Raw genomic sequence first — 123,533 nt, forward strand, 5'->3', positions numbered from 1 at the left:
TTGATACGAATAATATTCAAATGTCAGATACGTTCTCTATATAACCTCTGCGAGACAAAAGAGGCTTTTGAGAAAATCAACAAAAGAACTTCTTCTTTCTCTGTAAGAAATTCATCCAATAATTCAAAACCTAATCTTTAAAAAAAAGAACATACAATACTCCCGGTATGAGCAATATTTCTTCGGAGCCACCTGTAAGGGCGCACCCTCACTTACTCAGTGCATGTGATGTGCAGGCGCTGCACGTGCCCAGGGGAGGGACCCATATGCCTTAGCTCTTACCTTGGCTCTTCTGGGGCCCCTAGTTTGATGTAAGTTCCGACACCCCGTCATAAAAAAAGAAAAAATCAAGGTGAAGAGTAAAAGTATTAAGAGAATTCATCAATTCACTGAATTAATCGTCTAATCTCTAATTACGATAATTTTACAGTTCTTTTTTGAAAAATTAGGAGAATTTTGTAACTATACTCATAAGCAATCAAACACTGGCATTATAATTAGTTCTCAATATCAACTTTAAAAAGTTGAATTTCAGAAATCCAACTCGAAGTCTTAAAGGGATCCAACTTCCCGAACCAAATGAAACCTTAATCGTCGTATAAAGATCAAAATTACTCTCAATTTATTGGGAATTACAAGATGTTTCTGATCACAATTGTCAATCAAATTAATGGCTAAGATCCAAGGATCTACATTATGGTCAAACATTTGAGACTAACTCATCATCAATTAAACGGTTCAGAATCAGGGCAATGAGTCAATCATGGATCCTGGTCCCTTCTTTACTTGCATGATCTCTCAACCTATAGTTTCTGATTATAAGGCGATGCAGATTATATTTTTAGCTTCCCGTAACACAGAATAATAACAGAAGATAATGATACAGATAGATTACAACTTGCACCACCATGATATTCCCGCTTCAATGGGAGCGCCCATTGCAAATGCCACGTGGCACGTTATTCTGTTTTATATAGGTAGAGCTGGCAACGGGTCGGATGATATATATCTGTATCCATATCCTACTTTGTATCTGGATATCCATACTTGATTTTGTTATAGAAATCCGTATCGGACTATTTATTCATTTTTTGGAGGATAGGGGAACATTAAAATAATTTAGATAAAATAATTATAATTATCGATTTTTTAATTGGATAAAAAAATGTACCCATGCCCTAATAACTCGATTCGGATGAATTATGTAAGTGGATATTATCTGACCCATCGCCGGTCCTATTTGTAGGGTTGTAAATGGATGGATCAAATCCGAAATCTAATCCGTTTCGATTAGACAACTTTGGACTTACATCGAGGATTTGGATTTCAATAAGGTTCCAGTATGATTCCGATATAATATCTTATAAGATCGATTCTGGATCAATTATGTCTCGAAGTATATAAATATATTAAATAAATATATAAAGCTTGTTTAGATTTTGTATGTTAAGTAGGGTTTGGCCCGGTATGGACAAACTCTAATTAAAATTAGATTGGGTTTGAATCTTAATATTGAGATCTGGTAAAAACCCAGATCACATTATTTCTCGATCCAATTAATCCTTATCGAATTGGTACCAAATCAACCCGATCCATTCCGGACCTTATCTATTGAAGTAGTAGATCCCATCTCGAAAATCTAGGAGTATTAACAATTTCAGTTCAAGGTTTGTTACAAGCCCATAATAAACCACGAATCAACCCAATTTTCTCTATCTAACCTTCAAAGCTTCAATTGCATCAGAAATAAAATGACACGTGGCATTTTCCAATTGGCCTTCATCAAACTTAGATTTTCCTTATTTATGGATTCTGTTAGATATCTCTTATAGATAAAGTCAAATTATCTACAAAATTGCTAAACTAACAAAACCATTTGTTTACTAATATTTTCCCTATAAATGCTGTCTCACCTTCGTTTGATTTCAAAAAAAAAATATTCTGATTTTGCGCCATTGTTACACCAGCAAATTTGGTGCAACAATGGAGAGACATAACAACTTATGTTTCCTTCTTGTTGTTGGATTCTCACTTGCTTCTTTCTTCTCTGATTCGATTGCAACGAATTATACATCCGCGATTGGTGACCCAGGAATGAAGAGAGATGGGCTTAGAGTAGCAATAGAGTCATGGAATCAGTGCAACGAGGTTGGCGAAGAAACTCCTAAGATGGGTAGCCCAAGGGCCGCCGATTGCTTCGATGTCCAACAACCTTCGTCGACGTCGGAGGGTGAGTTTCAATCCAATCATTTTATTTATTTTTTTGAAGTTTGAAAGAATGGGTAAGTCTAGAGATTCGAGTTTGAAACAATGTGATTATTTTGTCTCAAATTCGAATCAATTTCTAGACCTACACATTGCTTTTTTTATTTTTATTTTTATGAATAATGACATTGTTTATTTGATTAAATTTTTTTTTTTTTTTTGGCACAACAGAGGAGAAATATGTGCTACATCACAAGGTCACAGAGGAAGACAACAAGCTAGGCCTAGGGGACCCTTTCCTTGGGGGAGACCCAAAGGCCCTAACCAACGTAGACCTTTACGCGGTTGAGAAAGAACTATATTTGGGATCTAAATGTCAAGTCGATGACACCCCGAATCCATGGCAGTTTTGGATGATCATGCTCAAGAGCGGCAACATGGACACATACGCCGCTAAGTGCCCCAAGAATGGCGTGAAGGTTGGACCCTATGGACCAGACAATAGGTTCCCATGCTTTGGGAAAGGGTGCATGAACCAACCTTTGATCTACCACAATTACACCACCTTATATGGGCCTAAGAAGAACATATTAAAGGGGAGTTTTTTTGGGTCTTGGGATTTAGAGGCTAATGTGACCAACACCTCTTACTACTCGGTAACTTGGCAGAAAGAAATAGGGAAAGGAAGTTGGGTGTTTCACCATGTCTTAAGGACATCAGAGAAGTACCCATGGTTGATGCTCTACCTAAGATCCGACGCCATAACAGGGTTTTCCGGCGGGTACCATTATCCGACAAGGGGGATGTCGAAGATTGTAAGTAGTAATTTTCGTTGAAAACTTATATTACCACACCAATTTTTTTTTTACTATAACACACCAATTAGTGGACTTTTATGTATATAGGTCCCAATCAGACTTTTTCCCTCCACTTTCTTTCTCTCAATCTACCTCCACCAGCTTGAAATCTGTTTACTTCTAAGATTGGTGTGTTGTAATAAAAGTTGGTGTGGCCATATAAGAAATATTTTCTTTTGATTTTATTAAATAAATAAAGCATGGATTCTAACAAAGTACTAAAAACATGAGCATTGTTTTCAGATTCCAGAGTCACCAAATTTTAAGGTGAAATTCACATTGAATGTGATAAAGGGAGGAGGTTCTAGTAGCCAATTCTACCTAATGGACATGGGTAGTTGTTGGAAGAACAATGGTAAACCTTGTGATGGCGACGTGACGACCGACGTTACTCGATATAGTGAGATGATCATCAACCCAAATGTGACTGCTTGGTGCCATTCAGACAACCTAAATGTTTGCCCCCCTTACCATACCTTCCCCAATGGAACTCGAGTCCATCGTAACGACACAAAAAACTACCCTTACGAGGCATACCACATGTACTGCTCTCCCGGGAATGGCAAGCATCTTGAGGAACCAAACAACCTATGCGACCCGTTTAGTAATCCTCAACCTCAAGAGATACTACAAATTCTACCCCACCCGGTGTGGGGTGATTATGGGTACCCTACGAAACAAGGTGAGGGGTGGATTGGAGATTCGAAGACTTGGGAGCTCGACGTGGGTCGCTTGTCTCAATCACTCTATTTCTACCAGGTTTGCTATTTTGTGTCCATTACCCATAGCATACATTTTGTCGAACATTTATGTAAAAATTCGTTACTAATGTAAATTTTATATTTCAGGACCCGGGAACGCAACCAGCGAGAAGACAGTGGATGTCGATCGACATAGGAACTGAGATTTATAGAAGTGCCAATGATGAAGCTGAATGGACTCTTAGTGATTTCGATATCATTGTGCCTAACCAATCAAGTTAAGGATTTGTTTAACCTAAATTGTCAATCACACGGGATTCCACGTGCCCCGTGCTACTCGGGTCAGGGTGTAAGCTAGTGATGATTTTTGGATTCCAAGATTTAAATATTTGAACATATTTGGTGATGGATTTGATTTCTTATTGCACCTCAATAACTTTGTCTCTCCTGTTCAATTGTTCAATGGTTCCTCATATCGATCTATTTTAATCTAATTGAGAGTGTCAATAAAGTTGTTAACCCGCTTTAGACAACGGATTAAGGTGAGGTTGAGTACAATGAATTTGACGGTCAGGTTGAATTGAATAAGAATAATTTACCATAAGATTGAAGAATTTGAAGTTAATAGATTTTTTTTTTTTGTGGGTTTTTGTTCCAAATGTTGATGTTGAGGGTATTTAGGTCATATTTTATTAGCCCATAAGTGAAGACCAAGGTCAAGGAATGTGTAATCATTTTAAAAACATATGGGTATCTCAAATATTCACTCAAAATGGAAGGGGTATAGTCTAAAACACCTAACAAAGTACTTACAAACTACAAGGGTTAAAATAAAGAAAAAGGAAAAATTACTTAAAAGGACTTGGTAGAGCGATTTTTTTCTAAATAATCTCTAAGTTTTGCGTGGTCTCTTAATAGTCCATTTAGTAGACTTTTCTTTTCTTAATGGTCCCTTGACCTCATCTTTGGTTGTGATGTTTTTGAAAAACCCTTAGAATTTAAACTTCTTTGATCCTTATTTTTTTTATAAATCATAAAAAAATAAAAAATCTAAATGTTTAAAAATGAGAATTTATCATGCCTCATGCCATTCACGATAAAAAATAGTCCGTTAAAAAACCAAGCTTTGTACAAAAGATGAGAAAAATAGTAGTTTGGATATTTTAAAAATATTACATGAGATGAGATCTAGGGACTATTAAGAAAAGACAAGTTTAGCAAATGGATTGTAAAAAAAATCATCCAAAACTTAGGGACAATTTAAAAAAAAATCCCTTCATCAGGGTCCTTTGAGTAATTTTCCCCCCAAAAAAAAAAAAGGATTTCGATTTGGCCATGGGCACAAGCTATTTACACCCACTGTATTGTGGGTGTATGCAACAAAAATTTGTCTGCCACTTTCACCCACCAATTTATTTTAAAACTTAATAGTAACCTATTGAACATTTCACTAATTTTCAGTATATGCATACTGTACATTGCCAAAAAAAATTGATAATAACATACTGAACATTTTTCACATGGAATCCCGTGAAAGGAATTGTTTGATATCTAATACTGAACATTTTTCACATGGAATCCCGTGAAAGGAAGTGTTTGATATGTAATTACTGATCTAAAATGATAAATTTGGTAGAAACATATCAAGAAAATACGTTATCATATAGTAGGTACATACTGAACAATTCTTTACATGGGATTCCCATATGAAAAAAATTGTTTGGTATGTACTTGCCGAAATAATGTTGATGAGTTTGGTCTTGACTTATCAAATGTACTAGTCATTTTTTTATTATACAAACGATCAAAATAAAACCGATTTTTAACATAATTCACATGCGAACACAGTTTAAAAGAAAAGATGATGAAAATAAACGATAAAAACTCACCTTCATCTATCAAAATACTTAATTATACTAAATAATGATAAAAATTAGATTGTAGTGAATAATGTCCCCGACGAATGGATCAAAACGCAATCTTTAGATGAATCTTTAAAGAAAAAGCATTCAATTACATGGATTTGATTAGATTTTGATAGGATTTTTCAATAAGAATCGTTTAATGGGGTTTAATATGTAGTCAATAGGAGGGAAACATTATGTTTGCTCAATGAGTATTAGGTGGGTGTATACAGTTAAACGTGATAAAACAAAAAAAAAATATTTACGTACTTTCACATTATTGACATTTAATGTTTAAGTGGGTGTAGTAGCAAGCAAAAAAGTGGGTGTGGATGATCCGCTCATTAGACATACCTTACGTTGTGAATATTTGAGATACTTGTTATGTTGTTAAACTAAGGACATGTCCCCATTGACCTCGGATTACTCTAACCTACTCATGAAAACATGACTTAAATGCCCTCACTTAAACATGTAATTAAAAAATCTTGATTTCACTTCTCAAAACTAGTCTACTTTAAGATTTTATCTACTTTAACCTTCAAACCTCACGAATAAATTAGGATTTTTGTTAAAATAAAATATAATATAATTTTGGGTATTTTAAAAGGGACTAAGGTAAACCTAAAAATGATGGATTGAAGATAAGGTTGAAGAACTTGAAGATGATAGATTTTTAGGTGAAACATCAAGGGCTTTTGACTTGAGGTTGAAGATGAGGGCAAACAATTATTTTTGATTAGTCTATTAAGATAATATCGAAGTCAAAAGGCAATCAGTTTTAAAATAGTGGATTATCTCAAATATATTTACTATTATAACGAGAGAAGGCAGAGTATAAGTGGGTTGACACTAAAATTTATATCTCACAATCTTTTCATCTAAACTTAATATAATCAGGGTCATTTTTTTTTTTTTTAAACTAAGAAATTGCACTCTCACCACAATATAATCACATTTTTTAAAAAACCAAAACTAAAGAAGGGAAAATTATTAGGGAATTTTATATTTAAAAAAAATAAAATAAAAATAAAATATAGTAGGGGATTGTTTTAAATGCACCACCAACTTTGGAATTGCATTTTAGCAATCTAGTTAGCAAAATCCATCTTTCTTAATGTACTCTCAACTTGATAAAATGTTGAACTCAAATTGTGGACCATGACAATTTGAATTGTTGATGTCAATGATTCATGTTCAATTGTCGAGTTGGATCAGATGTAAAATGTTGATCTCAACAATTGGAATAAAGTTTAATCTTATTGATTTGAATTGTCGATCTTGACAATTTAAATCATCGATTTCAACAATTGAAGAGGAGGAGTGGGGGGAGGGGGTATTAAGAGATAAAAAGTTCACTAATGAATTATCAAGTTATCGCCAAAAAAATTATGGGGTTGTTGAACTTCACAAGTAATTCCCCCCACACCCAAAACCCAAAACCCAAAACCGAAAAATAAAATAAAATTCGCACGTGTCACAAGAACACTAGCGTGCGGAATCCGCCCACTATAAAATAACCCAAAACGCGCAGAGAAAGGCGGGAACCCTTAAAAGTGAACCCTCTGGTTTTCGCGGGAAAATCCTCTCCTTGGATTTCTGGTATCTCTGCTGGTTCTTGCAGATAAACATGGAGGAAGTTGGAACCCTAGATATTCTTGGAGAGATCCAATCTCTCGCTTCTGATAAACTTCAAGTGGTAACAAATATTCACCTATTTTCCTCCAATTTTAATTCGATACTTAGGGTTCCCTTTTTTTTGGTGCAAATTTTGTAATTTTGGTGATCTTAGTCACTTGAATTGAATCTATTTTGTGATTTTTTTTTATTTTTATTACGAAGTATGTATGTGTAGAAATTTGGGGTTTGAGACCCAAAATTTTGATAAATTGGCATTGATGATCTCCTATGTGGATGGGATTAATTAAATCACTGTGTATGAGCTTCGCTTGCTAGTACGCGGACAAGTGATGTCTGTTTGGATCTAGTCGTTCTGAAATGGAGATGGGTTTTGTATTTTTGTTTATGAATTTAATCATTTATTAACCTATGTAAATGTATTAATGTAATTAAGGACCAAAGAATGGTAGTCAAGTTCTATTATGGTTTTGTTCTCATTTACTAGTTCTAAGAAATGGATTTTGGGATCGAATTGGTACCCACTAAGTTCGATTTGAATTGGTCGGTCTGACGGACTCAATACTCTCAAATTGATAAATATTTTTAGAGTTAAAAAATAATAAATTTTTTTTTTTGTTGTATACAGACTATTAGATGCTACAATTGTTAGTCTCATTTTATATCAACCACAAGCATTTAAATCTTAAAAAAATATTTATATCGATGAAAAAAGAACAAAAACAATCCAAATTGAAGGAAAAATGGGGTTGTGATCATACTAAAACAATAAAAAACAAAATTTTTTTTTTTTTTTTTTTGTTTTAAACGGGGTTTTTACATTTTAATCATGTTTTCTTTTTTCAAAAACAAAAGAAAAGAACACTTTTTTTTTTGTGTGGCCTTATAGTTGTTTGTGATTTGGTTCATGAATGTTGTTTAACGTAGGATTTATATGATTCGGTGATTCATTAATGTAGAATTATGGGATTTGATGATAATATCTTGAAGTTTTGATTTTGATTTTTTCCAATTGTGTTGCTTTGAACAAAAGATATGTTGATTACATTTTTTTAGCATCAGAGATGTATAATTATGTATGAAAACATGTTTTGTTTTTTTGATGGGTAAGTTGGACTTGAACCCATGACCTCAAAGCTGCTTTGCAATGTGTCAAATCAACTGAGTTATGGGTCGAAGCCTGTGTGAAAAGATGTTATCATGCATATATATTCAATAGAGTGTTTTCTTTCTCAAATATATATATATATATTTTGATAGATAAAATATCATTTCAAAATATCATCTCAAAAATATATTGTAGACTTATAATAAATGTCTAGCTAGGGTATTATATATACACACATTTTTCATAATTTTTGGTATATTTTTATTTTTTATCATATTTCTATGGTTGTGGTTGTGATTCACTTAGGAAAATTCAACCAATGATTCTAAGTCTGTTTTGACTTAACCCAAGTCAAATCAAACTCAGTTGAATTTTCAATCATGGTTGTGCTGGATTCTTTGTCTCAAACTGTTACTGACTGTTAAAGGTTTTCCATGTTTTTCCTAGTCATCTGGTACATTTGTTTGCTGTATGGCCTGTGGTTATGCATGTCGACTTCTTTGAACCTTGTAGGATCATTCGGTCTTTATGGACCCTTCCACCATTGTTCTAATAATCATTTTAATTGATAAAATCTGGGGAAATGTAAATCCAATATCTGAAGTTTCACTGGAATATTGAGATTACAAATGTTTTTCTATTAATGAACCCAATGAAACTGCTTAATTTGGTAATAATTCAAGATTCCAACACTTCTTCAAGGATTTTAATGTAAAAGAAATCAAAATCCAGTCACGCTATAAGATAGTGAAGGTGCAGGACATCTCACGCTTATCTTTTATGTAGTCTGTGTATCTTTGATTGTTGATCATTAAGAACAATCTATTTGAGATTCTTGCTAGTTGAAATTTTGATTAATGTTTGAATATTTTTTTTTGCGATTTTTTAAAGTAAAGTGACTTTACTGATCAGGTCTCTTACAAGTGGCTTAGTCGCAACTTTTCAGTGTCATCGAATGATGCGAAGAGGTAGCAATTCCCGAATTAATTGTGGTGATTTAGTTTACATTTTGGTTTAATTATACCGCAGTGTGACTTTTGTCATCATTTTTAGGCTACTTCAGGAGTTTGTTGACCAACATGGAAGTGAGTTGGAAGTGATATATACCTTGTCTGGTTGGTTAAAGAACAACACTTCAATCTACCATATACAGCTTGTTTCCAAACTTATGCTTGAAGGTCAGATTATGTGGCTAAACGAAACACAATGCTTCTAGTAGTGTTTATTCTAATTCTTTTGTGTAGAAAGGAGTAATATTTTGCATCTTATAATTTTAATGACTATTGAGCATTTCTTTGTAGAAATAAGGTTTAAAGCATTATTAATAGAATTTTCATGATACTCTTGCTTTGTTTTATTTTGGAATTCCCTAGTTATCCTTCTAATACAATTTTTACATCTTTTTTAGATATAAATGTAAAAAACTTTTCAATTTTTTTTTGGTGGCAATGTCTTTAGTTTTACTGCAGATACTGATGTTATTCTTTTACAATACATCTAGTTGCATGATAATGAGTACCTACAAATCATTTCTGAACTTTTTTTTTCTTTGTATGTGTGTGTGTGTGTGTGTGTGGTGGTGGGGGAGGGGGGGGGGGTCTTCTGATGTAGCTCCCCAATGAATGTTACCTGTCCACTAGTTCTTTTGATAACTAATATGGATTCGGGTGGAGTCACTTGTTGTTTCAAGCTATCTTGTGTTTAGTAGTCTTAAAGTCTAATCCATATTTCATGTAGTCAAGAATCTGTGTTAAAGCTCATCAAGTAGATTGTGTGTAACATCTGTTTTGTCTTTCCACCTAAAGGCCTATGTTACTTGCTTTCTTCTCCAATAGAAACTGGTTCCTAACTTCTAATCCATTTTACATGTCCAAGAACTCAAATAATTGAAAAAACTTGAAGTGTGTCCTTCTTGGTATGGCTCCTGGGACCTCTGCTTAACTTTTCATGTGCTTGTTGATGCTATTGTGACATTAACTAATGAATGAGTGGAACTTTTTTGTCAGTACATTGCCAATTTGAAGTGAGACTAACTCAGGTGTAGTTCTTATCCCTTGTGTGCAGAAGTCAAAAAAGAATTTGAAGATAATTGTTCAATTCAGGTCTATAGTGTGCAAGCATGCATCCCAAAGGATCCCGCAGTGCTGTGGAATGCTGAATTTGTACAGGCAGAAGAGCTTTTTAATCAACCCTCTGCGGTTGATAATTGCTTGAGAGACAACAGGTCTGATGTTTATTCTATTTTTTATTTGTTTCTTACTACCTTTTGGCATTGCTAAGCATACCATTCTGATGAGGATAAGTGAGAAATTGATATGTTTGCGGCATTATCATGAGGTCTTCAAGACAAGGCAAAACTTAAGTTGTTTAGGTGTCATTTTCTTGCAAAAATATCACACAAATATTAAAATTTTCTTTTGAAAAGTAAAACATAGGGATATTTTTAACTATATTTTAATTTCTGATTTTACTTAATAAACATATACAAGATATCTTATTATTGCCTTTTAGTGTTCTTATTATTTTGATTTTCCTGTGATATTCACAAAAACAAAATCTTAGGAAAAAGTTAGTGCACCCCTTGATTTTTTTTTTGGATAGGTAAAGGAAATTTTTATTAAAGAGTAGAAAAGAAGGGCGGGGGTGATGCAGGACAAAATCTAGACCTAAATGAGTGGAAATCTAAATAATTACAAAATTTTTGTTGGACTGTTGACTTGATTTGCATTCTGCATAAGGAGGCCAAGGCATCCCTTGACTTTTTGTTTAGTGGTAATGCCTAGAAGCGCAGTTTTTGTGACTATGATATGTCCTTGTGCATGCATACAAGCATTGATAATCCTTACATTGAACTATACAATGGATACTTATTTTTTTTACATCAACCTCTCTCTATTGGCTTCTCCTCTGTGGTGCTTACCGTATTATCTTCAGGTTCTGTGGTGTTTCGAATTCCTTTGTCAAGCGCAATGCCAATGGAACATCTGTTGGTATTGCTTCTCCACGCCCCAAGATTGCTGGAGTCACCCTATCATCCAAAAGTAACGTGGCACTTCAAACTCCAACTGACCCACAACAAAAGCAAGGAAAAGTACAACAGGCGAGCCTGAAAGTTGCAGTGTCTCCAACTGTGATATCACCGGTTGTCAAAAGTGAAAGTAATATATCAGACATTAATGCTTTGGTTGGTAAACCTCATACTGGTAAAGAAAAAGGCAATAAAAAGACTGTCAAGAATGAGAAAAGCTCTTCAGTAACTGGAGGATCACTAGCCAATTTTTGGGGCCGTGCATCTGCGAAGTCAAAACCCATCTCCCCAGCAGAAGAAGCTAATAATGTTGTTCTAAACCCTATTGGTAGGTGCAGTGATTGAAAATAATTTATGAATTTCTTGAACATAAATGCATAGTGACAAAAATCTGTGATTAGATCACATTTTTTCAAAAAATAATGAAGTTTTTGAAAAAATCACGATTAATCGTGATTTAATCGACGATATTTTTCCTAATATTTTTTCATTTAATATATCAATATATATATATTTACATTTTTAATATTTAAAACAATTATTTTTATACTTTTTTAATTTATCCTATGTTTTTCGACTTTACTGACTTTTGCCGACTTTTTCCGAAGCTTTCTCATGCCTTCCCCAACCCTGAATTTGTCACGATGTGTACGTGATCTTTTTTTTCCTTGCTCAACCAACTAAATAGGAGCAGTCGCTTATGTTTCATTGGTCTGCTTGATTAAAACCAATTACAAGTTCATGTTAGGGCCTAGGAATGTTCTTTTTTAAACTTTCCAGTTCTTGTTACTGATTTTTTCCCTTGAAAATTGAAATTTAGTTACTGCAGAAGCTCAAATATGTGCTCGTGAAGCAATAGATACTGTAAGTAGTGACGACGATGGGCAAGATGTCAACCATAAGAGATCCTCTATTGGTGAAGGTAATAGAAAGAGGAGGGTTGTTTTTGATTTTTCAGATGAAGAGGATGATGATGAAAATGCAATCAATCTGGCCTCACCAGATCCTCCAAAAAGGAAATTAAATCATGATTCCGAACACAATAGTAAAATTATGGTTGTTGAGAAAAATAAGTTAAATTTTGAAGAGCATAAAGGAGACCAATTGAAGATCAAGCAAGAGAAATCAAATGAGAAAAAGTCCACCCTGACACCCAAGGGAGACACAGTAGTTGCCAACAAGAGCAATACCATTGGGATTTCTTTGCCAGAGAAGACCCAAAGCTGTATTCCTGAAGATGATGTAAATCAGAAGGATAAAGCAACTGATGGCACTACCGGTTTACCCAAAAGGAGAAAAGTGCTCAAGACACGAATTGACGAGCGTGGTAGGGAAGGTACGAGCTGCACTTACTGTTTCTTTTGACTCGAGACTTACACTTGGCCAATGGGTCTGCTTCTATTGCTTGGCTTATCTTGTCAAACATTTTACTATAATTGAGTGAACTATTTGGTATCTAAGACTCAATGCTTGGTTCATGTTAAATTGAACGTAAAATGTAACCTCAAGAGGATACTGGGATGAACCTTCAAGGATTTTGACTTATTTTTTTCTTGTTAAATATTTTCACGATGTCGTTAGCTTAAGAATTATTCACCAAGTTTTTGAAAGCTTGTATAGAAATGTTTTGACTACTTTCTGACAGTGGCACGTGAAATGTAACGAAAATATTCAATGTTTTTGTTCCAGTGACTGAGGTTGTTTGGGAAGGAGAGGAGACAAAGAGCGAAAACACTGACAAGAAGGATACAATTACTGATACCTTCGATAATAGGTAAAACAATCCTGTTCATATTTCATTTGCAGTTCAATTTTATTTATAAGCCAAAGTTATCTGGTGTTGGAAAAAAAAAAATAAATGCATCTTCTCATATGATGTATAAATGCTAACCTAAAGTTTATGCAGAATTTTCTGGATGTCAATTTTTATTATTAATTTTTTTAGTGTTTGATAATTATAGATAAATGTAGTCAAAGGTACTAGGTAACAGGTGAGGTTTTGGGATCCCTAGACTATTCAGCACCTAGTCTACTAGATAACAGAATTTAAATTTCATTGAGGGCATTCATAATAATTCAAGAAAGTTGAATGAACTATAATTTTACTATTTTTACGTCACATAATTAAGATAGTTTTAAGTATTCTTATATAAACTGAACATGCAACATCAACAGAGATATTTGTTATACACGTTCACACATGGACCTTTGATGCGTTGTGCATGTGCGTGTGCGAGTGTATGATCTCATTAATTATCTTGGTCGGTAAAGATTGAAACCACCTCCATTGTTTAGGTTCCATTATAGATAAATATAGAGAAATTGATGAGGTATGACCAATAGAATTAGTGTTGGGTGGATGAAATGGATACACACTTCCTGAGTGTTACGTACACCAATCAAACTAAAGGAGAATATTACAAGACAACAATAAGAACATACATGCTTTATGATGCTAAGTATTGGTCTGCCAAGATACATCTTCAATAGAAAGAGTATATTATAGATGAGATTGTTGAGATGGATGAGTGGTAAGATTGAGAAAAAACAAAATCCGAAATGATAATATTCAAGGAAATTTAGGAATAGCTCCAATGCTTGATAAAAAGGGGGGAAGGTCATTTGAGATGGTTTGGGTATCCACAAAACAGATTAATAACACTAGTGAGGGAGTATTTTGGTGCAAGTCAAGGGCTTCCAAAGGGCAAGAGGAAGACCAAAACTAATTTTGATGTAGGCAGTAAGAAATGGTATGAAGGAGCATTTGTTGGTTGAAGATCTGGTTTATGATGGAGTAAATATGAAATAGGATTTATATTGCTGATCATAGTAGTTGAGATAAGATGAGATAATGATGGTAACGAGTGTTGGATGGTAAGACTAGAGATGGAGTGAATATAAACCTAGAGAGGGAATAATATAAAACTAGAACTAAAGGTGGATGTTGTGATTGAGAAGGGTGTTGCCCATGAAATTAAAGCTGGAATTCTATAGATGTGCTTTTAGAGAGCTATGTGGACAACATGTAGTATAGTAATCAAATTAGAGGGAATTTTTTTATGTTTCATGGAGCAGAATGCTATGAAATTTACCATACAAATTTCTCTCAAACTTTGTTCAGATATTCTGACATCCAAGATAAACTCAACGTATTCATTGAATGTAGAATTGAAGATGAGATGAAGATGTTGAGCTATGGTGGAGAAGACAAGGAAAGCCGATAAAAATGGTTCTAAAGAATATACAAGTAACTCCAATGGGTTTTAAAATGAAGGAGAATCAATTGAGAGGATTTGGTCACGTACTATGAGACCAATGACAACCACAATGAGAAGGAACATTGAAGTTGAAGGCTTTAAATCGGTGAGAGGAAATATGAAAGAATCGTTAATTGAGGTGGTGAGAAAAGATTTGAAGACATTTTCTTTACGTAAAGACATGGCTTTGGATATAATTGGATGGAGGAATATGATTCATGTTGCCAGCCCCGTATAATCGAATTATGGCTTATGACATGTGTTTTAGGGGTGCTAACGCGTACCGGATTAATCAAAACTCATTGGGAAACAAAACCAATTATCCCTTTTCTCTGTTAAAAAATCTTCAATGCAATAATCTGTAGGCTAGACATCCAAATCTGTCGATTTCAACGTTGGAACTGGAACTATTGTCTATAGTGGTTTCAGTTTTTGGTAAATTGATATGCAAACTTAATTATTAAATTGAGTATTTCTTACTTTTCTTGATACTAAGATATACTAAGAGTAGCTAAAACCTTTTTTTGGATAAGTAAATGCAATATATTAATAAAGGGCGAGGCGACCAAAAAAATAAATACAAGGGGCCAGACTTGAATTACATAGGACCTATACAGACCCACTCCCATCTTTCCACGAAATCCTCAAAAAATACTCTCTTGAATTCTCTTAGGACTTTTCAGCTTACACCACAAAACCAAAAACCCAAAATAGACACTAGGGATATCCTACGAGTAAAGCTCTTTATTCTCAAAATTTCTATGATTCCTTTCCTTCCAAATGACCCAACATACTGCAAATTGCAAAAGGAATAAGGGACCAAAACGTCCTCTTTGTTAATCTAAAGGAAGCATCCAAGGCCATCCAGGACTCAAAAAGATGGTAGACTGACTCAGGAAAACACGTTGAAATTGTTTTAACAACCATAAAAGAAAAAATAGGAAGGTCCTTTTTCATAAGGAGACCAAAGAGAAACAAAAATTGTTCCATCAAAGGACGTTCCCCGCACCAGTGATCCTCCCAGAACTGAACTGTCATCCTTCCCAACCCTGAAGAGGATTCTGGCATGAAATAAGGGAAGGAATTTATGAATTCCCCTCCAAACACCACACCCATTAAATCCACATTTCATGCCACTCCCATGCATTTTGATTAATCCCAAACTTAGTTGTTACCACCTTCCTCCACAAGTTGGAGCTAGAAGTACTTAGAACAGAAGTATTGTTTGAAGTATTTTCTGAACCCTCCAAACACCACACCCATTAAATCCACATTTCATGCCACTCTCCCACCCATGTTGATTCATACCAAACTTAGTTGTTACCACCTTCCTCCACAAGTTGTTAGGGCCCGTTTGGATGCAGGAGCCAGAAATACTTAGAACAGAAGTACTGTTTGAAGTACTCTTTGAAGGAGCTGGATAAGTATTGTGTGTTTGGGAACTAGCTCTGAGAAGTACTTTTGACCGAATTTTGTCTTTGGGAACTATCCTGAATTCTGGTAAAATGACCAAAATGTACTTATAGGTACTAGTTATTATTTTACTATGCCCTAAAATATGTTGTATGAGTTATCAATCATAAAAACATTATAAATTCATTCTTAAACTCATTATAATTAATTTTTTACGAAATTTTGGCTGAACCTTCCACATTTTACATACATATTGATAAGAGCATTGCACACAATGAGTTTTCCATCAAGGTCACGTATCACTAAATATGAATGTATCCGTCTAGCATGGTTCAGTTCTCCAGAATTCCAATAAGCCGATATTAACCCCAACATTTTTTCTTCTTTGGGTTCAATTTTTCCAATTGAATCAGATCAAACAACTTCAAATCAAGAATTTTGACCAAAAAAAAAAAAAAAACATTGATTAAAAGAATTTGCACATAGTCTCTAAACCAAATCTCCATAACCACTTTCCCAACAAAGCCAAGTTCATCACCCCAATTTCCTAACACCTAGCCCCCTTTTGGATTGAGGGGAGTTAGCTAGAACTTGTTTGAGTCATGTTTTAGGTTAAGAGTTATTGTCTTGGTGAGACAGTGACCAAAGCACTGGCTAAGCCTATCTTTCACTCCACCATTGTAGATGAGTGATGATTGTAAGCAAAATTAGGAGGGACATCCAAGAGTTGAAACCCACCATTCAATGGATCCTGTCTAGGACAGATTGAAGGTCCAAATTTATATGATCAGATGATCACAAGTTCTTATTGTGTCAGAGTTAAAGAAGTCTCAGTAGGACACAGCCAATTCCAATAGACTCATTGAACGTTCCATTAGCATGCATCCAGCAGGATTAGAAACTACGAATGTGCCAATTATGAGTTGGGCTCTTAAACCTTTCAGCCATGGATGGGGATCATTGACATTGTTTGATTTTTGACCTGGAAGGTATCCTACGTGGGATCCATTGAGTGACAAATTGACACGTGCAAAAAAGATATCCTATATATCAGGTGTATAATGAGTCATCAGTGTCTATGACATGTAGGCCTTACACAACTCAATACTCTTTTGGGTGCAAATGATCCATATTTTTTGAGATTCATTCTCTTTTCTTACTCTGTAGCAGTTATTGCATGGTTAAAATTATTTTGAAAATTACAGAACGCATTTGTTGGGGCCATTTGCAAAGAACTAACAAGTGCCTTTAGCATCTGCCTGTATATTTGTGCAAGGGACTTGCATTCAATGTTATTGGCGAAACAAATGGATGCTGAAGTTCAAGTTCCTGGTTACTTATGTTGACTCACTTTTTTTTCTTCTTCCGGATGTTGGGATTGTAATACAGGCCTCCAGTAGCAAAGAAATCATCGCCATCGCTGGGGACTTACGCTCCATCTAATGCAGTTGGCAAAGCTGGAGCTAAGAAAACAGGAAAGGGTGGTGGCGGTGTTAAGGATGCTAAGCAAGGAAACATTTTGTCGTTCTTCAAGAGAGTTTGAAAACTTTCAGAATACGATGGGAGCACTCATGAGGGATAACTGTATGTGCATCTTATTGAATCATATAGCTGTTCTATATAATATTCAGTACTTATATTTTTATTTTTATTTTTCTAATTTTTATTTTTCTTTCAGAGGAAAGACAGAAGAGTTTTGGTTCTTTTCCATTAAATTATAGAATCTTATGTTTTTGTAGATCCACTAAGCTAACAAAGGAAAAATAATGGGTTATGGAAATTAGGTTAGGTTTCATATTTTTTGTTTCATGCTTGCAAATATAATTCATCTTCACTGTGAGCACCATGGACACAAAGGGGGGCTTGAATCCATAGGAGGGACACATCATGCCACCTAAGCTAGGGTCTTGGTGTAGCAAAATCGAGTAAAGAAATCAAGATGCAAGTGCATACATAAACACACGGATTTACATGGTTTCCTCAAGATTGAGGTATGTTCACGGATCCACTCCAATTCCACTATGAAGAGTAAACTCTTACCGAATAGAGAGAAATATATACCTCCAAGAAAACATAACTAAGATTCTACATAATATTGGCCAAATTATGAAAAACTGTGGAATGTTGAATGGTACTTTTGCCGACAAGTAGCATCGGATTACACAAACCAACCATAAAATAGAAGGATTCCATGGTGGTACAAGGTAGTCAAAGAATGGCTAATGCATGTGACTTTGGAAATCCATTGAATTCTCTATCCAATCTTACTTGGTCCACTTTCTTGGTTTGAATTCAGTTTCGTGGTTGGTTTGTTATATGGTGAGGAAGAGATGTTAGTTTTGACTATCTTACATATATATTATTCGAAGTAAACAAGTTATACATGTACAATAACATTTCTAAAAATCCTAGTCATGGAGAAACAAAATACATATTATCCATATTCAAATATAAAATATATAAATAATTAAGAACTGCTATTGGTACCCCAAATTTTACTTATTACATCCCCCATTTCTTAAATCATTTCTCATCCCCTAATTATAGATTAAAACTCACCATTCAATAATAACAAAGGTTTGGAGTTTAGAATCCATTATAACACTCGTTTAAACAATTTCAGTAGTTGTTTACAAATACGATTAGACTCATGAAATCTTAAAATAAATAAAAAAAAAAATCTAGCAAAAAAAAAAAAAATGAAATAGAGTTCTATGGGCACTCTAATTTTTACTTATTTTCAACCATATACTTATTTTTAATCGGGGTAATAAGTAAAAGTTGGGATGCCAATAGCAGCTCTCATAATTAACCATCAACTCATGTTCTAAAAAGTATTTTGAAAAAAAAAAGAAGACACAGGAACCAAATACAGTGTCCCTTTACTAGAAAATATGATACGTGTCCACGTTGTTGTGCCACCACGTAGACACTGTTCCTATCTATAGAAATGAGACACTATGGGGATCTCGACTCTTATAAAAAAATTGAATATTGATATTCATTTAACGGTGATGATAATATGATGGAAAGCGTAAGTAGACTGTTTGTGGACTTTGCCTCTTGATGTTACGATAAGGTAAAATTTATGGAGAGAATAATTGAAAAGAATTCAATTTTTCTCCACAACCCTCTGGGGATCATGGTTTTTTTTATAAAAAATTCTCTTTTTAAAATGCTTTGAAAAGGGATAGATAGTCACTAAAATATCCCTAAAGCAAATAATATTGTTCTAAGTAACTTTTTTTTAAAGGTTTTGTGAGATTTAAATTATTATTATTTTGAATTGGTGAAATTCACAAAAATATAAAGTTAAAATCCCTTGCCTTACACTATTAAAAGATAAAATAAGAATTTTTTTTATAAAGATATTCTGTAAAAAATAAATTCGAAAGTTGCTAATCTTATGCTTGGCTTGGACGTTAGCTTTCATAAATTTCAACTTTAGGGAGATCTGAAAATTCATGATAAATTTTGTTTTTTGAGTTTTGAATTTATCTTGATAATTGAATTTCTCAAGCAAATACATTCTATTTCACATTTTGATTCGCCTTAATTCTTGTTAACATTGTGATTTTTCAAACCCAACGAAAAAAATTAAGCGAATCATATTGATTTGATTTGCAAATCTATTGGTACATGGTTCACTTCACTCCACAAACCCTAGCCCAGACCACACCACACCGCGAACGTTTCATATAGGAGCCAATTTGATTTCTTCGGAACTCATCAATCCAAACACTCCAATCAGTGGTTGGTCGACATCCAGGAAAAAACTATTGCCAAATTTTGGGATTCTTCTTCAGCTCATGGTGCCCTAACTGCCTAGTTCAATGGAGTTGAATTTTGATACTTGATAGCATCTCTCATGACTTTGGAAATTTTTTCAAAAATTGAAAAAAGAATCATTGAGAGTGAAGTTCACGAGCAATCACCATATTGTAATTCCATTGAGTTTAGTCAGAAAGCGTGACTGATGTGAGAGAACAAAAACACTTAAACGAACGAATTGGATTTTTTTAGTTGAATTTTCTTGTAACATTCCTTGGTTATTTTGTTTCAATATCAATCGTTCAATAAAAAGCATTTCGAACAACACACTTTTAGAGAAAAAAAAAAAAAACAGAGAATATTTTAAAGTGAATGATACTTGTATCCTCACTTGAAAGGAATAAAAGATGAAAGCATGATAAAAAGGCGAATGCACACCCTTGCTTTCATGTCAGAGTGGCTTGAAACTTCGGTGGTGGTTATCAGATAGGGAGACATGAGCCGTGGTGCTAACAACCACTCGTTGGTTCCCAGAAACTTGAGATCGGGCAGTCACTCCGAAGCCTACGTTCAAATCAATGTTTGGAACGGGTCATCTGCAGCACCTCGACCCCTGCTTCCTCCTTACAGACCATCGGTGAGTATTGCCTCTATTGTCTTGCTGAAGGGCCAAAATCCAACCAATACACACAACATATCTAGGTGTTGGTGATGCAGAAAGTTAAGCCCATATCCCTTTGGGGTCGTAACATAACATATCACCATGTTATGCTGCTAACATCCATGGCACTATGATGGCTTTCACTCGGCTGGCTTTGATACTAAATGATACAAATCCCAAAAATACTAACGTATTAGTGGTGCGGAGAGTTAAGCCCATATCTCTTTGGGATTGTAACACAAAATCACCATGAATGAGAAACACAAAATCTCGGAACCCAAGTACAATGTTTCCACTTGGGCAGGCATGACAAAGAAAAATGCATGAACTTCGATAAACTGATCCAACAGTATAAAACTTTTTTGCATCCAAAATCCTACATACATGATACAGGCATAAATACATGACAGAAATCCGGTCATATATATTTGATAAATTTTGTTGACAATGCTTTGATGGGATATTAAGTTCTAGACAGACTTGCCTTGCTATCCAATATTCTAATATTTGGGATAGACTTATAATTATAAAGATGTAAGAACAAAAGTATAGTTTTATTCGATGTGTTGTTTCTGATCATGATAAGACATAATTTAATAATGTGGCTATTTTCAGGAAGGGAGCGGACGTGGACAGAATCATTGGAGTTTTTTTGAAGACCCTTACAGTTTAGATAGGTAAATTATTGAGCTTTCCTTTAAACATTATACTTGTTTAGGCCAATAGATTGAGGTCCAATGGATCGAAGTGACGATAAACTGAACAAGCTATAATTGTTAATCATGTTATCATTCTAACGTAAAACAATTAACCGAACTCGATTCATTAATGTTTTATCTGTATGGCTTTCATGTATCCATTTCATAGAATAACCTTTACTACAATTTATTCCTTCGGGGCTGAACTGTCATTAAACATGGAGTGACATTGCAGTTTCCCGCGGCCTCCTACTCCAATTCAAATTATCGTTCTGGATGATGAGACGGTACAAGAGGGAAACCCAAGGCATAGGCAGTTCATTCGAGAGTCCCATCCAAGGATCCAGGACGAAGAGGAATCGGCGTTGAAGAAGTTGAAGAAACAAGTCTACAACCCAAACCCTAAGAGTAAAATCAAGAAATGGAGTCTATACTATAGAGACAACGCCAGTAAAAGCTCAAACACAAAGGAAGAAGAGAAAGATGAAGATGGCAAAGAATGTGCGATTTGCTTAGAAGACTTTGTTCCCAAACAAGAAGTTCTCGTCACTCCTTGTAACCACATGTTTCATGAAGATTGCATTGTCCCATGGGTTAAGAGCCATGACCAATGCCCAGTCTGTAGATTTGTAATTGGCGAACGGAGGAGAGAAAGAAGAGAGAACCCACCCAATGACGCTTATGATTTGATTGATGATCTTCTCACACTATCAAGAGCTATGACACAAGCAAATCCATGGCTTAGTATAATTCCTAATGAAAGGAGAGGAAGTCAATGATAGAAATCGTTACCACTCCACTGATATTGTACTGATACAAAGTGGCAACTTTCAAGTCTCAGAAATTTTCTCTTAAGTTTGAATCCAATGCCTTGTTGTCGTCTTACAAAATTTTCCTTTTATTGTATGATTGGTGTAGTTTACCTATTAAAGAGAAAAAAGAAAGATTGGTGTATGTTACTCATCTATCCTTCCCAGTTTGTCCCTCCTTATGGATAATATAACAGTTAATATAATCTGTTGGGGTCTGAATAAATATTAACGTTCTTGTGGACTCTAAAGTCAAAACAGCCTTCCAATTTCCTGAATCCAGACTACTACTTTTGCACATAATACCCGTTCTAGGCTCATCAAAGAATACTGACATGATTGTCATCTGCAAATGACAAACTAAAGGACATCCTCTGCAATTTGAGAAATTACTATGATACAAAAATTAATATAGAACCACCTAGGGTTTGATTGAAGCAGGGTTTAATATGGATATAGGATTTGATGGGCTCATTCTAGGATTTTTAAGTGCTGGAATTTAAGGTTTAATGGGCTGAAAAATAGGGTTCTGGTTTATGTGGTGGGATAATTTTTAACCAAGTAGGGATTATAGGACTTAACTTAAAGGGCTGTTTTAGGTGCTGAAATGGGTAACACGTCAAAAGGTTTTAGTCGCTGGAATTTGTAGAGAAGAAAGAAAAGTAAAGAAGATAGGTGTGTAGATGATTAATTGGAGACAATATTCTGCGCCACAACCATGTTGAGAACACCTGGTTTTGATACCAAAGTAGGACGGAAGCCTGTGATGCGTGGGCTAGTTACAATGGGACCTATGGTAATCACTAAAACTGTTTTAGACCAGGCAGAGTTACTTATACTGGTAACACCAGATAGTTGATGGGTTAGGCTTTATACTAAATCATTTGAATTTTCATGTAGGGACAGGATAATGTAACAAAGGTTCTTTTATACAAATCGGGTTGTCAATTAAATCCCTTTTCACTCATTCAATAGGGTAACACGCCTTTCCACCAATGTTAGAACATAATGGTTCTCACTCGTCATTTTGGGCAATTCCAGCTCTTCACTGTCTCTGCTACATATTTTCCTTTTGTGTGCTTTGTTAAGATTGTTGTCCCAACCTTTTAGTCAGTTTGAAATCTTGTAAGCCCAAGCACTTGGTCATTTTGTAAACTCATAGTTCTACACCATTGTTTTTCCATTATCACTATTGATGACGTTTTTCATGTGTAACTTCCGTTCTTCTCTACTATTTATCTTATACATCCTGAGTCTTCCATTGTTACTGTTTATCTTATCCATCTTTAATGTTTTAACCTTTATTTTTTCACGTGCCCATACACCCAACCCTGGTTTACCTACCTTCATATATGTACACTGTATTCAACTTGTGCAATCCGCCCAACACTTACTGACACTTAAGGCTTGATTGTTGAATCATGGTATGAGATTTAAACTGCCAACCCTTAGAATTTTGGTGGCAACCAATTCGTCAACTTCCACTATGCCATAAGTGAATACAGTTTTACTTTAGCATCAGTGGAAAAGTGTGTTACCCGACTGAGTGAGTGAAAAAAGATTTAGCTAACAACCCGATTTTCATAAAAGAAACTATGGGGCATTACCCTGTCTCTACATGAAAATTAGAAGGATCTAGTGTGAAGCATTGCCCACCAACTATTTAGGGTTACCACTATAAGTAACTTAGCTTGGTGTAAATCAGTTTTAGTTCAAGGTTTAGTTTAGATTTAGTGATTACTACGAGTCCCAATCTTCCATTGTCCACTAGCCCACACTTTCCTTCCACGCAGAAGGGAGACATAAAGAGGAAGATGAATTCACTGAAGAGAGGAGGAGGAGACAAATTTTTATATACTGCTTGCCTTATTATAAGGTCTGTCCACGTATACAGAGTGGTCCAGCACAACTACTATAATAGTCCCATTTATCTCTAAAACGTAATTAGACTTCTACTAAATTCCTAAAAACTAAGAGATAGATACTTTCTAAAACTAGAATGTTTGAATAAGAAAACTACTAGAATTAGGAAACTAAAATAACAAGTCCTAACAAACCATGTCACAGCTTCAATTCCATCTTGGCTGACCAAAGAAAAGAGATATGGAGAAAGTAAATGGCATATTTTTTCTTGCTATAAAATAGTTTTTCCTTGTGGTGTTTCAATAATATATAACAATTTTCCTTCTCATCGGTTGTTTTTATCTTATTGAGTATTTCTTCTAATTCATTTTTCCCATCTGATTTCAGTAATCATTAATTTTGCGAGAAAGTTCATTGATGGAATTGTTATCTTTGGATCATTACTCTTAACTCCAGTTCAGACACAATACAAATAAGTTTTTATAACCTCAAATTGGTTTTTTTGTTATAACCTTCCGAAACTATTGATCAAGTAATAAACCAGTAACCTACTTACATTGCGACACTCATGAATCATGACTCTAGCAACATTTTTTCCATATAAACAGAAATGCAAAAGCCACCAAGCACTGCATCTCATAAATAATTTCCTTTTTAACTAATTTAGTTTAGCTGATTCATAGATTCAACAAGAGAAAGCTAGATTATATAATATGTTTCAAATTAGCTGAACACAAACTTATGCGATAAGGATTCAATTATAATGAGAATATTCTCAAATTACAGGATCCCTACATTATTTTTATCACAATCGATAGAGACGCCAATTGCTAAACACACATTTTTTACAAGTATGGATTCCATTAAAACAAAATCATTGATCATTCTTTGCGAAACAGAGTGTATATTGTAAATTCCTAATTTTTTCTCTCTCCTTAACATACCAATGAAAGAATTTGTGAATTAATAAGAGAAGGCTGAGGTGTTACCGCTACAAAACAGGCACAGAAATGGACACTTGTACGGATACATCACTCGAAAAACTTGAATCATGATTTTCCGAGGAGTTCCCAGTGAATGCCATTGCCGAAGGGTTGAGTGTGTATCCTACGCCCCATCCCTCCGTAGGCAATGCCGCAGCCTCACACCGTTGGCAAACTCTAGCCAGTGATGCTGCCTTCCGCCTTGCCCGCTTCGTGCCCGTAAACAACAGTGCTTGAAGCAACCCTGCCAATGATGGAGCCCTAACCACTCTCTCAACTATGGATACCCCACCGTTTCTGCACAATTCAAGCAGCGTTGCAACAGCATTCTCTTTCCCTCTTGGGGTACCCCTCCGCATCACGCCAATCAATCCTGCCACTGCCATATCTTGCTTCCCAACCGCTTCAGACCCAATTTGTTGTCTAACAAGCAAGCCCAATGAGCCCGCCGCCTCTTCTGCAACCCCTTCACTTCCCAATGCACTCACCAAGGCTGTCACTGCCCCTGACTCGATCATCCTCTTACAATTATCCACATGAGTAGACAGATTAAATAGTGCCGTTACTGCATCTTTCTTTCCTCTTGGACTTCCATCTCTCAAAAGGTCTGCCAAAGCCTCGACCCCTCCTTCCTCATCCATGATTCTCTTTTTGTAGTCGTGAACCGCAGAGAGACTAAAAAGTGCCGCTGCAGCATTTTCCCTTGCTTCCTCCGTGTGCCCAAATCTCAGAACCTTTACAATCGATTCCAAGCAACCTTCTTCGTCCATAATTAGACTCTTGTTCTTATCATGGATTGATAGATTGAGTATGGCGGTTACAGAATTCTCTTGTGCAATCGGGTTAGGCGACGAAAGTAGCTTCCGAAGAAGGGGGATTGCCCCCGCTTCTGCAATGCAAGCACGGTTCTCCTTTCCAGTTTTTGCTAGCAAACGTAGCTCGCGAGCGGCAACTGTTTTTTCTCTTTGTGAACCATTTGATAGCTGTTGAATAAGGATCTCAGCTGTGGCTCTATTAGCTTCAATTGCAGCCTTTGTAGATGCGGCCATAGAAACAGTTTCTATGGATGGATCCATAGAGCTCTCCAATGGATCAAAGGGAATTCCATGAGCGACACACCAGAGCGAAATCAGGTTTCGGAGAGCACGATTTGGAGCAAGTCGTTTATGGGAGAGCATTTGACCGGTTTTCGGGCAGCTAAAGTGCCCTTCTTCCATCCAACGAGATATTGAAGCTCGATCGTAGGTCTGGCCAGTTGAGATTGTTACAGGATCTTGCATCAAATCCAAAGAGATCGAGCAACAGAAATCCTTCGGAACAGAACGAAATGTTTCCCCAATTTCTTGAGAGATCAAACCCTTCCTCGGTTTCTTACGAAACCCAGAATCCATTGCTTCTTCCTCAAATCCAAAGAGCAAGAATCTGCAGTACCGAGTAAGTGCAACAAATCCATTGAGAACGGAAACGGTTGGCTCAACATCCCCACTGTGATTAAAAATCTGTTCTTCAAGAAATTCGATCTCAAACCTACAAGTTTTCCCATCTCGAATACCTAATCTTTCCATAAAAACAGAGCGTAACTCCATTGGATCTGGAATCTTTCCTTGCTCAAATTCATCAAGAAATGAGAAAAGCCGGAGCCTTAGCGTCTCATCACGATGATCGATGAACAATTTGGATCTTCTTGTCTGCTTTTGTAAAAGCTCAATCTGTTCTCTAATATCCTGAGTTAGATCAATTTCTCTAAATGGAAAAACATCGAGCAGAGTAGAGATCTCTTGGTTCAAATCATGAAAATGGCAAGAAAGTGAAGAATTCTGGAGAACGAGCCATAATTGGCTAGATCGTGAACAGTAATCTAGAAGGATCTTTGATCTGTAGATGAGAAGATAAAGCTCCTTAAAGCAGAGAATCACTGTTGAAGGGAGATTCGAACCAGAATCTCGGAGAAATTCGAAGAGCACAACGAAGATCTCGATTTTGCGAATTAGGGATCTGGAATTTCTTCTCTGGAAAGGGAACAAATGATCTGAAAAAGACGTGATCAGTTGGGCGGAAACTGCTGCTAGCGATTGAACAAGTACGAGTTCGCTGAGATGGATTGGAACCAAAAAGGCTTCCAACGAAGGTGATCTTCTTCTACGCAAAGATGAAACAATTGCAGCCGAAGCCATAGAATTAAAATTCGATAAAGTTAGGGATTTCAAACACTCCAAAATGCTTCGATTCAGCTTCTTCTTCTTCCGAGAATCCAACAGATCTGAAAACTTGAAGTAAGAAAGAAAAAAAGAACAAATTCAACGATTAGAGATTTCAAATACTCCGAAATTACGTCGATTCGGCTTCTTCTTCCGTCTTTCTTCTGCAAAACTATGTTCAATCTTGCTTACTGATAATTCAATAGATCTTTCTGGATCAGAGACTTCAACGGATCCAACACCAGATCTGGAAAATTTGAGGTAAGAAACAGGGGAAAAAACGCAAATTTCCTGCTAAATCAAGATCTCTGCAACTTTAACCTCAATCGAAAGAAAAGAAATTTAGATCGATCGATTTCGTATAGATCTACTAGATTTGTAAGCTTTTTCGAGAGATTAGATTTGTAAAATTTGTGTTAAATCGTCTTATGTAATCGAAATTCGAGATTCAAAGCTCGTAAAAATTCCACGTAAGAGAAGTTTGACGGTCTAATCGCTCTACCTCCTCTTCTTCTCTCTACTTCCAGAGAACACAGTTTAATGTGTTTGGTGTACCGACAATAACCCAACTTTCTTTGAAATTACCAGTATTGTCCTCAAGCCAATGTCTTTTGGCTACACTACAAGATTTTCATGTTAGATGAGGATTACAAAACTTAAAAAATGAATTTAGGTTTATTTATTTATTATTTTTATGCCATAAAAAATGATTTTGATGATCTCGAGATGAGAATTTGGGTTTAAGTCAAAGAAACCTATAAATCAAATTTGACTCGACTATGTATCAATCACAAAAATCCATTTAAACTACGATATGCGATCGTAGGTTGAATTGGTTCAAAGATGGATAAGTGAAAAAAAATAGAAATGAACCCATTTGTAAAAAAAAACAAAAAATGAAATTTGAATTTAAAGACTCTAAAAGAGCAAGAAGAAGATTAAAGAGAATGTGAACTGAGGTAATTAAGACATATATGATAGGTAGAATTAAACAAAATAACCTGTCTTTGTAAATGTGTTGCTCAATCATCTTACGATAAAATAGAGGTATACACTTTGATAGTCCTGTCCAGGAAAGAGAAATGGACACATGATAATAAATTTTTGGATCAAAAGTCTCGTCATAGAAGATCATCAATGCAGTTAAGTAGGCATGTTAGTGCGCTAGGTTAAGCCACCGTGCCTTGCATCCAAATCTAATAACCCACTATATCGTAATGTAAATCAACTCTTAGAGACGACAAATTAGAGCTTATTCAACAATTCAATCTCTTTAACTCATTCTGTAAACTTCCTGAGTTGCTCTATAGTTAAGTTCCGTTCAAAAATATGTTCTCATAATCAACAATATGTTTTGTCGAGTTCATAAACATGAGACTCAAACTAATGTTTGGTTCCATAGAGGTTGTTAGTCATTACATAATCAATTCATTGTTAACGCTCCATTTATTATATCAAGTATTTGTTAGCGATGGTTGTGAAAGAGCACACCTGAATATTTAACAAAATATGTGATTTTGAAAAACATGGATGAAAGAATGAGACTTCTTCAATTAACCCCAAATGAAAAGTCTAGGTTGAATTTGGATCTGATTACACTAATCCAATCCAACCAAAGATTTTTGTAGGAAAATTTAAATGGACTAAATAATTAGAAGATCTAAACATGAATTTTAATCATGGACACGAACCAACTATATCGTAATAATATTCCCATTTGAAATTAGTGATATTAACTTTACCTTTCTGGAAAATTCAAGATTAGTTTGTGCCTCTTGATCAAAAGACAATGTCCTTTTTTGTTATTTTATTCAAAATAGATTTCAAAAACTTAAAATTATTTACTCAGAATTTATTAAAAATACCCTTTTTGTTAGTTTCACCATTTTCACAAGGTGTATTTATTAAAATTTTCTTCATAGCCTGCAACCCAGTTCAAGCCAATTAGCCAAGCCAAGGGTGGGTAAAAAACACTTTTTATCATTAAAAAAAAAAAAAAAAAAAGAATAAAAATAAAGGGTAGTTTAGTCATTAAGTAGATATATGGGTAAGACTTAAGAGAAAGAGAGTTTGCTTAAAGCAACAATGGGATCCACCAATAAAGAATGGTAGCCGTTATAATGATGGTTAAAGTCAACGGATGACGTCTGCAATAATCGAAGGTGGGGTTGGTGAGGGAAAAAACTTTGAAGAAAATTTTGATGTATTTCTCTCCATTGGATTACACGTGGCAATTCCAAGGTATTTCAAATTTTGCAGAATGTGAAATTAATTCAAAACGCCACATGTCTAGTAATGAAGAGGGTTTCTTCAAATTTTGAAGAAGGCTGGCTGCTTCAAAGTAGAACTCGGTTGATGAGCTGTTCTCAACTGCTACTGTGAAACGTCTCAAGTCAATCTGACAAGCCGACAAGCCGTGGCTCATACTCAGAGATTATGTCGCAGAATCTTATCCGCTCTAAGAATTAAGAAAGTTGGATCGAATTAAACCACAACCCGCTTCACCATAGTTTTTAACCCGGTATTTTGTTTCGTCTCAGCGCCCCCACCGATTCCGAGTTCACTCGCCCGATTCGTCTCGTCTATGGACGAGAGAATCCATTTAACTCGATTTATAATGAGTGATTTACACATATTTAAATTAAAATAATTATAATTTTTGATAAAATAAGATAGATTAGAAAAATGTTTAGTCATAATATCATACTTCAGTTATAATATATAGTTTTAAATCAATTGTTTTAATCAAAATCCATAAAATCCCGATTGACTTAACCAAGTTTTGTTGATTTGACCGAGATTTTCAAAATATTGTCTGAGACATCTCGTTTATCTCGTGAGAAAATATGAATGTTGAGACACAATGTATATCCGTATCGTTGTTGAATGAGATTTGAACCATGGGTTGAGTAGACGATCAATCATAAAATCTTATTTCAACATAAATCAGACAAAAATTTATATATATTTATAGGGTGGCTAAATCAAGTTGACTATAGCGTGATAATCGTAACCTCAGTCGCATTCTAAGTTTTGAACAAGTTAGTTGGACTCTTGAGCAAGTCAATGTGATGGATGATTCACATTTTGACTATCTTGCTTGATTGCCTTCGAAATCAAGATGACTCTTGGGCAAGTTAGGTTAACGGACCAACTTGAACCCAATTGATAGTCCTAATTACGATGTTTAATTTTGATGATTTTTTCGATAAATTTAGAGAGTTACTAACGCCACACCACTGTGTGCAATTATTTGGTGATTTACATCAGAATTAGTGTTGCATTAGTAAGGGTAAGTTTGGAAATAGAAACTCTCTAAATTTGTTTTGAGGTAGTTTTTTTTTTTTTTTTGGACAATGTGTTGCTTAACTGCTTAGAATTCATAAAGAAGATGCTCAAGTAGTGTGGTGAGCCAAAAAAATACTCAAATTGGATTAGAGAGAGAAAATTTATATATAAAAAAGATTAATTTAAAATAATATTTCGTAAAAATATAATAATTTTTAAAAAATTGTCAAAACGAATCAAAGTCGATTCTTCAACAGTTGATTTTTTTTTAAATAAAAAATTCGGCCTTTAAAATATCGAAATTTTGATTTTTCTGACTTCAAAACAGCCTGCTTCAAAATATGAACGAACCCTCTTTGTTACAAGACACATGATTTTTTAAATTTATTTCATGCTCTTATATTTCAGTCAAAATTTGAAATACCTCCTTTGAAATGCCACATGCAATCCAATGAAGAGGGTTCCTTCATAATTTTGAAGTGGGCTGCCTGCTTCAAAGTATTTTCCTTTCGAATTAAATAAAAGATGACCAAACATTCAAATTCAATGATTTCTACTAAAAATTTGATGGATTTTGATTTTTCGTTCTTGAGTAGATTTAGAAAATCACACATCAAACTTTAATTATATGCGATATTGACTTTCATTGTTACTACATTATGTTTGATTCACTATAGTGTTAGATGTACTATAAGTAAAGAAAAAAAAGTCCTTTATAGTAAATAATTATAATTAATCGGAACATTTAAATCCAATATATACATTTTTTTTTTTTTTGGATTTTCATTTTGACTTTTAACCCATTTTTAACTTTTGCCTTTTTTGACAATCTAAAATTACCAAACAAGATTTACATTTACATTTTACGTTTCTTCCTTAAAGTTAGGTTAATTTAGAATATTTTCAACAATGGTTTTTAAAATAAAGAGTGTATTTTGTCAAAAAGTGATAAATATTATTTTAACTAGTAAAATATTTATTGACTGTTCCAAGAAACAAAAAATCTTTCTCTACTCTTAATATTTAATATTATTTTACTTTACAAATAAATATTTTCTATAACCTATTTAAATCTTAACATGATTCAATGCCACAAGTTTTTAGAGAATGAGATTCTAAAAGCTTTAATTTTCTTTTTTTTAAATAATTTTCACCATTGAATTCTAATGTTAGGTTTTGGGAGTCCAGTAGCCTTCCATTTTCAACACCTTGATCAGTTCAATATTTTTAAATTTTTTTTTGATAATCCATGTGAGCCCAACAACCCTTAGAAAAATTTTAAATTTTACTAAGGTAGTAAAGAAAGTGTTTTTTTAATGATTATCTCTCTCCTCTCTCTCTCTCTCTCTATGTATATATATATATATATATATGGGTCCCGTTCGGCACCCTAAGTTTTACCACACACTTTAACAAACGCGTTTTGTCTACATGGGTTAGAAGTTTTGGAATGAGCTGATTTTTGGTGAGGATGATCTCTATGGTGAGGAGATCATCCTCACCAAAATCAGCTCATTCCAAAACTTCTAACCCCATCAAAATTGATTTACAAAAAATGGACGGTCCACGATTTTTCAACGTGTAAACATGGGGCTAAACATTTCGGAATGGGCTGATTTTTGGGGAGGATGATCTTCTAATCATAGAGATCATCCTCACCAAAATCAGCTCATTCCAAAACTTCTAACCCATGTAGGACAAAAAATGTTTGTTAAAAGTTGTGGTAAAACTTAGGGTGCTGAACATTTCCCTATATATATATATATATATATATATATCTATATATATATATATATTTCACTCTTTATAATTAAAAACATCTTGGTTTAAAGAGTTTGTTGGAGTTAATCTTTTCATTTTGTGTGAGTCCCATAATAACATTTATTCTTAAATGATCAAAATTTCCTTACTTGCAGCCTATTGCATGAACAGAACATTCGCAGGTGTAAATGACTAAAATAACCTTATTCGTGGCCAATTGATAATGATTATAATTGATAAATAAAAATGTATAAAAATATCTAAAAGTGATCATTATTGTGTCTATAAGACCATTGGAAACAAGATAGGCAGCACGATAAATGATCAAGTTTTCTTGATTGGTGTTCAACGATCTTTAAACATGTATCTTCTCATTCTCTCTTTTTTATTTTAACATACCCTAGACTCAGTCATTTTCACCTTTTCATTGAGATACGAGTGAAAAAGCATCTATGGTTCCTATCCACTTTCACGTCAAGAAGTGCGAGGTTCGAGCTTGAGGTGACTTCAACATTATTCTTATCTTTTTGAAGTAGTTTTCGACGAGGATGCTTTTGTTGGAAGTTTGTGTCCAACACCACAAAGATATTATAATTATCCTTTTGAAATATTTATGATGAATGTATTTATGTTTAATAGTGGTTGATGTTAAACATATAATTATGTTTTAAAAATGTTTTATAGTCTCATGTACATTATAATGATCTTTCTAATTTTTTTTTCATGTTGAACACCAGTAATTAAGGTAGAGAAAACATTTTTTTTTTCAATCAATTTCAAATAGGGGTGTGACAATCATTTAAACCAATCTAATAGAAAAAGCTATTAATTTCACTCAACAAGCATGGTTTTAAATCTCGTTTGATATGTCTCGGTATCGTCCACCAATGAGATTTATGAACAAGTTAAACGTATTTGATGAGATTTAAAACCACAATTCATTTTTCTCATTGTTGAACGAGACAACTCAAACATATAGGAAAACTCGTCTGAGACGTCAAATCGAGTTTTAAAACCATGTCAACAAGTTACAAAATGTGGTATTTTGGTTATTTAAGAATTGGTAATTTATGGGGCTAATACCAAATGAGAATATTTAACTTTTGTTACAAAATTGTAATGTTTTTAAAGAGCAACTCTAGGGGAGAAAATACAAATGATATCTTAGATGGGGAATGCCCATTAAAAACCTCAATTTTTTTTTTTGGCTTCTTATAGTCTTTAATGACCAAATCCAAAGTCGAAGTGCCATTATTTACATTTTCTCCCCAAAAGTTGAGCTAACTCCCCCGATTTTCTCTTCAATGAAAACTAAAATTCATGAAAAAAATTATATGCGTCGATTGTAAGGATATTACCTCTATATCTTTTGCTTGGATTTGTTTTTAAAATAACTGGATATCCTTATAGACAGCGGACCGGGTCTGTATATGGGCTTTGCTCAATCTGTAGACCATGGTCTTGTCCAAGGACTAGTCCCGGGGAACGTGCAATGCACGCATATTACACGTACTAGATAAGTGAGGATGCAGCCTCCCAAGTGGCCCCTAAGAAGTAAATGCTCATATTAGGTATCGAACTCACAACTTACGAGCTATTGCTTAAAATGGTACGGATTTTATGTAAAATCCAAGTGATCTGAATCCGAATTTAGCTGGTTTGATTTCATCAAGTATATCCAAATTAAAATATGGTTTGGATGTGAGTAGATGTCCCTTGACTTGAGTCAGATCCTGGTTGGATACGGTTCCATCCTTATATCCATCAAAATCCAAATGATATGTTGCTTTGCAAATTGTATTGTTATATTTTGAGTCATCTTTCATCAATCAACAATGGTTGTGTGTAATGATCAAGACCTCTCTCCAAAATGAAAAAGGTCTTGAGTCCAAGTCATATTTAACAATTTTATTTGAAATAATCTTAAACGGTTTGATAATATCTGATCTGAATCAATTATTTCGGTCAAATTGAATTCAGATATGATTTTAATAAAAGTAACATGGTTCAAATATGGTCTTAGCTAGTATGATCCGAGTCAGATTTGGATCTGGATAAAAAAAATCGGATATGAATATGAATACACTCATATCTGACCTGTATCTAACCTGTTTTAAGCCCTATTATGAGCATTAACTGCTTATCGATCCAAAATTGCCATTGAGCCAACCCTTTGGGATTTTTTGCTTGATGTTGATCGTCAAATATATGGACTTCCAATTCAGTTAGCATTAAAATAATAGATAAGGTGAAAAGACTACAACAAAAACATGTGTCGACCATAATTAATATACAATACCATTAACATGACTAAGACTCCATTTATCAATTTGGTAGTTTTCAATGGTGGGATTATGCATGTACCACAACACATTGTTCAAAGAGAAAAGTAGATATGGTCATGTGAGAATTAGCTCTACTTTTGGGGAGAAAATGTGAATGATTCTTTGGTTTTGGTCTGCCCACTTAAAGACTCAAAATGAAAATGGCTTTAGTCTTCAAGTACATGCATGTTGTGTCAATGGATCACACCATACATAAAATCTGATCCAAACTTTCATCTTGATTAAAGATTTCTGATCCAATGAGGGTCTGATTTCTTATCGCATCAATTTTGGATCAGTCATGTTCCAACCTCATAGCGAATAACCAATAATGTATGGATTTTGAATCCAATACGGTGTCCCGTTCCTATAAAATAGGATAGATGTTTATGTGACATGCTTTAGTTGGTGTTTAAAACACTTAGGGCTCCTAATCAAGCCGTTCATGTAGACCAACATGTTTATTTCCTAATCTAATTGTGTCACATAGACACTTATCCTATCTTTAGAAATGGGACACCGTATGGGATCTCAACTCTAATGTATGCTCTTTAGGAGTTTGATACCCAATATGAGCATTAATTCCGCGTGGCCACTTGTGAGGGCACACACTCACTCACCTGGTCTGTGTGATGTGCGGGCGTGGCATGTGCCCGGAGGAAGGGACCCACACACCTTGGCCCAGTCTCTAGCTCTTCCGATCCCACTAGTTGGATACTCCCGTCATCAAAAGGAAAATGCATGCTCTTTTTTTACAAAAAAAAAAATAAATATAATTCAAGATGTTCTTAAATGCTAACTTCACTTGCATTACGTCAAGTTATGGTTGGATAAGGGTCATGGTAACTGCATATATGAATACAAACCATGCCTAATGCCCACATGTAGGTTTTGTCTAGTGAAATTAGTTTTTGAGTCGTAATGTTGAAATTGACATCGTTTGGGACATTGGTGTGCATAGAATCATAGATGCTTCTCACTTGTATCTCGATGAAAAATCATTTATGATTCTATAGACACATTCATGTTGGCAATGTCTGAAACGATGTCAATTTCAATGTTATTTCAGCATTTTCCTTAGTTTTTATTATTATTAAGAGTCGTGATAATTTGACTTAGCCACATGGCATACTCAATCGACACCCTTGATGTGACAGGTTGAGGAACTGTACATCTGCTTTCCTCGGGATACAAAACTACACTTTTTTATAGGGAACTGTAGTTATGTATCTTGAAGAGAACAGATCTACGATTCTCAAGCCTGTCACGTCAGGGTGTCGGTAGAGTATGCTATGTGGCTAAATCAGAATCGAGTCTAAAATATTAAATTGATTGAGAGCTTGAATCGCCATGTACTATGGATTGTGAAAATTTAAAGGAGTTGTGATAATCTAACGCCCCCATCACAAAATTGTAGATCATTTGCCTTGGGATACAGTCCATGTATCTCGAGGAAAATAATCTATGGTTCTGTGATGGGGGTGTAGGTCGGGAGGGGGGCGTCAGAAAATCATTATTCAAATTAAAGAGAATTTTGATTTTGATTCCATTAATTTTAGAATTGAAGTTAGCAGAGACCGGAATCAAGAAAATTTAATGATTCCAATTTTGGATCATTTAGGAATGGAACTGAAACCAACCCATGGATACCCTACCCCTACCCTAATTTGATCATGATAAATATTAGAGTATTAGGATATGATGTATTGTATTATAGTGTACATTGATGAACTGATAAAAACATTATTGATCGATAGTGAGGTAGAAGTTGGAATCAAATCCAATAAGGATCATACCAGATCCAAAACCAATCTCATTAGGATTGGATTGTACCTTTATTGGTTCAGAGTTTTATCAAATAAAAAAATTGGGAATCTTATCTGATCTGATAATAAAGGGTCAGGATCGAATCAAATAAAATCCAACTTAAAAAATATATAAACAAACTTCATATATTTAAACAAAACAAAACCTAGTTTCTCACATTGTATCAAATCAGGGTCTTGACATGGTTTTAAATCTCGTCCGAGACAGCCAACGAGATGGATTGACAAGTCATCTCAAACCTAACGTGTTTTTGAACGAAACGAAATGAGACGAGACATTAAAACGAGTTTTAAAATCATGGGTCTTAGTGGTCGATCCAGAATTGATTCGTAAGTTATAAAATTGGATCCTTATCGAAACCCAAATCCCTTGTCCATATCTGAAGTTATTGAGTCAAAATGGATCGGTTTTGGTGTCTGATCCGATTAATTGACAGCCCTAATTTCTGTCCTGAATCAAACAAAAGATCATGACTGGAATTTAAGATTGTCAAACAAATACTCATTCACATTCCAACAACCTGTCCCAATCTCCTTTGAAATCTTCACTCATTTTTATTAATGTAAGATGTAAAATATTACCTGTTTTTGACTACAAAACAGTCCCACCAACTCTGCAGAACTTAATTGGTGGGCCATCTCTACAATGATCAAATAAGTATAAATATTGGGCCCACAAATTAAAGAGTTAATTATAAAAAATGAGCTTGATTGGTGATTTTTATTTGATTATTTTAGTAACACCCCCTGTAAAATTGGTGGTATTAGATTTACCCCCCTTGACAATAATATATATTTTTTATTTAATAATTTAAGTATTTAAAAAGCATTTTGAAAAAAATCAAAATTTCAACCTCGACTGATGGTCAAGATAAGGGTAACAAAGTCTTGAATTTTGCAAGGGGGTAAACTTAATATCACCAAATTTTACAGGGGGTGTTTATAAAATACCTTTTTTTTTATTTTTCAGCCTTGAAAGCATTGGGTTTCAAGGCCAATGAAACAAATTGCTCAAATCCATGACTTAGAAATCACCAATCTGGCTGATTTCTAATGTGTGGATCTGTGGGCCCAATTTAAGTATGCCACGTGGCAATTTTGGGGTTTAGGAGCTTTGAATGTAATAATAGTCCTAGACCATGACATCAGTTTCCCAAAGAATTGAAGTAATAATAGTTGTTCCACAATGAATCTCTCTATCAATCTGATCTGTCCTCCATTGAAAAAAAATGTTGAATTTTGTACATCAACTCAATGTGGCCTTCGAAGATGATGCATGGTGGGTCACCATCTTCTTCTTATAATTTCATTTCTGTGGTTGGAAACAAAGAAAGAGACCTCCACGTTTTAATCATTATTTGAGACACTCCCCAAGCCAAAACCTAGGTTTTCCCTGAGAGATGATGTAAAATGACCTAAATGCACTCTCTTCCAAGTCAAAACCTCTTGATTGTCATTTTCAAACTCTTATCTATAGGGTAAATAAATTTTAAATCCATCATTTTCAATTTTTTTTAGAAAAAAAAATTCCTATATTGTTCTTAAAGATTGAAGATGACTAATTTTGAAAAGAAAATCAAAATTTTTTTTTTTGACTAAATGTTGAAGATGAATAAATAAATAAACTAGCATTTTATTTTTCGACCCTCAACAGATGACTTCTAATCGATCTTCATTTTTTTTTTTTTTTTTTTGAATTTTTTTGTGACGATTTATTAATGAGAAATGCATCAACATTATTTTGACCATAAGGACCATGGGAACAACAGTACACTAGCGTAGAATGAACGCTAATGCCCTTTGCTAATCTCGATCTTCCCCATGACTGATCACAAGTTCACCTTACCCATAATAATAATAATAAATGGTAACATTAATAAATTGGTTTGATTGATTATGAACTTCATTTATTTATTTAGAATGGTATTTGTATAACGAGAATAGCTCATTTAGTATTATTTATATTTGGCAAACAATGAATATCCTGCATAGAGAATGAATATAACACAGATTCTTTTGTTTTTTTTTTAAATATTTTACCCTTATCTTCAACCTTTAGATTATATTTTCTTTAACTTTTATACCTCAAGGAAAGATAAGATCTTTAAAAGTAAGAGATTGAAATTTTGAATATAAATTTACCGTTGAGATTGAAGGTGACTGATATGAAGTAGGGAGATTGAAGAATTTGAAAATGGCTTTTTTTTTTTTTTGTTGAGAAAAATGTTTTTCTCTTTTAAAGTAGGGGATAATTGGTCTTTAAAATTGTAATTTTTTAATGACAATAAATTTGATATATAATTAATTTTATTTTTGATAATTAAAAACAAAAAGAGGTCGAGAGACCTACCCACATACAAGGGGGAAAGGAAAAAAAATCCTAGTTAAAAACAATAAACCAAATCCCATCTAAGTAAAAGATCTTCCTAAAAACACCCTTAAATTCTATAACCAACTAATGAATTTAATTTTTAAAATTAATCACTTATTCTTTAGATTATACTAGAGAAGGTGGTGCACACATATAAAAAGGGTTATCTGTAATTTAAAATATTTATTAAAGGCTCTTAGAATAGTAAAAAATTATATGTTCGCAATTTTGAAAACTAACAACTGTTATTCAAAGAAAATAGGCTGCAATTTTCTTGATTTTGACAAAAATTATCTTTTGATTATATTAAGTTTAAATGTAAAGGTGGGAGTATTTGTGAGTTCCAAAATTTGGTGTAGAACCACCTCTACTCCGCTTTTTTAATTTTTTTTTTTAACGGAAAAGCAAGAAGTGAAGAAAAACAAAATAAAAACAAACAACACTGCCATCCCACCCATCACAAAGAGAATCCCATCTAAACACAAAATTCTCAAAAGATAATCCCAAGAAACTCTTGTTAACCTTCGATTAAAGGTAAAAGCAGACTCAAAATATCCAATAACACATTTTGAAACATAGTTTCCTTCACATGGAAGACCCTGTTATTTCTCTTTTTCTAAAGACCCCAAACAATAATTGAAAGAAGAGCCTAAAGATGTTATTTTTCAAGAGAGAAGATATTGAAACACACCTTCCTTCCAAAAATGAAAAGAACGTATGAGGTAAAATCCAATCAACCTGGAAATGTGTTAGAAAATGCATCCAAATGCCCCAAGAGAAAGGATAATGAATAAAAGTATAATTAACAGATTCCCCATATATGTCATACATACGGGACAAAAATTTTGGAATAATCCAACTACGTAGAATCAAATTATCCGACGTAAGAATCCCCCCAAAGGAGGCTTCACCTTCTCTCATTATGTTATTTAAGAAAGAAAAAAAGAACTCCATTATTTTTCAATAACAACTATGGTATCACTACTTGAGCATCAGATGCATCACTCATGCCACTGCCAATATGTAATGATTTTAGAAAAGCTGCCTGGGCATTTTGTGTGAGATTTCCCAATGGTATTTGAAGGGCTCAAAATTATTTGAGATCCCTCAATTTCATACCAGATTTCTTCCCTTTAAATTTTGTGTAATAGAGCATAAAATCGGTCAAATTGTAAACTTGACCAAAGAAATGTTTTCAGGTGGAGCTGTACGGGTATCTGAAATGGGGAAATCTGACATGAAATTGAGGAAGCCGAATAATTTTGAGCCCTCAAGTATTGAAAACGATACACAAACATTTCTCAGATTTTCCTTTAGCATTGGAGGCTCCATGTCAAATAGAGAATATAGCTTTTAAGACTAGTAACCTCTAATACCCGACCAACGTGAGTTCATCGATGGACAGATCAATTTTTCCAATTCTTTCACACGGTTTTTATTCTACATGACACCAATAACAGTATCCAAGTCAGATATTTCAGAAAAACCAAACAGATGTTTTGATCAAATGCTTGAGAAGTCAAAGTGAATCCAAATGTTAAGAGTGCTAAGTAAAAGATGTAGAAACAGAATGGGAGTACTTTACATGATTTACATTTTACTCTTACTGAAGTAAGATCTTCAATTTTTCTCTCTGTAGTCATCAACTGTCTCGAATCAAATTGACCGGCTCACTCAAAACATACTTAGGAATTTCATACTTGGCACCTGCGGTAGAGGTTCTGTTAGAGATCAAATAATTTTTTCAAGAGTTTTGGATGCATACAGGACAATGGAGAATAAAGTAAAGGAATGGTGTATGATAGATAATATACCTCTTTCATCATAGCAAGTTGTCAAGTCAGCACTTGAAACGATGACACCAGCACTGTCAACTATTGCTTGTGCAAGTGTTAAATCAGCTTCAGCTGCCGCTCGCAGTGCATCCCATATCTCTGAAAATAATATGGTTCTTGATGTTAGTAATCATGTCTCACTATGTTTCGACCTGCATTGGAAATGCCGCTGAACTCTTTTTTTTTTGGAGCTGCAATTGGCGCCCCAAAATTTACTTATTATTTATCACCCCAATTAAAGATTAAAACACACTAGTTCAAAAATTACTAAGGCTTCGCTAAAATTATAATCTCAACATTACAAAACATTATAAAACTCGTTCAAACAATTTCAGTAGTTGTTTACAATTATGATTAGGCTCATAAAATAGAAATCTAGAAAAGAAAACAAGAGTTTCTATTGGCACCCCAACTTCAACTTATTCTCAACTATTCACTTACTTTCTTTATTTTTTATTGGGGTGTAATAAGTAAAGTTGGGGTGCCAATAGCAGCCCTCTCTCTCTTTTTTTTTTTTTTTTTTATCAGTAAAATTTGTTGAATTTGGCTTATTGAAAAATGAAAACTCGATACTTCGCTCAAGTTCTTTATTTAAAATATTAGTTTTACAATGAGGCTACTCTTTAACATTCTTTCATCAGTTGAATACATTTTGGGTAGAGAAGATAGATACACTTGTCGAAAAATAACTACAGCATAATACTATTACTACAAGGATGTTTATCTAAGGTAACCTCCAACCATCCCCTCTGACACAGACGTTTACACATTAAACTGAGGGTGTGCTTGGAAGCGGTAGTTAGTTGGATTTGGAGTTGGAGTTGGAGTGAGTGATTTTGAAGTATAGAAAGCTTGTTACATAAGAATTGACCCTAATAAGTTTCAGCAATCTCACAGTTGGATGCACAGTCGGAATTTTTTCTTCAACCTACCTTTTATGAAAGAATAGTCCATTGAAATCAAAGTTCTCGTCCTACTTCCCAGTTAAACTTCTCATGACAGTTAGAGTAGAAGACATGGTAGATTCCACTTGAAGATTATCACCATTGAAATCGAAGTTCTTGCACATGTCAATTGAGGAAAAAAAATATCCAAAAGTTTAAACAAGATCCTAGAACAAATATAACTATTATGGAGATATAAGGATATCTAGGGATGCCCACAACAAAAACAGTTCACCTTAGCTCCCATTGAACCCAGTCATCATGGTCATGTCCATGTTGTGTCTAGGTCCTAGGAGTGTAGTGGAATTTTTTGGAAACATGGGTCAATATGATTGGGCTGATGGGCTCAAATTTGGATGCTTTCATTCTTTATGCACGAAAAGATTTAGCATCCTTTTTGAGGAAACATGAATGGTTACAGGCCAAAGAGTCATGGGAGTATCTAAAACCTTGCAAGTTGCAATCCATTTCTGTAACCAAAGCTACTTTTGAGTATTTTCTCCGCTATTTTTCCTTTCAAAATCAATATTGCTTGCTTGTGTCGCATCGTATGCATGGCCTTTCTTTGGCTTAGTTGCAGGTCAAGATAGCAAGCACAGCACACCTAGCATTACAAAGATCATGCCTATGAGAATTGGTACTAGAGTGAACTTCCAGATCCTATAATTCATCTGGAACTACAACTAGAAAGTGACTATTGCTGACAAGCCACAAGCACCAAAGATGAATAGAGAGAGCCTGGATATCCTTGAAGCTCAAATGGCCAATCATGACGGAACCGTGAATGGAGTGGCCCAACTAGGTGAACACCTTGACAATGTCATGAAAATCAAGAAAGTGTTGGCACCACGATGCAGCAATATTGATAGGGTCATTGGCGCATTGTTGATGTGGGAGACAGCTCAGGACAATAAGATGTTGGGTTGCCGAGTGCAAATCCAAGGGAGCTAGGAGCAATACAACAATAGTGTCCTAGGGGCACCTAAAGCAAAGGGTAGAGGTGTCGTCAATCATCGAACAGAGGGTGGTGATGCTTAGGTTTGTCAAACATAAGCAAGTTACTAAGCCAAATATATTGGCATCATGGGATTGACGCTGGTTGGTGCAACAAGCTGCAAAAGCTTTTTGAGAATGGGTGCATGGGTAGCCAAGGGCATCTTGGCGAGAATAGTATAAGTAGGCAAGGCAAATTGAGCAATGGCGCATTGGGTCATGGAAGCGAGAAATTTTTGTTTCTCCAAGCGCTGTGGGGTATTCGTTAAGCTTGAATGAGAACGCAACAAGGTTGAGCACGTTTGTTGGGCTTGACAATAACGTGTGCACATAGAGCCAAACAAAGTTGAATGAGGGCAATGGGCTTCGGTTCACTTGGACAATGATGGTGTAAGGTAACAAGTTTTTTGGGCTGCCATAACGCAAGAAATAAGGCCCATGGCACTAGATTAATGCAAACCAGGTTATCGAGTGCCAAGGTGGAGAATTGTTGGGAGAGAACGCAAGGGACTAAGATGGGAGCATAGGCATTGGGTGAGCAATGTCTTCCAACACTCAAATGCAAGTGTAGACACTTGGTGAGATAGCTAGCAAAGAGCAAGCATAGGACACCAAAAGGAGGCAACTTTTGATACTACAATGTCAATTGGTGTAGAACATAATGTAAGCATTATTGGCATAACAAAGTCATGGGTGTTGAGAGGAGCAAGCAAATTTACGATAAAAACTTCAGGGATGCCAAGAGACAGGCAACTTTGGCATGGAAAGAGGTGTTGGTGGCACTGGAGAGCGTATTGGGGCCAAAAGTCAAAAGGGTATAATTAAATGCCGATAGTTTCCTGTTGGACTAAGGCTAACAGCATCTAAGGATTGACATAGATGCATCAATGCCAACAGAGTATCAATCCCAAGCAACAAAGAATGTCAAAAGAGTTGACGTTGTAACATAGTGTCAAGGGGTAGTTCCCAACAATATGAAGTTAAGCAAGTAGTTTTTTGGTAATTTGCAAGACCTGATAGTGAAAATAGAGGAGCACCATGAAAGTATTTTTGGTAAATCACTGGCCCAAGGCCATTGAAGTTAAAAGACAAGGTTTAAAATCTCGTTTCAAGACAATATAAAGATCAAGAGAAAAACTGGAGTGATTTCAACTGAACATTCCAAGACATTCAAAACATTCAATGTTTCACATTAATTTTTGGCTCAAACCAAAATGTGCTGCCAAAACATTTTAAACCAACACGAAATTTTGAACATGGATAAAGGAACACCTGAGAGGCGATTTTTTATATTTATAACTTGTTGGACACAGATCAACTAAGCCAAAACAATGATGAGAGGGGATTTTTTTCAAGTAGTTTGATAAACCTGAGGCAACAGAGTTATAAGAACATGATGAGAAGCAGTTTTGCAACCTATTCGACCCAGGATTTTTATTATTATTATAGGAATGCAGTGAAACATTATTTTGCAACTGGATGGGCCCGGGCCACTGAACTTAGAAAACGCCTTGAGAGAAAATTTGTCAGCAAGTTACTGACTCAGGGAAATGAAGCTAGAGGAATTCCCTACGAGGTGGTTTTGGTGACTTAATGGACCCAGGCCAACAAAGTTGGAGGAACAACATCAAATGCAGTTTTACAACTTGTTGAACCTGGGCAAGGGTAGTCAGGGGAACACCATGAGGGGCGATTTGGCAACTTATTAGATGTCGTCATCCAAGTTAAAGGACTGTAGGAGAAAGACTAGTGCACGTCTTAGGTGCACTAGTGATGATGCTTGGGTTGTACTAATATTAGACAGAAGCAAGCAAGGAACCAAATGGTCAATAAAGTGCAATGCACAAAGGCGGAGAAATTGCTGGTGTTGGATGCCAAGATGGAAAAGGAAAACCACTTTTGGAGTGATGACATAGTGCACAAAAGTGTAATAGGCAGCATGTGTCAATGTGACTTTGAGCAAAGGTTGCCTTGGTGGTATGGGTGTCGAGCACTGGGTTGGTTGTAAGCGAGTTATCAAAGTTAGAGCGGAGTATATTTTCCCAAGGAGGTGTTACATGGTATCAAAAAGATGGTCCCTCTCTTTAAGAGCCTTGGGTCCCTTGTGTGTGTGTGTGTGTGGTGGGGGGTGGTTAGGTTTAAATAATTCAAGACAGGGTTTTGATCCTAGGTCTATTGTATTACCACTCACAGACTTTCCCACCTCACCAAGGTGGCACCTTCACCCATGGGATCCTATACATATAAGTGTGGGATATAAAAGGATGATGATGTCAACAACTTTTTATGGCTAATGTCATAAGCACTAACACATGTCGGACAAAGTTATCACATGAAAAATATAGCGACCTAGTCAATCAAGCTCCACATGCCATCAACTCCTCCATGAGAGATCTCGCTTGGGCATCCTAGTCCATAAAAAATGGCCCCTGAACAAAGTGGGGGGAACATGTCTCCTCCCCAAACCACCAAACCTTACTCTTTTTTTTTGTGGATAATTGTACCCGTAGCGCTTGGGTATATCTGATGGAACCTAAGAGCGGAGTATATTTTCCCGACTTTTCATAAAATGATATGCACCCAATTTGATGAACCTTTAAAAAACTTAAGATACGACAATGGAGGGAATAGTTTTTCTGGTTTAAAGTTATACCTTGCTGAGCATGAAATTGAACATCACAATATATGTGCAGAAGCGCCACAACATAATATTGCCAAATAGACATCTCCTTAAGCTTGTGTGCACTCTTGTTTGCTATGCAAATTTTAGGAAAAAAATTGGTTTGAAGTTGTTTTTTTATATAAGTAAAAGTTTTATTAATGAGAGTACAAGAAGTCCTCGAAGGAAAGGAGCAAACAAGCCACAAACAAAAACAACAAACAAAGACACTATCACTCCTTGATTACATTATCCTATCTAAATATAAAATCTTCCAAAAGGAAGCCCCTAAATTCCTTAAATTGCTTGCTCCAAAAGAAGAGCAAACCAAAAATGTTATAGAGAAGCTCTTGCATGTTACTCTCAGTCCTATCAAAAGTGCGCATATTCCTTTCTTTCCACAAACCCCAACAAATAACAAAAGGCGTTAGCTTCCAAAGAATCTTCAACCTACCAGAGAAGGATGGGGACTTCCAACCAAATAGAAAAGAGACAAGTGAGCCAGGAAGACACCAAAGAGACCTTAAATAATAAGAGAAAGTATGACTAGACAAGAAAAACCATCTCACAGTGAATGAGAACGTGGTCCACAGACTCACCATTAACTCTACACATGCAACATGGGGAGTCTATTAAAAGTCGCCAACCACATGACAAAAGAAACCTTTGAAGGAATCTTAGAAGCCCAAATAGCGGAATAAGAGAAACACACTTCTTGGCGGCCTTCAAGAAGCAAGTAGAAAGAACTAATAGGGAAGCGACTACCAGCACAAGGTTTCCACACTCGACGACCTGTCCTATCCAACGAAGGACCCGTCAAGGTTAGTAATTCAATGATAAAGATTGCATCATCAATTTCCTAATCATTCAATCTTCTTCCAAGACCGAGATCCTATGACTCACCCCTCTCATTAGGAATCAGAAACGCAGAGACATACATTCTTTTCCTCACGGATAAGGAATAAAGACGAAGGAACAAGAACTTTAAGAAGGTATCACTGCACCAACGATCTTCCCACAAACGAATACGATCTCATATACCCACTTCAAACCGAATGTGCTCACCCAAAGAAAGTCCCATCTCAGAGATACCTCTCCACACTCCACACCCAAAAGAAAGTCTACTCGGCTTAGTCTCCCAACCAAAAGGATCCTCCCTGAACTTAGCTGCTATTAGTTTCCTCCAAAATTCCTCCTTCTCAACTCCAAAATGCCAAACCCACTTCCCCAACAATGCACTATTAACGGATCTAAACCTCCAAATCCCAAGGCCACCCAACTTTCTAGGCAGACATCTTAACTTCCAATTCACCATATGGAACTTACAATTACCACGACTATCATTCCAAAGGAAATCCCTCACCAATTTTTGCAATTGATCTTTAATTTTGCTAGGCAGAGTGAAAAGTGAAAAAAAAGTGGATTGGAATGCTAGAAGGGTGCTCCTAGTTAGAATCAATTTCCCCCCTTTTGAGAGATGCTTTGATTTCCACGAACCTAGTCACCTCCTAACCCTGTCCACAATCATCTCCCAAGGCGTAGAAGATTTGTAGCAGCACCCAGGTGAAGACCCAAATAAGAGCAAGGCAATGAATCAACATGACAACCCAAAAAATATGCCCAAGCCTCGATATCAGGGACACCACCAATAGCATAGATTTGGCTCTTCCTCAAATTGATTGGGAGACCAAACACTACCTCAAACTAGTAAATCAAACCTCGAAGAAAGCACACTTGGCTAGGAGAAGCATCCAAAAAAACTAGCATGTCGTCAACAAACTGCAGGTGGGTAACTTTAGGCCCGAGTTTTGTAGTACAAAACACCTTATGAACTTCTTTGTCCAATTTGACCATTATTTCCTTTACCTCCAAAAGTATTTTGGTGTTTTGTTATTATGTCCATGTCCATCGTCCTAACTGCACAAAGTTCAATCTCAAGGCACTCAAATATATTTTTCTTGATAAGGATTACAAGTGATACCATCCCAAGTTACGAAAAGATTGTGTCCTTTTATGATTCTGTTTGTTTTTTCTCTTTGATATATCTCTCTTCATGGGAAAATATTTATGGTGAAGAGGAGTACCTATTCCATTATTTGGTCCTATTCATCCTTCTACATTTGATAACAACACTTTAAAAATATTGACTTGAAAGTATAAAGAGAACAAGGGAACCACAACTACAACCACCACCACAATCGGTCAGCCACACCAGTCACATTCTTCTAATCCTGGCAATTTCTCTTCACTTGCTCTCATTGATGATTATCATCTTCCCATCACTGTTGAAAGGGCAAGCACACATCATCCTATCTCCAATTGTAGTATCTCCAGCACTTCACTAGTTTGTTGTTTCCACCTCTTTCAATTATTATGCCTACTATTTTCATAGAAAGCTTTGCCCGAACATGAATTGAAGGATTCGATGTATGAGGAAATGAATGCTCCAGAGAAGAATGGTAAGTGAGAATTGATTGATCCTCCTAGGCAAAACAGTTGATTGGATGCAAATGGGTGTTCACCATGAAGTACACCGACGTAAGTTCCATTAACAGATATAACAAGATGCTTGTGGCTAAGGGGACCCCTATAAAATAGAATATCAAGAAACCTTTGCACTAGTAACAAAGATGAACATCATCAAAGTGATATTGTCCCTTGAAGCTAATTTCTCATGACCATTGCACCAAACAGACATGAAGAATGCAGTTTTTCATGGTACAAGAGGTGTACATGAGAACACTAATAAGTTCCAACCTCCATGGGGCAAAGAAATAATATCTATAAGCTCAAGAAGCTTTGTATGGGTGAAACAATCACCAAAAGCATGATTTGACAGATTCAGAGGAGCATTGAAGAAATTGGGTTACAGTCAGAGTTGGACTGAGCATACACTTTGCTGAGCATACACAAGACAATATAACTACCTTGATCATCTATGCTGATGACATTGTGGTTACAAGGAACTCTCCTGAAAAGATTAAATTCCTCAATGAATACTTAGGGAATGAGTCTGCGATAAGAGATTTTAAGGCCATTGAAGAACTCCTCAGTATTGAGGTCGCCATGTCTAAAAGAGGGATTTTTATCTTAGAGGAAGTACATCCAGACCAGTTAACATACCAATTAAGCAAAATCACAAGTTGAAGGATCAAGAAAATTATTCTCTGATGTAGGTAGCTTCCAATGATTGGTGGGTCTTTCAATTAATATATCTCTTAATCGATTGGATATAGCCCTATGTTGCAACCATTGTTAGTTTCATGCATGCTTCAAAAATCACTCATCTTGACAGGGGAGGATTTACAGTGGGGGCACTTGCCCCCACAAGAATTTTCAAAGTCTATGGATCAGTAAGCTATTGCAACAGATTTTAGTGGTGGATTAAAAAATCTGCCACTATTGCCCCCACAAAAAAAAAAAAAAAAATCCTTTTAGTTGCCCCCACGACTATTTTTTTAAGAAGCAACTTGTTGCCATTCAAGCTAGTGCCGAGGTAGAATACAAGACCATGGCACATGGAGTATGTAAGTTACTGTAGCTCAAGACCTTATAACCAGTAGTCCAATAACAGGACTGCAATGAGCATTGCGCATAACCTAATTCAGTATGATAGAACAAAACATATTGAGGTCGATTGATATTTTGTCAAAGAAAAGCTAAAGAGAGGCCAGACTTGTGTTCCTTATTTGAAGACAAACCAACAATTGACGGATATATTGACTAAGGGAATTAGCATGAATCATATGATAGATTTTTAAGCAAGTTAGGCATGATAGATATCTACATGTTTATGTACTCTTTGGTCTTTATACGGGCTTGTAAGAGCGTTATTGTCTAGTTACTTTCGTTAATATAAAAGGAAATGTGAGTAATGATCATGGGACATGATTCCCAATGATTCCCTCTTTTCTCTCTTTCTTTTTTTTTCTCCACCTTGAAACCCTAGATCTGCACCAAACCTTCCACTTTTTCCGGAATGTTTGGGGCCTGGAAGCTATAAAGAACTCATCTATTTTCTTTCTTTTTATGGTAAGTTCTTCCTACAGTAATCTTAGAACACTTACCTAAAGTGAGCAACATTCGATAGTCAAACTTCAAAAGTGCTCCTACATGGAACTCCCACTCAATTTCACCAGCAAATTTCTGAACTCCACTGCCCATTAAGTTACATAGGCACCAGCACTTTTAAGTACAGAAAAGCTAAGCTTCCAAATGGGGTTCATCAAGTGGTACATGCTTAATGTCAAGTGTAAGATGGTTACTCAAAAACCTAATCTGACCTATGTTCAAACTCCATACTCTATTACTAAACCCAATTCAAGGCAGTTGATTATCTTTCTTTAGCCAAGTCTCCTTCCTCAAAAGTTGGTGCTCCATTTTTAAGTTACAACATGTTGTATTAAAAAATGAAATGTAAAAGTATAAGGAAATAGAAAAGAAACATTTCCAATGAAGAAAAGAAAAATAAACCGTACAATGCATGGATAATATAACAAACGTTGGTTAAGTCTTAGAAAATGACAAATTCCCAGTTAAGGAAAAATCTTCCAAAGCAGCTATTTATTGTTTGTTTGCTGGGTAAGAGCACATAGAGACCCCTGATGAGTACATGTGAGCAGCTTATTTGCATTTTTAGACAGATGTACTGCCCAGAGTCTGTGACAATGGTTGAGGATGTCAAAAAGTTAGAAAAATTGGATTGCAATGAAAAAGGGGAGGGGGGGTTCGACCCCAGGTCTGTGGTTACATGAAGGCGAGGTGGCACCTTCATGTGTTCAAGCACTGTTTGCGTATTGAGTTTCAACAGATGTGAAGTTTAATGGCATGAAAATACATAGCGACAAACAAATATCACTAAGCCGACTTCACTTTTATGATATGGAACATTTTGTTGCTTGGTTAATTCCCACATAGTAACCAGGGTATTAAGGTTTCATTTCAAACAATGAATTTTGAGACAAGAAGAAAAAATAGGAAGAAAGAAAACAATCTGGTCTTTAGCTTTGTCTTCTCATTCACCAACTAAGGAATAGCATGTTTGTGTATTAAGCCATTTTAACAATGTTGAAAATATGAATTCTAATTACGATAATCATCTTAGTTACAGGAAAAATCTAAAGTTCTTTTCTTTTTTCTGTTTTTCTTTTGATAAGCAAGAGAGTTAGTGGTTGGTAATTAGTCGGTGAAGGCAGGTTTTGAACCCAGGATGTGGTATCAACACTCACAACTTTCAAGTTTGTACCTTCAGGGAAAATCTACAGCTCATTTTGAAATGAAGTTCTTAAAATGTATCATAGCATGTGCGCAAATGTCATCATTAACAACGAATAACCTATTGATTTATGTAACCAGAGAAAGAGTACCTTTCCGGCCACCATAGTGAGGAGCAGTGTCCCAAAACTCATCACGCATCTGATTTAGTTGTATCCTTGTTATTGGCTGAGAATGTTTCCAAGGCCTTGGCTTTCGGATCTTTTTTATGCCCTCTGAGATCATAACATAAACCAACACCAACAATTATATTAAAATAAGGCTTCTAAAAATATTTGCCTCTCGTTTGAGGGGTCAGTGCATCACAAATGGTTAGAACATCGGTTGGGCAGTTAGGTTTTCCATGACCCATGAGCGCATGGTATGCCTGAGTCCTGTATAACATCTCTTAACATATAAACGGCAATATAATTCTAGCAAAGTATCTCGATAATAACCAGACTTCAAGCTGCCAGTTTTGACAATATTAGAGTCAAAGCATAACAACACAGAATGTTTTTTTTTTTTTGCTAGGCAAGCAAGGTTGTTAGAAGTAAATGTGAAGTGTGAAGATAGGTTCAACCTGATTTGAGCCTAGGTTATGGGATCAACACTCCGCATGCCTTTACCAACTTTGCTAAGTTGGATTAAAAAATAATATATGTGACGTGTGTGTCAGGCAAGATAAGCATTTCAAGCACGTGAAGTCATAATATTTCCTTTTATAACCTCATACAATTCACAAAGACACAATATATAACCTGTGTATGTCAGGCGAGATAAGCATAACAAGCATGTGAACACAACTCAAAAAATTTCCTTTTCTAATCAGTGATAGATTTCAATATCTTCATTAATTATGCAGCTGCGAGCTCAACATAATTCCTGCCCTTAGACCACATTAGTTTGTGACACAAATGCTTCAAGGAACCAGTATCCTCAACACTGATCTATTGTGGATCCATGAATTTCCAGATTGATAGTATCTATCAAAAAAAAAAAAAAAAAACAGAAAAAATTCCAGATTCATAGTGTTAGGCTATACAAACATTCCATTAACCAATCCAATTAGACCGAGTATCAAAGTAATTGCAGCAAAACCTGACCTGTTGACCCTTGGTTTCTCCTGCGATAAAAACATACTAAGTAATTGTCTGCCTTGTCAGACCATAAATGAAAACACATCTGGAGAATTGGATTAATTTTTATTTATTTATTTTTTGGGGAGGGGGATCATTCCCGAAGAAAATGCACATCTAGATTAAGGACAAAAGAGAGGCATCTAATGGAACACATCTATCAGATATCGCTGTTTGGCAGGGCAGAATGCTTACCGAAGTTGCAAGTAACATATTTTTCAGGAATAGCTAGAATGTTATAGGAGCCCACTGCAACTGAGGTACTGATTGCAAGACAACTAAAAAATGCGGGAGAGGATGCCAGCTGGCTAAGTTTGTAAAATTCGTGTGTTCACTATCATGAACTGGATACAGAACCCGTCCTCACCCCCTAACTGGCTATCCAAACCAAAATAAATAATAGATGAATATATAGATGTTATAAATCTCATTTTTTTTGCTTCGGTAATCAAGGGTACATGCAATGTTTATCTATCTATCCACTGCCAAGAAGTGCAAAGATACCATATATGCCAAAGGTCTCAATTAAGAATGCCTGCAATTACATTTATCTATTGCATACGTAGTACATGCTCTCAGACAACAATACACAGTATGGTCAGAAAGCATGAAGAGAAAATTTGAGGCTGTAATTGAAAAAAGGAAAAATAATTTATGGCCATCAATCTGTTTAAAACTCAGCAACTGAAAATGCAATAGTACATAAGTAATTGGTATTATCATATACACTGGAACTGGAGGACCTTCGTCCAATAAAACACCTATGAACAAAACCATAACCACGACACTTTAGACACTGAAGTAATATAAATGCCAGATAACCAACTTGGTGAATATGACTGAGAAAAAAGAAACTTAAAAACCTGGGTAGTAGAGAAGAATTTCTATTGAAATACCAAATGTAACTCTGATTGTGATATTATTACGAGAACATACTAAACATATCTACATAATTTTGCAACCATAAATTATTTACCTGAGACATCAATGATTTTCATCATGACAGGTACAAACTCCATACTAGCAGCACAAGGAAGAAGAGGAAATCAAAATATCTAGACTTTCTTCTAATTTTTTTAAGCTTGCATATTTACTAAAATGATGAGTAACACACACACCAAAAAAAAACAAAAAAAAAAAAGAGTCTGGACCAAATGCGGGACAAAACACATCAATCATATGCTCCCACATCCCTACCGTAGTAAGGTCAACTACATAGCATGGCACACAGGCATCAAAAACACTCAAGGGACACTTTTCACCAAGGACCAAAGCTCACTTAGCCAATGCCTGACTAAATGTGAAAAAGAAGGCAATTCGAAAATGTACATCTAAGAAATTAGATCAATAATTGATAGGGGATATAAAAAGGGTGAAACAGACAAAACCACCACACTTGCAAGTTGTAACCTTACTTAAAAGAAATGTTAGTGAATCCGAACAATTCTCACTCGTCGGAAATTGCCCTTTGTTGGACTTCATGTTGACCCTAGGTGACTAGCTAACAATATAGATGGTGATCCCATAATTACCTATTTCACAAAGATAGGTACCTAAGGGAAGTGGAACCCAACCATGAGCAACATTTTTTTAATATGCAAGAGACATCCAATTTTATTCGCATCAATCTCTCACATCATCATCATACACCTTTGACTAGCTACTAGGATCACCAAAATGAACTCTATTTCACTGCTTAAATCTACCATGAACCAATAATTAGGAATGTTCCTCTATATCTCTTCTTACTATTTCAATCTATGCCATTTTTTTTACTTCTCTCTGACACTTTTAGATCCCACAAATTACATCAAGCACTCTTTCCATCTCCTATTGGAGTTGTTCATAAATCTCTTCGAATGATCACATTTTTGCTTTCCTTCCTATTCTTATGACTCGTCCATCTCGCCGTCCTCATTTCTATTATGCTCAACAACCGCAATCTCTCACATAAACCTTTTAAATCACATAATCTTATAAGAACTAACATCATATAATTCAACTACATTAAACATTGAAATTCGCAAAAATAGTGGGGAAAAAAAAAAAAAAAAAACAGCTTCATACTTCACCATTGGAAACAATATGTCAAAGAAACCTAAGATTTCCAAGATTCTTCAACAAAATCCAATTGCAGCGATGCAAAAGCAACATGTGGAAACTGATCTAAGCAATGAATTAAAATGCCTGTCATATAAACATAATCAACCGACTAAAATCCAAAAATCGCACAGAAATATAAAACTTATCACCGATTTAGTACAAATTATGAGAAATATAAGAACAAATATTGAAATACGGAGAAAAACTTAAAAACCTAAATTGGATACAGAGAATAAAGAATCTCACCATCTCCTTTGGTTTGAGATGATCCAGCACAACCCATCGTATCTCTATTTCACTCAACCAGTTGGAGAATAACAGAAACGAAACAGAGAATTTCAGATACTCGTCATTAACGAAGATCAAATTAAGCTCCTCTGTGAGATAAATGCATCAGATTTCAAACAAATTCCTGTAGTATTAACTTGTTCTTATTCTCCGAGAGAGAGAGAAAGAGAGAGAGAGAGATTTTTATTTATATTTGTCTTCGCTTTTTCAAGCCCTTTCTGCGCAAAATGACGGCTCAAAGACAGCTATTAGTAGAGACTTTCACTTCTTAATTTAGAAGGATTTGCCCTCTCTTTTGTTTGGGTTAGAGGTGTTCAATCGGGTAAGGGTAACCAACCATACCGAACCGGATATCTGGGTTTTGGTCTGGTTTGAGGTTAACCTGAAACCAAGATCGATAAGATCGGGTTTGGGTTCAGTTCAGACCTGTCAAAGATGGCTTAGCCCAACACCTGGTTGATTGGGTTTAAAATTGGTCCGGTATGATTCGGATCCGGATTGTGGGTAAAATTGATCAGATTGCTATAAAATGCCAAAAAAATGCTATAAAATCCAATAATAAAAAATAACTTTTAGATTTAAGATTGAATAATAATTTCAAAATAAATTTACAAGAAGTAAATAATAATTACAAAAAATAAAGAATAAATAACTTGAGATATTTTGGAGTAAGAGAAGAAAAGAGAACTCAATTTCTTTCTACCATGTTTGGATTGATAGAGAGAACTTGGGACAACTTTTGAATTTTAAATAATCTTAAAAGAGTCTAGGGGCATAGTTAGAATTATAAAATATTTTAAAAGGGTTTCTCTCCATTTTTCTCCACTTTTGGAGAGAAAGAAAAGTCAACTTTTTTTCTCTCCTCTTCTCTCCAATTATTTTCTCTTCTCTTCCCATTTAACAATCCAAACAACTGAAATTGAGAGAAACTCATTTATTTTATCTTCTCTTCTCTTCATTTCTCTTAATCCAAATACATCATTAACGAATTTTATAAATAAGTTTGGTGTTACAAATTACAAAGTACAAATTATTTAAAATGAAAAAAAAATTACAATTTAGAAGGATGATGTTTGCATTACATTACATTGAGTGTATCCCAATTAGGTTGGCACCTACTCACCTATCTATCATTTGCACTATACCCTAAAATGAAATAAAATATCTAATCAAATTTAAAGTTCTCCAATATCATCCATAAATTTTGAAATTTTTTTTTTCACTTTTAGCGAGAAACCAATCATTCAATCAAATCAAGGCTTGCACGGTCTCCGATGATAAATGACACTTATACGAAGAGAGAGTTCTTTCAACTGCATTAGAAATAAACTTAGATGCAACAGTAGAAATATGAATTGTTAGTAGATCACGTGTCATTATGGAAAGCACTCGATATTGTCCAGAATATGTCTTTCACCATTTTAGTAAACTAATCTCTTCATCATCAGGTAAACGTAATGACTCAGATTCTAAATATTGACTTAGGTGGTGTTTGTTTCCGCTTCAAAACGCGGATTTCAGTGCGTTTGCGTTGAAAATCTACCGTTACATCCGAAATCACCGTTTGTTACAAATTTGCGTCACGAATTTGCGTTTTTAAACGCAACTTTGAAAAGCTCCTTAGACCAGCTTTTTTTTCTCTGCGTTTGTGGGAGACACAATCACCGAAAAACGGTTCGAATGGAAAGACGGATATGTCCCCATCATTTTCTTCTTCTCTTCTTCTCCTCTGTCGACCGAACACACAACTCTCTCTCTCTCTCTCTCTCGCACTGTCGCACAGATCTCTCTCTCTAGTGCACAAATCTCTCTCGCATATATATAAATATATATTTCTCTCTCTCTCTCTCTCTCTCTCACTGATCTCTCTCTTGCACAGTTCTTTCTCCCACATTTTTGTCTTCTCTAGCACAGATCTCTCTCTCTCTCTCTCTCTCTCTCTGTTCTTCTCTTCTTCTCTTTACTGTCGACAAAACCTCTAACAGATCGGTCTCTCACTTCCACAGATCTTAGAACAAGCTTCTTGACACAGCTCTTAATCTTCTTCTCGACAGCACCCCACATCAACTTGTTTTTGATGTTTAACTTGGATTCGATTTTTCTTCGTTTTGGTTTGAATATTAATGAAAAATTATAAATTTTTGGGGGTTTTATTAATTTTGTTCAATCTGTTTTCCTGTTGATTTTTCGTCTCTGAGTTTTGTTTACATCAATCTATATATATAACTCATTCGCATTTAGATGATTCGAATGGTGGTGAATTAGGGAAGAAAAAGTAAATTAGGATTTTTCATAACTAATATAATCTATTATTTTTGTCATTGTTGTTAGATGGCGGAGAAGACTTGTGTCAAGTGCCTTCAGAAGGAATATGGAGCACTCTGCAAGGTATCTAACTGTCTTTTATTTATTTTTTGCTCTTAGTATTATTAGTATTTAGTGAAATTTATCTGTTAACTTCCCTATCCTTATCATTCATAAATGTTGTTACTTACTTTTGTGCAAAAACATTGGTTTGCCTATTTTATCATAATTCATAAATCAAGGAGATACTAACTTAGTTATGTTCCACTTAATAAAACTCTCAGGGTATAGCCACATTTCTGACTGTAGTTTTAGTCAAATTATAATTGGAAGCTTTTTATTTTGTTTTATTTTCTTGTGTTGTATATGCATAATGAGTTTATTTCACTTATGAACTATCATTTATTCTGGACATGAATGTAGTCATGTCTGTTCAGCAACCTTGCTACATTTTTTCCTATTTTATGGGCAGATTATTGCATAGACTATTCTGTTCTGTTCTATTTAAATCTTTATTGTTCCAACATTGTATACAATTGAATGTTTGTGCAGTTATTATCTTTCGGTTTTGTCATGCTTGACGCATTGGTGTATTAGTTGACAGGTTGTTATATCATATTCTTCTATAAATCTTCCGGTATTGATGTATGTGCTTGTGTACAAGTTGTGTAGGTGACCATGAATCAGAAGCTCAATGCCTACTGTATTGCATGCTAGCCATTGGGTAGCCATATTTCATGTTTTGGGTTTCACAACAATAATGCCAAATATTATATGTCTCTTCATGTTGATATAGTCATTTTTTCACAGTTTCCCTTGATAAATGGGGACTGTTCTGAACCTCTCCTTCTGGTCTTCTGCTTAATACCCCTAAATTTCTCATGTTGTGTTGTCAATGAGCAACCAATGTATTTTGTTGAATTTGGATTAAGCTTGAATCTATTTCCAGTGTATTCATATAAATTTCGTCTGTGACGCTGACAACCATGCGTATAGCTGAATCCTGTAAACTATTAAAGATTAATGAGTAGGAAATAACAACTTTGCATTTAAGAAGATTGATGGGAGGCTTGCTTCTTGGAGGTTATGTTACTTTTCTAAAGGTAAGGAATTAACTTGGGTAAAAATTATTTGTCTAGCCGTTCTATCCGCCTTGTCCGTTTTCCAAGCTAATATCTATTGCCAAAAAATTAGAGAGAATGATTATGGATTTTTTGTGGAATAATCAGGATGACTCTTTTGGATACCATCTTGTTTGGGGGATAAGAAATCTTGAAGTCAATGTAACACCCCGGATTTTCAACTCATATCTCGAGGAAAGTAAATGGTGAGATTTGGAGGGAAATATTGAATAAGAGATTTGGAGTAAAATACTCGAATATTGCTATGATTAATTTTAATGAAAATCGACTTCGCCATTAGATTCAAAAGGATCGAAATATATACATTAGCTTATAAGCAAGTTCGAATTCGAGTTCGGAGGAAAAAGTTATAAAATCCTCGAATTTTGTGTTAAGTGGGACCCAAAATAGTGGAATTTCGTTAGAGCGAGAATCGAAAAGATTTGATGACACCATTAGATCCGAATCGAAAAATTATTCGAAATGGTATATTCGTTTGTCGTTTTCCGAGTCCGAATAGTTAAGTTACGATCGAAACTAGAAATAAGGGGGAAATTACAAGTATGCCCCTCAGCTTTATTATAAAAAGGGATCTGATTCTTTTATTTCATTTTCCTCTTCTTCTCTAAGAAAACCCCAAACGACAGCCACTTCTCCACCCTAGGGTTTCAACCCATTCCCTTCAAGTCTAGCCCGAACGAAGCCGAGTTGAACCTCGACGAAGAAGACAAAGTTGTCGGCCACGTCGAGAGCTACAACTTCACCACCTTTGGTTGTTCATTCTTGTTCGTTTTCTCTCCATCCTCCATCAAAAACCAGCCGGGTAGCTCGAGTAAACCTCCACACATTCCATCCGAGGGCTTCATCGAGTTAGGAGCTAGGTCTATGCTTCATTATAGAGGAGAAGGAGAACGTCATTGTCGGATACCTTGCGAACCCTTGCTCATTTGGCATCCAAGTCAGCCCAACCTCGACTCTCGAGCCACCAACCTTGATCATTGTGTGAGTTATCACGTTCGACGTCCACAACCAAGTAAGGGACTTCCAATTCTTATTGGTAGCTTTAGATTTCTCAAATGTGCATTTAGGGTTTTAAAACAAAACTTATTGTTTGCATTTAAATCGTAGAAAGTTGTTGTTCGATTTCAAATTCATGGTAAGTAGGTGTTTTGCTTATGTTTGATCGAATTTTGATAACAAAATCGTGGGTGGGTAGAATGGTTCGAAGAATGAAAAAGGAAATCGAAAAAGGGATCGAAAAACCCAAAAATCGCGAGTGAGGTTCAGGCTGTAGGCGGGTAGGGTCGTTCCACTGGCACCTACCGAAGGCATTCTGTCGGTCCCACCGACAGAATGGAGCTTCTGCCACCGACCAAACCAAGAAGCCGCCGAAAATTTTGTTCTGTCGGCAGGACCGTCGGTCCCACCGACACCTGCCGATGAGTAAACTGTCGGTTCCACCGACAGAATCCTGGTTCTGCCACCGACAGCCACCGACAGACACAGTTTTATTCAGAACAATGTTCTGACTCTTGGCTTGACCTCCTCACACCTTATACACTATTTCTCACCCTTCATTTCATTAAAAACATTTAAGTAACATTTACTTTAAGTTCTTTAATGAAATTAAGGTTTTACCCCCCATTTCGGAACAATGGGAATGGTTTTAAGATCCAATATCAAAGGATCAAAATCCGAATTTTGGTTTTAAGAACAAAATGTAATTTTCGACGTTTTCGACAAGTTTTCACAAAATGAAATAACTTTCGCGTTCCTTGAATTAGATTACAAAAATTATATGGTGTCGAATCTCATGATAGAGAGTTTCATTTCGAAAAAACGTTTTCAATTTCGAGAACTTTGAAAAATTGAGTTTTTGACACTTAGCCAAATTTTCACCAGCTTTCTTTATTTTTAACAGCCTTGGTCCCGAGCATCGCTAGGACCTTGTTTTTGAATAAACTTCGGTGGTTTTCAATGGAAAGACCAAAAGAATGACTTTGAAAGATTGAAAATGAATGGTTGATTTGAAAGGATGAAAAATGAGAATGTTGAGAGAATGAGAAAAGGGAATGAACGGTAAAATGTCAGAATCACACCCGAGGGGTGATGTCTGCATTTTACATTGTATGTTGTGTGTAGGTTGGTGAAAGGATATCCAGGTTATTAATAAAAGGGTTGCATGTTTATTTCCGATTATGTTAGCGCGTGCGCTGAGTACTGTTATTTATTTTAGGCCGGGTGGCCACGGTTGCATGGTAGGAACTGGATATCCGTTCTCAACCCTGTTCTGTTAATTTCTCTTTTGTTTTAAATGAAAAATCATATATGTACGTAGCTATTTTGTGAGCTGTTAAAGGGTTTGTGAATGCCTAAAGGGATAGTGTGTCACATCATCCGGAGGGGTACACTATCCTGGGATGTACGGTAGGGACCACCAAACTCATACGTGGTATGGGACGCGTATGAGAGTGGAGTCACAACTGGAATCCGGGTCCATTCCTTTCTTATCTTTACCAGTGAACGTGTATTGTAAAGGTGGTCGTATACGAGTGGAGTGTCATTTGGGAATCACATGCACGCCTGATAGGCATAGACGAAGATGATTAGTCAGTGATCACTAACAATCTAGTAGTAGTCGAACGTTCTGACACATCGAAAAGAGACCCATTGCTTACGGTCACGTCAAACGGCCAGCCTGAGCCGGATAAATGGTTCCACAAGCGTGGTAGACACGACCAGCCACAAAATCAGGAACTACGATGTTATTGAGGAATATCATGTCCTGACTGTGAGCGATCCAGTCGTGAATTCCAACTCTTTAATTCCAATACTCCACCACTTGTATTATGTATCTGTTGTTATATTTCGAATTATAAACTGAAAAGCATGTCTATCGTTTTAATGTTGTCAACGGTATTTGCATAGAATGGAAAATGTATAATGAGTATGGATGATTGATGCCATGTGTAATCTTTAAACTGTTTAGTTGCTTATCCCTGGCTATATGTACCAGTTGATCGTATTTTATCTTGTAAAACCTTGCATGTATTAAAATGTCCAGTATGCTTTATTCGATCATGCTTAGGAAGGGTTATTAGTAGGAATTGGCTGTGGACTTGCTGGGTAACTTTCGTTACTCACCCTTTCCTTCCTATTTTTTTTAGTTTCAGCACTTGCAGCTACCGAGGCAGGCGTAGAGTCAGTAATTGAGGAGTATCTGGTCGATCAGATCGACGATCAGAGTTTATTGCCTGGTGAGCACTAGGGCCACATCCCTTAGCGTTGTCAGTTTCATCCAGGATGTGTGTAGTTTTTGGATTGAGAGTTTAGGCCTATGTTAGAGTGAGAATGTTTGGTAAGCCTGTATATTGAAAATTACGCACTCTGATCTACTTACATGTTAGATGTAATTAGTCTTCCGCTGTTCATTTCCTGTATTTACAGCTATTTATACAGGTTTTGTTATAAATGGGTTTATCAGGTTTGAGTTCCGTGAAATGCTAACATAAATAGAGGAGACCATGCCGAAATTTCGAGGTGCCACCTAGTACCTTGGGATTTGGCCTTGGGATTTGTGTTAGCGTTTGGCGGGGCGCCACAGTCATGAACTTATCCCTTTTTGGAGAAATTTTTTAAGAGGTTCAGGAGGAATTTAGTAGCCTTTGGAGGAGTGCAATTCTATAACACTTTTAGTAAGCCTCGTCTTGAGGCACGCTTTGTGGCATAAGCCACCTTTAATAGCACTGGTTAGGATGGGCACCTCCAATATTTATTTCGATCTCAACAAAATTATTTGTCTCAAAGTGGGTTTGGGCAATATTGTTAGGTTGTAGGAAGACATTTGGAAGGTTACACTCAAGAAGGTGCTTCCAACTATTTTTTGGCTTTCTAATAAGAAAGGTTCTTCAATTTAGTATTGTTTGATGGAATTTTTTTTATTATCTCTTGACTTTGACCTTTATCCATTGAACCTTGCTTTTGAAAGAAGAAAATTGTTGGATTGTGTTATATATATCCATGTTATGTGGATGTGTTATATATACACGATGTAATATGGATGTTGGATTGTGTATTATGCAGGTATTTTGTTTATCAGGAAAATTTCATATGTTCATTTTTAAGAGGAGATGCTGTGGAAATTTCTATAGAATTATAAAATTTTCTATAATTTTTTTTAGAATTATAAATATTTTAAAATTAAAGCAATTATTTTTTTAATTTTTATATAATTTTATTATATTTATATATATTTAGTGTAATTATATATTTATAGGGATATTCTGATAATTTTTTATGCATTCTGAGTGCATTATTTTGGATTGCGTATTATGCAGGTATTTTGTTTATCAGGAAAATTTCATATCTATTTTTAAGAGGAGATGCTGTCGAAATTTCTATAGAATTATAAATTTTTCTATAATTTTTTTAAAATTATAAATATTTTAAAATTAATACAATTATTTTTTTTAATGATCTTTATATAATTTTATTATATTTATATATATTTAATGTAATTATATATTTATAGGGGTATTCTAGTAATTTTTGATGCATTTTGGGTGTACTATCAACCTTAAGGGTATTCCGATCATTTTACCCTAATACAACAAATTTTAGAAGCTGTATCAAATAATAATTACCAGATTTTGATTAACAACACAACACTTTTACAAAGTTCTATCAAACAAGCTTTTCAGTATTTCAGCTTCTGACAGCAGAAGTTGATAGTAGATTCAGGCAGTTGAATCAAACGGGGCCTTAGTTTTACGGAGGGATTTTTTTTAGGTCTTCCTTTTAATAATAATTGATACATTTTAAAGAATATAATACAATATTATTATGTTCTACACTTAACATACGTTTATAATATTTATAAAGTTGAAATAAATATAGTTTATACATTATTTTCAAGCACGAGAGTTTTTTCATTATTAAAATTAAGATATATAATTATTTCTAAGAAGGTTAATTTATAACGAGGGTCCATAATTGAAACGAGGACAAGATTAATGGTGCCATCAAGTCAATATTTATCTTATTTTACCGTCATCATTTGAAAAATAGAATTTGAATAATTATTGTGGAGGGATAAATTCTTTGACCTGAGTTAACAACACGGCATCCAAAGTTATAAAGACCATCTGAAAGCAAAGTTCCAACCCAGTGGACAAATACTGCTCGGGTGCACAACCGAGGGAGTGGGTTCTGATAATAGTCGGGAAAACAAAGTTCTATAAGTAGAAAGCGCACGAATCCCTGGATCTTTAGAATTTTAGTGTCATCTTTAAGAAAGATTCTATTTGAACAATTTCACACATTCCTTATCCCAAAATAGAAGAGGATAAGGAAAGAAAACGTGTAAAATAGGAAGTCCATCTTTATAAATAAATGAGGACCCCCACACCAAAGGTATGCAATTTTTACGACACCTAAAATTTGTCAAAATTTCTCTAAGACTGACTTAGGCATTAGAGGCTCTATAGAAAAGGGAACAAGGATGATTTCGAGGAATTACAGATCAAGCAATTGGGAAAAGAAATATCTTGAGGTGATCACAAAAAACACCTCTATAATTGGTGTTGTTCATGGGAACTTTAATAAAAAAACACGACATACACATGACAAACACAACAAACAATGGTCAAAGGGGTATAATAGGAACCGAAGTAGAGGGGGTAGCATGAGTCACTATCGGAGTAACAACAATAGGAGGTGCAACAACAAGAATTGTAGCGGAAGACTTAGGCTCTTGAAGCCCAAGGAGTACAGGGGAACCAAGATCCCATGGAGGATGTCCATAGTTGTAAACACCTTATTTTTGCGACTGCCTGATGCGATAACTTGTCATTCAATTGTTGTGGATCCCTAATGATGAGTGCATGATGTATGCGAGAGTCGAAAGCTTGTGAGAGGTCACCCTCCTATTTTCTTAATCCTAGTCGAATTCCTTTTCTAGCCATCTCATAGTCTCTCTTTTCTTAAAATGCGCAACTTAGAAATTACTCACACTTAAGGTCGTCGCACATTTAAACTTAACTTAGAGAGTACAGGATTACTACACGTTTCAACAACCTAATGACTTTGCAATGCTAAGAAAATATGACCTTTAAACTTAGAAAGAATCACATTGTACAAACGGAATTATTTATCAAATTTTAGAAAAATTGACAAAATGACAAAAATACCCCTCACGGGTCTTGCACCATTGAAATGTCTCAAAAGTATTGTCATTACTCTCAAAATGTAATTTCGAGTTTAACAATACTAAAATCGATAAAAATGAAGAAGTTTATGAAGAATTATAAAAATTACCAAAGTGCCCATAAATGTTCGACTTTTACTTAGAAACCTCGATTCTTAGGGAAACATGATTAAAAATAAATTTCTAACATTATTCATGCATATCGATAAAATATATAGATCTTACATTTAGGAAGAAAAAATTTTCATATGAAACGATGAATTTTCTCACATGAAATGATAATTTTTACACGTGGAATAACAATCCCTTGATCGCATAAAATTATGAAATTTAAATCTTAAAATTTAAAAAATTAAACTTTAATAAAAATTTACAAGTCAACCAATTAATTCTTAAATTTCAAAAATATATATAATTAATCAAATCGATAAATCTATCATTTGACCAATCACAAAATTCAAACCATGAAATATAGTGCAAATTAACTTTAAATTAATCGAACCAATCATTGATCAAATAAAAAATAATAATTTTGAACATTAAGATTTAGATGGTCCCGATTAAGCCAATTTCCACAAGTTAACCAATTAAAAATTTTCCAACTCAACTAAACAATCAAACATCGATCAAACTTAGAATTAAATTGACCAATCAAAGTAAAGAGGAGTTTATTATGATGCATGTGAGATGCATGCGATCATTATCCCATGTAAATGAACACATCAGAATTCTACATGATTTGGCCAAGCTCCTCTCTTACATACATTTTAACCAAAAAAAGGAAAATCGAGAGGGAGCCTATGAGGACTCTACTTCATCCACAGGTTTCATCCAAGGAAGTAAACGAGAGAGAGAGATGGAGTCCTAATGGGACTCTACCTCTTTTCCTCATCTCTATAAAAACTCATCCATCACTCATGTTTTGAGAAGAACAAAAATTAGAAATAAAAAAAAAAAATAAAAGAAGAAAATCCTGGAGAATAAAAGAAAAGGAATCCAAAAGAAGAGATCGATTGACCTCTTTTAGTCATTTTTGGCTTGCACATCATCTCTTTCAAGCTTTCGTGCTCACGACTCACCCTGTACATCATCCCCAACAACAACAAGATCTTGTGCTCACGACATCATTCTCACCATCATTAACCTCTATTAACGCTGACATGCTCCCTAACATCCAACTTCTGCATCAAGCTATAATCCCCCATCATCTTCTTCTTCACTTATGAGAAATCGAATAATCACCTTGTACATTCTTCTCCTCCTCTGTCATCCTCATCTCTTTCACCAAACAGCCACCATATATCTTCTTCTCCTCCACCTTATACTTTTTTCTCTTCCATCATTCTCATTTCCTTCACCAAATAGCCACCTTTGTTGTAGCACCCAAAAACCTTTTTAGATTTTTGCTATTAAACCATTTCTTCATGCACCAAAATAGTAGCCCCAATTTTTTTTTTTTTCATTCTCTTTCGTTTATGCCCATCACAAATACTGCTCGAGTGCACAATCGAGGGAGTGGACTCAGATAACAGTCAGGAAAAAAAAAGTTCCATCAGTAGAAAGTACACGAATCCTTGGATCTTCGGGATTTTAATGTCATTTTTAAGAAGGATTCTATTTGAAGAGTTTCACATGTTCTTTATCTAAAAATAGGAGATAAGGAAGGAAAACATGAAAAATGATAAGTCCATCTCTATAAATAGATGAAGACCCCCACACCAAAGGTAAGTAATTTTTACGACACCTAAACTCTATCAATTTTTCTCTGAAATTGACTTAGGCATCAGTGACTCTGTGGAACAAGGAGCATGGACGATCTCGAGGATTTGTCAATCAATCAGGAAAAGGAAGACCTCGAGGTGAGTACAAAAATCACCTCCACAATTATCATTTAAATATGATCTTATTTCATCTAATTGCCTACAAAATTCACTAGAAGTTACATATTTTACTCTTGAATAGTAAAATAATATGGTTAAATTGAAAAATATTTGTGAAAAATCTCTGATACTTTTTGTATTTTCTTAATCTTTATTATTTATTATAACTTTTAAATTACACTCATCTAGAAAATGAGTAATTATGTTTTTATAATGTATAATTTGGTTTAATATTTCATATGTTGCATTCCATCGGTGTGGTACATCTAATGCATTTTTCTTGGATCTAACCATTTAATTTATATAATTATTCAAATCTTCAAAATTTAGATAATGATTATCAACTCAACTAACAAATTATCTAATATAAAAAATAATAATATTTCCATAATATTTTATTTCCTCTTGGACTATAAGATTTAGTATGTGTGTGGCATAACAAATATTAAATATTTTTGAAATGTATTAAGAGTAATTAAAGATTTCTTATCATCACATCATTATTTGTAGTATTGTCAAAAGTAATAGTAAATATTTTGTTACTAATTTCATAATTTACAACTACGCGTTGCATTACCTCGACAAGTGCAATTTTTGTTTTATCACTTGGATTTAATTAAATTAAATTATTCTTTTATTAAATTCTCAATTTGAATCTAAATAAATTATTGTAATACGTAAGCATCGTATATTTTAAACAGAATTCCATAAATCATATGTAAGATAAATTTTACCACGTGCATTTATTAATGAGCTTTTTTATTTCTTCTTTATTAGATTTATAAAATTTCATTATATCCCTTTTAGGAGTATTTCTATCAATTTTTTCATATTGTAAAGGAAAAACTTGATTAATCTACGTATTAAATTAATCATCTTTAATTAATAAAATTTTATGAATCAATTCTATCCTAATCTCAAAGTGCAATTATTTCTCATAATCTTGATCAAGAAGGAGAAATAGCCTATTCCAAATTAAAGATCCAAAGACTCATACCTTACCAAGAATGGGGTCCATCTTTCTAGACCTCAAAATATGTCAAATATCTAATTAATCAACAAATTCCCGACACTTACTAGGACTATCAAAATGCATGGGAGTATGTTGTCCTCATCTAAAATACAAAAGGATCTCACTCATAGTTCATCTAATTTTGCTAAAATTTCAACAATCAAATTCCTAATTGGTGCTATCATTGAAATTTTCCCATATGAACAAGTTTATCTTTTTGAAGAATTTGTCAACAATAATAAATTCAAAAATGAAGATTTGAATTATCAAAATATGTTGTTCTTTACCCATGCAAGTTATCCTTAGATACTTAAGTGGAACTACTCAAAAGAATTAAAGGACAATTTTTTCACTTTCTTCAAAAACACATATGTCAAATGATAGGAAAAATATGATTAGAACAAAGTGACTACTGAATCACCTCAAACGGCACAAAAAAATATGTCTTTAGAAATTTTTTTCAAAATTATCAAAAGCCACAATAAAGTCTTCTACAAATTCCTATGCTCAAATAGCTACCTCAACAATGGCTACACCAACAATCTCTCTTGTATTGGCTATCAAACAAATGCAAAAGATATCAAATAACTCGAAAGCCTCAAGGATGTAATCTCAGCTCAAGGATCTATCGCTGGAAGATCGTCCTCTTCAAATACTCATCAAAATATCTTTGATGATGAAGAAGAAGATAAATTTCTATTCTAAAATATGTAAAAGAGTCAAACGTTTATATGTATTCAAAAGTTCATATGTAAAGTTGTAAAATAGAGTCAAAAGTTGTAAATATAGTTGTTGTAAAATCAAGTCTTGAGTCAAAAAGTCAATAAGTGAATAGTAAAATACTATTCACCTACGCGTAAAAAACACTGTTCCAAAATGTGTATTAAAAAGTCAAAAAGTAAACAGTAAAATTACTGTTCAAAAGTCATTATTCATTAAATAGTGATTTGTCGTCAAAAGCCGTCAAAGTAGTCAAAAGCCTTCAAAGCCGTCAAATTTTCAAAACTTTAAATTACACTCATCTAGAAAATGAGTAATTATGTTTTTATATGGTATAATTTGGTTTAACATTTCATATGTTGCATTCCATCGGTGTGGTACATCTAATGCAATTTTCTTGGATCTAACCATTTAATTTATATAGTTTTTCAAATCTTCAAAATTTAGATAATGAATATCAACTCCAACTAACAAATTATCTAATAAAAAAATAATAAAATTTTCATAATATTTTATTTCCTCTTGGACTATAAGATTTAGTATGTGTATGGTATAACATATATACAAATTGTGAGGGAATCTTGGGTGACTGGAGTGGAAGGCTCTCCTTTGTACTGGTTCTTCTCAAAACTCAAAGATTAAAAGGTGTTATTAAAGCTTGGAATAAGGAGGTTGTGGGTTATGCCCGAATGAAGCTGAAGGAAGCAGAAACCAAAGTCCAACAATATGAAAATTTACTTGCTACTCAGGGTTGGGATCGAAACCTATATTTGGAATGCCAAAAATCTAAGATGGAGTATGCTACTTGGGCAAGCAACAAGGAGTCATTTTGGAAGTAGAAGTCTAGAGTATCTTGGCTTCAGAGAGGTGATAAGAACACAAAATTCTTTCACTTGTTTGCCAAGATACGAACAATGAGAAATTCTATTAGAAGAATTAGAAAGCCTAGTGGGAAAGTTATAGAAGATCCAGAAGATATTGGTAAGGAGACAGTCTGTGCATTTGATGAGCTTCTTAACTCTATTCAAAGATGTTCCTTTGGTAGTTTGTTGGAGGGATTAAAATGCAAAGTTACTACTCTTTAGAACAAATGCTTGAGTGCTCCTCCTATTGAGAGTAAGGTGCTTCAGGCCATTCAAGGCATGAATGCCCAAGGAGCTATAGGCTCGGATGGTTTTTTGGCGGTTTTCTACATCAAATGTCGGGACATCATCAAGTAAGACTTGTTGAAGGCAGTTACAAATTTTTTCCAAGAAGGTGTCATCCCAAAAGCCGTAAATGCCACTTCCATAGCCTTGATTCCAAAGGTTGAGGTACCCATTTCCTTTTCAGATTTTAGACCTATTAGTTTATGAAATTTCTTGTATAAAATTTTGTCTAAAATATTGGCTTCTAGACTAGGAGAGATCCTTCCATTTTTAATTTCCCCTAAACAAGGTGCTTTTGTTAAGGGGAGGAATATCTATGATAACATTGTGTTGGCTCATGAAGTGCAAGATGATTTTAACCTAAAAGCTAGAGAAAACAATTTGGCTATGAAAATAGACATGAAGAAAGCTTATGACAGGCTTGAATGACCTTTTTTGGTGGTAGTCCTTTCCAAGATGGGGTTCTCGATATAATTTTTAAAATTGATCGAAGGCTGTCTACAGAACATCTCGTACTTAGTGTTATTTAATGGGTGCTTTTATGGATTTTTCGGAGGTAGTCGTGGTCTGAGACAAGGAGATCCTTTATCTCCTAGTCTATTCATCCTTATTGAGGAGGCCCTTAGTATAGGCTTGAAAAATCTAGCGCAAAAAGGAAAAATGGAAAGATTTCCAGTTTTAAAAAAAAGGGTACCTCCAAGCCATCTTCTATTTGTAGATGATTTAATAATTTTCTTTAAGGTTACTTCTAAGTCCTTAAAGGTTGTAAAAGATTTTTTGGAATCTTATGAAAAGGCTCCGGGTCAGCAAATTAGTTTGGAGAAGAGTTGGTTCTTTGTGGCAGATCATATGGTAGGAAGGAGAATCGAGATTATCAAGACAATTATGGGTTTTCCTAAGGGTTCTCTCCCCCACCAACAACTTGGGAGTCCTGTTATTTACAGGTAAAATTATGAGAAACATGTGTAGGGGATTGGTCTCCAAGATTTCGAGGAAGATGACGGGCTAGAAATCTAATATCCTTTTTGAGGGAGGTCATTTAACCCTGTTATCTCATTTTCTTTCCTCTATTCCAGTGTACCTTATTTCAATTCTGCCTATTCCTAAGTCTATTTTAAACTCATTAGCGTCGTGCTTTGCAAAGTTCTTTTGGGGTAACACTGAGGGTAAGAGGAAAAATCATCTTGTGGCTTGACACGAAGTGTGTAAACTAAAGATAGAGGGTGGTCTGGCCATTAAAACTCTTTCTAAGGTTCATAGAACGGGCTTAATGAAGACTTGCAGGAGATTGACAAATGAGAAAGGGTTGTGGATAGACTACCTCAAGAAGAAGTATGTGAAGGATGGTAATTGGTGGAATCCTTCAAAAACGAGAGGCTCGAAGCTTTGGATAACTATTCGAAGTTTTCTTAAACCAACAATTAGTCTTACAAAAAGATTGATTGGAGATAGAACAACGACTTATCTGTTATTACATAACTGGAGAAGATCTAGTCCATTAATAGACCACTATCCAAATAAAAATAAAAACATTTTGGTGAAGGAGGTTTGGGGGTCAAGAGGGCTGGAACATTTATAGACTTAGAGACTTAATTCAAGAATAGTTCTGTTGTGGAAGAGATTCTAGCATCAAACATTTAGTAAGGAAATTTTGATGGAACAATCTAAATGGCATCAAAATCAGGATTGTTTTCATCTTGATCGGCATGGGAATCATTAAAAGATAGGAGAAATGTATCTCAAATTTGCAAAGCAATATGGAATGCAAAGGTGCCTACTAAGATGAAGACTTTGGCAAGGAAGATCTATCACAAAGCTTGCCTGGTGGACAGAGTTCAAAAAAAATGGGGTATATCCATGGCTTGTGAAGGTGAGGAAGAATCTATTGATCATCTTTTTTTATCAATGTTCTTTAACGTTAGAAGTGTGGAATTTTTTAGCTGCCACCTACTAGAGGAGTGTTGTGCCACGTGCGGCAATTTTGATGAATAATATGAAAGAGAAACAAGAAAGAAATAAAAATAAACATACAGATTTAACGTGGTTTGGTGATGTACCTACATCCACAAAAACGAGAAACTGAATTTTCACTATATGTCAAATTAGGGTTACATCATAAGAATTTATAATAAACTCTAGTCGTACAATATATATTAGAAAATTCCAATAATACCCCTGTATGATACAGTTAGGGCATTGTCCCCGCACCCCCAACCTACAAAATTCGTCCCTGGCAAAAATATATTTTTAGCAAATGTCGTCGTTCACTCCATTCCGTTCGGTACGTTATGCGTTCCTCGCTCCTCTCTCTACTTCGACTTCACGTCAGCATCTGCCTATATTCTTTATATACGTGTTCCACTTAATATGAACCACATACATCAACAAGGAGTAAACCAAATTCATGACACATGGCTCATTAGTTAAATGGGGTCTATTGAAAAAATCCCAATTCGGTACTGTTAGTGAATGGTCTCATGGGTAATCTATTGGAACATATGGATAGCTAGAAATAGATGTATTTTTTATCGCTTGAAGCCTTTAGCTAAATGAATCATTTACAATTGTCTGAAATGGGTTAAGGAACGAGAAAAACATCAAATCTTCAAACTTCCCTCTTCAGATGATGTTATTCAAACGTTAACAGACATTGGTTTATAGAGAAGGCAGATCCCGCGCCATTGTATAGTTAGAGTCTGTTGGAAAAGACCACCCCCAGGCTGGTTCAAACTAAACACTAATGGATCAACCATCTGTAACCCAGGTCAATCAAGAGGAGGTGCTATTCTTCAGAATGAGCATGGCGATCTTGTGGAAACAGGTCATTGGAATTTCAGAGTGGTGACAAACAACATGGGAAAAATCCATGCGTTGGTGGCTGCGCTAGAGAGTTTTGAGTTAATTGGAAAAAAGATTATCATCTAAATGGATCCATCAATTATAGTGAAAGGTCTCGCAAATGAAACATTTTCTTGGATACTAGATGAATGGGTGCACAAGGCAAGATCTATGATTTCGAAAATAGATGTTCGAGTTTTTCATGTTTGGAGAAAAGCAAATGCAATTGCAAACGCCCTTGTTGTTGCAGCAATCCATAACCTTAAGTCGTTGACTTTTAATCGAGTTATCGAATTACCTTTAAATGTAAGAAATGCTTATAATGGAGATAAGCCCGATCTTCCTCAATTTATATCTGTAATTTGTTAGGGCCCTCCCTATGTATATTTGTTTATAAATCTAATACAAATCTTCTTGTTTGCTTGGCAAAAAAAAATGTATGCTGCATCCGATGGTGTCTTTGGGAGTTACGTTGACATGTGGTCCATAAAGATAGATGGTTATTCGGTCCATATAATCAGATTTCTCTCTCTCTCTCTCTCGGTGGATCCCACTCCAATTATAGTAGAATGGGGTCCATAGTATCCCACTTTATTGCCTTTTCTCTTTATCCCCTCAACTTTATCATCTTTCCTCTCTTCCCCCCTTTTTCAATAATATCCTTCCAATTTTACTAAATTTTGTCTTTTACCACCTTTTTCAATAATACGCATTTAACTTTAATATCTTTTCTCTTTTACTTTATTACCTTTTCTTTTCACCCTTTTAACTTTATTATCTTTCCTTAGGATGCTGACACTTGCAATATTCAGGTGTTCCAAATTGGCCAATGTAGTCAAGAGTACTTATTATTTTCACCCTGATGATAGATTAAAGCCTAGAGGCAATTCACTATTTTCTCATTGATGATGGATTAAAACCCATATGTGCTTTTCTGTAGTTTGAGTCACTTTTTGACACAGCTGGATGCATCCGCAATGTCTAGGATGTTGGTACCTACAATGTTCTAGGGTGCTCCAAATTGGCCAGTGAGATCGAAGTAGTTGCAACTATTTTGTTAAGGAAGGATTAAAATCCTGAGGCATTATATCTAAATTCATGACACAAAAATGGTCCAACAATGTTGGAGGTGTCTTTTTAAAATAATAAAAAATACTTCAAAAAATGTTTGTTATTCCAAAAAGCGCATGAAAATCTTCAAAATAAAGTGCGTGTCTTTTAAAAATGCATGAGAATCTTCAAAACTAACAAAAAGAGTTTATTTTAGGAAAATTTTACTTTATTCAATATAATTGTGAATAGTGGTAGTGAATATAATATATATTCAAAAAAAGGGCGGAAGAATAAGAGAAAAGAAAAGTATGAAGGAGAAAGAAAAAAGAAGAGGCAATAATAGAAAAAAAGGGTTGGTGAATGTTGAAAGTGCTATGAATTTAAGTGATTGCATTTGAATAATGAGAAAGCATACCAAATTTTGTTGCCTCAAATCTCTTTTTCTTTACCAATTTTGAACTTGAGGTGTTGAAACCATGTGGAAGCTCTATGATCCTTATCTTTTTATTTGGTAAGGGGGGCTTCATGTTTCAACCCCCATCATATACAACCCTTTTTCTTCCATGAGAAGGATTTGACTCAACCTCCTTCAATGTCAATCTTAGGACATTAATGTTTCCCAGTTGACAATCCCATATTCTATAGTTGAGTAAGATCGAGGCCTGCAAAATGTGTGATTCAATAAGTCATGCTCATTTCAAATCCTTTGGTAGTGGTGGTGTAAGAAAGTGTCATTAGCCTTAACCCCTAGTCTATTTTCACTATATGAGGCTGTGGCACCCTTGAAACATTAATACAAAGTCCTATATCAAATCTCGAGGTCCATGGTGGCACTTTGAAATTTCAACATGGTTTTCTCTATTTATGTTAACATTCTAAGACACTCAAATATTTGTTTCACTTAATAAACAATTACATAAAATCACTTATTAAGATTTTCAACCTAAGTTATTGGTTTTTAATTAATAAATTTTTTAGAATAGGTTTTTAATTTATTTTAATGTTTTTTAGAATAATTAGGTCATTTTTCATATTTTAATTTAATTTTTGAAGATTTAATTTCGTATAATATGTGTTTCAGATATTTGAGGAGACCAAGTTTTTTATGGAGATCTAAGAAGCAAATGAAGTCAAGTTTTGAAGTCAATCAGGAAACACCAGAGTCAAACATGCAAAGTTGATCACGACAGGGAGCCCACTCTAAGCGGCACTGTGAAGACACAACGGAACAAGATGCAATTTCTTATACGTTTCCGATCATGTAGAGTCATGGTAGAACAAAGTCCAAATCCTATCCAGCTTTTCAATAAGAATTTGAGCTTATAAATAGAGACCTATCGCTATTATGGATCTCTCTTTCTTCATCTCTCTAAAAATCTCATTTTCTTCTCTTTTTCTATGTTTTAGATTATTTTGTGTAATTAGAAAACAATTTGTTCAAGGTTAATTATGAGATCAATAAAAGTTAAAAGTATGTCTTTATTTTTGTTGATTTCTAAAATGAGTCTTGGCTAATCTCCTAATCTATGGGGATTGATGAACTAAAAGTAAATATTTAATTTTAGTTTATTTTTCTAAGTTCTTGATGTTTTAATCGATTAAAATAGATTTATCTTTCAAAAACCTTGTTTCTTAAGTATTCCTTGAATTATTTTATCCTTATCTCTCATCTTGACATAATCTGTTACTATTAGAGAAATTCATTATTATCGGATGCTCGCTATGATGTAGGATCATTGGGTGATAAAATTATTTAAGGAAAGAAAATCTTAGCTAATTTTAGATTTCTAATTAATTGGATAATTATTGTTAAATCCTTCGAATAAAAAATCTTTACCGGTTTCGTGATTTGAGTTACAAGAAGAACTAATGAATAGATTGATTTAAAATAATAATTCTTGGTAGATTCCATTTCCTTACATGCTTTCTAGTTCAGAAGTTTTCATAATTTTCAATTTAATTTAGTTTTAATCCTATTTTCAATTCACCAACCTTTCAAAATCTATTTTTAGAAAATTAGATAGAATGGTAAGTATTTTTCCTAGGTTAGAATTTACCTACTGTGAATCTTTCTCTTTGAGGATGGACAAGCGTTATCAAGTTAAGTTATTTAATTCTACTTGTTCGGAAGACCCTGATGACCTACAAAATGACGTTGCAAGAACGTGTGAACACCACTCCCCCCACATTTTCAATAATATCTCTCCAATTTTACTAACTTTTGTCTTTTACCCATTTTTTCAACAATACACTTCTAACTTTAATGTTTTTCCTCTTTTTACCCCTTTAACCACAAAGAGGATGCACATGTCGTAAGCACTGGCTAACTTTAGTATACACTCATGCACATTATTGTATGGTGTAATTGACCCACATAATTTGGTGTCTAAAATACCCTCTTTATTTCGGGAAGGACGTAAGCACTTTTCGGATAGTTGGTTTAGGTCAAACATGATAGATTAAAACATATCCTCATATTGAAAATTGTTGAAAAAAAGAAAATCATCAAGTAAGCGGAATCGAATCATAAGGATTGGGAATTCAAAATAGGAAGACCATATAAAACTGACATTTCCATTAGGTAGAGCGTGAAAAATAATTCGAAATGGATTACCTGCATGTGAAAATCCAATTAAAATCACTCGCGATCAAAGGTCTCAAGAAATTATTGATTGGATTAACCGACCAAAGTCAAGTCAAGGTAGGGAGACCCTTAGTGAGATCGTGACTACATCCTCAAACTCAAGATTAAACCTAACCTGGTTTAGGGTTAAAGTGTTGTCCCTTGATATTGGGGGTATACTTGTAATGATGTCCATGACATCACCCCTATCAAGGGTTTCCTAATATTAACAACTCTCAATGTAGCGCCCCCCAAATTCTAACACAAATCCTCGTGACTCTATGCTAGAATCCAAGGCATTAAAATAAAACTCCCCAAAGATGATAATAACGTAAATAGATAGCACAATGATAAAGTAATAATGTAGTAGCAAAAATATAGTAAAATTAAACTAGAAATGTATCAACATATCCACGAAGTATCTGAGTGTACTAGTACTCATATAACAATTGAAACTATAACAATTGAAACTAAAATAATAAAAAATAATGACATAAATTTCACCAATATACAAAAGTCCTCTCTCCTATAAAAAAATTATATTCTCATGCTCCAAAAGAAAGACATAAGACCCTAACACCTAAATTGGTGACTGAACTAAGAGAAATAGTTTTGATGCTTATCTGGAAGTGGACTCTGATCATCTGTATGTCCTACAAGCTGGAACTCTTTTGGAGGCTCCTCTAAATGCTCCTTGACTGAGGGAGGATCTAAAATTGAATTGGTAGGGGGAGTTACCCATCAGGGAAATAATTATCTCAAACTAACATTCTCCTAAATATGAATTTGAAATCATTCTAAGGCATTAAAACATATGCAAGTTTTTTAGTGTAAATAAGAGTAAAATTGTATAATCATACTGGAAATATAAATGGAACATTATTTAAACAATTTGCAAATAATTCCAATTGAATTTAATAAAAAATATTTAATAGATCTAAATACAAACAGTGCTAGTCTAGTTGATAAGAGCGTTGAGAATCACGAATCGATACCTCACAGTCAGGATCCGAATTTATCCTAGACATCTGTAGCGCCCCGCCAAATGCTAACACAAATCCCCATGTCAAAACTCGAGGTACTAGGTGGTACATCGAAATTTTGGCATGGTCTCCTCTGTTTATGTTAGCATTTCAAGGCGTTCAACCTGCACCTGATAAACGACATACAATCCTGCATACATATACAAAATATAATACTAGCGAAAATTTATATACGTCTAATAACGTACGAAAGATCAGAGTGCGGAAGAATAACCAGAATACAGGATTATACAAAATTCCTCACCCTAACAGAAATCCTAACACTCAAGACAGAATCCATAAGACTACCTGGGGGAACTGATACCACTAGGGGATATAGCCCTAGTACTTACCAAGTGACGAACTCTGGTTGTCTATCTAACCAACCAGATGATCCTCATTCGTATTCTATACTTGCCTCGCAAAGCTTTGAATATGAAACTAAAAAAATAGAGAAGGAAAGGGTGAGTAACAATGGTTACTCAGTAAGGAAACAAACAATTTCTGCCAATAACCCCTCCTAACATGAACGAATAAGTATATTGAATTATTTTAAAATAATCAAAATTTTACAGAAGAAATTACGATTAACTGGTACATATAGCCAGGGATGAGCAACTAAACATTTTAAAACTCACATTACATCGATCAACAGTACTCACTATAACATTATCTTTTTATACAAATCTAATTGATCAAATGGAAACATTAAACATGCATTTCATTTTATATATCAAAATAAGACAATAGATACATAATACACAATGGTGGAGTATTGGAATTAGAGAGTTGGGATTCACGATTGGATTGCTCCCAGTCGGGACATAATGTTACAATTCTTCTTTGGCTTTTAGTTCTTGATTTTGTGGCTGGTCGCTGTTTACCACGCTTGGTTGATCATTTATCCTGTTCAGGCTAGCCGTTTGACGTGACCTTAAGCAATGAGTCTCTTTTCGATGTGTCAGAACGTTCGACTACTATAGATTGTTAGTGATCACTGACTATCATCTTCGTCTATGCCTATCAGGCGTGCATGTGAATCCCAAATATACAAACTATTCGTATACGACCATCTTTACATTACAAGTTCACTGGTAAAGATAGAGAGGAATATCCCGGATTCCAGTTGTGACTCCACTCTTATACGCGTCCCATACCACGTATGAGCTTGGTGGTCCCTACCGTACATCCCAGGATAGTACACCACTCCGGATGATATGATGCACTATCCCTTCAAGCATTCACAAACTCTTTAACAGTTCACAAAATGGTTACATATATATATATATTATTTTCATTTGAAAACAAAAGAGAAATTAACAATACAAGGTTGATAATAGATATCCAGTTTTTTACCATGCAAGTATGGTCACCCGGCCTAAAATAAATAACATAACGGAAACGTAAATAGCGCCTCGCGCTAACAGAAATTTAAATAAACATGTAACCAATAATATTATCCCTGGATATCTATTCACCAACCTACACATAACACAACAACGTAAAATGCAGACATCACCCCTCGGGTGTGACTTTGACATTTTACCGTTTCATACCCTTTTTTCCTTTTTTTGATTTTTACAATTTTCAATCTCTTCAATAAAATATTCATTTTCTGATATTCATCAACTCAATATGAGTTCATTGAATATTAAATCACATTTTTCAACTAAAGAATTTATTTTTATCAATAATATTGAAAAAGAAAATAAATTTTATATCAAAACGGGGTCCGAGCAGTGCACAAGACCCAATTAATGGAAATAACCCGTTAAAATATCCTACCCACGTATAATTTGTTAAAAATACAATTAAACATATAAAACATGCAATTTTTGGCATGAATTTTTGAAATAACAAAAGAATTCTATATTTCGGAAATACATCCAAATTTTTCTAATAAAATTCTAAATGTAATTTTCACAATCTACGATTACTAATAGAAATTGAGAGTTCCTTACTATCTCTAGGCAAAAGGATCGAAGCACGTGTGCGAAAATCGAAGCGATCGACGCAGAAATCGAGACGGATCGAACTTCGAAGCGGTTGATTTTTGAATCTGGCCTGGTGGTTTTGAAGATCTCGACGCCGTCATCCTTTTTCCCTTCTACGATGGAAGACGGTTTGACCCCGAAAGTGATGAAATTCGAGGTCGAAGTTTTTGAAATTCCCGTATATAAATACGGCTGATTTTTGACGATATCGGATGAAATAGAAAGTGAAACGAAAAAAAGGTTAGGTGGATTTTGTAGATGTCGAGGCTGCGAACGTTTCTCCCTTCTGCGTCGAAAGACGGTTTGACCTAAAAACGGACGAAATCCAAAGTCAAAGTTTCGAAATTTTCGTATATAAATACAACTGATTTTTTATGATATTGAATGAAAAAGAAAGTGAAATGGAAAGAGGTTGTGTGGGTTTTGTAGAGAATGTAGCTGCGGACATTTCTCCCTTCTGCGTCGGTCATCGACGGCGAGCCGTTTGTGAGAGCTCTGAGGTGGAAGATCAAAGAAAAAAAAAAAAAAATTAAAACCGTTGGCTGTTGGACGAGTTGGGAAGACGAAGTTATATAAAAAAAATATTAAAATTTTATTTATATAAAATTTGGGACAAAATCGGTATTTTGCCAATTGTTTTGATCGACGATAATTTGACCATCCGGACTCCAAAACTGACAAATGAATACTCTATTTCACTTAATTTTTCATTTCAGATCTAATGATATGGTTAATTTCTATAAATTTTGTCTTTAACAAAAATTTACATTTTTGGCCAGAGGTGACCCCTAAAGTTGATGTCGTTTTCATTTTTGACGATAATTCGACTTTCTAGTCTCTTAAAATGATAAATAAATAGTTCATCTTTAATAATTTTTTGTTACGAATCCAATGGTATAATCTAATCTTAATAATTCTTGCTCTATCAAAAATTTACTATTTTAGCCTGGTCCGACTCGGTAATCGAGGATTTTGTAACTTTTATATTCGGACTCGCATTTGAGCATGCTTACAGGCTAAAGTATGTTTTATCGATTATTTGAATCTAATGGTGAGGTCAGATTTCATTAAAAATGACTAGAATTAAATCCTCCAGTTTTACCCTAAGTCCCACTTTCAAGATTTTCTTAAAATTCCACTATTTTTTTAACTCGAGATACGAATTAAAAATTTGGGGTTTTACAACATCATTGTAGTAAAATCCCATCGTTAATTCCTAATTTTGTGGTCGGTCACTATACTTACTAGAATTTGGTGATTATTTATCTGTCTTAGGTTGACCGTTAATTGTAACAATAAGGTACAGGTCCCTTCACGAAGTATCAATACATTAAATATTCTAGAGTATTAATGATCATTGACTAGTCATCTTCATCTAAGCCCATCAGGCGAACATATGATTCCCATAAAACATCTCTACATGTCTACAAATTACCTTTACATTACATAGTTCACTAGAAAATATAGAACGAAATCTCATGGATCTCAATTGTGATCCTACTCTATTATGCATCTCATACTATAGAGAAGTTTACCATCCTAACCGTACATCCTAGGATAATATGTCATTTCAGAAATGACATGACATACTATCCTTTTAGGCATTCACAATAACTTTAATAGATCCCAAAATAACTACATATATACATAACTTTCTTTTTTAAAATAAGCTGAAAAAATAACATATAAGTGTGTGGATTGGATATTAGATTTCCTACCATGCGACCACCCAACATGGCAAACATAAACAACAATCTTATCATCATTGCTCATACATAAGATAAATAAACATGCAACATCTGCTCGCGATAATAGAAAATATTTGTTCACCCCGGGTATCTACTCGCCAACACATGCAACCAAAGAGAGTCTACACCTTCAATTATAAAATCTATGGGCATCTTACCAACAAAGCGATCCCATGAATTTTTATCACTTAAATCACTTTGCCCCTCAATTTCGATTAAAAGTTGTGTACGGTTTTGAAAGAGTTAGAAGTAAATGTTTCAATAAATTTAAAACACCCAAAAGTCATTTAATAAAATTATTTTACAGAAACTACCTAAAAAATTATAAAAAATAGAGTTTTTCTCAATGACATCGATGGTCCTATCAATAGCAAAATGCCCTTGTCCGTGGTATCGATATAACCCACCTCCAATACGAACAATTTTAAAAAAAATAACGATTTTTTTATTTCAAATTCGATTATTCTTCAACCAAAGCCCTAAAAATTATTTTTTTAAAGCACTCATTCAACCCTAAAACATCTAACAACATATTTTCAAACATGATTTTTGTAAAAATATAATATTTTTTCCTAATTTTTAACAAAATATTGAGTTTTTTTAATTGAAAACTACGATGCATGAAATCTATTACTATTAGAAAGATCTAAGAGTTCCCTACCTTAGATCCATGCTTTAGAAGCCACAAAATCTGTTATGGATCAAATTAAGTATAAAGTTGCTTTTCGAAAATTGTTGAAAACTCTACTTCTTCAATTCCCTCGAAGCTTGCGACGAGTTGATCATTTCTCTTTTCTACGTCGAATCCTAACAGAACCTCTAAGTTGGTGAAAACTAGGGGTGTAACTTGGTTCGATTTTGAACAAAATCAGACCAAACCGACTAAGATCGGATCCATTATATGAGAACCAAAATCGAACCGAATTGTTTTAGAACCGAACCAATCCAAACCGACCTTATTTTGGTTTGGTTCGGTTCAGTTCCATAGGTTGCCAAGGAAGAGCTAAAATTCGCTCATCTTTCCCATTGTTAGGCTGTTTTACAACTTGAGAGAGAGAGAGAGGGACGCACTGTCACTGACGCAGACACAGCCGCTGACGCAGATCGTACCGTCGTAGACACAGACACAGCCACAAATCTCACCGTCGCAGATGCAGAGAGAGAGAGAGATGCACCGTTGCAGACGTAGACGTTGCCATAGGTCGCATAGTCGCAGATGCAGAGAGAGAGAGAGAGAGAGAGAGAGAGAGAGAGAGAGAGAGAGAGAGAGAGAGATGAGCCGATGGCAGCCGCAGGTCGTAGAGAGAGAGAGAGAGAGAGAGGTACTTAGGTTTTGTAAAAAAGGTAAAAAATTAAATTAAAAATTAAAATATAAATATAATATTTTATTTTATATTAATATTAGTTCGGTTTTCGATTTGGTTTGGGTTTTTATATTATCTGAAATGAGAATCAAACCGAATTCATTGGCTCTTTATTTTATAAAATCCGAAATCGAACCAATACTTGTCTGAACCAAACCAAACCAATCCAAATTCTACGATTTAGTTCGATTCTCGGTTTGAACCTAATTAAGTTGCACCCCTAGTGAGAATTGAGGTAGAAGGTGAAAGGAGGCTAGAGTTTTCTCTGGAGTTTCTTTTTAGAAAAGAAAAGAACGTAAGAGAAAAAAATTGTAAATTATTTTAAGTTTGGTATTTATAGAGCCCAAAGGTCAGTTTATGATTTATTTCTTTTTTATTTTAAAAAGTCTATGTCCTGAGCTTCGTTTTTAACGAACTTGTAGTCCATTTTGGGTGATTTTTCGATACAAACGTAATGGTACCATCAAAATTATAAAATTTTGACTCCATAAAATTATCCCCCTCTAAGTAGATATGTAACATGCAAATCACAAATTTTCTACAATGGTTGAATCTAATGGTGATGTCAGATTTTCTCAAAATTTTGTAAATAAAAATTTATATTTTTAATCCATGGCATAAATTTAAATTTTTGAAAAATCATAAATTTAAACTTTCCTTGAGATACAAGTTGAATTTTCAGGTCATTCCACTTAAATTAGAATCCAATTAAGTTAAAATGTCTAAATTGTGTAGGCTGATTGGATCACCTTTAAAGTAAGTCGAACATCCTTCCCATGACCACTAGGATATTTTTTTATGATAGTAGGGATTCATTGTTATTTAATCCCCAAATCTTTCTTGGGAGTTATAACTATTCGTTATGCCTTGATGGTTGCTCTTTCTAATATAAATTTAAATTATTTCCTTGATTTATTCGTTTGTTATCTTAATTTTGCATTTTAACATTCTTTTCCCATAATTTTAGTGTGACAAGTTTAATACTATGATAGTTTGTGCAATTATTTATGTTTCTGTCACATTTGTTCTTATATGTTGACACCTTATACTTTGTTATTTATTTTGTGGACTTCAATTTACATAGTAATACTTGGTGTTATTTTCTATATTGTATATATGTACATGATGCCCAATAAGATTTTGGGGAATTGGTATTGAAAACAATGCTTTGAGGAAGTCATTTTGTAGTTACTTTCATTTAAATAAAAAAATTATTAATAATTTTTGTCTCCATTTTTCTATGTACTCGATATGACTATCTATCTTATGTATGACATTTGTATACTAGGTGAATTTTTATTGATAATGAGATGATTAAGGAATATAAGGCACAATCCAAGTGCTCAAGTGATAGTGCAGATTGTTTAAGTGATTAGTTACGAGTTAACACAATATAATTAGTTTATCTTCTTTACTATGCATGAAATGGTCACTACATGAATGAAGTTGGAAACTTTATTGAGATGAATATCTGGTATTAGTATGTTTTCATTGAATAAGAGTAACTAATTACAAAGCTATTTAGTGGGGACAAATGTCAACACATAGGTGCTTAATCGTGTACATACTGATTCTACGTGAGAAGCCTATTATAGAAATTTATTGACAATTAAAAATATTTTCATTAAAAAAGTCAATTCAACATTTTTGTAAACATAAAGAACATATTGTTATTAAGTAGTCATATAATTACTTTGATTCCACTTAAGTGGGTTCAAATAGGTAGATGCGACATAATGCACATTGGATTATTAGTGATATACTGCGTAATGATAAGTCTCCAATAAGAAATCCATACCCAGGCAATTAAGAAAAATATCCAATATTGAAAAAGAACAATTACTAATATTAAAAATACATAAGAATGGTTATTTTATTATAACATAATTAAATAACTAATTTCAAATGAAAAAAATCTATGTTGAAAATGTTTTACATAATAAAGAGTTTCTCAATTTGTAGTTGATTCTCTTAGAATTTCAATCATATTTATAAGTACATAGATTGAAATATTTAGGTAACAAAATTAATCTCTCAATGACCTGCAAGGGATACTGTGTTTTAGAATGTAATGCCCTAAAAATTCATTATGAATCTCGAAGAATACATTTTATACAATTGTCAATTATTTATCAAAGTTGTGACATGAGAATGTTTGAGCAATCAGGTATTGTCATCAGGTGTAGAATAATCGAAAAATCATAGTTTAGGTGAGCCCGATTTTAATGTTTAACTTAGTGAGCCAAAAAAATATTTTATAGAAAAATATATAAGTACATAAAAATTCAATTCATGTTCATTTTTTTCAACCTATTGTCCCAAATAAGCAGAATCTAAAACTTATTTGTCGCTTGACCTTTGTTCTAGGATTTGATCTCATTAGAATGTGAGTCAGAAATCAGAGTAATTAAAGAAAATATTCAAATCATTAAGCTCGATAAAAAAAACTTGAGTTTTAAGCCAAGCTATAAAGTCCAATCTTTGCCATAATTTAGGTATTGTCAAGTTCAGAAGCTATGAATTGAATCAAAGAAGTATAGAACTTTCAATTTTTTAATCGTAGTGGTAGATTCATTTTGAAAATATTTTTATTTAAAAATAAATGAATTATTTTAAAATTTTATATTCAATATATGTATTTTAACAAAATTCTTTCATATTAGATTGGAATTTTGGGATATCGATATTGTATTTATGTTATACAAGATTTTAGTTGATTGCACTAAGTCTTTTAATTGTCAATTTTTTCTTTAAAATTGATTTTGAATAAAAAAAGTTATTATTATCATACAAATGGACATTGGTAGACATAGCCCAATGGATATAACATGCACTCACACATCTTGGCTACACAAAAAAGTCTTGAAATGAATTTGGGCCTGAACTAAGCCCAATGGTACGTGAGATATACACGATTCAAATTCAAAAACACGAACATATATTGTAAGTCTATGAAGAGCAAGTTATTGAAAGTTTCCGATGGTTTCTTAACAAGTCTATTAATTAATGTATTTTCAGATTAATTTAACATTTTACAAACTGTACATGAAGGGTTACCAAAAAATCTGTACAAAAAAACAAATAGACAGATCAGCAGAAATGATATAGATGTTATCTTTATTTATATCTTTATTTATTTTAGAAATTTTAATAAAATATTAAATATAACATTTATGAGTTACAGTCTATACCCCACAATAAACCAGACAATACCACCTTGCCCATAGTAAACCTTACAATATCGCCCTTCCCATAATAAACATGACAATACCGCCTTTGCCATAGTAAACCTGGCAATATCGCCTTTCCCAAAATAAACCTGACAATACCGCCTTGCCCATAGTAAACTTGACAATACTGCCTTGCCCACAATAAGCCTGATAATACCGCCTTGCCACATATTATTTATTCGCACTTCTCTTCTGTCGGAACATATAAGAAATTTACAGTGTGTTTGAGGGAAAAAAATTATAACATGAGTGTTGAGAAATTTGATGGAAATGAATCATGCTATAACATTCAGAAGATAAAACTTAGTGATTCATATTTTTCTTCATTGGGAATGGAAGACTGTGACATGACAATCTCCACCATTTATTTGGTAAGGTATCTTATTTTATTAATAGGTCTTAATATCAAGACTAAGTTAAACATATTTCATCTACGAGTTTTTTTAGTTTCGTTTCTTACCATTTTCAATTTATTTCTCTTGTCTTGATTCAAATAAAAACTATGAGAATTGGGATTTTATTTTTATTTTAATTTTATAGGTAATTAGAGGACATGGATATGATCGTCAGAGAGACAAAATTAGAAATCAATCATCAAATATTTTACACAGAGTCAGGCCGAGTAAGTCTTAAGAGTATATTACTTTATTATATTAGTTGTGGTAACAACTATTTATAAAATAAATTATACATTCCAACAATTTTCATCGATTTGCAAATCATGTGAGATATTTTTAGTGTTATTTTTCAAAGTTAATCTAGATTTTAGGTTACTTGATACATAAAAGGTATTTACTTAGTCCTCACACCACTTTGTTTTGGTTTATAATATTTTTTGGTAGGTATATTACAACAAAATTTTAGTGAGAAGATTTGGGATTGGCTAAATGAAGCATGTTCCTTCATCTCGCTCTGCTTAGAGCCAAGTCTTTTGTTATTGAAAGTGAGTTAGTATCTACTTTCGCTATTTTCATTTTTTAGAAGCATATTCCTTACAAAACAAAAAGATTAAATAATTTTTTTCTCATGTAACTCATAGAAAGTTGGCAATTAATTAAAAAAAATACCAGAATTCCTTAAAAATTAATCATTTATTTTTTATTATTCTTGATCCACCTTGGGCATGTGTGCTGCACGTGATGTTCGTGTAATGAAAGTGATTTTTTTTTCGTAAATTAAAATAGAAATTTGAATTTCAAATTCCATTGTTTCAATGTTTATTTTTTGTCATAAGAAACATATACACCAAATGAGCTTTGTAAGCTTTACCTTCCTAACCAAAGTGAGGTTTTTAGACCCACACATCTTGTTGCTTCGTCTCATTTTAATGCGTTGTGTGCTTGATCTCATTTTGTTAATTTTTATTTCAGGTGATGGAAAAAATAGAAGTATTATAAACATCATAGCGAGCTTTGCAAGTTTTACCTTCCCAGCCAAAGAGAGGTGATCAGGGCTGATTTCTAGAGTCCTTATTTCATGAGTTTTATAGACAAATTGCATATTAAATCCCTTTATTAGACATAATGCATGGCTAGTTCATATTTATTATGAATTTTAATTAAATAATGTATTTTGAAATTAATTATTTTTAATTTCATGTAATAGGAACAGATCGTAAATTTCTGGAAATAATTAAGAAAAATTGAAGCATGCATCAAGGACTTGGGAACAGTTTCCAAACCAAGCCCAAGTTCACCACAACTCCCAAGTTGATTAGGACAACGTGGTCAAAGAAGAAAGTCAACCCTCAAAAATCTTACTGAAGATTGGCGACTGAAAGGCATTTGTAATGAATTAGGGTTAATGCATTTTTGTAACCACGAAAAGTTTTTGAAACCCTAATTCCCTTAGAAACCCTAATCTGGTTTCTATAGATAAAAAACCAAACCAAGAGTTAAAGATATCTAGAGAATTAGAATAATAGTAGCTTTTCTTTTCTATTTTTATTTTAATTTTCTTAGAAGAAGGAGTTGTAATTGAAGAATAGAAATTGATTCCAAAGTTCAAGAAGCAATAAAGGATTCACCTTTCTTTTATCTCACTTCTCTCTTTTACATCATGCTTATTTTACTTTATTTTATTGTTCTTGCAATGATTATCGGCTAACTTCTCCTTTAGATTGGTTAAGAAAGTTGGAGTAAGATTTTATCAATATTTTTACTATTCTCATAGTAATTTTTTAATATTTTTATTGTGATAGTTTTTAAGTAGATATTTTCGAATTTAATATTGATTGTTTATCAAAGTTTTGATGATACATTATTTGATAAGTTCAAGATTAACCATGCTTCACAGAGAATAATTAATACTTATCCCATGATCTTAGCTTAATTTATTAATCATATACTTTTAATCTCTTTTCTATTATAACTGTTTGATTTTCCGATCCAGAAACATTAGTTTTATGTAGTGGATCAAGATAAACAAATGACCAAATATCAATGATAAAACTTGTGAAGGTGGATCCGATTGATCTACACTTCTCCATCCTATCTTAAACATTTTTCTTTTAGTATTTTATTTTAGATAATTTCTCTCGAAAACTATTTTGAATCGTTTGCGTAAATTGAATTGGATTTAAAGTAAAAAGATTTCAGGATTAACGTTATCTCTATAGATTGACCCTTGCTTGCCAAGGTCTTTATTTTATTCTTTATTTTATCATAATCTACAACTTGAGCAGGAGGTTTTCAAACCCACACATCTTGTTGCTTCTTCTCATTTTAATATGTTGTGTGCTTGATCTCATTTTGTTATTTTTTATTTTAGGTGTTGAATGAAGGAAATGGAAAAATTGGAAATATTACAAACATCACAATGAGCTTTCCAAACTTTACCTTCCTAGCCAAAGAGAGGTTTTCAAACCTAGGACTATCAATGTATAGCTAAAATCTGAATTCGAATATGAAATATCGGATATTATCCAAAAATTTTGAATATCAAATTTGGATATCAATGAATTTGATTCGATAATATCTGATATGAAATCGAAAATAAATAAATATTATTTTAAAATAAATGTATTTTTTTTCTTTAGGACTAGCAACTAGCTTTTCCCATTCGAGTCTTTGAGAGACAGAGAGTCTCCTTAGCAAAACCTAACCTTCAACGACCTCAGCCCCTCACCGTCTCACCGCCTCACCATCTGGAGGCCTTTTAACTTTGTAAACAAAAATGAGTAAAAGTATGCCCATCCACATTTTTTTGCTAGGTCGACCACCTTGGAAAGCCATGTATGCCCCTTTTGTAATTTTAACTTAGTTTGCAAACTTATTTGGACCCTAGTTCAGACTTTTGCAACCACAGTTTATTTATCTACCAATTATTTAGATGCAAAATATGGCTCCTGAATGTTGGTGGGTGCTCGGTTACGTTTTTTTGTTTTTTGGTTTTAGAAGCTTCCTGATAGCTTGTCGATTGAAGGTTTTGCCATTCGCATCCTTGCAAGTTTCATATGATGTTAATTCTAAATGCAATGAATTGAAATTCGACTTAGTTTCTTTCTTATTCTAATTTAGATCCAATAACCTATAACAGGCAGAAAGCACAAAACAACTCCACAGCAGTACCATCGTGGCCAAATTAAGTATCAAGGGCTGCAATTGGAAAGATTCAGGACTACTGATCAAGTGGGATCAAAGGGTAACTCTCTTTTGGTCCCATCTGCGACTGGATCACAAATATCCAAAAACCTGAGAAAAGTTCATCGAAGAAGGAACCCTAAATTTATAACCAGCCCCTCAAAGAAAAAACAAAATAAAAGAGCTGAAGTTGCAATGCCTACCAATATAGATGAGGTAAATGGGTTTCTCTATCACTTCCTCTTTTCTTGTTTGATTGTGTTATATTATTATTATTATTATAGTCGATAGCATGGCCCACCTGTCAGATAGGCTATCCTTGTGGTCTAACCAAGTTTCAAAAATTTCATCGAGACAATCAGCCCAAACATGTTCTAAATCATCTCGAAACATTCTTGTAATATTTATTTTTCACGTTGACAAGTTGAGGTTTGTGACCTTGACATTGAGACCTTGTGTTGGGTTTTGGTGCTCAATTCTAAATATGATTTTAGTTCAACATAATGGAATTTAAGAGCCCAATGGTCTCTACTCCCTTCAAAACTTGGGCATCTCTTATTTAAAACCAATTCATTTTCATGTTAGTAAAACATCACTTACAAAAAAAAAGGGTATATCTTATGAACAGGTCAGTGTTTGGTTAAGCAAAGTGGGTTTGAAGAAGCAAATGAGCAATTTTAAAAGAAAAACTACTTCTGAGAAGAAGATGGTCAATCCCTACAATGAAATTGAAACTTTTAAGAACAAGGAGCTGCTGTACCTTGTTGAGATGGGGAGATTGTGTCATCTCGAGGACAGGCTTAACAGGCTGAAGGAAGTTTGTCTTAGCATTTGCAACACTACCGATAAGAATCATGTGTCAGATGAAACACATCTAGATGAACCACGTGTAATCTATGTTCCAGTAGCAGAGATAAGGGGAAAAGTGTGATTTCTTGTCTAATCTGTCGACAATTACACAATCCCGCTAACCCATTTTTGCTAATTTTGAAAGATAACAAATAGGAAGTATTTTCTGCATTAAATTGTTCTTTCAGGATGATTTGCATTTTCTGAAAAAAAAAAAAAAAATGTCTCTTAGTATAGTTTTCAGAAGTTACAATGGGATTATTTATTTGTACTCTCTTTAATAATAGTAGTAGTAATAACAATAGAAACAATGAGGTTTCAATTATTTGAAGATGAGAAATTAGTTTTTCATCTGAATTTTGGTGGTAGTGGTTTTGTATTTTAGAAAAATAATTTTTTTAATGATCCATTATTTTCAATTTATAAATTCAAAATATATATATATATATATATATATATATATATATATATATATATATATATATATATATATATATATATATATATATATATAAATCAAGAAAAATGACTGTCTAAGACATCGTTTTTTACAACGGTCTAAAACCATCGTTTTTTCTGACTTTTATCGGCAGTCGCATTCTAATCGCGACTTCTTTTAAAACGACTATCCATGACAGTCATTTATCCCTCATAATGATGTAGTGATGGTACACCTTCTTCACCATGGCCTTCTTGTTCTCTTTCCTTTGTCTTTTTCTCAATCCTTCCAACCAAAACAATGGGGTTGATTGGGGTTACTCTTGACTTGAACTTTCTGTTCAGCTGGGAATTTCAACTCCCAACTTTGGGGTGCAACTTCTACCAATCAGTCCAAGAGCAACCAAAACCAATGCTAAACACTTGTTACAAGGAAAGAAGAAAAAAATAAGAAGAACAAAGGAAAGAAGGAACTCAGACTTGAGTTCTTCTTCTCTTGTTCCTACCATAGGGGTGGAGGATCAAGATCCACCCTCTCAAGTAGCAAGATGTGGTTGTGATTGCATCAAGTTAAATACTAACGAAATAAATGAAGAATAAGGTAAAACAGAGTTTTAAGCCTTGAGATACATTAAATTACAAAGAAATAAGGAAGCTACAAAATGAAGAGTAAACTAGATACTTATAGAGAAAAAGAAAGCTTAGAATCCAATAAAATCCAGAAGAATGACTTTGAGTTACAGTCTCTCTCACTTTCTAGAGAAGAACCAAAATATAAAATACCTCCTTCAAAACCTTACAAGACTACCCTATTCATATAATTATGGGGGAGTTTGCTACAAAAAATCTAGCTAAAAATATAAAACTGCCCTGAATTTGGTTATGTGGCCATTCGCTATCTATCAGTACATGATATTTTTTTATCTTTGTTTAATTTCCTTAAATTCCAGATGATTTGCCTTCAGCTCTGTTCTTCCCTTGCATTGTTATTGCTTGTATTCCACTTCTAGGCCAAATTTATGTCTATTTCAAACACCAAAAGAGGTGGGACCATGGTACCAATACAACACTTCTAGTCTTCCACTAGAAAATAATGTGAGCTGACCAAGACACCCTCATCTTTGACTTTGGGTATTAGTGACATAATTTGATTAATTAATCAATTTTCTATAATATATTGTCTTATGAATCAATGAGAATAAAAATAAATAAAGATTTTACCCATATGACCTTACCAAGTAAATAAACAGTGACAACAATAAGTTTATGGGAAATAAATAATTCTTTTATGGTGACAATGCTAGTTAAATAATAACTATTATGTCCTTAAGACGTTAAAAATACTGATCCTAAGAACTTTTACATATTTTTCTCGAATTCCCACATTCTTTTCTTCTAAAATAAAACCCTAGAGAAACCTAGCCTCCTTCAACTTTCAACCTATGTTTTCATCTACATAGAGCCTCCGTTGAACTTTGGTATAGAAGAGAAAATCGTTCAACCTGTCGCAAGCTTCAAGGGGAACCAAAGAAGTAGTATTTTGTACCACATTCAATATGGAACCTTCGACCCAACTCAATTTTCTACGTTCCTCAGGGATTTCTCGGCTTAGATTTAAGGTAGGAAACTTCTAAATCTTCCTAATAGTAATAGTTTTCAATGCATTGTTATTTTCGATTCAAAACCTTATATGTCTTGCTATAAATTATGGAAAATTTTATTCTTTTTACAATTTCGTGTTTAGAATTGTTTCTTTGATGTGTTTTTATATTGGATCGATTTGAATTTTTTTTTTTTTTTTTAAGAATTGGTTGAATTTGGGGAAAAAATGTTGAAGGATACAACATATCCCTTCGGCTCATCGATTGACCTATCGCTCGAACAACTCTCGAGTTCAATTGACCAACCTACCTCAGTCATCTGACCTTGTGTTGAAAGCCCCAATTCAGCTTATTTTCAGCACAACTTTTCCCTACCAGTATGTGCACTTTCCAACACCTTACTTTCAATCATATTTAATTTGATTTTTCTATTTACTTACGTTATTTAATGAAAATTAGGGGAATACCCCCATTTGAAAATAATGAAAATAGTTTAAAAATACGAATCTCAAAGTATCGAAATATAATTTTTTGGTTCAAGAACATAACGTAGTTTTCGGCGTTTATGTCAAATATTCAATCCCCATTTTCTTCGACTTCTCCTTTAAATTAAGTTTTGAAAATTCTGTGATGTCAAATCTCATGATTACAATATTTTATTATAAAAATCCGTTTTACGTTTAAAGAACTTTGAAAAATGACATTTTTGACATAACCGAATTTTCAACAACTTTTCAAAGCTTTGACCAACCATTCATAGATTTACCTTTAGCTGAATTTTTACCAACTTTTCAAGCTTTGACCAACCGTTGATGGCTTTGCCCAAATTGCCAACATAACCTATTTTTGACCATTTATGGTCACTTTTTTTCAAATACTTTTATAAAATAAGTTTGGACATTTAAATTTTATTTAAAAAAAATAAATTACTTTTATCTCTTCAAAGATTTGGTTGAGCTTTAGAAAGAAAATGGCTTGAATTGATAAAAATTTGGAAATATTGCATTGTAGATGCAACGTCCTTGGTTTTATTTAAATGAGAGTGTGGACACTCACTACTTACGTATGGTGGTGAGTGGATATCCAGGTGTTAATAGTTACTTTCTGTTATCGCGAGACGATGGTGTATGTTTATTTATGATATTGGTATCGTGAGGCGATGTGTACTCATTTAATTTTACGGATTGGGCCGTTGTACAATAGAAAATTGGATATCCATTCCACACACTTGTAATGTTAATTTCTATCTTTACATTCATAAATAATATATCTGTGTGTGTGTGTGTGTGTAGCTATTTTGAGATATGTTAAAGAGTCTGTGAATGCCTACAGGGATAGTATGTCATATCATTTTCAGAGTGTCATATTATTTTAGGATACACAATTAGGATGGTAAACTCATATGTAGTATGAGACGCATAAGGGAGTAGCATCACAACTGAGATCCAAGAGATTTCTTTCTATCTTTATCGACTAACTATAACTATATCATGTAAAGGTAGTTCGTAAAAGTATAGGGATGTTTTCGGGATTCATATGTTCGCCTGATATGCTTAGATAAAAATGGTTAGTCAATGATAAATAACAGTTTAAAGTAGTCGAACGTATTAACATTTCATGAAAGAACTTGTACCTTATGATCACAGTTAACGACTAATTTAAGCAAGATAAATAGGTGGTAAAAATATTCAAACTCTTAAAATGAAATAAATAAATTTAGAAAATAATGATCATAACAAGATCTAACTCGAATGCTTCGAAATGTTGACTATCATGTTATTGGCTTTATCAACCTCTCCATGGAGGGAATAGCCACACATGATTGCAAGATCAACAGAAATTAAAAGTAAGAGAAAGAGATTAAAGAAAATAGGATAATTGAACTTGATTGTTAATCCTACATGTACATCAAATCCTTCCTCTGATTACAACAAATAACTCAAAAACAAAAGAGATTTAAAGAAATTTTATTTTCACAATTTATATTATGCTCTATATCTTCTCTACAACCCTATTTATAATAGGAGAGAGCCAACAACCTCATCCCAAAGATTTAATAATTACAATTTCATTTCACCTTAATTTCAACAATTTCACCTTACCAATCAATGATTCTAATTCATTTGTCAACGATTTCACATTGCGTCAACAATTTCATTTTGTGTAAGTCAATAATTCTAACTTCAACAACCATTTTCGGAAGCTTCCATGAGTTACCATGCGTAATATCCATTTTTACTGTGTTGCGGTAAATTTTCGACGTAATTTCTAGCAAAGTTTGGATCATTGATATAAAATTCTTTTGATGAGAATTTGATCATAGGCTGCAATTATCATTAAAATATTGGAGATTGGGATCAACTTCAGAGCTTTTGCTTTCGCCGCGTCGAGGTCTAGGCTTCACATGTCACTGTCAACTTGACTTAGTCAACTTTTAGTTGACTTTTAGATTTCTTTGAGATCGACTTTCTATAAAAAATACAACAAGTATTTAGGATTTTTATTTTATACATTTTTGTTATATTTAGTATAAAAATGCATATAGAGTTTCTATATGTGAAAATACATGTTTATGCATTTAAATCTTGGAAACTAAGTTGCAAAGTCTGATAAGTGCCTAAATAAATGTTGTGATTTTACACACTTTTTGGGCATTTATCAACTGTAAATGAAGCGTAACAAGAAAAACTTCATCGAGTGTAACAAGAAAATATGTACAAAAAATAAATGGTTGGATCATAAGAAATTATAACTAAGTTAATAATTTTGCAGTTAATATGTTAATTTTTTTAAAGTAAAAAAGTCTTATAATGATTTGAAATATGTTTTTTCTCGTTTGATTCTTGAGAATTGGAACCAATGGGTACTCGTGTTTTTTGGTGGTTCTAGATCTGGTTCTATTTATTTTGGAACCTAACCCAGAACTGACAAGAACCAAAATCGAAATAAATATAGTGGTTAGAACAGTTCCTTAGGAAGTGACCCATTGACACCCTAATTAATTTGCACGGACCCCTATTGAAAGGTCCATAAAAATGTATTTTTCTTCACAATCAAAGGCTTAAAGGCCTAATTTTTGAGAATCCAACATTTAACAGCCCAAGGCCTTCATTTAGCCGAGGGGCTCACAAATAATTAGCTTTCATATGAACCCATGCATTCCTATGCCCACTATTTCTAAATCATATCCTCACAAATAATTAGCTTTTGTATGAACGGATCCATTCCTATGCCCACTATTTCTAAATCATATCCTCTCTTTAAAAAATCAATCTAAATTAACTTACTAATCCCAATCCAATTCCTAAAATTACCCTAACCTAATTAATTCCAACCTAAACGAATCACTAAATCCAACCAACTAAAGCCCATTCTTTTAAAACCTAAGCCAACTCACCCATTGACCACTCCTAAAGTCATATCCAAGTCCATTCCTAAAGTCAAAATCCAACATTATCTAAACCCCTAATCAAGGTCTATTGACTCGAGTCAAGGTCCCATAAGAAATGAAATACCTACTCTCACAAAATGGATATGTGTCACCATCATATTCAACATCCCAAATCAATCAACTTAACCTAATCATCACCTCCAAAAATTACATACACCACTTCCCCATCACAGCACATGTTAACTTATCCCTATCATTTTCTCCAAAAATCTCATCACAAGTCATCTTCATGCTACACCACACTCCTTCTCCTTAATCAACTAACCTAATCAACTAAAAAACTACACATACTTACTTTTTGGAGACATGTCATCATTTCCTTCACCCTCTCAAAAAAAAAAAAAATACCTAACCCTTCACCTCTACTATTCCCCACAACAACCACCATCTCATTTTGGCTTGACCCACGCTCAACATATGTATGGGTTGAAAGATCCAATCCATATGGGTCAAAAAGATCCATCCACCCCTTAATCATTTTTACTTCCCCTAACCTAAAATCCCAACTAAAATGTCCCTACATCTCATGTCATTATCTTATATCTTCCCTCTTGGACCATCCTATGCCCTCAAAAAACCCCCCAAAACTCTATAAAAGCACACATCTTCTTCACAAACTCCTCATGCTTGAACCTCCCTTTTCAAGTTTCAAAATATTTCAAACTCCCTCTCTATATCTCTATGATATCCCTCTCTCATATCTTTCTCCATATCTCTAAGTCTCAAATCACCATCCTCTTAATCTAAAAAAGTTCTACACCATCAACTTTTAGATCTTCAACTTCTACACTTAAACTCAAGATCAAAATATAATATTTTGAAGATAAAAAAAGAAGACATCAAGAAGAAAATGAAGACAAGAACAAGGTAGGGTTAAGATCAAACAAATTGTGTACTTACTCCCCTCTTCTACCTTCCTCTTCTATTTTCTCTTTCCTTATTTTTAGTTTAGAACACCAATAATATGTATTAAACACCCTCACCTACACCTAATAAATTGGGCTTCGGCTTGATCGAAAGGGTAGAGGTTGAAGCCTATTTAAAAAAAATCCTTACACTCATTTGCACCATCCACAAAACATTTTCAAAGGCTAAAGGCATTAGGTCCCTTTCTCCATGAAAAGGGCCCATAATCACTAAGCCTATATTTTTTAAATTAAATGTTTTCAAATGGCAAGACATGAATAGGGTTTCTTTCTCAATAAGAAAGCCCTCATGATATAGGCCAAGATTAAAGTCCCTCGTACTCGAGAGTACAAAATTGAGTTTTCAATTTCCTATATTTTCTTTTATTCTTTGAAACGGCCAATTTTAAGGTTAGTACCTAAAGTGGAGAAAGTAGGATGCCTAACACCTTTCCTATTTCTAAATGGACCCCTTACCTAGGGTATAGGTAGATTAGTGATAAATCCATACGAGAGTCACTACAAAAATTGATTTTTCAAAACTATCTTTCTGATGCCCATTCACAACCTTTTCTAAAAAAGAATGATGGTGACCCCAAATCCATGTGGTGTTGATCTTCAATCTAAAAAATTTCATAACTATTAATTATAGTTTGTAGTCCACAGTAAACTTAACAATACCACCTCGTCCATATGTTATTTATTCGCACTTCTCTTCTAATTGAGCATTGAAGAAATTTATAGCAAGTTTAAGGGAAAAAGGTGTAACATGAGTGTTTAGCAATTTGATGGAAATGAATAATATCATGATGTTGAGAAGATGAAACGTAGTGATTCATGTTTTTTCTTCACAAGGCATGGAACACGATTACGTGACAATCTCCTCCATTTAGCTTGTATTGGGTCTTATTTCATTAATGGGTCATAATATCAAGACTAAGTTAAACATATTTCATTCTCCGGGTTCTTTATTTCCATTCCTTACCATTTTTTATTTATTTTCCTTGTCATGATTCAAATAAAAAGGTTGAAGGCTTCGATTTTAATTATATATTTTTTTATTTTATAGGTAATTGTAGGTCATGAATATGATCGTTAGAGAGGAAAATGAAAAATCAATCATCGGACATTTTAAGGAGATTCATGCTGAGTACGTCTTGTTAGTATATTAAAATATATACATTATTAACGTTAACAACTATAACTAAAATAAATTTAATTTTTTAATCATGTGGCCGATAATTTACATATCATATAAGATATTATTAGTTAGTTTATATAGTAAATCAAGATTTTAGGTTACATTATAGATAGCAAATATTCACTTGTCACTTACTCCACTTTGTTATGACTTTTAATATTTTTTGGTAAATGTACTACAACAAAATTTTAGCTCGAACATTTGGGATCAGCTAAATGAATCATGTTCATTCATTCATCTTGTTCTACTAAAAGCCAAGTCTTTTATGTTTGTTATTGAAAGTGAGTTAGTATATATTTTTTCTATCTTCTTTTTGTAAGTAGATGTACGAAGTAAGAAGATTAATTTTTTTTTTCTTATGCAACTCATAGAAAGTTAGGTATAAGTAAATAGAACCAATACTTGAATTCCTTAAAAAATAATCATTTATTTTTATTGTTCATGTTTTATGAGCCATACGCCATGTTAGGGCTGGCAACGGATCGGTTTGGTACCGGAACAATCCCACTCCAATATTGATCCAGATTTTTTTAAACATGTGCCTGATCCAATCTGATCTGACGGATTAATGAGTATGTGAACCGAATCTGTTCTGTTACATATCCTAACTTAGAAACCGATCCGATCCCATCCAAACACATGCCTTATTTTTAAATGATCCATGTTCAAAAAATTATAAAAAAAATATAAAATTATAAATAAACAAAAAAATCTACTTTGCAACTACAAATATAGAGGGAAACCAAAAAGACTAAAATATTTTATCTATATGTATTTACAAGAAATTAAGAATAATAATAATAATAAAAAATTAATATGTTCATATAGGATTTTTTTTTTTGAATGGATTGGGTAGATCTGAATCCGATCCAAAAATCAGATTTTTCATTTTTTTCGATTCAGACATCGAGTATATTTTGGATCATTGCCAACCCTACGCCACGTGATATTCAAGTAATGAAGGTGATTTTAAGAAATGCTAAATGGTATCTATAGAGAATTATATTAATATTCTTTGTTCTTGCTTTAGTCATAATAAATATATTAAATTGTTTATATAACTAGCGTTTGCTCATTCCTACAGCTAGGGGTGGAGATAGGATTTTTGGTCAGTGGGGGCTAAGTGCTAACGATGATCGACCGTAAATCTTGTTTTCCTTATATACAATGTTATTACTGAAAATGATAATCAACTAATTATCTTCATAATAAAGTCGCTAACTCATAGGACAAATTATGTTTTAACATATTCAACCACATCTTAAACCCCAAGGGGTTGGTCTAGTGACAAGTCGAGCCTTGATAAGCTCCTTAGGAAGGGTAGGTCAAGTGTTTGAAACCCCACGAAGCAATGCATTCCTTGGGGCCACCCTCCAGGGTTTGGTTGACCCTCGACTCAATCAGTTGCACATATGAGTACTTTTCGAGGAGGCAGTGCATGTGACTGTGGGATTAGTCCCAGCTGAAGGGTGGATATACCCATCCAATGCCCTAAAAATTTATTACGAATCTCGAAGAATACATTTTATGAAATTTTTATTATTTATCCAAGTTGTGACATGAAATTTTTTGAGTCAATCAGGTATTGTCATCAGGTGTAGAACAATCAAAAATCATAGTTTAGGTGAGCCTAATTTTAATGTTTAAGTTAGTAAGACTAAAACATATATAAGTATATAAAAACTCAATTAATGTTCTTTTTTTAAACCTATCATCCCAAATAAGCCAAATCTAAAACTTATTTGTCGCTTGACCTTTATCCTATGCGTCTCATACTATAGAGGAGTTTACCATCCCAACCGTATCTTAGGATAATATGTCATTGTAGAAATGACATGATAGATTATCCTTTCAGGCATTCACTGTAACTTCAATAGATCCCAAAATAACTACATATATACATACATTTCTTTTTTAAATAAATTGAAACAATAACATACAAGTATATGGAATGGATATTTGGTTTTCTATCATGCAATCGCCCAACACGGCATAAACAACAGTCATATCATCATTGCTTGTACAAAAAATAAATAAACATGCAACATTAGCTCGCAATAGTAAAAAATATTTGTTAACCCCAAGTATCCACTCACCAACACATGCAACCAAAGAGAGTCTACACCCTCAATTATAAAATCTATGGGCATTGCACCAACAAAGCGATCCCTCAAATTTTTATCACTTAAATCACTTTGCCCCTCAATTTAGATAAAAAATTTTGTATGCTTTTGAAAGAGTTAGAAGTAAATGTTTCAATAAATTTAAAACACCCAAAAGTCATTTAATAAAATTGTTTTAAAGAAACTAACTAAAAAATTATATTAAAAAAATAGAGTTTCTCTCAATGGCATCAATGGTCCTATCGATGGCAAAATGACCTTGTCGGTAGTAAGGACATAACTCACCTCCAATACGAACAATTAAAAATTAACGAGTTTTTATTCTAAATTCAATTTTTCATCAACCAAAGTTCTAAAAATTATTTTTTTAAAGCACACATTCAACCCTAAGACATCTAAATACATATTTTCAAACATGATTTTTGTAAAAATATTATATTTTTCCAAATTTTTATAAAATATTAAGTTTTTTTTTATCGAAAGCTGCGATGCATGAAATCTATTACTATTAGGAAAATCTAAGAGTTCCCTACCTTAGATCCAAGCTTTAGAAGTCACGAAATATGTTATGAGTCAAATTAAGTCAAAGGTTGTCTTTTGAAAATCGTTAAAAACTCTACTTCTTCAATTTTCCTCGAAGCTTGAGACAAGTTGATCGTTTCCCTCTTCTACATTGAATCCACGAAACCTCTATAAGTTGGTGAAAATTGAGGCAGAAGGTGAAAGGAGGCTAGGATTTTCTCTAGAGTTTCTTTTTAGAAAATAAAAGAACGTAAGAGATAAAAAAAATTGTAAATTATTTTAAGTTTGGTATTTGTAGAGCCCAAGGGTCATTTTATGATCTATTTATTATTATTTTAAAACGTCTATGTCCCAAGCTCCGTTTTTAACGAACTAATAGTCCATTTTGGGTGATTTTTCGATACAAACATAATGGTGCCATCGAATTTATAAAATTTTGACTCCATCAAATTGTCCCCCTTTTGGTAAATATTTAACATGCGAATCAAGGATTTTCTAACTTTTTCCTCTAAACTATAATTGATGTGTGTTTATATGTTAAAGTATGTTTTTCTACTATATTTGGATCTAATGGAGATGTCAGATTTCCTCAAAATTTTGTAAATAAAAATTCGTACTTTTAATCCATAGCATAAATTCAAATTTTTGAAAAATCATAAATTTAAACTTTCCTCGAGATACAAGATGAATTTTCAGGTCATTACACTTAAATTAGAATCCAATTAAGTCAAAATGTCTAAAGTGTGTAAACTGATTGGATCACCTTTAAAGAAAGTCTAACATCCTACCCATGACCACTGGGATATTTTCTAAGATAGTAGGGATTCATTGTTATTTAATCCCTACATCTCCCTTGGGAGTTATAGCTATTCGTTATGCCTTGATGGTTGCTCTTTCTAATATAAAATTAAATTATTTCTTTGATTTATTTGGTTGTTATCTTAATTTTGCATTTTAACATTCTTTTCCCATAATTTTAGTATGACAAGTTTGATACTATGATAGTTTGTGCAATTATTTATGTTTCTATGTCGCATTTGTTCTTATATGTCGACACCCTATACTTTGATATTTATTTTGGGGACCTCAATTTACATAGTAATATTTGGTGTTATTTTCTATATTGTATATATGTACATGATACCCAATAAGATTTTGTGGAGCTGGTATTGAAAACAATGCTTTGACGAAGTCATTTTGTAGTTACTTTCATTCAAATATAAAAGGTATTAATAATATTTTTTTTCTCCATTTTTCTATGTACTCAATATGACTATCTATCTCATGTATGATATTTGTGTACCCGGTGAAGTTTATTGATAATGAGATGATTAATGAATATAAGACAAATCCAAGTGCTCAAGTGATATTGCAGATTGTTTAAGTGATTAGTTATGAGTTAAGACAACATAATTAGTTATCTTCTTTACTATGAAATGGTCATTACATGAATGAAGTTGGAAACTTTATTGAGATGGATATATGGTATTAGTATGTTTTCATTGAATAAGAGTAACTAATTACAAAGCTATTGTAGTGAGGACAAGCATCAACTCATAGGTGCTTAATCATGTACATATTGATTCTATGTGAGAAGCCTATTATAGAAATTTATTAACAATTAGAAATATTCTCATTAAAAAAATCATATCAACATTTTTGTAAACATAAAGAACATATTTGTTATTAAGTAGTCATATAATCAATTTGATTCCACTTAAGTGGGTTCAAATAGGTAGATGCGAGACAATGTACATTGGATTATTAGTGACATACTAAGGAATGATAAGTCTCCAATAAGAAATCCATACCCAGGCGATTAAGAAAAATATCAAATATTGAAAAAGAATAATTACTAATATTAAAAATACATATAAACATTTTTTTCGATAATTTTGAATGGTTATTTTATTATAACATAATTAAATAACTAATTTCAAAATGAAAAAATCTATGTTGAAAATGTTTTAAATAATAAAGAGTTTCTCAATGCCTAGTTGGTTCTCTTGGAATCTCAATGATATTTATATGTACATAAATTGCAATATTTAGGTAACAAAATCAACCTCTCAATGACCTGCAAGGGATATTGTTGGAATGTAATGCCCTAAAAATTCATTATGAATCTTGAAGAATACATTTTATGAAATTTTCAATTATTTTTCAAAGTTGTGACATGAGAATGTTTGAGTCAATCAGGTATTGTCATCAAGTATATAACAATTGAAAATCATAGTTTAGGTGAGCCCGATTTTAATGTTTAAGTTAGTGAGTCAAAAAAATATTTTATAGAAAAATATATAAATACATAAAATTTCAATTCATGTTCATTTTTTTTAAACCTATCATCCCAAATAAGTCGAATCTAAAACTTATTTGTCGCTTGACCTTTGTTCTAGAGTTTGATCCCATTAGAACGTGACTTAGAAATCAGAGTAGCTAAAGAAAATATTCAAAACATCGAATCCAATCAAAGAAACTTGATTTTTAAGCCAAAGCTATAAAGTCCAATCTTTGTCATAATTTAGGTATTGTCAAATTCAGAAGCTATGAATTGAATTCAAGAGGCATAGAACTTTCAATTATAGTGGTAGATTCATTTTAAAAATATTTTTACTTAAAAGTAAATAAATTATTTTAAAAATTTATATTCAATATATGTATTTTAACAAAATTCATTCATATTAGATTGGAATTTTGGTATATCAATGTTGTATTTATGTTATACAAGATTTTAGTTGATTTCACTAAGTCTTTTAATTTTTAATCTTTTCTTTAAAATTAATTTCGAGTAAAAAAGTTATTATTATCATACGAATGGACATTGGTAGACTTAGCCCAATGGATATTACATGCACTCACACATCTTGGCAACACAAAAAAGTCTTGAAATGAATTTGGGCCTGAACTAAGCCCAATAGTACATGAGATATACACGATTCAAATTGAAAAACACGAACATATATTGTAAGTCTATGAAGAGCAAGTTATTGAAAGTTGCCGACAATTTCTTAACAAGTCTATTAATTAATGTATTTTTAGACTAATTAAACATTTTGCAAACTATACATAAAGGTTTACTAAAAAAAATTTACAAAAAAAATAAATAGACAGTCAGAAGAAATGACATAGATGTTGTCTTTATTTACTTTACAACTTTTAATAAAATATTAAATAATAAAAATTTAATATAACATTTATGAGTTACAGTTTATAGTCCACTGTAAACCTGACAATACTATCTTTCTCATAATTAACCTGACAAAACCGCCTTGCCCACAATAAACCACCTTGCCCACAGTAAACCTGACAATACCGCCTTGCCCATAGTAAACTTGACAATGCCTCTTTTCCCACAGTAAACCTGGCAATATCTCCTTGCCCACAATAAACCTAACAATACCACCTTGCCCACAATAAACTTGACAATACCGCGTTGCCACATATTATTTATTCACACTTATCTTCTGATGGAGCATCGAAGAAATTTATAGTGCGTTTGAGGGAAAAAATTGTATCATGAGTGATGAGAAATTTGATGGAAATGAATCATGCTATAACATTGAGAAGATGAAACATAGTGATTCATATTTTTCTTCATTGGGAATGGAAGACTATGACATGACAATCTCCACCATCTATTTGGTAAGGGATCTTCTTTTATTAACAGGTCTTACTATCAGACTAAGTTGAACATATTTTCGTTCATTGGGATTTTATTTTTATTTTTATTTTACAGGTAATTAGAGGACATGGATATGATCGTCAGAGAGACAAAATTAGAAATCAATCATCAAATATTTTACACAGAGTCATGCCGAGTAAGTCTTGTAAGTATATTACTTTATTATATTAATAGTGGTAACAACTATTTATAATATAAATTATACATTTTAATCTTGTGGCCAACAATTTTCATCGATTTGCAAATCATGTGAGATATTTTTAGTCTTATTTTTCAAAGTTAATTAAATTTTAGGGTACATAGTAAATAAAAGGTATTCACTTAGACCTCACCCCACTTTGTTATGTTTATAATGTTTTTTCGGTAGGTATATTACAACAAAATTTTAGCCAGAAGATTTGGGATTGGCTAAATGAAGCATGTTCCTTCATCTCGCTCTGCTTAGAGCCAAGTCTTTTGTTATTGAAAGTAAGTTAGTATCTACTGTCACTATTTTCATTTTTTAGAAGCATGTTCCTTATAAAACAAAAATAATTTTTTTTCTCATGTAACTCATAAAAAGTCGGTAATTAATTAATAAATACAATACTTGAATTCCTTAAAAATTCATCATTTATTTATTTTTATTCTTGATCCTCCTTGGGCATGTGTGTTGCACGTGATGTTTGTGTAATGAAATTGATTTTTTTCGTAAATTAAAATAGAAATTTGAATATCAAATTCCATTGTTTCAATGATTATTTTTGGTAATAAGAAATAGATGCACCAAATAAGCTTTGCAAGCTTTACCTTCCCAGCTAAAGAAAGGTTTTCAAACCCACACATCTTATTGTTTCTTCTCATTCTAATATGTTGTGTGCTTGATCTCATTTTGTTATTTTTTATTTCAGGTGATGGAGAAAATGAAAATATTATAAACATCACAATGAGCTTTGCAAGCTTTACATTCCAAGCGAAAAATATGTGATCAAGGTCTAAAAAGTGATTTCTTGAGCCTTTATTTCATAAGTTTTATGGATAAATTGCATATTAAATCCCTTTATTAAACATAATGCATGGCTAGTTCATATTTATCATGAATTTTAATTAAATAATATATTTTGGAATTAACTGCTTTTAATTTCGTGTAATAGGAAAAGATCGTAAATTTTTCGGGATAATTAAGAAGGATTGAAGCATGCATTGCGATCAAGAACTTGGGAGTAGTCACCTAACCAAGACCCAAGTCCTGTGGGCCCAAGTTGACTGCTACACTCAAGTTAACTAAGGCGATGCGGTCAAAGCAGAAAGTCAACCCTCGAAAATTTTACTGAATATTGGCGGCTAAAAGGCATTTGTAACGAATTAGGGTAGATGCATTTTTGTAACTATGGAAAGTTTTCAAAACCCTAATCTGGTCTCTATAAATAAGAGACCAAGCCAAAAGTTAACGATATCTAGAGAATTAGAATAATAGTAGATTTTCTTTTCTATTTTTATTATTAATTTTCTTAGAAGGAGTTGTAATCGAAGAACCTTTGCTGATTTCAAAGTTCAAGAAGCAATAGAAAGATTCACCCTTCTCTCATTTCTCTTCTCTCATTTACATAATGCTTATTTTACTTTATTTTATTGTTCTTGCAATGATTATCTGCTAACTTCTCTATTAGATCATTTGAAGAAGTCGGAGCAAGATTTTATCAATATTTTTAATGTTTTTATAATAATTTCTTTATCATTTTATTGTGATAGTTTTTAAGTAGATATTTTCGGATTTAATATTGATTGTTTATCAAAGTTTTGATGGTTCATTCTTTGATAAATTCAAGATTAACCATGCTTCACAAAGAATAATTAATACTTATCCCATGATCTTGGCTTAATTTATTAATCACATACTTTCAATCTTTTTTCTATTATAACTGTTTGATTTTCCGATCCACAACATTAGCTTTGTTTAGTGGATCGAGATAAATAAAGGACCAAAAAGCATTGATATAACTTGTGAAGGTGGATCCGACTGATCTACACTTCTCCATCAATTTTTCTTTTAATATTTTATTTTAGATAATTTCTCTCGAAAACTGTTTTGAATCGTTTGTGTAAATTGAACTGGATTTAAAGTAAAAAAGATTTCAGAATTAACGTTGTCTCTATGGATCGACCCTTGCTTGCCAAGGTATTTATTTTATTATTAATTTTATCATAATCTACAGCTCGAGCAAAAGGTTTTCAAACCCACACATCTTGTTGCTTCTTTTCATTTTAATATGTTGCGTACTTTCTCATTTTGTTGTTTTTTAATTTTATTTTACGTGTTGAATGAAGAAAATGGAGAAAATTAAAATATTACAAACATTACAATGAGCTTTGCAAGCTTTACCTTCCCAGCCAAAGCGAGGTTTTCAAACCTAAGGCTATCAATGGATAGCTAAAATCCGAATTCAAATCTAAAAAATTGGATATTATCCGAAATTTTTGAATATCGAATTCAGATTTGAATAGTTTTGAATATTGAATAGAGTTTTGGATATCGATGAATTTTATTCAACAATATCCAATTTGAAATAAAAAATAAATAAATATTATTTTATTTTTATTTTTATTTTAAAATAAATGTATTTTTTTCTTTAGGGCTAGTAACTAGGTTTTCCCATTCAGGTTTTCGAGAAATATAGAGTCTCCTTAGCAATACCTTAGCCCCTCACCACCTCACGGCCTCACCTCCAGCATCAGAATCAAAATCTACAGGTAAGGACATGCCAACCTAATCTCAAATCTTTTCTTTCGATCTCTGCAATTTTTTTAGGGTTTTTGTAGGATTGTTTTGATGTTTAAAACCCAAGATTTGAGGACTGTTTAGAGGTGTAAATCTCCATCCTTCATTCCTGTTTTTACACTTTTAAACAATTTTTTCATACTAGTCTTGGATGCTAAAAGAAATTTGGATTTTATGATTTGTTTTGGTATAACAAAAAATTGGATTTTGGGACTGATTTTATACTGTAAAAACAGATTTTTGGGGTTGCTGTGATGATATAAAAAATTTTGATTTTTGAGAAATTTTTTTTGGATTACCTTTAGTGCTAAGAAGTTATTTTTAGGGATTGATTTGATGTCATAAAAACTAATTTTTCTGGATATTCTAATATTATAAAAAAAAATATCTTTGGGGGCTGGTTTTCATACTATAAAAATCATATTTTTAGGACTGTTTTGATGGGGATAAACTCGGATTTTTGATATTATTTTGATGGTGTAAAAATCAATTTTGGATACTATTTTATTGGTACAAGAACCCGGATTTTTGTGTTATTTTGTATGTGAAATTCATGTGGATGGGATCATATATCTTTCTACTCTTTTTAATCTCAAATCTTTTCTTTTAATCTATGCAATTTTTTGAGTTAGGGTTTTCTTCAATCACATCGAAATCTTCTAAGTTTCGGATCAGAATGTTCTTAGTTTTGGGATTTTCAGAAATTTTGTATCATGGGTATGTTTATGTATCTAATATATTTACATTTTGTCACCCAACATACTTAACTTAGAGAACATCTTGAATCTTAACCCAACGGACTTAACTTGGAGAATATATCAACTTGCTCTTTAACCCTCATATCTACAAATTTAGAAAGTTTTCATAATTTTATAATTTTTAAACTCTATTTTAATTAAGTAGTTATGAATGATTTGAAGTACTCATGTTGATGTTGTAATTGGAAGAGGGTGTTTGATAATATGCCAAGGCCAAGTAAATTACAATTTTGGGTGGGGGTATTTTCTTTTTGAGCGTTATCCACTTTGTTGAATATTATTATCTTTTGTTTGATAATTCAATTAGTAATCCATAATATAGCATATTATTAATTAATGTAGGTTGCATATTATTTTTTTTCTTTTAGCATAATGTTGTAAAGCCAATCTTTTTGACTGTTAATAACTTACATCACTTATTGCAGCATGTATATCTTTTTGTTGCAGGCAATTGGTATACTTTTCATAAATGAGAATTACGGTTTCTGGAGGGAAAAACATTCCATAATTTTTGGGAAACAAGGAAGAAGGTTTTGAGAAGAGCTTGTTGAAGATTAAGGCCCAATTATTCTATATGACCTTAATTTAGGGTGCTAGTTTGATGTTTTTTTGGTTGTGATGGGATAATGTGGTTTGGGTCTAATATGTATTTACTCTGTTGTTGGTTCTTTTCCAATCCTCCCCCTAAGAGCCTCTTTCAACAGGTTTTTGTTGCATTTCCTAAATTTTTTCCTTCAATTATTTTTCATTTTACGGACTCAAAAATGACCAATCATCCTTGTTCTTGTCCACAATTCTAAAATCTGAAGTTCTTTCAATACTACTTCATGTGCACCTTGGTTGTCTAAATAATCGATCTCATGATATTATTATTTCCCAATTTTACAATTCTGCTTGAATTTTGACGTTCTTGTTTGGTTAGAAGTGCTTTAATTATTTGCCTACTTGTTTGCAAACTCATGAATCCCCTTCTTTTTCTTTTCCTTTCTTTTTTTTTTTAAAAAAAAAAAAAAAAAACTTTATCTTTGGTTATCTTTTCTTGCTTACTATCATTTTCTCCTTCAGATTTTAATTGCTAATATCATATGCACTATTAATTTTTTGGGGTCCTGGTAAGCATTGCCCATACATCTTGGAGGCCATTACAGCCTTGGCTGAATTAGGAGTTTTGGCCAAAGATATTCATTCATTATTTCCTCAGGTTTGTTAGCAAAACCATTTTCTTATAATGATCAATTAGTTTGGAGTATATGAAAGTGGGTCTCCTCTTAATCCATTTTGCAATGTGGAATATTCGATGGGAAGGAGATCGATATGCAAGAGCTTATTTTGAACATCTTAGGGTTGTTATTTTTGTGGTTCAAGCAATTTAAGGGACTATTTTTGAAAATTTTATGTTTATATGGGCAAAAGTAATTAGGGAGTGATTCTTGTCTGTATCTTTCTTTGAGGACTCCCTGTCTTCTTTCAATAAAATTTTACTTATCAGGTAATAAATCAAGAGAGCTTCTATTGCCTCACCAACTTTTGTTAATGCCACCCTAATTTGTACTTATTCTTTGGTGATTTACATATGAATTGGGGTGGTGTTAGAAAAGTTGGTGTGGCAATAGAATTTCTCTAAATCAATTGCACTCTTTTTTTGCAAGTAATTATCTGTGGCTAGTTGGGTTTTTGTATGTATATGTTTGCAAGTTGAGCTTGACTTCAATTACAAAAGCTACTGGCAAAAGCACATGCAGGGATCTTGTATTGCATGATTGCACATAAATTGATAGCTCAGGCAGAAGTTCGAGTAAGGAGCAATTTTATATCTTGTACGAATAAAACATCAAATACATAATTTTGTTTTTTTTTTTTTCTCTTCCTCCTCCATTGTTAGTAAGCTGTTGTTGAGATGGGAGTCCCTTGGGCTAAAAAAACTGGTAATGGGACTCTGGGTGTTGCAAGTAAGAGTTGCAACTTAAAATTCAGTTGTTTTGTATGAACACACCATGCTTAATGTTTTCAGTACTTTTGCAAAGTTTGGCGTATTTGGGATTAAAATTCAAAGGTACTCTTTTGGTAAGATTATATGTTTTTCTTTGATTTACGAGTAGGCTATGACACTTGTACCCAAAAATCAATTGTTCATGTGAACATGCCTGATGCCTTTGAGTGAAAGGGTACTATAAATGTCGGCTTTTTTCATATAGTGTATCGAATAGTAATTCAATTTGGGATAGTTTTCGAATTTGATTTGCAATCGGATTCAAATAGAATAATTTCAGATATCACAAATCAAATTCAAATTGGATAATATCATATATCTGATAATTCATTTGAATGCGAATTTGAATATTGGTTAGTGATATCTGGTCGGATTCGAATTCAAATTCGGATATCACTACTTTTTTTGGATTCGAATTCGGATATAGCACTATCCGATAGAATATATATCCGTTGACAGCCCTAAATTCAAAGCTACACATCTTGTTGCTTCTTCTTATTTTAATATGTTGTGTGCTTGATCTCATTTTATTATAATTTTTTTTATTTTAGGTGTTGAATGAAGGAAATGGAGAAAATGATTCATAAAAAAAATTATCAATATCAGAGATAAGTAATCCAAGGTTGTTGAGCAATATATTTTTCATTTTATTGTGAATAATGCATGCATATCTTCATTAGAAATCATCATTGTCATATGTACCAAATGCTAAATATTTGGGTTAATACATTTGACTTGGGCATGACCTTTCTTCTCTCTTAATTATTTTCTTACCAACCAATAAAATGGAAAAAGAAAAAGAAAAAGAAAGAAAGATTCACTAAGCAACATCTCTTAATTATTTGTTATTTTAACCATCCAGTTGGTGAGATGCATTTATCTCAAATTGCCTTTTGGAGAGTAAGGGTATACATTGGACCATCCATCACTGGCAACGCATATATATAGTCCAACATCGAGTACGAAATTAAGGAATCAAAGTATTCCAAGAAGACTCAAAAGACCACACAAACAAGGAAAATATATAGAAGAAAGAAAGTGGGAAAAAATTAAAGAAAGAAATATCGTGATTTATGGCCACTGTATATAGCAACTTCTATAGCTAGGCATATAGTGAGCAGAAATCGCTATATTTCAGAAATTTTGATTTTTGTTATCTTTTTGTATTCTTTTGGTTATTTTGTACAGAAACCCCCCCCCCCCCCTTCATGGAGAGAGGAGTTTTGGAAAGAGAACAAGATTAGCAGACAGAGAATTTGATAGAAAGCTTTGTAACCTTGAAGATCAATTCAAGGAAACTTGATCTAATTTGGTAAGATTAAATTATTGTTGATTTTTGTTTGTTCCAAATTATCCAATTTTCATTAGATTACCATTAGATCACTATTGTTTGAATTTCAATCTACACCTTTTATTTATTTATTTTAAGACTTCGAATCTTTCTCAAGTTTAAACTAAAATGATTAAATTTGAAATAGATTCAACCACCTCATTACTTGTGAGGTTGAATCTTTGATTCTTTCTCCTTGTAGTGGGAACAAAATCAAAGAACTCTAAGAATTCCTCTCCAATGGTGATACTGAGATGGTCCTTGTTGTTTTAGATTTGTCTTGAAGAGTACCTAGAACCAAAATGGAGGGGAACAACAATATGTTTCTTGATTAGTATCCTCACAGAAGAACCATATATGTTTTCCATCGAGATACGAGCGAAAATCATCTATGACTATGTGGGCACCTCCACATCAGCAATGTGAGAATCAATATAAATTTTACTGTTACTCCAACATGATTTTCTTTTTTCTTTGGGTCATCAATAAAATAAGAGAGCTGCTATTGGCACCCCAATTTCTTAAATTATTTATCACACAAAATTAAAGATTAAAACACTCTTCAAACATTACAAAGGTTTGACTTAAAATATGATCTCAACATTACAAAATATTATAGCACTCATCCAAACAGTTTTAATAGTTGTTTACAATTATAATTAGGCTCATATAAAATTCTAAACCTAAAAAATAGAAATCTAGCACACACAAAAAAAAAAATTTGAGTGAGCTTCAATTGACACCTTTACTTTTTTACTTATTCTCAACCATGCATTTATTTCTTTTATTTTTAATTGGGATGTAATAATTAAAAGTTGGGGTGCCAATAACAGCTCTATAAAATAATGATGTAAATAGGTCAGATCGGTTCGGGTTTTATAGGTTGCCGGCTATAACTAGCCATTTCTCCACATGTCGCATTGAGAAGGGTAAGAAAGAGATGGGATTTGTATATTCATTTTGAAATGAGTCATGCTAGAGTGACCTCAAGCTAGAATCTCATATCGCACTTTTTGACATGAAAGTGGATGGGAATCACAGATACTTTTTCACCCATATCTGGATAAAAAAGCATCTATGGCTCCCGTCCACTTTCACGTCAAGAATTGTGATATGAGGTTCAGCTTAAGGTCACTTTAGCATTATTCTTTTGAAATCGATGTTGTGTAGCTTTGACCTGTGTCTTTTGTAATAGACTAATAAAATGACCAAAATGCTTTTCATCTCCCACCTTCAACGAAAAATCCTTGAATTTTTTTTCTAGGAGTAGCCATCTTCAACTTCCTAGTTAAAAGTTTGTACCCTCATCTTCGATTTTGAGATTCTATTTACTTCAAAATTAAGATCTCGAGAATAAATTAGGATGATGTTGAAATGCAACCAATATCCTACATTGAATTGGTTAGTTTGTACAATGTTGCAATTTGAAAGCATGTCATAACACGATGATCAACTACCTAGATTATTTCTCATCTTTTGATTTATTCATTTCTTTGTACTAATGTTTGAGCAATTCAACCAAGAAATATCTTGTATGGTAAAATTCTCTTGGGCACCTTCGATGCTATGTTCAATTTTTCAAGTTGGCAGAAAGATGCACCTAACACTAAAACCCTTACTTTTTTTTTTTTTTTTTGATAATCGGATATCCCTGTAAACAGCGGACCAGGCTCGTATCTAGACTTTGCCCAATCATAGACCATGGTATTGTCCAAGGACTAGTCCCGGGGGCATGTGCAACACCCATACATCACAGATACCAAGTAAGGGAGGGTGCTTCCTCACGTATGGCCTATGGAGAATTAATGTTCATACTAGGTATCAAACTCACAACTTTTAAACCAACTTTTGCTAATGCCACCGTCAAGATGTGTGTTAATTCTTACACATGAATTGAGATGGCATTAGAAAAAGTCGGTGTGGCTATAGTATCTCTCGAAAATAGCTTAGTCGCCTGTTTGAGCAAATTTTGATCAACAATCCACACGTCACGCATTAGAGTAGGCTCTATGGAGGATGATGGACCTGAACTCCACAGTGCCAATCCCTTAACAAAGGTGATTCATGAACGTTGTGTTGGCTAAAGCCGTTATTCGCCGCCACGTCAGCTCCGCTCTCTCATTCAGTCTTCCCAAAACGAAAAAAAACACGCTACGTAACGTTCCCCTTTCACGCTCAAAACCCCAAATTCGTCGAATTTCAAAACCTAGGGCACAAAATCGACTCGATTTGATCTCGAGCAACCATGAATATCTTTCGATTTGCAGGCGACATGACTCATTTGATCAGTGTTTTGGTTCTTCTCTTAAAAATATACGCCACTAAATCATGCTCAGGTAAATCAAATTCCTCATTTTTATTCTACAAATTAGGGTTTTTAATCGAGTTTTTTTCTAGGGTTTGATTTGAGTTTATCAAAATGGTTAGGGATTTCTCTTAAGACACAGGAGCTTTACACGCTAGTGTTTCTTGCTCGATATTTGGATCTCTTTAAGGAATTTTTCTCAATTTACAATACTGTGATGAAGATTGTGTTTATTGCGAGCTCACTCGCCATCGTATGGTGCATTCGCATGCACCGTGTTGTTAAGCGGTCGTACGACAAAGAGCTCGATACGTTTCGGCATTATTTTCTGATTGCTGGATGTTTCATACTGGCTCTGATTCTTAACGAAAAGTTTACATTCCAAGAGGTAATTTGCCCCTTTTTTGCCCTTTATGTTTGTGGATAATAAAGCTATTTTCATTTTGGTTCCGAGTTGCTAAGTGGACTAAAACTTGACACATCTGTCTATGTTGCATTTGCAAGAATGAAATATATTCATGATTCATGAGCCATCTGAGCAAAATCTCTATTGGGATTATACACTCAGATGACGTTCAGCTGTGTAATCTTGGATTTAAACCCATGTTTCGGTGAAGCTGTTGTTTCTGCATTTTGGTTTTGAAAGGCTTTGAGAGTTTTGTAAACAACTGAGAGTATGAGCGAGGAACAAAAAAGCCAATTCGTGTCAAAACCCGAAATGAATCAAAAATCCAAATTTACAAGTGTTCTATCTCCCAACCAAAAAGGTTGCAAAGATTGAAACAAACAATCAATCAAAATCTAATGCTTCCAGATTTTTAACCAAAAAAACCGAAGGGTTGGTGAGACGGTCATAGTCATTCCTGCATAATTACTCATTATGTATGTTGTATTTTGTTCCAGATCTTTTGGGCATTTTCTATATACCTGGAGGCTGTTGCTATTCTTCCCCAGTTAGTTTTGCTCCAAAGGAGTGGAAATGTTGACAATTTAACAGGGCAATATGTCTTCTTTCTTGGGTATTCCTTTGGACTTCCTTTGAGAATTGGTTTTTGGTGAAAGGCTTTCGTGTTGGGTGAACAATGCTTGAAAAAATTATTAGGTGTTCAGTATGCAATATTTATTATTGCAATTAACTGGAATCTGTCACAAAGCTTGGAGTTTCATGTTGTTGGCTATAAGTTGGTTTGCTTGTGCACTTTATATGCATACAAATCCATTTCCTCATTATACTTGGGGAAATGGCATGCCATTTTTCATAATTATTAATTCAGTTTGTGGATGGAGGTGGTATCCCATCTGACACGGTGTTTCCCATTGAATTACTAAATAGATTATGGTTTATTTACCAAAAAATATTAATAGTTGGAAAATGGCCATAAGAATGCAACATGCCATTTTTATTTTTATATTATTCTTATTTTTTATTTATTTTTCCCTTAGTGATATAGGAAGAAAGAGTCATCATCATCGTCAATCAAGGCCTTATCCCAAAGATCGGCAAAGAAATTTTCAAGAGTTGAAAACATATTGAATATTATGATTAATTAAATAGTACCCTGCAATGTCTAGTACTTTCTTCAGTGTTTTGATTGTTTCACTACCTGGAACTTAGCTTGAATACATACATAGCATTGGGCATTTTAACCTTAACGCCAAGAATCCCAACAAATTCAGACTTGACCCTAGCAACCATAAATATCTTATAACCTCGTAAAGAATCATCCTATCTCACTAATGACTACCCACATATTGAACTTTGGACATCATTCCTCTAGGTAGTATCTCTGTGCACATCAGATTGCTATTGCTAGATTGCCAACCTTTCTAGTAGGCTCCACAGTGCTCTCTGACTTCTCCTTGCAAACAATTACTCTACTGACTCATGACCATGCTATTCTCACCTAGCTCAGAGTCCTCAAATAACCTGCATCCATAGTATTAAATTTCGACATATTCCCATGAAATATACCAAAATAGTTCCATTTCTACAAGGTCTGACTAGATATATAACCGACAGATTCTTTGTGTATATATTTCAGTTGAAATCCCTATTCATTTTGCAAAATATTTCAAAGAATAGTGAATTTTGACCGAAATAATTATATTTTAAGTATAAAAATGTAAGATTTCGGTGAAAATATTTTAAGGAATTGTAAACTTCAACCGAAATATTCATACATGTACTCACATACTATTATTCATGTTCTAATTATTTAGATATGTCAATAACTTATTCGTACATATTTAAAAGATAAAACTATATATGATAATGTTTTTTTTTATAGATTATAATAATATGATAATGTTGTACATATAATTTGTTCATTTAAGAAAGTGGTACATATTAAAGTATTTGTATTTATGTGATATTATAATTCTCACTTTTAGGAAGCATATTAAGTGTTAAGGTCTCTTAGATTCTCATGCCAACATGTAACTAAACACTATCAGTCTTCATTTCCATAATTCATATAACTGTTTATTATAGTTTGTCGATTTATGAGTATGTATTCATGTATGTTTTATCATTTCCTGTACTTCCGATAAAACTTATTCAACATTTCTATCATTTCGTAAGATTTCTATCATTTCCTTAAAATTCTGTTGATTTCTACATTGGTCGAAATATTTCTACGAAATATTTCCATTTCCAAGATGATTGAAATAAACATCGAAATCAAAATTCATTACCTTGCCTGCATCCCAACAAAAAAAAAAAAAAAAAAAGTTGGGTTTAACTCCACGGCTCCTCCTAATCTACTCCTACTTCGCTTTATAGCATCGCCTTTGCATGATCTGCTTCTAGTGTGAGTCTAACTTGCATGCTTTGCTGCAGTTGCCTGCAACACACAACCTGTCATTGTGCCAACAATATTTGTATTGTTGTTGGGTATGGTAATGGATCCAAGTGTTGGTTGTTCTTGGCTTCCAAATCTATAGTCATAGGATCAACTAAATTGAAAATATGTATATTTCTTTTTCTCCTTTCAGTTTATCTACTATTGTAGTATTTCATTGTTTTCTTTCAGTTTTGGAAAACAATTTCTACATAGCATTCAGCCCACATTATATATAGTTATTGATTGTTGCTTACCTGAATCACGGGAAAATGATATCCCTACCTAATAGATTCATGAAGGGAAATGAGGAGAGTGAAAATTACTCATTTGTTCATTGTTGGGCTGCTCAGATGATGTAGGACATTTAACTGATGTAGAACAGATTCCTCTTGATTTTCTAGAGATTTTTTTTTTTGATAAATATAAATTTTATTGAAAAAGTGAAAGATTGGCCGAGTTAGCCAACAACAAAGGAAAAAAAGAAAACAAGAGAAGAAATAAGCAAGGGAGACAAAATCAACCCCCCCGCCCAACAACCTAGTCGTTACAAAGCAACTCCCACTTAAAGACAAAGTCTTCAAAGAAAACCCCTTGGAACTCTATATAAAGCTTGCACCAAAAGAAAAGAAACCTCTTAATCTCCAAAATAACCGCATAGATTGTCTTTTCTTCGTCCTAGAAAACCCTTCTATTCCTCTCTTTCCAAATCCCCCAACAAATGACAATAGGAAGGATAGTCAAGAGATACCTTTTTCTGTTGGAGAAAACATTACAAGTCCAATTACAAAAAAAGTTAAAAGTACCAAAAGGAAAGACCCAGTCCACATGGAAAAGGGATAAGAAATGAACCCAAACCAAAAAAGAGAAAAGACAATGCAACAAAATATGGTTTCCGGATTCTCTATCGTTTTTGCAAAGATAACAAAAATTGGAGGTCAAAAAACCACGCTGGATCAGGTTATCGTGAATAAGAATCCTATCCTTAGAAGCTAGCCACAAAAGAAAAAAAAAACTTTAGAAGGTATGAATGGAGACCAAAAAGTAGAAACCAAGAAAGACAAGGAAAACAGAGGCAAAAGAAAGTTATGGAGAGAGTGCACAGAGAATAAATTATCCTTACTCTTGGTCCATTCTAGAGAAATTGAACCATAAAAAATGAGAAAAGAATTTTCATAGCCGAAACAACCCATCCAAATCTAGCCAAGTTGACTTAGTTAGACCGAGTCAACTTGGTTTGACCAGCCTAGTTCAGGTTGACCCAATTGGGTCCATACTCCATACTCAACCCAATTTTGATTTTAGTTATATGTCTTTTGTTTAGTTTAGTTTTTAGTCATTTAGATGTTTAGTTAGTTTCCATTTTAACTTTAGGATGTTTCTATTTTGTCTAGTTTCTAATTGGTTTCGTGTTTAATTTGTTTTTAGGTTTCTATTCTTTTTTTTTTTTTCTAAATTTGTTTTTATTCTTTAGGCTATAATTAGAAGTGTTTTTAAGCATCCAAATTGAGTTATAATAGGCATGGTTAAAAATTTTGTTTTGTTTTGACTGAAGCGTTTTGGGATTTCAACATTCCAAGATGAAACCATTGTGAAATTGAAATATTAGTTAGTTTCGGTGACTTTCCTTGAGATAGAGGTATGTGTGGGCTGTGGCTGGATCATCAGGTTTGTGCCTTTTTTCTGGGTTTTTTTTTTTTTGCTTCTCAAACAAGTAAAGTTCCGATTTTAACTTGATGAAAATCCCTTGACTGTAGTCTTTTCTGGAGGACTTGGTCATTTAGACAAAGATCCTCATATTTTTGCTAAGTATTTGAGATACCCCTGTATTTTTAAACTAACAACACTCTTCTTGACCATGGTCCTCTATAAAAGATTTATATTTAAACATTAATTAATGTAATGTTTTGGTCCTGTTTCGGTTTTTGAAAAAGCAGAAACTTCAAATCGAAACGAGATTTTAAACCTTAATAATAGGTTTAGGAAGTTGGTATTAGATTATAAATAGATTAGGAATGTTACTTATTAATATTTTAGAAGGTTTCTAAGTTGTAATGATGAAGTTATCCATATAAGGAGCTTCACAAACGAAGTTCAACCAACTCAAACATATCAATTAATTTTTCTTTTTTCTCTTTGTTACCTTTTAGATATATGTTTTATGTTCTTCCAAGCTATTGCTTGTTTATCAATTGAATCTATTGATTCAAACTGGTTTTGTGTATTCCATTGAACATAATCTCTCAATTCCTTTCGAATCTATTGATTCACACGCTTCTGCCACGTCATCAGGTGGTATGGATTTCCTTTTCATTCCTTTGATTGTTCTTGGGTTAGTCCCAATAATACAATCGAGGTGTTTGATTCTTGTCAAGTAAGATCTCTGGTGTGAAGGGAGAGATTTTCTAGAAGATAGTGCCTAATTTAGTTTGTTGGGATTTTGAAGGAAACAAAATTATGGAACTTTTGATTTGAGATTCAGTGGTAGTAATGGAAATTTGCAGAGAAATTTGTCAGTTTTAATTGGTCGGTTGCTTGTCGAGGAGTATCATGTCTCTTAAGGTGAATGAATATTTGGAGTCTAATCCATGATGAGCCTTTAAACAAGTTTGGCCTAATTTTGCTACTTCTTTTGTAGGTTGGCTGCTTTGGCCACTGTTTATTGCCTTTTCAATAAATATTTTATCTATCAAAAAATATAAAATAAAATAAAAGGTCATATGCATATGCTAGCATGCTTAGAGCACATTATTGCATTTCTTGTACTGCTAGCTTCCTTTCTGTGTTTTAGATTAAGATTGTATCCTTTATTTGTGTAAACATGATATAGCAATTGAACCACTGGAATTCATTTTCAGTAATTACTGAATTTTCTATAGTTATATATAGAAAATATTTTGTCAAAATGGGCGAAATGCCACAGAATTGAATTGGTCAAATTATTCATTTTCAAAATTTATAAAATGTTTGTCCCTGAGCATTTTATAAGGAAACTGTTGAAAGGAAATTTTTTTGGCCAGTTTAACTTCAACCAAAATTTTCAAAATTCAAACTTGTGCTTTACCAAAGGTAATCTTGTACCCAATGTCTCTCTTCTTCCTTAAAGCATTACGCCTCGATTATATTCATTTGATAGCATGAACTGCTTATCTTAAGTTGTGTGCCCAGTCAAATTTGGACTTGAAATGAATAGTTCAAAATAAAGTTTATCATAGGGACTGTTTTTATTCAGCTTTGATTTACAAGAACATAGATAGACTTCCTTTACAACTTTATTACATGTATATATATTTAAAAAAGAGGTACTCATCAGTCACTAAAAGGTTTTCCTTGTTATATCACATCATCACAAACTTTTCTGTTGTAGTAATCCTGCAAATGATGACAACCAGGAAAAAAATATCTTTCAATGATCAAAGAGGAGTAGATGTCACAGTTCTGCAAGGATGAAGCCAATCTACACTCAACCTATCGACTAACCCATCACTTATCTGTAAAAAAATATATATAAAAATAAAAAATAGAATCTCATTGCTTAGACACCATGTTCCTTGTCCACTCCACCCTGAACAACTTTTTCCTGTTTTTATTTTATTTTATTTTTTAATATTTTAGTTTTGAAGGAGGGGTGGGGTTATTTATCTGAACAAAATTCTTTTTATCGAAGTTCCTAACCCATCTTGTTGGTCATGCAGGGCTTATCGTGCATTGTATATCCTTAACTGGATCTACCGCTACTTTACTGAGAAACAGTTCACTAGATGGATATGTACGCTTCAGATAACTAAAGATAATGTCTATTTGAAGGAACTATCAATAATGCATTCCAATATGTTTTAATTATTTTTCTTTTTTTTTCCTGGATTACAGCTTGCGTCTCTGGTCTTGTCCAAACAGCCCTTTATGCTGATTTCTTTTACTATTACTTTATGAGGTAAAGTCCTGCTTTCTAACTACATTCCTTCTGTGCTTTAATCGACTCAAAACAGTGGAAATTCCTTTTATCTGATTTTTTGCAGTTGGAAGAATAATGCGAAGCTTCAATTGCCGGCTTGAGCAGAATGGTGAGCTGTTGGTACACGTTTTAATAATTTGTAACCTGTGGGGGGCCAATTCACAGTTTTGCAAGGTGGATGGTGGGATCTCTTTTGTGGGGGTAAGACTACCATAGCGAGGAATCATCGATACAGGTGGTTATTTTTTATGTTGACATGCTTGTATCTGTAACACTGGAAATATTAGTGCGTTGGGTGGAGATGTGCACTTCACCCATGTTAGTGTAGATAGGAACTCCCATGTTCATATGGGATGAAAATTGAAGTGTTATTATTGTTCCTTGCCATGAAATCTACGACATTGTTAAAGATGTTATATGGGAATGAGCACCAAAATGAAGATTTGTTCAACCTTCGATTAGGTGCAGATTAAGGTAATCAGATCATTGATTTTCATCCTTAGAAGAATTGTTTTAAAGCTACCCTTGTTTCTTACTACCATTTTTATTTTATTTTTGCTTAGTTTCGAAACCGCGGAGACCCAAAATCCCAAATTTATGAAAATTGTGTTTTTGCAAACAGTAAAAGTTATTTAGAAATTGATAATATGAATTATCCATTTTAATATAGGTCAAATTTTGGTTGGTATGAAGGGATTTTTTATCATGATGAATAGCATTGTGAGACGACGCCCACATAAAATTAGATGTATGATTAACCTAACTCGACAGACGTGCTAAATCTAGAATTTTACTCCTTGATGGGCCTTAACGAAAAAAATTGTGATCGAGGATTTCTAGCCATTGACTTGGATGAATTTCACTTTCCTATGTAGTCCCATGGAAAAATTAAATATACTCTCAAAATTAAATTCTCACAATGTTTTGATGAATATTTAAGGCATCAGTTTCCAAATGATGAGATGCCCCTTCATTTGGTCTTTCTCTTAATGTAAAATTATTTAAACCTGTAACTAAAAACCTCGATTTTTTTTATTTTTTTATTTTTCGAAAATCAGTCATCTATAACCTCTTAAGCTAAAATTCTTTCACCCTACTCTTCAACTTGAAGATTCTTTCTACTTCAAATCTAAAACCTTATATGGAATTTGGAATCAAAATCGGTTCTGGATCATAAAATTTGGTGTCAACTTGAGTATAACGCCACCCCAATTCATGTATAAATCACCAAAGAATTAACAAACATCTTGGGGTGGTGTCAGAAAAAGTTGGTGTGGCAATAGAAGCTCTCAAGTCTTAACTAGGGTACCACCACGCTGAGCTTTCAAGACTTAGTTATAGGTGTCTGACAATCGACATTGCCCTACATTCTTGTGGATTTTCAAGTCAAGATCTCATGGCTTTGACCCGTTGACTTAAGTTGATTGGGTCAGATTGATTTCATGAGAAATCTGGATTTCATCTTGATCCACTGACATGTTGACATCAAATCATTGTTATGTTGTTTGGGCAAACCTAGGATTCCATATGAGATTCAGATTTATCTCAGCTTCAAGATGGTCCACCTACTTGTACTCGTCTATCAAGCGAAAATTGATTTTAAGAATAATTAAGCCCAACTTGACAGTCATAACTTCGTGATCAATACGATTCGCCTTCGAGTACTTGCATTGAAGGAAATAGGAATTTGTTGTAATTCAATGCGTAGAAAAAAAAATTATCATGATAATGCTACAATACCTTAGTCAAAGTCAAATTTAGTTGACCTCCTTTTAAGTCAAGGGATCGTTGTAGAGACCAACTTTCAAGTCGGGTGGAATCGGTGCCTAACGCCTTCTGGATTCTTTAATCAGATCTCTTGTCCATTATCTTTATCATAGACCGACTCAAATTCCATTTGAAATCAATCTTCGGCTCTTAAACCTAAAATTAGGTGTCGACTCTCAAAATATACTCCAAAGCGGATCCTTTCAGATCGAGACGCTTTCATGTTCTTGGATCACTTTCTCTCCAATTACGTGCATAATAAGTGTTTATTTTTCCCTCTCTATGGAAAAAGTCAAAATTGTATTATTCTTTTTCCCACATCAAGGAAAGCACTTCATCTAGTCCAATTTTCCCTTTTCTTTGTTCTTTCATATCTATGATATAGGTAGTAGTTACATGTTAATTTTTTCTATTAGCATTCTTCTTCAATCAAGGTCAAGTGTGCTTGTGACAGAAACAAGTAATGGATGGCGGTCGTCAAGATGTTGTCGTTGTCCAAAAAGCAAATAATTTGGATGTCTTCATAGGATAATCACCAAGCTCTCAACACTTGTTGTAAGTAATTTACGTCCATTCGAGAAATTTTCCAAAAGCTTTATGGAGTGCATGGAGAATGTTCGAGTTCGTGATCTTATGAATGCAGGTATCTCATCTTTGCTTTCCTCCCTCTATTGCTTTGGCAACAACCTTAAGTCATTAAATTTACGAAATTGTTACAAATTAAGAAATCTTCAAGTTTCTCATTTGCAAACTATATCAAAACTCTAGGTGCTAGATCTTTCAAAAACACCTTTGGAAGAAATTCCAGAGGAATCCTTTAAGGGCTTGCATAGCCTTCGACTCCTCTATCTTTCTAGATATTCTAGAATATCTTCATTGCGATCATCAATATCATGCTTGAACAACCTTGAGCAACTCTTGCTTGGAGGTTGTACTAATCTGAGGTATCTACCCTCTTATGTGCCACCATTGGAGAAACTCTTATTGCTTGATCTTTCCAAGTGCACTCTGCTGACCGAAATCCCAAATAATTTTTTCCAACGTATGCACAAACTTCATGCTCTAAACCTCTCATATACCTATAATTTAACATCCCTACCAATGCCCATTTCCAATCTTGTCAACCTAAAGAAACTAATCCTCGAGGCTTGCTCAAGCTTAAAGACTGTAGTTCCTTATTTGCTAAAAATATCATCGTCACTCGAAGTGCTTGACCTATCGAATTGTACATCCCTTTTAGATATAAAAGATGTTTCATCTTCATTTGGGAGTATCGTGCCAAATATTCGAGATATTGGGATTCAAAGAATTCAATTGGATGGGCATTTCTCACACAGAGGTTCTTCAAGCTTAGAAACCATAAACTTTGACCTAGAAAACATGTATCTTGAGGTACTTGATCTTTCCGATAACAAAATCAAGTGATTCCCATTAGAGGGTTAGTCAAATTTACATCCCTTGAGGTGGTTGGACTTACTAGGCGTTAAGCATATTCGAACGGTTGATTGGGAAGAAATAAAATGGCTAGCGCAAGAGTTGAATTGGGATCAATGTGGTGATGGAAGTGCATTCTCCTTACATTTTCCACCAACCAAACAGTTTGGAGATGGAGAAAAAAATGGACTTTTTATATCCGTTGCTAATGCCAGTATTTTTCAATCTCTTAAACCTTCATCTGAACTTTGGAAAAGATGTCGGTTTAGTGTTTATGTTTGTCCATGCATGGAACAAGGCAAGGGCAAAGAGATATATTCCCAAAGAGCAAGATCTTGCTACAAAGATATCTACTCGAGATTAACCGAATCTTTTGGTCTTTATTATGAGAAGTGTTTGGAGATTGAGAGAGTCAAGAGATATCCAAAAGGCACATCTAGGCTTCTTAGGCACAGACAATTTTTATCTCTACATGACGAAAATATGGTGGAGTTGAAAGAATATCTATTCGAAAAATGCTATGCAATGGAGGTCATCTTTGATGTGCAAGCAGATGAAATGGACGCCTCATTTCGACCATTGTTGAGATTTAGGATCTCTAGGCTCATGAAATTAATGAGCGTTTGTGTAAGTGGGGGAACGCTTGCAAGAGGAAGCTTTGGAGTTCTTAAACATTTGGAATTGGAGTATTGTCCAAAATTTGTGAACTTTTTCTCATCTGATGTGTTTTTGGCAAAATTGCAAGTGCTCGAAATTAAATTTTGTGGTAGACTGCAAGAGGTCTTCTCACACAAGACACATGCAAGAAGATCACTCGAACAATTGCACACTTTGTGCCTTTCAGGAGCTTCCGAACTTGAAAAGCATCATTCGTGGCAAATACTTGCCAACGTTAAACAAGGCCAAAGTAAAAGGATGTCCAAAGCTACATAGACTTCCTATATGTAGCAGCAGCAACAACAACAACAATCTTGAGGTCACAGGCGAGTCCGGTGGGAGCAACTTGAATGGGATGACAGTAATGTCAAGCACAAAATCTGTTTCAAAAGGTTGCAACCAACAAGATTTTTTTTTTTTTAATTTGCTTTTACTTCACCTCAGTTTTGTAATCTTATGTTCTTCAAAGATTTTCACTTAGATAAAGGTGGCTGATAAATTTGTAAAAGTTTTCAAAAAAGACAAAACAAAGTCAAAATTAAAACATTTTTCAAGGTTGGACATGTAAGTAACACATCCACACGTGGATGATCCGCACCATTGGCACAACCATCCGCTTGTGTATATATATATATAGGGTAGCATTCTACAACCCATGTTGGGAGACAAAATTTGTCCTATATGACCTAAAAATTTCGAATTGGGCTATGATGAGAAGATCATCCTCACAAACAATCAGCCCAATCATTAACTTTTAACCCCATCAAAAGTGGTTTACAACTTAATGATAAAAAATCGACAGTCCATAATTCTAAACCACTTTTGATGGGGTTGGAAGTTTTTGATTGGGCCGATTTTTTGTGAGGAAGATCTCTTCATCATATAGATCATCATCACAAAAAACCAGCCCATTAAACATATTTCACAGTGTAAGATTGGATTTTGAAGTTCCTACAGTTGAGAACACTTCCCACTAATAACTATTCCGATAATCCAGAAATCACCCAAACTTCCTAAAACCACTTCTTACCATTTTTTTCCAAAATATACCCCCGCTTCAGATTTTAGATTTAATCTTCATAAAATCAGGGGTATTTTGGATCAAAATGAAATAGGAAAACTTCATCACCTATAAAAGTTGAAGTGTTCGACAAGTTGAAAATGAGGTAATTAGGTTATTTTTTACTAGTAGAAAAGAAGAAAAAGTCAAAGAGGTATTTCATCAAGTTGAAAACATTGGATA

At 33.7% G+C, this 123,533-nt stretch overlaps 6 protein-coding genes, 2 long non-coding RNA genes and 1 pseudogene across 13 annotated transcripts; 7 read left to right on the plus strand and 2 right to left on the minus strand.

The window, feature by feature from the left end:
* The first annotated feature begins 1,898 nt into the window (after positions 1 to 1,898).
* Positions 1,899 to 4,259, plus strand: LOC147387801 (uncharacterized). The gene is made up of 4 exons (XM_086421244.1): positions 1,899 to 2,230; positions 2,437 to 3,020; positions 3,306 to 3,821; positions 3,911 to 4,259. The coding sequence occupies exons 1-4, from the start codon at positions 1,984 to 1,986 to the stop codon at positions 4,043 to 4,045; spliced, it is 1,482 nt and encodes a 493-aa protein (XP_086277370.1). The 5' UTR covers positions 1,899 to 1,983; the 3' UTR covers positions 4,046 to 4,259.
* A 2,940-nt stretch (positions 4,260 to 7,199) lies between these two features.
* On the plus strand, positions 7,200 to 17,849 carry POLD3 (DNA-directed DNA polymerase). The gene is made up of 8 exons (XM_086421124.1): positions 7,200 to 7,366; positions 9,326 to 9,381; positions 9,467 to 9,591; positions 10,478 to 10,637; positions 11,348 to 11,769; positions 12,262 to 12,777; positions 13,131 to 13,215; positions 17,501 to 17,849. The coding sequence occupies exons 1-8, from the start codon at positions 7,298 to 7,300 to the stop codon at positions 17,652 to 17,654; spliced, it is 1,587 nt and encodes a 528-aa protein (XP_086277250.1). The 5' UTR covers positions 7,200 to 7,297; the 3' UTR covers positions 17,655 to 17,849.
* Positions 17,850 to 20,378: 2,529 nt separating this feature from the next.
* LOC147387803 (uncharacterized) lies at positions 20,379 to 22,313 on the plus strand. The gene is made up of 3 exons (XM_086420379.1): positions 20,379 to 20,519; positions 21,159 to 21,220; positions 21,477 to 22,313. The coding sequence occupies exons 1-3, from the start codon at positions 20,379 to 20,381 to the stop codon at positions 22,018 to 22,020; spliced, it is 747 nt and encodes a 248-aa protein (XP_086276505.1). The 3' UTR covers positions 22,021 to 22,313.
* LOC147387804 (U-box domain-containing protein 17 pseudogene) lies at positions 20,519 to 27,619 on the minus strand (annotated as a pseudogene). 2 transcript variants are annotated; one of them, XR_015171194.1, is made up of 2 exons: positions 24,903 to 27,619; positions 20,519 to 20,703 (listed from the first exon to the last, which is right to left on the minus strand). The product of XR_015171194.1 is annotated as a U-box domain-containing protein 17 pseudogene, transcript variant X1 (transcript). The 2 variants fall into 2 exon arrangements; XR_015171195.1 differs by lacking the exon at positions 20,519 to 20,703 and adding an exon at positions 20,737 to 20,919.
* Positions 27,620 to 40,139: 12,520 nt separating this feature from the next.
* Positions 40,140 to 54,100, minus strand: LOC147387805 (uncharacterized). Its single transcript, XM_086420799.1, has 4 exons — positions 53,837 to 54,100; positions 50,462 to 50,584; positions 40,479 to 40,598; positions 40,140 to 40,371 (listed from the first exon to the last, which is right to left on the minus strand). The coding sequence occupies exons 1-4, from the start codon at positions 53,871 to 53,873 to the stop codon at positions 40,307 to 40,309; spliced, it is 345 nt and encodes a 114-aa protein (XP_086276925.1). The 5' UTR covers positions 53,874 to 54,100; the 3' UTR covers positions 40,140 to 40,306.
* Positions 54,101 to 55,514: 1,414 nt separating this feature from the next.
* Positions 55,515 to 73,586, plus strand: LOC147387806 (uncharacterized). Its single transcript, XR_015171347.1, has 3 exons — positions 55,515 to 56,266; positions 65,289 to 65,367; positions 73,241 to 73,586. It is a non-coding gene; the product is annotated as an uncharacterized LOC147387806 (long non-coding RNA).
* A 10,778-nt stretch (positions 73,587 to 84,364) lies between these two features.
* LOC147387807 (uncharacterized) lies at positions 84,365 to 88,952 on the plus strand. 2 transcript variants are annotated; one of them, XR_015171108.1, is made up of 3 exons: positions 84,365 to 85,583; positions 87,678 to 87,937; positions 88,350 to 88,952. It is a non-coding gene; the product is annotated as an uncharacterized LOC147387807 (long non-coding RNA). The 2 variants fall into 2 exon arrangements; XR_015171109.1 differs by having other exon boundaries at positions 84,365 to 85,083; positions 85,511 to 85,583; positions 87,678 to 88,952.
* Positions 88,953 to 102,303: 13,351 nt separating this feature from the next.
* LOC147387808 (uncharacterized) lies at positions 102,304 to 104,063 on the plus strand. Of its 3 annotated transcripts, none has more exons than XR_015171098.1 (5): positions 102,304 to 102,456; positions 102,551 to 102,641; positions 102,864 to 102,964; positions 103,387 to 103,468; positions 103,630 to 104,063. XR_015171098.1 is itself a non-coding variant. In XM_086420048.1 (4 exons), the coding sequence occupies exons 1-4, from the start codon at positions 102,331 to 102,333 to the stop codon at positions 103,411 to 103,413; spliced, it is 345 nt and encodes a 114-aa protein (XP_086276174.1). In that variant the 5' UTR covers positions 102,304 to 102,330; the 3' UTR covers positions 103,414 to 103,469. The 3 variants fall into 3 exon arrangements, 1 of the variants encoding a protein (XP_086276174.1); XR_015171099.1 differs by having other exon boundaries at positions 102,551 to 102,632; XM_086420048.1 differs by lacking the exon at positions 103,630 to 104,063 and having other exon boundaries at positions 103,387 to 103,469.
* Positions 104,064 to 111,414: 7,351 nt separating this feature from the next.
* Positions 111,415 to 118,887, plus strand: ERD2 (ER lumen protein retaining receptor family protein). The gene is made up of 6 exons (XM_086421123.1): positions 111,415 to 111,668; positions 111,760 to 112,025; positions 112,541 to 112,656; positions 118,173 to 118,246; positions 118,348 to 118,411; positions 118,497 to 118,887. The coding sequence occupies exons 1-6, from the start codon at positions 111,578 to 111,580 to the stop codon at positions 118,531 to 118,533; spliced, it is 648 nt and encodes a 215-aa protein (XP_086277249.1). The 5' UTR covers positions 111,415 to 111,577; the 3' UTR covers positions 118,534 to 118,887.
* Positions 118,888 to 123,533: the final 4,646 nt, after the last annotated feature.

The sequence above is a fragment of the Akebia trifoliata genome, chromosome 13 (assembly GCF_017979445.1).
Source record: "Akebia trifoliata isolate Shusen 1 chromosome 13, ASM1797944v1, whole genome shotgun sequence".
Classification (NCBI taxonomy): domain Eukaryota; kingdom Viridiplantae; phylum Streptophyta; class Magnoliopsida; order Ranunculales; family Lardizabalaceae; genus Akebia; species Akebia trifoliata.

Bases quoted from the DNA above. Each gene is read 5' to 3' on its own strand.
- ERD2 (XM_086421123.1), top strand. From the start codon at position 111,578: ATGAATATCTTTCGATTTGCAGGCGACATGACTCATTTGATCAGTGTT. The intron at 112,657-118,172 runs GTATTCCTTTGG...TTGGTCATGCAG, and splicing joins CAATATGTCTTCTTTCTTGG to GGCTTATCGTGCATTGTATA. The intron at 118,412-118,496 runs GTAAAGTCCTGC...GATTTTTTGCAG, and splicing joins TTTTACTATTACTTTATGAG to TTGGAAGAATAATGCGAAGC.
- LOC147387801 (XM_086421244.1), top strand. From the start codon at position 1,984: ATGGAGAGACATAACAACTTATGTTTCCTTCTTGTTGTTGGATTCTCA. The intron at 3,021-3,305 runs GTAAGTAGTAAT...CATTGTTTTCAG, and splicing joins CAAGGGGGATGTCGAAGATT to ATTCCAGAGTCACCAAATTT. The intron at 3,822-3,910 runs GTTTGCTATTTT...TTTATATTTCAG, and splicing joins AATCACTCTATTTCTACCAG to GACCCGGGAACGCAACCAGC.
- LOC147387805 (XM_086420799.1), bottom strand. From the start codon at position 53,873: ATGGGTTGTGCTGGATCATCTCAAACCAAAGGAGATG. The intron at 40,599-50,461 runs GTACTCTTTCTC...TATTATTTTCAG, and splicing joins TCACTATGGTGGCCGGAAAG to AGATATGGGATGCACTGCGA. The intron at 40,372-40,478 runs GTATATTATCTA...CCTCTACCGCAG, and splicing joins AACTTGCTATGATGAAAGAG to GTGCCAAGTATGAAATTCCT.
- LOC147387808 (XM_086420048.1), top strand. From the start codon at position 102,331: ATGAGTGATGAGAAATTTGATGGAAATGAATCATGCTATAACATTGAG. The intron at 102,642-102,863 runs GTAAGTATATTA...TTTTTTCGGTAG, and splicing joins AGTCATGCCGAGTAAGTCTT to GTATATTACAACAAAATTTT. The intron at 102,965-103,386 runs GTAAGTTAGTAT...TTTTTATTTCAG, and splicing joins CAAGTCTTTTGTTATTGAAA to GTGATGGAGAAAATGAAAAT.
- LOC147387803 (XM_086420379.1), top strand. From the start codon at position 20,379: ATGAGCCGTGGTGCTAACAACCACTCGTTGGTTCCCAGAAACTTGAGA. The intron at 20,520-21,158 runs GTGAGTATTGCC...GGCTATTTTCAG, and splicing joins TTCCTCCTTACAGACCATCG to GAAGGGAGCGGACGTGGACA. The intron at 21,221-21,476 runs GTAAATTATTGA...GTGACATTGCAG, and splicing joins GACCCTTACAGTTTAGATAG to TTTCCCGCGGCCTCCTACTC.
- POLD3 (XM_086421124.1), top strand. From the start codon at position 7,298: ATGGAGGAAGTTGGAACCCTAGATATTCTTGGAGAGATCCAATCTCTC. The intron at 11,770-12,261 runs GTAGGTGCAGTG...ATTGAAATTTAG, and splicing joins TGTTGTTCTAAACCCTATTG to TTACTGCAGAAGCTCAAATA. The intron at 13,216-17,500 runs GTAAAACAATCC...ATTGTAATACAG, and splicing joins ACTGATACCTTCGATAATAG to GCCTCCAGTAGCAAAGAAAT.